Raw genomic sequence first — 116,957 nt, forward strand, 5'->3', positions numbered from 1 at the left:
ACATATTCTTCCTCCTCTTATACATCACCTGTTTGTCCTTGCCAATATAAGGATGTTTTGTATAAATTTTTTGGTGAATAGATGTTTTGTATGAATTAAGTAATAGTAATAATAAAACAAAATGTGTAAAGCTAGCATAATTTTAATATCATCTAATTAAAATAACATTCAAATGAAAGGTGCTTGATTATTAACGGACACTATATGTGGTCAAAACTTAAATAGACTGTAAAGTTGATTAGAAAAACATTACTTATATATAAAAAAAATTAATTATACAATGACCATAATAGAAAGAGATCATCTTAATTGAATAATTAAGTACATACCCAAATCCATTACACTTCATCAAAAGGCCATTAACACACCACACCTTAAAGTAATGTCATTGCCCTCTTTCATAATTTAAGAGCAAATTAGGCTCTGTAAATTGTGAATATTTTTTCTACGGTTCAACATTTGTAGTACTAGAGCTCCTAAAGAAAGAATATGAATAATGGTATTTTTTGCTGCTATGCCTATGATTGTACAAGCTGACTATCCTCTATCCCTTGATTTTCCTTCTCAATATATTATCAATACCATCAATACCATCATTTGATAATAAATTTGGTATTCCCCAATTCACCAAAATATTTGGTATTGATTTTGTCATCATTTGGGAGCTGAAATACCTAAAGGCTGAAACTTGTAACGTATTTGAAAAATGCATGAAAGAAATAGAGGCATCGTGGTGCATACTACAAGAAGCATTCTAATTCCGTGCACTTTTTTTTTCCCCGCTTCTTTTTAGTTTATAAATATATTTTTATTTTCTTTTTGATATTATATAAGATGTTGTAGAATTCGGCGTCTTTATCTGAAGTAGTGCCTGTCCCCAAGAGACATGTATTAATTGAAATTGATAATCTAGTTTTATGCACTCGATTTTCACATATTGATGCATAAGAATGGCAAAACTTGTCACATGAAAGGTTTGAATCCGGTGCATCTATCGCACACATCACCTCATAAACATATGAAAAAATAAATAAATTGAAAAGAACCAAATTCCATCATTTGCAAGTAAATACCCAGGGCAGGGATAGAGGGTGAGAGAGACATAGAGTTTTAGGAAACCTCAAATTCCAATGCATTTATTACAAGTAAAATATATTCCATACGTGATGTGGATCCAGAACGATATTATTACAATGAGTTTGGGAATTAACCCAAATATTCTTTGCAAGTAAAAGACATTCTATAGGTAAACATTACAAATGTAAAAGTACAGATCTCAACTACACTTGCTTACCGGTAGAACCATTCCAGTCTTTGAGGCACATTTTCAAAACATCACCAAGTTTATCTTCATTGATAGCCTCGTAAACTTTCTCTATGTCTTCTCCCGGACTTATTTTTTTGGCACCACTTAGAAGCTCGGTCCCAACTTCACTCCTTACAAACTTATAAATCGGATAAGTCCTGCATTTATTGATTCTGTTCTCAATTGGCCGATAGTCTCCATTATCGAATCTTTCTCTTGCTTTGGCTACCTCTGCTCCTAGTCTAGCCTCTAACTCTTCCATGAATATGGGAATGCGCTTGAAAATTGAGTAGTTCCTACCGTCCGCGTCTTCGGCTTTATGACCTTTGAGTGCCCTTTCTACAATGACTTCACGCAGTTTTGGCAAGAGGGCATAAGCAGGATTTGTGGGATCGTCAAGATAGGAGAAAACCGGTTGGTGCTCTGCAACCTGAAGGAGCTCTTTCTCACAGAAACGAGATTCAAGAAGCGAACCATCTTCAGCAGAATATAATGTTTTTCTTACCACTTGGAGCAGAACAACTTTAACTACTTCCTTCATGTTCTCCTCTAGATGTCGAAGATCAATTGCCTGGCAAAGACCCACCATGTACGTAGCAGACATAAGCTTCAGAATCTCAATGGCCTCTGCACTTTTCCTTGCCGAAATCAAACCCAGAGAATTCACATCCTGGTTGTGCTGCTCTGCACTTTGAACATGTGTTGTGACAGGGTTTGCCAGGTATTGCAGCTCAGAACAATATGCAGCCATGGCTATCTCAGCACCTTTTAAACCATAATCCAAGCTTGGATTAGGACCACCGCTCAAATTAGAAGGCAACCCATTGTTGTAGTAATCACAAACTAGTTCAGAGAATTGAGCAAACATGAGCTTTCCTATGGCTGCAATAGCAATTCGGATGTTATCCATAGAAACACCAATTGGGGTCCCCTGAAAATTCCCTCCGTGGAGAGCACGATCCCGAGAAACATCAATCAAAGGGTTATCATTCACAGAGTTAATTTCCCTTTCAATTGAATGCGTTGCTGCTCGGATGACTTCAATTTGGGGTCCAAGCCACTGGGGAGAGGTTCTGATTGCATATCTGTCCTGTTTTGGCTTCGTAAGCGGGTCCTTCTTGTGACGAAGCTTTGCTTCTTTCATGTAGTCGCTTCCATCAAGAAGGAACTTCATGATTGCTGCTGATTCAATCTGTCCCGGGTGGTGCTTCAGCTCATGAGTCAGTGGGTCTGTGAACTCTGGCTTCCCATGCATAACCTCGCAAAACAGAGCAGACAGAATTTCCGCAAGCAGAGCCAACGTGTTGGCATCAAAGCAGACGGTTGCAGCCACTGCCGAGCCAACGGCTGTTCCATTCACAAGGGCTAAACCTTCCTTGGCTTGAAGCTCAAAAGGGTTTGCAATTCCAGCTCTCTTTAAGGCTTCCATGGCTGTAATCTCTTCTCCATTTGGCGTGATCACCTTGGAATTATGCCGGCCGGTAATTAATCCGGCAATATAAGACAGAGGAACAAGGTCACCGGAAGCAGTAATAGTTCCTCTCAAAGGAAGTTTAGGAATTAAATTCTCATTCATAAGCTTAACCATGGCTTCCAATATCTCCCACCTTATACCAGAAAAGCCTTGCATCAATGTGTTCGTTCGGACAAGCATAGCGGCCTTCGAGTAACTCGTTGGAAGGTTATCTTTCCCTATCACGCCGGCATTCAGAAACCGAATGAGCTCGGTTTGAAGATCAGAAGTCTTGTTGGTGCGCCTGTGCGATGTGGCACCAAAGCCTGTGGTAACACCATATGTATCTGTCCCACGGCAGATATTCTCTGCCACCCAATTGGCGCTTTTTGCCACACGTTCGCGAGCCTCAGCTTCGTCGAGGCTGACCTTAACTTGGCTCCGGCGTGCAATGGCGGCGACCTGGGCAACAGTGAGTGTGGTTCCCTGGATATCAACAGTTTCAGCCTGGGAAAACTGTGACAACAAGTGACAGACTTCATCAAAATGGTTGCATTGAAGAGCCTCCGCGGCTTTCTTCCAGTGGATACAAGAAAGGCTTTTGGGATGGCAATATTCAAAAGTAGGATGGGCAATTTCATCGGTTGCCATTACAAGGGAGAGAATTGAAGGCAAAGAGAGGAGGTTATAGAAAGAAAATGAGTATTTAGTGTTTTGAGGTGTTTTGAACTCACTGAGTTTGGAGGGTAAGTAGTGAGGATGTATTTATAGTAGAATGCGTACCAAAAAAACTAGTGTGAAAGGGCTGCGTCAACGATCGGGTCTTTTGTAAAAAAGAGAGGTAGAATTGCATGGAAGGACAGTGGAAGTTCGCTCTACTTTGCTTAGCGAGAAAAAAGAACATCAAATAAGTGTTGGTTGTTGAGTTAGTGCATTTTCAATTTTCTCAAGACCATTGACCCAGTGGAATCCCAACGACCCTTTTTCACAACGTTTATGAGAAACATGCCATTAAATACAATAAAAGACCATAAAGTAGTTTTTAGTACAAGCAACCATGTTCTTTGTTTTTTCTTCCTCTGTTCATATTCTACTAAATACGATAAAAGACCATAAAGGAGTTTCTAATGCATGCTACCATGTTCTTTGTTTTTTCTTCCTCTGTTCATATTCTATTCTACTACCTTACCTACCTCTGTTCATATTCTTCTACCTCTGTTCATATTCTACTAACTAACCTGCTTCCGTCTTTTAGCAAATATACAACATTAAATATACGCGTAAAAAAATTGGGAATTTTCCATTGTGTTTTTATTTTATTATTATTTTTTTTAATCTAAATTGCATACCAATTTCACACGACTCTCAAAATCTGAAAATTACACTTAATAAATTTACCCAATTGACCCATTTGTTTAAGTTAGGCGTGACAAAATATTATATGATATGATATTATCTAATAAGATCCAATAAATTAATGGATAAAACACAATAAATATGATAAATCCATTAAACTAATTATGCAGGATATTTTTATCATTATGCAGATTTTTATAATATTGAAAAAGCTTAATTTATTATTTTAAATATGTATGAATATGTTGTTTTTATAATTAAACTTTTCAAATATCTAAAAATCAAATAAATGTATTTGCAATATTTTATTATGTAAAACTTAAATTAAATTTGAATTTTCAAATTTATATAGATTTTTAATGGATTAATAAATTAGACAATGAATATATAATAATTTAAAAAATGAATTCAAATTTACATACTGTTATTTAAAAGTTTAACCGATTGTATTTGAGTTAATTAAATTTAACACAACATGATATGACATGACAATATGATTCAATATGACATGTTACCAAATCTAATTTAAGTTCATGAAATACATGGCAGATCGAACAATATAACTCCTCAAAATTTTAAGCGCACATTTCAACAAAAATAAAAAACCTGTAAATTTTTCCCTTTTCTAAGGACAAAATTTCATGTTAGTATAAACAATTAGGCATTCAACTGGCATGGCTTTAACCTTAGATAGAGATTTAAACATCACCCCCTTCCCCTCCTCCCCAACCCCCCTCCCCCCACCCCAAAAAATAAAAAAATAAAAAAATAAAAAATAAAGAAAGAAAGAAAAAATTTAATTAATTTGTCATTATTGTTTACATAAATAATTAATTCAAATTGATAGAATTCAAATTTTATAGGCCTTACTAGCCTGTACGATGAGACTAAACCACATTTTAGTGATACTAAAATCGTGCTCTCTTGTTACTGCATGAGGGGCATTTGTACTGCTTGATGTGCTCAGCTCTGGCAGGAGTGATCTTCACACACTTTCCATGAAACCACTTCTCGCATATGTCGCAACAAATCCAGAATTCATCTGAAGCATAGTTTTCTCCACATGCACCGCATAAGGTATCACCGTGCTCCTCCTCTTCCTCCTCTTCTTCATCCAATCCTTCATCCTCATCCTTCGTCACTTTTGAATATTTTCCTGACTCAGCCGTTCGCTGTTTTGTATAAGGTGACAATAATTAGCCAGAGACAGAAAGACAGGTTAATATATCAATTTAATAGATAACCATCGCACACCGCATCAAGTAAACATGATCAAACAACTAAAGAAACAAGGGGCCTGACATAGGTTTTTTTTGACAGGTTGGGTGTGGACATCTAATTAGCTCAGGCTCAAAATCAATATAATGTGCATGCATATTAAATACCTGGAATCCTAATTAATACAAAATACCAAAAAACTAAACAAAAGAAGTTGTTTGCTTACCCCTTTTGAGCTTGACTTGGATTTGTTGCTGCTCTGATTTGAAACAGATGACTTTTCCTTTATCTGCTTCTTTGCACTACCAGTCACCACCTCAAATATTGTTGGCAGATCATTTATCATACTGAAGAGACGTTTCCTGCTCCAAAAATTGCAATTAGTGGAATGTTAAAAATCATTAATTTCCAACATTGTTTCAAATGTCAACACTTTATTAGAACATACCTGTCAGCTCTATCAAAACCAAATCTGGCACCGAAGTAGAAAGCCACTGCAAGTAACCATGCATCACTGTGCACAGCAACTAGAGATAACCAGTCCTTTTCTTGCATTCCATCCCTGGCAAAGTTGATACCTAATGCAGGTTCTGGGATTTCAGGAGGAACTTCTTCAGCAGGTAGATTGACTTCCCATTGTTCATTTGGGAACCCATAAAGGCAAAGATTCTCTTTCTCTGAAGAAAACACCCGATGATCAATTAAGCTTCAGTAAATAATAGGGAAGAAAAAGAAAAAGATACAAAGGATAACATTCAACTGCCAATGGAATAACTGATAGGAATGAGAAAGGAATTGAATAATTATACTGGTGGTTACCATCATTGGCATCAAGAAATAAAAAACCAAAATCCTTTTAATTCTTGATTCAGCCTATCCAAGACCATATTCAGCGTTCATTATTTGGCAATCAAATTATGCATCAATAAAGCAATATAATTCCAGAAAAATTATGTAAAGAGTCTAATAATTCTTAAAAAATGCTTAGAAAACTAATTCGATGTTCAAAAAAGTATCGATCCTATAATATAACTTCTCATAAGCAATTTGTCCGACAGAGCTGTAAAGATTGCAGTAGAGCATGAAAATGCTTTAGAAAAGGACTTTTTACAATCCTACAAATCTATATCATCAAAATATGTTGGTGAAGAGAAGTTTATGGTTCAAAAAAGTTTTCAACAAAACTGAGTTTGTTAAATTCAAGTATAGGACGTGAAAGGAAAATCCTTTTACTTCATTTATTACTAGTTATGATGAGTATGAAGAAAGACAACAAAAACCACACTGTTTTTGCAATTTTGTGGACAATAAAAAAGCTGAGAATCAGTAAAGGCTGAAAATAACCGAATGCATCAAACTCTTAACAATGATTTCTTAATTAGCTACACTAAAAACGCATGCTAGGGGACTACAAAAAAATAATTGCTGAAAAAGGTTTGACTTGGACAATTACCTTCTCAAACACAAAAAAGGAAGGAAAAAAAAAAAAAAATCACATCCACAACAATAGAATTACTCATTCAATTAGAACGTATTACCTATACTATAAGCATCGTATATTTTAATTTTGAATTCAAATCAGTAACCACAGAAATAGGAAACCTCCAAAGACATAACGCACTCAAAAAAATAAAAAGGGAGAACCCTAACCTGGATCACACTGCTGATAAAATTCTTCAACATCTGCAAAAACACAAACGGAAATTCAAATTTAGAGAGGAAAAAAAGAAACCGACAACACCAGAATTTAGAATGTACCAAAAAAGATAATTCATAATAATCATACTAGAACACAAAAGTTAAGGCATAAAGTCAAAATATAATAAAAACAATTAATAAACACCCAAAAAAATAATAATAATAATAACAAAAATAAAAAAAATAAAGTAGGAGCGAGACCAGTAGTGAGAGCTTTAATCATGCCGGCTCTACGGCCCTTGAAGTCCCTAAAAACCTCCTCCAGGGAACGAGGGTTATACGCTGAACCTCCGTCCATGTCTGCACAGTGGCAGAGCTCGCTTTCAAATTAAATTATAAACCAAACAAAAAAAGAAAAAAAGAAAAAAAAGAAAGATAAAAAAATAAATACAGTTTAGAAAGAATAAGAATATAGCGATGGGGAACCGAAAATAGATTGTTTCCCAAAGGGTATTTATGTAGATACGCCGGTAACGAGAACAAAAACGGCAAAACACAACGTTCGGTAGCAGAACAGACTATAGAGGGAGAGCGAGAGATTGGGATGTCTTGAAGGAGGGAAAAAAGAAATACGATTGAAAACCAATAAAATAAAAAATAAAATAAAAAATAAAGAAAGAAAGGAATAAAAGTCCTCCTCCGATTAGTTCAAACATAGTCAACTTGAAAAACACAATATTTGATATATGGGAAGGCAGTGCTTCTGTGCTTTCGGTAGCATTGGTTTTAGTTTATGACTTGATAAAGCTAGTGGAAAAGAAAATTTTTCCTCAAGGTGGCACCGTTTCTTTGGCTATAGCTAGTTATTGAGATACAACTGGATACAGGAAATCCTACCATTCATTGAAACCGCCGGACTTGAGTAGGATTTGGATTATAATTTAATGGAAGAGGTAATGCTGATGTGGGGTGTAGGTGTAAATTGAAATGGTGGTACGTAGGATCCATCTTGGTGTCTCCAGTAATCAGATATGAGTCAAATCAGCACACCCCTAGGGGAATCGAGTGGGTCCTTCTAAGTACAATCCGATCTCATAGCTTTTGTATACGTGTCATCATATGGACCACTCATCTTCACATCGAAATCATATGAAGGAATGCCCGTCGTTGATAAAATTTTGTAAAATATATAAATATTACCTTTGAAGGAAAACTGAGCATGATTAATTCATTATCATATGCATTTTTATTAACTTTTTTTTTTTTTTCATTATTTGGCACTGCTAATTTCAACTAAAAATGATGTATGTTAATTAGCAATAATTTGAGATGACATAAAAAATTTCAAAATCAATATCCATTTACTTTTAACGAGTTAACAAAATATTACTGGCAAACATTTTGTATATTCAGTTAATATCCATCACATAGAGTTGACTATTTATTGATAATGATTCCACTGATCTAGTGTTACTTCATATTTCCAAATGCAAAAGCATTCGCACACTACGGTAATCGTTACAGCCAAAAATTGTGAAATATAAAAAATCTTATATTCTAAGGTTGTCCTTCCTCTACTGTAGCCCTTAGTCCGACCATGGGGCGAGCTCCTCTTGGCAAAGGCGGTATTCTCCTCGCAGTGAGCTTTCAGTTGCTGCAACTTCAATAAAAAAGTTTAAAAAGTTTTTGAGTCGTTGGGGAGCCAATATATGAAACTTCTGAAGTATCAATCCCCATCCAATCACCTTGTCCCCTTATCTGAAAGCAGAAAAAACAAAAAAAGAAAACAAAAACCAAAATGATAGACATCAAGTAGTGAAAACTACAAACTTGTTAACACAAAAGCAAAATTTCCAAAAAAGGGGATGACCATATGTAACAGAAACCATTTCATAAGAGATTATTCAACTTTTTAAGAAAATGAGCAAACCAGACGAGTTTTGCGGTCTACCAAATACATATGTAAAATCTTTAACATTAACCTATAAGCTGCATTTCTCAGCAAAAAGAAAACCCGTATATTACAAATTTAGTCCAAACAAATCGCTTGGTGATTTAGTATAAAAGGAAAAATATATATATATATATATTTTTAAAACAATTATAATAAATAGGGAAAAAAGAAGTTTGCAACTCCCATGCATTCCATTACTTTAAAAAGGAATTACTCTTTTTTTTTTCTCTTTTTTTTTTCTTTTTTTTTAAAATTACTTTCAGTTAGAGTTATGCATAAATGATGATTGTGGAAGATTTATGATAAAAATACTACCATCATCATTATGAGATGATTCATCTTCTTTCTTCTCTGGTGCATGTTGTTCAAGGAATTGCTGAATTGTTCTCCAGTAATGATCCCCACCAGCCAGCCAAGTATCCATATGCATGCCATTAGGAAATTCCACGAAAACACAACGCCTGTTATGAGCAGCTGCTTTAGCATACAGCATTTGCATTTGAGATGGAGGTATCATCTCATCCTGCTTTCCAGAAAGAAAAAGGATTGGCTGCTTAATCTGCAAAAGATGGTCAAATTAGAAAGTGGACAATAAACTTCTGAAATCAGCTGGGCATAACATTATAATGGACATAAAGCAGAAGAGAGAGAGAGAGAGAGAGAGAGAGAGAGTATAAGCTGTTTCTAATGGTGTAAAACCACAATTTCAGATGTCATTTCTACATTATTTTATTAAGTACATTATGCATGATCAATAATATTCATTACAAATTCTGTATAGGATCAAGCATTCTGCAAGCTCAATTACATATCACCACTCCCAAATTTATGTTGAAAAAGGTGGTAATGGATGCATTGCCATCTATTTAACTTCAGAGGCAAATGCAGAATAAAGAAAAAATCTTGGTGGTGAAAAACAAGAAAATTAAGCATGTGTCCTAACCTGTCCCATGACATCAATGGTATTCCATGGAGAACGCACAAGAAAATTCAGAATCTTAGGACCTGTTGAACCAGTGCCTCCAATGAACCACTTCAGGAAAGGCAACAGAACACCAGCCATATCCAAAATAGATGTAAAAGTATTTTCCACTATCAGAGCAGCAACCTGAAATGCACAGAAAGTTCAAAGATCAATATGCCCACAAACTAGAGAAAATATAATTTTCTCAAAATTTACAAGGTTAGCATAACTTAAAATCCCTCTTTCCCCAAGTCCAGACCATCCACAATAAATATAAAGCAAGACTGTTGGTAAACTCTCTCCTTCCCAGTCTGAATCCTCCTAATACCCAACTGCATCCTAATGGATGCACTGTAGAAAGTGGCTTAAATAATTTTAAAGTCTGAACCAAACCTCCCCACCCCCATGTAACAGAAAATTATGATGGAGTGATACCTTGTCCGGGTTATTTTTAGCAACCACAGCTCCAACTGCACCCCCAAGCGACCTTCCAAAAACAACTATTCTAGATGTGTCAATGTCAGTTCTCTGAGACAGATGATCCAATGCAGCCTAATAAAAGAAAAGAAAGCATACCAGTTTAGAAGACTAATAGTTTACTAAAATGTTAACAATAGAGTGGAAGCTAAAACAACTATTAACCGATAGCAAACCTGAGCATCCTTTGTAATTCCATGTTGAGAGGGGTATCCATCACTTGCTCCATAACTATTTACATCAGCAGAAACCCAAATTTATTACATAAGCAAGAATTTTTCCATAAATTGATCCACACTGAGCTGTGCTAATAAAATAACAAGGTTACAAAAGATGAACGGTTATAGGAATAACAGGAGAGTACCCTCTGTATGAAAGCATGAATACATTGCAATTCAATCGCTGTAACATTATACGGATCATTTCAAGGCGGTGTGCAATATCTGTGGGTAAGGAGTCAAGGCCACTACCAGAATATTAAAGTCAATAAGTTCATGTCAGTTAGACTTCAGTTAGGGATACAAATTTGCAAACGCAGTATATCAATAAACACCCTTAATAAAAATGATCATAACAGCAATGATGATGATATGGGTAGGATACTTCCAGCATTTTCTTGGAAAAACAAAATGGTTGGACCTGCAAAACCACGGATACAACATTCTAAGTCATGGAAAGTATAGAAATCTATCTTCACGGTTACCTAGTATGAACATATATACGGACATCAGATTAACTAATTTCAGTGGATCAGAAAAAGCTCTGAAAGAAAACATGCATTTCCACCCAAGTCAAGCTCAAAATTCCAAAAACGAATCCACGAACATAAATTTGTTCAACTGGACTACAAGAATGGCTGCACTAGGCGATTTCAAGCACAGCTCCTAGAGAAGTCCAAAATTAAGCTCTTTTACATTCAAACTTATTATGTGTGCAAAAGGAACCTAAAAGTAATTCTCATTTCCAAACACGACCCACCCGCAAAGTTAAATCGGATCCCATGGTCCAATTCAAAGCAACCATATGCACCTCAAAGCATCATTTAAAACCCTAATTTTGACTCAAAAACACAACTGAAATATTCAAAAGCAGCTAAAAAATAGGGAAAGACTAAAAAATAAAAAAATAAAAAGAAGCGAAGAGAATTGAAATGGTGAAAAGCGGATCGGACCTCGACAATCGGGCAAGAGCTTGATAAACCAGGCATGGAGACGTACGCCATCGGAGGATCGGAGCCAAACGTCCTCATAGGCGAGTCGGAGCCTGGCGGGAGTGATGGGGTAGGACTTGGTGAGTCCCGGTAGGACGGGCACATAGACGAGTCTCTCCTGGAAGGCCACCAGCAACGCCATCCCGGCCACCACCAAACCTCCCACTCCATACAGCAACGCGTTCATGTACGACACCATTTTTTTTTTTTAATTTTTGGTTTCAATGCTCTTTTTCTTCCCTCTCGCCCTCTCTAGCTCTGCTTTTTGCCTTTTGCTCTTTTCTTCTTCGAAAAACCCTGAGAGGAGAATTTCCAAACTGATTTCTCTCTCAAGCTAATTTTTGATTTTCGAGGAATTTCCAACGAATCCAGGAATATTGAGATTTTTTTTATTTATTATTATTTTATTTATTAATATTTATTGTGATTGGCAAAGTGGGGACCCCGTGCCTGTCTCTGTCTTCCCAGTTACAAGTCCGAGCTACAATAAGTCCACTCCGTTTTACTTTTACCCACACCTCAGACCTGGACCTGGATTCGATCCGATATCTAATATGGGTCCAAATATTTGATTTTGGCATTCTATATGTTACCGTAGAGGGGTTTTAAAGTGCGGACAGTCTGCCAAAAAAAAATATTTTCATAATCATTTAAATTTTGTTTGTTGAGTAATAATCTGATTTTTCGATCAAATATTCCTTGTAAAAAAAATTAATAACCCATTATTTTCACTTAAAATATATATATATATATATTACATTAATTTATTAATTATGACACATATTATATCGATATAAATTTATATATAAGAAAAAAAAAGATTTTATTTATTTTTTCTTTTAATATTTTTTAAATAAAAATATCAAATTTGTTATATATATATATATACACATTAAATGATATTTTTGAAAAACATCAACTTTATATGTGGTCCACATCCTAGCATTCCTTATTAATGTGTACAACTTTTTTCTTTGAATAGCCATTAAGGCTTTATCAACTGCAATTAATTTTTTTTTCTAACAAATGATCAACTATTTTTATTCACTTTTTTATTTTTATTTTTTAAGTTCCAATTCATATCATCATCCATAAAAATAATAGTAGTTTTTACAGCTTGATGATTCCCACATAGATATTTTGGTTGGAAATATTAAATTCACATCTTAAATACTATTAAGTTTGTTTAATTACATATCCGTAAGCAACTTTACCAGCCCAACCAAAACCCAATAACGCGCTTTATTTATTCTACTGGAGAAAGATCAAACCATCTATGTTAGTATATAGAAATAAACCAATGATTTAAATAAATAAATAAAATAAAATAAAAAAGAAGAAGAAGAGGATAGAAATTAATTACTTTAATCAGTTATGTGCCCACTTAGAATCCGTCTATGCAAATGAGTTTAGCTTAGTGGGCATTTATATCTGAAAGGTTATAAGTTCGAGGTGAGGAAAAACAAAAGGAAAAACAAGTTCTCCACAAACTTTTTTGGAACTCATTTTCAAAACAAGTTGGACAACTTAAGATTACAGAATTAATTCATAGTACAACTTAGAAAGTAGTCACACAGCCAAGGATGAATTGCCAGACCAGTGAAATGGTCTTTGTCTGTTCTGACTTCCGACCCTTTCTCACCGGACAATCGAACCACGGTGCTGGGTGGTTCTGCCATGCAAAAGCCTCCCACTGCATTGCAGGGCTCCACCCATGTGGGGAGAAACGTCTGGTAACTCATGATCCGACCGCTGAAACATGGTACTGCCATCAGAAGCACTTGTGATGTCAGAGTGGGTTGCAACAATACTTGCATATTCGCTGAACCCGGATTGGTGGATTTGAGTTTCTGATGTGTCTTTCTGTAACTTTTCCGAGTTCATAGTCGTGGCATGATTGGAATCAGCCTGTTGGAGCTTCTTATTGCTGAGAAACCGTCCTCCGGATCCCCTAACCCTATTCAATGCATGAATATGGCGAGACTCGTGAAGATATGGCTGCATTCAATTGTGAATATGAAAAAAGAACCAATTCTGATAAATGAGTATTTCTTGAAGAAGGAACAGACACAATTTATTTGCAGTTTTAACCCCAAAAAAAAAAAAAAAAAAAAAATTATTCCTTGACAAGAAATATTTCTATTCTGCATCACGTATGATGGTTTGTAATTATAGAAATATACAGTAAAAATTATACAGGAAAAGAATACAAGTAAAAGAAAAACAATGGACATTGGGGGATTCATTCGGTAAGCATTACCTTTCGAGTTTTGATGAGTCTATTTTTTGCCTCTAGCTTTGCACGTGACTGTCTTCTTCTGAGGATTCCGTGGTACTGTTTCGCATTGACATAGATGGGTCCATCCTCTGCAAGATCAAATGGCAATGGGACTCGTGAAGGTGCTACCCCCACCATCTGAGGCTGTATTTGGTCAATTTCCATTTATGAGTACAGCATAAAAGTGGCAAAGAATCACAACAAACCATGAAACATAAACATGCAAAGTGGAAGACAGCTCAAAACGACAGAGAGTATTATAGTGGTTAAAGATCTATTTTCTCCCTTGTCAGACAAGAAATCAGAGAATACCTATAGGGGTTACGTACCGAGAATATATAAAATATCTGAGACAACATATTGTAACTAGATAGCAATGAGAAGTAAAAACAAGAAGTCCACAAAAAACTTACAAGAAACTGTGGTCCATATGCAGTCAATAACCCACCATAGTAAGGATCGGTGTAGGCGTATGGGGAATGAGCCTGAAAGGAAGAGATATGGTTAACAACAACCAGTTAACAAGCAAAGTACAACGAAAAACAGTTGAACCTACCATTAAATTACTGTGACCAACTTGTGAAGAACTGGACGTGATGTTGGAATTACTCAACAAGAATACTGGCTTCATTTGACACTCTCAGCATAGGTTGCATCCTTCACCTGGATACGCAAAAAATGACTTAAAGGGTATTAGAAACACTGTCATTATGCAGATTAGAGCATGCAATTAACTATCTAAAATCAAAACGGTTCTCAAAAACCAGAGCAAATAGCCCTTCTAATGCCCCCGATTACTACATTTAAAAATATAATACCATTGGATTACAATGTTATTTGGGAGATTGTCAAAAAGGTACCACGCATTGAAAAGACAAAAGCAATATCAGTCCTATATTACTGATATTGAAAAGTCCCTGTGCCAAGAATATTATTTATCAGATTCGTAAAAACAAACTTAGCACATTCTCCAATGTCAGTTCAGAACCATAAAGCAGACTTTTTTTTTTTGGTATATATTTCTTCAGGATTGGAATATGGAAATCAAGTATAAGAGAACCAAAAGAATCTGGCGAGGGTAAGCATATGAACATATATTTTTATAGAGAAACTAAAAATATTCAAGAAGAAGGTTGAGTAAGAGAAAATTTCAACGGAAGAAAGAAGAAAATATGCACCAAAAATATCAGTATCATGTAATGCACTAGAAAAAAAACATAAAAACTCAATCTTTATAAATGGACAAAAAGAGAGGCCCTATAGTAATAGCTATAGTTTTAAATCACATTATGCATTAAATTCTTCTTGATCAATTTACAAGCAAAACAAACATTGAACATCTACCTAGTTACCATTAGTTGGTCATCACTCTAGATTACAGCAGTTCATAGAGGAAACAAGATGACAGTCCAAAGTTTCAATAGAAAGTAAAAACATGAAGTGAGTTAGTTGCCACTGACCGATTCCCACAAAAACATTTAACAAAAAGCTAAACAAACAACAATACACTCAGCTAACCTATATCACTTTCCTGATCATGGAGCTTGCTTTGCTATTTACCAGAGTATGGCACTTGTTACTTAAATAACATATTTGGTAACCTATAAACCATATATTAAACTTCATTGATTATACAGAAAACAACTTCGTAAAACCATGTATGACAAAAAAAAGAAAAAAAAAAAAAAAATTGGTAAAACCATGCATGCAACCAACACCTTTGACCAAGAAAACTAGACTCCCAAAATGTCACACCCAGGAGGAGACCATTCCAATACTCAAAATTTGTTTTTGACAAACAAGAAGAACGCCCAGCTGGCATATTTTACTGGTTCAGTCAATATCAGGACTTAGGAGACGAGGGATTTTGGCTGCATGCAGTATGTTTCGAATCACCCAGAGATCTAAAATCGATTGCATCATTGCACGAGAAATTAAAGAAATCGATTAATCAAATTAGAAACATAATAAAATACATGAGACAGAGCCCAATCACACATTTAAATCTATGCCTAAAGCTCCTTGACTCACTTAAACCCCACCTGAAAAAAAAAAAAAAAAAAAAAAAAAAAAAGAAAACCAAATAACAAACCAAAATGCAGTAAGAAGCAAAAAAAGGAAAACAAAAAATAAAATGGAAGGCTAAGGTATATAAAATACCCACAAACCCAAACTAGGCCAGAAACCCAATAATAAAGGTTTAACTTTACCAGAGAACCCACTTCCATCTTGTAAAACAACTACTAGTACCCAACATCACTGTGATTCCAAACTCTACACACATGCAATCAATAAAAAGAAAAGGAAAAAGAAAAAAAAAAAAACACTTAGATTTCTACGCCCGTTAATGAACCAAACAACAAGTAAGGGTTCAAAGTAAAAAGTGAAGAAGAGAAAAAGAACAAAAAAATGATTAAAGCACAATAAGAATGAACCAGAAAGACAACCAAACCAAGCAATGGGAAAGCAAAGGTACATAGTAATAGGGAATGGAAGCGAATTACCTAAGAGAGAGCATGACAATTAAAAAATAATTAAAAAAAAAAAAAAGACAACCTTTGTGATCTGGTATAATACGAAGAGGCAACAAGTAGTGGTGTTGGAATGAACTTGGACATGTCTCCTGTATTGGAACCAAGCCACCCGATACACCCGACCCGTTGATCTGCTACTCCTCCTCTCTCTCTTTCTTTGGTTCAGTCTCTCTTAACCTATCTCTTTCTACTTCTTTGGCTTTGTTCTATACCTAAGTTGCACAACCCCCTCAAATTCCCCAATAAAAACACCCTCCACACCCATAACCAGCTCTCTCTCTCTCTCGTCTTTTTTACTCTCTTTCTTTATAAATATATATATATATATATATTTGTCCATTTAAACGTCTTTTTCTGGGTGACCCACACGCACGACCAAACACGCCCTTATCCCTTTGGCTTCATTTGCCAGTAACTCCCTCCAGCCGCCCTTTACTGTTTCACTTTATCCAACGCGCATATTTTAACCACGCTCTACCCCCATTTGAGCAGAGGCACGAAAGCTTGTTTAGTCGTTTTTGTGTGATGCTCACGCTCCATGTTGGAGACTATGCGTGAATAATAGATTTTTTATTTTTTATTTTTTTTTTGGATCTAAGCCAGCTCATTTTCACACAAACGTATGTAAATGACAAAAATTACTCGGTAGACCCATTTCAATTTTCCATATAATTTACTTTTTTCCAGCTCAATTTACTCTAGTCATTAATTTTGGTTTGAATTTTATATAAGTTTTAATGCAATTAAAGATTATATTCACCAAAAAAATAGTAATAATAATTGCAACTAAACATTATTACGTTAAAATAATTCTCACCAGAAGAGAAACTACGGAGGAAAGAATAAGTCAGTTTATGCATTCATAATCTGAAATATGAATAAACACAAAATACATGTTATTATAGTTTATGCATTTATAATCTGAAATATGAATAAAAACAAAATACATGTTATTATACTCTACTACTAAAACTAGGTTCACGAGTTGCAACTTGCAAGCGTGGCTATCAAGGATCATTTTCAAATGGTTAAAGTTCTAGAAGCAAATTAATAAAACTTTTGAATTTTCTAACCCTAGCTTTGTGATTAATAAATCAAATTCAAAGAACAAGGAGAAAATAAAAGAAAGGTTTGAAATTTCAAGACCTAATTAACCATGGATCTTATTTTCCATTGTGCTAAAAGATAATTAGTTATTAGTAATAACTCATAGATACCTCAAAAAACATAATTTAAGTATGCATATAACTTAGACCAAAATTAATTATCTTTTCTATTTACTTCAAAAGCAAATGTAACTCTTAGAGAAGATATGCGGCCAAAGTGCAAAATTTTGAAAAGTCTATAAATATTGCAACAAACACTCCATTAAAACCGATTTAAATCGAATTAAGACTTAGAATCATAAATTAATTATTCCATGGTGAAAACTTTGTGCAATTACTGTACAAAGCATGAAAAATATATCCTATGAAGTCTAGTTTTGTTTCAACTAATTTTAAGATACTTTAGATTTCTTTTTTTATTAAAAAAAAAAAAGTTACTTTAGATTTCTTAATATGGGTCTGGTAAATATTATGATTGTGGTAATTGGATTGATGATAAGAAAAAAAAGAAAAGAAAAAAAAAGAAAAAAAAAAGAAAAAGAAAAAAAAGAACTTTAGATTTCTTAATATGGGTATCGTGAATATTATGTTTATGATAATGGGATTGATAGTGATCGTATCATCAAATTTAGTGCAAACAAAGAATCCTTCCTCTTTTCTTCTTGGTATCCCTCGACATTCTCTAGACATTTTTTTCTCCCAGTTCATTTGATGGGCTTAAGATTGATTCACCCTTTACAAATATTAAAAAGCTTTTCAAATTCAAAGAGTGTATGAAAAATTGCAAAGCATTATGCGTGGAAATTATTAAAAATAAACCTTTTGTTCCATTGCCTCAATGCATGAGTGGATGTGGAGGAATTTGTATTGAAACACATTTACATGCTATGTATACGTGCAGTCCTAATGAATGTACAAAGTTCAAGAGCTTAAAATCTGGTTTTGCTACTACTTGCTTCGTTCCACGTTTAACATTTTTTTTTTTTTTTTGTCCATGAAAATGTGGAAAGAAAAATGGTACGCAATTGATTTTGCATGTCAATTTTCTTTAGCAGCGTAAAGTTATCTTAATTATTCTAAAATTTCAATATTTAGAAGTCTCATATTTGATATGGTTCCAACAGATATAAACAAAAGTAGCTAGAAGACGATATGGCAAAATGCTACAACAGTTGTGGAAGTACTTGATTACATCGATCGGCCACCAATTGCAATAAGTGGAAGAAGAATCAGAGGTATCAGACAACCAATTTGAGGAATTCAAAAAACATTTAGTTGGTATTAATAAGTATTAATGTTCAGTAAAATACTAGTGCCTATGATTCTATGCATATTATTAGATTTCGTCATCCAACAACTGTATATATATATATATATATATATAGTATTTTGCTTTTTATCTTCGTCATCCAACAACTATATATAAATATATATATATATATAGTATTTTGCTTTTTATCTTTTCATGAATCATTTTAATCGTTCTTAAAAATTTATAAAGGGATATTATCTCTCCTTTCAAAAAATTATATCATTTTTGTTTGGTAATTTTTTTAGGTAAAGAAAACAAGAAAGAAAGAAAGTTTACAAATTCAACTTCATCTTTCTAGAAGAAGGGCACGATCAATGCTTCAAGGAGGCAGAGACAGCAATAGACAAATGATTGTAAAATAGATGAATCTAATTACATCAAATGATTTTTTGAAAAACATTGTCGAAAATAAATTAATAGAATATAAAAAAATAATGATAATAAAAAAATCGAAGCAGCTATAAGCCTGCAAAATAAGTTGAGTGCACGAAAACAACAACGTTAGGAATACGATATCCTGGTATATATGCTGTGGAATCCCATTCGGAAACAGCAGGCGAAAGTGCAGAACAAGGTGATTGTCCAGAGTCTCTGGAAGCTGCAAGATCATCACCCAAATACAAGAAAAGAAAGAAAGGAAAAAAAAAAAAAAAAATCTAGAAGCAATTTTCCTTCTTACTCTCTTTTTTTTTTTTTTTTTTTTTTTGATAAAAATTTTTCTTCTTACTTCTTAGTCCTTCTTTATATATTTTCAATATTATCATTTTTTTTTTCTGTAGTTTCTAGCCACTGCTTTAAAAAAAATAATTAGAAAAATATATATACTGCTAATGCAACCGTGCAATATATATATAGAAACCGTGCCATATTTACTTCAAAACCAAACGTAACTCTTATAGAAGATATATGGTCAAAAGTTAAAGAAAGTCTTTGTAGCAACTAATACTCAATTAAAAATACCCATCATTTAAATCAAATTTAAGGTTAGTATCACAAATAATTATTTAGTTATACCAAAAAATTTAACTATAAACGCAGAAAGCAAGGAAAGTTATCAACGTATTCTTTGTTTTTGTTTATTTATTATTATTATAATTATTTTTTTTGCAAATTAATTCCTGGCCTTTCAGAAATGTAGTAAACATTAATGATTAAAATAAAATACATGATTTATGAACTTATAAAAATAAGATACATGATTTATGAACTTCCTTATTCTTTTTTTCTTTTATGTTAATCAAAATAAAATCATAAACTGTATTAGTTTACAAAAATAAATTAATGCATCTCAATCAAAATCGATGACCCCATATTTTTGTATATAAACCTTCAAAAGGCTAATCAAGGATATTAAAATTTTTATAATACTTCACTTAGTTATTGGTAATAACTCACTAATACATATAAAGATGTAAACAACTACAACTCGTATAAATGAATAAATAATCACATTAATTTCTTTATATAAACTAATATTGCAAGGAGAATAAAACTATTTAATTCCTATTTAAGGTTTAGAATCATAAACTAATAATGAAATCATGAATTTTTTTTTTTTTTCAATGTGGAAAGCATCGAAAGTAAATCTTTTAAATTCTAGTTTTGATTTTACTTTTAACGTGCCTTAATTTTATTTATTATTATTTTGATTTTCTTTAGAAGGGGAAGAGCTATGAACAAAATTAGTATAAAGAAAATTAATATTAGGATTTTGATAATGGGATGCATAGGGCTTATATCATCGACTGGTAATTTCTCTTATTGCTTGCAACAGCAACACCAGAAACAACGGCAACAGTAGCGAAAAAATAATAATAATAAAATAAATAAATAAATAAAAATCTCTTATTCTCTTTCTGGCACGCTACTTTCTGATCTGACATTTTCCCTTCCAATCCATCTGTTGGATTTAAAACTGATTCCCCTTTATCTAATGCCAAAAAACTCTATAAATATTTGGAAGATGCAAAACAAAGTGCTTGAAAGAGACATAAGACTATCCATAAAACTCCTTTGGAAGAATGTATGGCTTTATGTAAACCATGTTGTCTTAAAAAAGAGTACACGTATAAAAAGAGTTACATGTCATGTATACATGTACTCTTTCAATGTGCAAATTTACAGAGTTTACCTTTTGGATTTGGTGTTAATTTCTTCAAATTTCAATTGCAAATTTGAATACTTTTTCTCTTTTTATTTTTCATTTTTATAAAAGAGAAACAATCTGCTTTTTTTTTTTTTTTTTTTTAATAATATATTTTTTCTTGTTTTACTAGAATGCTGTTTTGCAAATCAGATATTAATTTTATTTTGTTATTCCTTGTTATGGTACGAAAAGCATTTATCCTTTAAAAATTTCTCACATATTTAAAACTTTTTTTTTTTTTTTTGGCGCGAAAATATGTGTTACGAGTTTACCAATTAGAGATTTAAATAGACACTTGATTTGAGTACACTTATGGAGCTCATTTTTGGTACTGCCAGGAGCCAGGAGCACAATCGATTTTTTCCTACTTGTGTTATTAGTTTTGACAGCTTCCTCCCGTTTCAGCGGATGTTTCACATCCGTCGACATATTCCATGGTTAACTCCGGCAACAAGAATAGCATTTTGCCTTTTACTATTTTATTGATTATTTTTCAGGCCTTAATTCTTCCAAAATTTCACAAGTATCGTATCCTTTCTAATAAAGAATTATATTTATCATTTATACGCCAGAATGGTTGAACCTGTAAAACACAATTCAATTTGTAACCATGCCACAAACAGAGATTACAAGTTCAACAAGCTTCAAGGAGGCAGAGTAAGAGCCGACCACAAATAATAATAACAAAGTAAAATAGCACATAAATTGGTCAATCTAAAAAGAATTATTGTAACTATCAAATAAATTAATTGAATATCAAAATTCAAAGCAGCTATCAACTGTAAATGTTAGGGTGCACCAAGAAACAATGCAAGGACTCTGGCATAATGTGGAATCGATTCATAAACCAGATTGAATCTGGAATAGTCCCCAAAAAAAATGAAAAAGTTTCATGGCAAATGGCGTGACATCCAAATGTGAATGAATTTTGTTTCAGCATCCTGCTTTCATCTCTAAGGTGCCAAATTTTGTGCAAATATCAACTGCTGCTATAAATCACCATGTTGACTTTGACATCAGCAAATAATCCATATAGTGTACGAAGTATGAAGCAATGGAGGAGTATAAATATGAATTCGACCACTGCTGAAAACAAGAAGGGAGAAAGTGTATAACAACATCATATAGCAGCAAACTGGACCTCCAAATGAGAGAAGGCAGAAGGAGAATATTTTACCTGGCAACAAGCTTGAAACGCCACCTGATGACTCAGAGTTGTAAGTTGATCTTCTCAGACCACTCGAAAATATCCGAGTAAACTCGATCTCCACCCAGTTCCTCTCCGGTGGCTCCAGCTGCTACTCTTATAATATCCTCGATTAACGCAAAATTACCCATTATATCAACATGAGCACCACTTTGGGTGCCCCGACCCTCTAGAAGATTAGCTGGAGGGGCATGATCATATTCCCTTATGTAAGTACGGATGCCTGAAGGGTTGAATCTGGTTTTCCCCCGCCAGCCTTTTGCACACATGAAACCTGAACTCAAAACAGGAACAGTTTCATCCCCATCTACAGAAAGAACTCCACCTTTTAAACAAGAGTCATCGCATCCTCCATCGGCCGAGGCATCTATCTGAAAGGGAATGTAGCACTCTGATGGAGGAGTCAACTTGTATACATATGCCCTTTCAGTGGGGATGCCAACGCCATACATAGAATAGATCTCCATGTCTGAAGCATTTGGTAATCTGCAAAAGCAGTACACAAGTTTAGGCATCATTTCTAAAGGGCAATTTGTTCAAATAATAATCTTCAGCCAATCACTATACAGACTAAAAACAACCATAAATTATCTGTTTCCACCATAATGGTGACTGAAACAAGTGATAGGAAACAAAACAATAAGGTCACCTTCACTATAAACAAACAGTTAGCATGAAACTACAAGATCTCACTTTGTTTCCAAAGGGTTTGACCAATATTTGTAGTGTTTGTATTTTGGGTCGTCTAAATTGTCAGCAATTCCATGTGAAAAATGAGCTGCTCCACGTTGCATTAACTTTGGGGCAACAAATTGAAGCAGATCTAAAATTGATCCAGCTGTGTAAACCTTATAATCTGCAACAGCTTGAACACCTTCAACACCCATTTCATGATACTCCGTCCACACATCACAGTTGGTAGTGTTTGCAAGGTTATTACCCTTAACAGCACCCTGCCAAATTTGTATATACTATCAAATAATAATTCCTAAATAGAGGGACAGATATCTCATAATCACCAATATTGAATTATTCACAAATGACTAACAGAAAATAATATTTCATATGAAGATGGCATGTCCTAGAGAATTGATTTTCATTTCCAATGGAAAAGATTCAACCTCATAGTAATTATCTTGAGATGAGAAAGTTACCCTAAAATCGATCCTCTCAATTTCAGAAGAATGCACTTCAGCTACATGTTTCCCGAATGATATAATCCTCCCATAATTTACTTCTGCTTTGGAGCTTGTATTTCCTTTCCCAATTTGCCCTGGAGTGTGTGTACCATTGTTCTTCAGCTTCTTTGCACTACAGTTGTAGTATCCTTCAGGTGACCAATCAAGGTCACCCCAGATAATGTCACCGCCTTTTGGAATCATTGACATGGTTGAATCCCATGTACGGGTCATCCGCATTAAATGTTGTAAAGTTTGAAGACCAAAAACATCCTTATCTAGAACACCTGTTGCGAAGGACCTGTGTGAGGATTTACAGATCATCAAGAGCCCAAACAGAACACTAACATGTATATGTCCTGTTCACACCAAAAAGGTCAAGAGCAAAACCTGGCAACAGCAATATCCTTTGCTTCAATGGAGAAAAGTCCAGAAACTGCTTTTGGAACGCCTAAAAAGGGTCCACCAATGTTCATCACAGCTTTAATATGTTTGGCGCACCAATCTGATCCACCCCCACCACCCATTGGTGTTGGTGCCTCAACCCATTTCATGAAATGCAGAAAGTACAAAACACCCATTGAATGTGGTATAACAACCACCTTTTTCCCACCATTTGTAGCTACCATCAGCTCAATGTTACTCTTTATCCTGCTTAAAGTTTGGTCTCTAACCTGATTAAATCAAATAATCAATCATACAGATACAACTCAGCTGCGTATGAACAAGAAAAAGTGTGACAGTATAATTTGATTCAGTTGAATTTTTTCCAACAGAAGATAAGTTGTTCGTCAAGTCATAATACCTCAGTGTTTTGAAATGATAATCTCCAATCGTATGCGGCCATATACATAGTTTTCTCTTCATACCCAATGCGAGCCAAGTTAGCAATTAAAACTGCCCAGACAAAGTAACCAGGTGCAAAGTAATCAGCTGCCACAAGACCAGATACAGGCCTGACCCTTATACCTGGACAGTCCAATCCAGTCTCATTATCCAAAGACATATGCTCAACCCAGCATAATGGTCTGTTGAAAATCAACAAACACCAGCATCGAGTCAGTTCTGCCATGTAATCATAATACTTCATATAGAAAATAGGAAGTTATCTTTGCAGATGTAAGAACATGTGTGTATGTAAAAATTGGAACACCATGATGATTAGCAACAAGAACAGAGAGACATAACCAGTCTAAATCTTTCAAAAATCATACCTTGTAAGAATCAAGTCAGGCATATCCACTTTAAAATGTATAGGAAACTTCTGAAATGTAATGCCAAATTAGTAGGCATACAACTGAGATTGCTTCGGAACTAGCTAAACTCAGAAACTGGTCATTATTATGTCCATTAATACAAGAATCTGAGTAAATCTATAACACTCAAATACTTATAGCTGAACTGATGACATTTTTGCAATCTATCGAAAAGACTTTCCCGCATGCGTTTATTAGGTGTTGAAGTGCTTTGCCATTTTACCAGTTTCGTTAAAGATTGATTTAGCTTAATATCTAAGTGGAACAGAAAGAGGCACTTGACTTACGTATTAAAAAACCTGCCCTTTTTAAGTGAGAAAGCCATTTCCCTCAAACGTTTCGCTCATAGAAAACATAAAAGAGATACTATTCCTTTTCAATATGACACAAACCTACAATCCCAAAGACGGCAAATTTACTCATCACAAACCCACATCAAATTTAATCCGCATATACCAAAAGAAAAAGGGAAGAAAGCCAAAAAGCGATTACCTTTTATACAATTCCCCGAATGTGCCACCCCACAACCTCTTCCTGAATAAACCTTCAGCGCACTGGTGACCCTCCCATAATTCAAGCCCACCCGTGACAATTCCGGGCACAAAAACCACGGGGTGCTTAGCTTCCAACCCTTCCTTCTTCAGTTTAACGCCGGGTGGATCGGGCAACGGACCCGTTATCGCCTCCGTTACGTACTGAGGGAAAGAAGCGGGCATTGCGTTGTACAGGAAAAGCAAAAACCACCAAGTGGAGCATATAAAGCCAATGAACCAGCAACAGCTATCAACGCACGACCACTTGGGTTTCCTCTTCTCTTCGCTTGGCTTGGTGGTCTTGTGGTTCTCTTTTCCTCGATCTTTCTTATCGTCGTTCTCGTCAGTCTGAGGCTCTGTGTTCGACACTACCTTTGGCTTTCTGCGCCTCAGAAACGACATCTTGTTGGAAAGACCACAATAAACAATAAAAGAAAGACCTCTAGAAACGGAAAGTTGAAGCCTTTAAAGACTCCGAGAACCGGGTTTTAGGCATATCGATGGAAGAGCCTGAGCTGCTGCTGTTGCTTGTGCAAAGCGAAGCATCTGATAAAACAAGCCCTCATTACTACTTTGGGTGACTGAAGAAAAGTGAAACGGCCATTAAGGAAGGAATGGCCGCTCGAATCTTTTTGCCGTCGGTCAAAATATTGAAGCTGAGAATGAAACTGGAAGTTTCAGATCGGTTATGGGTTCCATAAAATGTTGACGTAGACACGTGGCGTGATCCTGTCGGTTTTCGCCAAATGGGGAGTCCGTGTGCCGTGGAATTGTGGCGGTGGAGCCGGAAGCGCCAATCCGCAGGAGGAGATTCTTTCAATCTCGGTGATGGTTATGTTTGTGGGGATGATTACAAACGCTTTATTTATTTATTTATTTTTTTAATGACCGGAGAAAGATAGTTCTTCAAAGAGGTGACGTTTTTTGCGTTTTGGCTATCGTTTTTCTACTCTTTCTGGCGGTAACCTCCAATACCTACAAAGAGGCTCACAGTAGCAGTGTTCTTCTCAAATCTCCTAACCACCCCAACAAAACGCTATCCTCGCACCTCGCTTTTTATTTTTTTATTAGAAAAATTATTTATTGTTATTTATTTTTTCTTTTAAACAATTTATGTTCTTGTAATCTCCCAATTAGAAAATCCACCTCGTGGAAGAGCCTGAAAATATAATTAACCATATTATATTATTATATTTTATTTAATTTATTCAGATTAGAACACAGTCAGTCGGTGCCTCCGTGCAGGTTTACAAGGGATCGGAATCATGAGCGATTCGATAATTTGGATTGGGCTTTAAATGTTCATACTCTGTAGCCATAATATATATATATATATATTAAAAATGTCCAAAGATGGTGCCCAACTTGCTCCACTCACATGTTCCTTTTAGACAATACAGCCCCAGCAGTAACTCGTATGTTTCCCACGCTTTATCTTTCTTTTTAAAATCTCTATCTTTCGGACACTTTAAATTTAAAGCATAACAAGAAAAATACCTTTAGTCACAATCTTACAGCCAAACACTTTTTTTTTTTTTTTTTTTGTTAATTTCGCTAAAAATGTCTACAACTGTAGTATCTATTTATATACACATAAGAGTTTGATTCCAATGTCAGTTTTTCGGAATGAATATGACTGTGACGGGGAAAGGTGTTTTACCCTTTGGTATAAAATATAAATGTGTTTGTTTTTATGCTTTCCTTGCCGACCAAATTCAAGTTTTATTTATCACTTTCTTTTGATTTTTAAACATTCGTTTGATCCAAAATGAGTATAATATGAAAACCTGTGTTTGTCCAAACGGACTTTCCAATTACTTTTTATATTGTGACAATGCAATAAAATAAATTCCTTGCCATAATAATATTATTAGGTTTATAAAATTTGCTTACCAAATTTTGCTTATATTAATTGATGAGGCACTAATTTATTGGCTTTTCACTAGATTCCAATTACTTTTGCATGCGTATCTTATTAATTTATTGCATTCCCTCGTTTGCTTGTATTGACTGCTATTCTCAAATTCTCATGTCATTGAGATGAATATTTTGTAATCTATCTATGTTTGAATATTTTTCACGCTATGCTTTATTTTTATTTTTCTTTTGGGGTGAATTTCATGCTATGCTATTTGTGTGCCTCATTTACGTGAAATACATTTTTCAAATTCTCTCATGATAGTCTTTGCAAAAAGGTAAACATGTCGGTTTTTGTTTTTGTTTTTTTTTTGGGTAAATTGAGGTAAACGTGCCGGTTGTTTCTAAGAGATAGAGGCAATTGTACAGTACACCCAAAACACAAGCTTCACCATCTATTTTGTTTGATTTATTCATTTATATATTCTTAAAAACAGGGGTAGGCTTACGTTCTTGGGTGCACGAGTTTTAAGACTTCCAGTGTGGTCCAATGTTTGTGTACAAATTTGGGTCTAATAAAGCTGATGTGGACCTATTCGAATGAATTGCAGACTATTGGGTTACTAAAATATAGTCCAGAATCAAATTGGGCCAAGCATTTTGATAAGCAGCCCAAATCTACAACAACTTTACAAGAAGCGCCAACGGCCTGAATGACAGACGTGGCCTCCAGGAGTGGTATTCCCAAAAGGTCGCCCTAAAATAGATGAAGGGCCAAGATGTAAACCCATCCATCTAAGGGCCTAGAATGTTTGATTCTCTATCAATATATATATATCGCTTCCGTTGTCTTTAACGTCCCCTCTTCGCTCAGCCTCCGACTCTTTGATTTAGGGTTTCCTGGGTTTTTCTGCGCCTCTCAAGAGCTATATCGAACTTCGAAAATGGTTAGTCCGTAGCCTTTTATCATTCAAGTATCATATCAAAAATTCATTATCAGATTTATAATATGCATCTATTGTTTAAATTATTTTTCTTTTTCTCTTTCAGTTTCGTTTTCATTTATAGTTATTATATTTTATTTTCTTTATAGTTTGCATCAATCAGTTATATCCTAGTTTTGTAGAAAAGTTTTTAGAATGAATTTCGGAATGACATCATTCATAATGGCATGTTTTTATACACAGTATTGTGATTTTTATATGTAAACAGAGTATTGTGATTTTGGTATAAGATCTAAATCTTTTTGTACGGCTTGTTATTAATTCGTGGTGCTAATTTATTATTATTATTATTAATTTTTTTTTTGTTTGAATGGGAATTTATAGGTTCTCCAAAACGATATTGATCTGTTGAACCCTCCGGCGGAGATTGAGAAGAGGAAGCACAAACTCAAGCGCCTCGTGCAGTCCCCCAACTCCTTCTTCATGGTAATTTTTAATCTGCTTCTTTTATGTTTTCGAGGTTTAGATATTTTCTCTATCATAATCTCTCTTCGCTTTATGGGTCTCTTAACATAATTGCATTATGCTAATTTGCTCTTGTTTCCTTTCCTTTTTTTTTTTTGGCCCCCCTCTGCAAATAGGATGTCAAATGCCAAGGGTGCTTCAATATGTAAGTTTTGACGCTTCGATCTTTTTGATAATATATTCATTTTAATTGTAGTCCCAGTTGACCTTACATGTCTCTTGCGTTGAAATAATTTGGATTTCAAATGGGTTTGCTTCATAATAATAAAAATTTTGATGAATTATTTGTAAAGTTAAATGAATTTTTATATACCTATAAAAGTAATTTTAATAAGACTTCTTAAATGGAATAAAGTATCCATTATTTTATTGTTATTGTTCATTGATGTTCTTATTTGATATTGGTTCTTTTAATTGTTGTTGTTGATGTTATGCTTGCAATTTTGAAATGCAGAACTACTGTTTTCAGCCACTCTCAGACTGTGGTGGTATGTGGAAACTGCCAAACTGTTCTGTGCCAGCCTACGGGTGGACGGGCAAGACTCACCGAAGGCTGCTCTTTCAGGAGAAAGGGAGACTAAGGTTGAGAAATTCTTTTTTTAATGTTTTGCATGTGATAAACTTTTTAAGTTTGAAGGGTGTAGTGGATTTTGTCTTCTCTTATGGAAGATTAAATATTTTTGCGAATTGAGGAGTTCTACTTTATTTAGCATTACCTGATATTTTTGTAATTTGTTCTATGTCAGCAACTCTTTTTAAGACTAAGAATTCTCTCGTTTCCTACTCAATTGTTTATTTATGGGTTGATTTTACCTTCCTATCAAGATCACCCGGGGAACAACTTAGATACTTAATGTCATTGGTGTTGTTTTGTTGAAATGTTTTTAGTTTTTCTATAAATTAAAAGGGATTATTGCATGAAAATACTCTAGGTTTGAAATTTTCCATCATTTTTAGATACTTACCTTCTAGTTCCCCCATATATATATTATATATATATATATATTCAATTTATTCCTTTTTATCAATTAAATAAATATTAAAGCCCATAATTTATATATAAAAGAAGAATATATTACACTGCAGAATTTCGATTTATTACAACCGGATAATTTTTTATAATTTTATGAAGCTATCTGGTTGTAATTAAGAGAAAGGGTGAAAATGCAGTGTAATATACCTATAAAAGAAATATCGTTTTAATAACCCACTAAACGTTAATAAATTAGCCAAGAACTCTGCCATTGCCCTTGAATTATAACTCAAACGTGAAAGACGATAGAAACATTATAACATATATATTAGCGGCACCACCGCCTCCTAGCCCATTTTAATGTTTGATCCCCACAACTCCATTAGCATGTCTAATGTTCTCATTAAAATAAGTTAAATAACGTTCCACTTACCCATCAGCAAAACAATTTTGCTTGGATCGAATGTTCATCAACTATAGCAGTTTATTGTGTGTTTTTAGAGCCTTGGAGTGATTTGGGTTCCGCTGCTTTGTAAGCATGGAGCTTGTATTGGATTGGGAAGTGGCGGTAGCACCAAGCATCCGATCGTTTGTTTTGGTGTTTATTTCATAAGGGTGTTTTTGTCATTTTAACTAGTTAACTTTTAACTTTAATTACTTATTTGATGATTTGAAGAAAATATACTTTTATATATATGAACTGGGATGAGGGATTTTAACAAGATCTCAAAACAAAGATGAAATTATTATATATTACTAGTAGATTAAAAAAAAAAAAAATAGTATCATTCCCAATTGGATTGTTTTAAGATGATAAAAAAATATATATTGTGGGGTAAATATAAATATCTGCCGAAGGAAAATAAATTGCTTTTTAGACGGTCTTGACTTAGAAATAAATAAATAATTTCTGTTTTAAAATTAAAAAAAGAAAAGAATGTCTTTTAATAAAATATGTAAATTAAATTTTCAAAGAAATTTCAAAATGACATATCTTTTTGAATGATTCATTTTTTATTTTATTTTTTTATTGAGATTCGATTTTTCGTGAATCTATAATTATTTTATTTTTCTTGAATAAACAATTGTAAAAAATTTATTTTTTTTAAAGAAATTTTGGATTTTTACTAATTTTAACACTTATTAAATGCAGCCCTAAAGGTAAATATCTGAAAAATATGAGGTACAAAGTAGAAGGTAATTTTGTGTAATTATCTCAATTTATAAACATTTGTTAACTAAAAGAATTATTTAATTTCAGACATCAATATACCGAAATGTTTATTTATTTATAAGAGGATACCAAAATGTTTAAATTCGACAATGTGACGTTAAAATAAATTAGTAAAGAATTTCTAGAACCGTAAAGAATGTAACAACAATCATGGTGAATAGAATTTCTTAGTTGATCTAACTAACAGTAACAAACAACAAATCTATTACCAATAAAGACGGGGTTATATGCTTCAATGGTTATCGGATTGTATCATGGTAGTGAGAGTGCAAGATGGTGGAGAAGCATCTGCAAATAGAGCAAAAAGTTAGGGGTTTATGCCCCAAAATAAAAGGAATATAGAGGTTAATAATCAATTTTTTTTTTCAACAGTACAAATGGAAGTGTGTATAGGGGAATTTCAGCCTACTCTAGTTGAACCACGAATCTGGATTTGCTTTAAATGGTTTTTATTACTTGGCCTAGCCTACATGAACATGGGCTGGTTTGAAAAACTTTTAGATTTTGTTTCTTGCAGCTTTAAATTGTTATTTTATTTGGTGAATAGGTAGGGAATTTTGTTGATGGATGAGATAGGCAACCACAAGGTATAATCATATATAATACACATGCTAAAAGGCTTGTGGATATATTCTGCTGGAAGTCGCCATTTGTAGAGTATACTACCTCTTTCTTTAACACATGAACTCTTTTTCTTTGTTGGTTTTGTTTAACATACAAATTATCATTGTCCGCAAATGGCTTTTTAGATTTCTTAGAGCGAGTTATGTTTTCAATTGAAAAAGTGAAATAAAAAAAAAAAAAAAATCCATAACAAGTGTTCCTTGCCCGGAAGAGGAACAACAGTACTTGGACAATTTGAACAGGATTCAGGTGAAAAATGGCAGCTTTCTAATACAAACTTTTCATCATAAAAAGTTTGGGTACACATGCCTATGAAAGTAAAAATATATGTATATATATATATATATATATTATATATAGAATTTTGATAATTGGGTATTCCAATATTAAGAAATGTTATGCAAAATCAGTTATAATTAAATGATAAATAATGAATTATAATTAGATAAATTATATCTCAATCGATCCCTATCAACTGAACTTTAATTATTAATTGAAATCATTATAAACTATTTTCCTAAGAAAAAATGATTGGCATAATTTCAAGATAACGATCATACTAATGCATATCATAAATTGAAATAGATTTGGTTTTTGAAAAAAAAAAAAAAAAACACAGAGAATGAATACATGTCATTTTCATCTCGTGTACACCCACTTTCACCTATATATATATATATATATTTTTTTTTTTTTTGGGTGTCAAAGGCTCTTGGAGGTGGCGTAAAATTAATATTACTTTTCACCATCTGTCATCCACGAAAACGAAAACATAAAAAACAATGAACAAAGCTTTACCCACTATAATATTTAAAAAAATTTTCCTACTCCAACAAAAAAATAATATTTTTAAAAAAATCCTAATCAAAAAATAATATTAAAAAAAATATGTGGAAGACACGGACACAGTAAACTTGTAAAAAGTGAAACAAAAAATCAAAACCGCCAACCTGGAAGGACCTGCAACTATAATTCACCCGCACGCACGGGGCTTTTCTTTTCTTTTAAACCTTTTTTTCTCTCTCTCTCTCTCTCTTTTCTTGTTTGTTTTCCTTCTCTCTCTCGCTTTCCAATCTCATTCTTCAATTGTATACAAAACGTAGTACAACAGACATATACGAGAAAACAAAGAAACTTGGGACTAGGAGGAGGGCAAGAGGGAGATTTTTTAATATAATCTTTCTTCTGTGTTTTTTTCTCTGCGTTTTTTTCTGTCACTCTCTCTCTCTCTCTCTCTCTCTCTCTCTCTCTCTCTCTCTCTCTCTCTCTGTTTTCTATTTTTTTTTTTTTTTTTTTTTTTTTGGGTTCCTTCACATGATCTACTTGCAATTCTATTAATGTTTGTTGCAGCTTTTGACATTCTCAAAGCGGACATTACAGCTCTTTACCACCCTTTAACTATCTCCCTCACTGTCACTGTTTTTTCTTTGCTTTCCCACTCCGTCTTCTCTTTCTGACTCTCTGTTTTTCTTTTTTTCCTTATAAAAAACAACCCTCTGTTCTGCTTTGCTCTGTGAAAAGTCCTGTGTATGTAAGTATGTATAGAAGGGAGAGAGCAATAGAGGAAGAACCATTCCCACGAAGTAGAAGAACCCCATCTTTTTCTTCTTCCCTACTTGATGCTATTTACCGTTCCATCGACGAATCAAAGAGTGAAGAACAAGATCTGGGGGGTTACTTAACACAGACTACCATGATCAAGAAGAAACAGAGCACCAATTACGGGTCTAAAGGAGAAGACAAAGAGATATGCAATCTTCGCCGAGCTATCATGATCGAGAGCTGGGTCGAAAAGCAGAGTATTAATAGTTCTGTGCTTTCTAATTCAGCTTCGAGTTCTTCAGAGTCGAGCTCTGGAGCAGCATGTTCGTCCTCTGAAACAGAGTCGAACTACAAACAGAGATCCAAGCAAAAGCCAATTCGGAGTGGAGTTTCTTCTCACACCGAAAAGTACGTACGATTCGACCAGAGAAATTTGGACAAGCAACAGATTCCAAAGCGCGAGAATGGCGGTGGTTTTACAAAGACGAAACTCAAGGCCCTGAAAATCTACGGCGAGTTAAAAAAAGTGAAACAGCCCATTTCACCAGGAGGTCGTATAGCGAGCTTTCTCAATTCCATTTTCAATTCTGGTAACGTGAAGAAGGCCAAGATGTGCTATGTTGGTGCCGTAGAGGATGTAAGCTCGGAGCATATATCAAAATCAGCTTGTTCTTCTTCAGCTTCTACGCTTTCAAGGTCATGTTTGAGCAGCAAAACATCGTCTTCAAAATCAAAACACAGCAATAGCGGCGTTAAAAGGTCCGTTAGGTTTTATCCAGTCAATGTGATTCTCGGTGAAGATTCTCAACCTTGCGATCAAAAACGTATTTATGAAGAGGACCCAAGTTTAATGCCATTTCCCACTATTCAAAAGTTTGTTAGAAGTTCTTCGTTGAAGTCGGATTTCAAGAAGAACTTAGTCAAGGAAAAAGGAAATGGAGTTGAAAGACCAGCTCAAAGTTTTCTCAGAGGATTTTGTGACAACGAAGATGATGAAGATGATGCTGAGAGCTACTCGAGCTCGGATCTCTTTGAGCTTGATCATCTTGTAGGGATTGGAAGGTACAGAGAGGAACTTCCAGTGTATGAAACTACTAATATCAGAACTAATCAAGCTATTGCCAAAGGCTTGGTTTTGTAATTCATTGTGTTTTCCAAATGGGAAAATAAAATTGAAAATGTCATTAATGTTTTTCTGGCATTGTACGTGAAAAAGCAATCTTTATTTTTTTTTTCCATGTCAATCACTGCCAATTAAGTTTTGATAGTTTAATCCGCAAGTAAAGAAAGGAAAACCTATAGGTTAATTTGCAAGGATTAAAGCAATGAAAAAATAAAAATAAAAGATTCATATCGATTTGAAAAGCTATTCAATTAAAAAGGCGCAAGCAAAATTGCTATCTTGTAAAAAATACTGTCTAAGAGAGAACGCATTGAAGTTTTAGTGTCACATTCACACGCTTAACCGGCAAAGAAAAAACAAAAGTAAACTATAAAAGAAAGATGAGAAAGATGAAAAAAGCAGAGACAAATCTTCTCTCTGCTACGAGATGAGAGAAAAGTGAGAGTTTTTTTTTTGCTTTTTTCCACTGCCTTAGCACATGGCCTCCTCAGCATCACAAAGTAAAAATTTTAATCTTGCTTTTAAGCTCTTAGAATAAAAATGATTGAGAACTCAGAAACCAAAACCTTTAATTGGTCGTTTGGTGGTTGTCATATTTAAATTGGTTAAAAAGTAATTATCTATCTACTCTAGTCATTCTGTAACGTTACTTCTGTAAGAATTGCTATTAAAGCAAAAGCAAAAAACATAAGGATTTCTCATAATTTCTTTGGGATGAGAAAATTGTTGATTGATCATGGTTGAATATTAATGCTAGAGTTTGTCATTATCATAAATAATCAAATAATCAAGCGGAAGAAAATGCCAATCCAACCATGATCTTAATGTGTTTGATAAGAAATAATATTAGGTGAATAATTCTTTGAGGGTTGGGAGACAAGTAGGGCCTCTGGTAAGGAATCTAACAAGTCAAAATATAGCAGGATCGGACATGATGACATATATACAAACTAACTTTCTTTTACACCGGAGAGTGGAGAAAATATAAAAAGTTGTGATCAAACTATATATTCTTGAAATGATATGGGACACCAAGTGGCCTCTCTCGTTGACTTTGAATACCACCTATCGATGACCATCCTCTCCTCCTTTCTCTCTGTCTCTCCCACTAAAAGAAAAGATTAGAAATGAAAACTGAAAAAGAAAGAAAATTGAAAGGATCGTTAGAAATTCTAAAAGGAGGAGGTGATATGTCTTCAAGACTTGATATGGTCGTTGTCTTTGAGGAACAACTTTGGGTGATAAATGTCATATTTGTATTTCTCTTGTCCTCAAATATACTGCAGTTCAAGTATACATTTTTATGTCTTATTATACATTTGTATAAATTTGTGATCGCTTGGAATCCTATTGATTTGACATGTGTTGCAGTGTTGGGTTATCATTTGCATAATTAGATTTTTAAATTTAAATGTCATTTTTTTTTTTTCATTTATCATGTCAGTCTAATTTCCAGTAACAAAATGTAACTCTCTCTTTCTCTTATATATATGGCATCGTTGATAGGTTCAAAACCATGATGCCATCATTTTAGCTTCGTGATAAAAATACAATCATTCTTCTTTTTAATTTGACAAGACAAGAGAGTTCAACTTCAACCTACCAGCAAAAAAAAAAAAAAAAAAAAAAAGTTAATATAGTTTCCTCTTGTGTGAATATTTTAACTAACTGAACCAAATTGGGTGATACATTTTCATAGTTGTCGAATAATTCAAGGAAATGATCAAGTTGAAATGGAAAGCATCACAAGGAAAGAATTACACGTAGGAGAGTAGGTAAATGAAGATTGATGATGGAGGAATTAAAGCGTTCCTGTTACCAAGTAATCAGCTAAATACTAGATGTTATACAAGTACGGGTGGGACATGTTTCTTACCAACCAAACAGAAACCCGTGGCAAATAATACCGTAGAGACACATATACAGAGAAGAGGAAGTATATGGCCTGATGGTGTAAAACAAATGCATGTGGAGCAAAAATACATTATCAGAGAAAAGGAAGCCATTAAGGAAGGGCCACATAACAGCTATTTTCAGGTTGGATCGTAGTCCCTCCAATTTTGTCTTAATAGATTTGGTGCATGCTTTGTTAGATACCTCAAGGGAAGGCCCTCAACGTTCCATTCTCATCCGCCGAAACGACTTGAAATGAGTCGTCGTTTGTTGTAAGGGACATATGGATCGGGTCGGAGATGGAGACGGAGGCCCAAAAGGTGTTTGAGGACAATTTTCAGATAGACTTGTGACGCCCACGTGACTTCCCAGGTGGGTGTCGCTATCAGTTCCGGATGGCCCGCAGTTCCCACGTGCGGGGTGGTGTGTGTCGGGCCAAAACTCAAAAAAGTGAAATCCGCAGCAGCTTTTGCAGTTTCATGTTTGAAAGTGAAAATGGGAGCAGGCCAACGTGTTCTGCGTGGCGTGCGTGCGGCCATTTCAATCCTCATTTGCTAAGCTAAAAGACTTCAACTTCAACCCTCGCTTCTGTCAGACTCTGCTCCTTCCTTTTGCCAGCCACTTATTATTTCAAAAGCCACCAAAAAAAAAAAAAAAAAAAAAAAAAAAAAAAGAAGAAAAAAACAAAGAATAATTCTTGTTTGGTATATGTAGTTCTGCTTACAATAACGTATAAAAAGGTCAAATCATTTGTGTATTTGTCCTTTCTTTCTAGTTTTTGTCACTTGAATTGAAACTCATAATATTACATAAAAAAAAAGAAAAGAAAAAGAAACTCATAATATAACCCAATTATCTTATTCTAACTAGTTTTTAACGTTGAAGAAATTAGGCAGCTTCTTTCTTTGTTTGGGGTTGCTATTACGTGCCTAGAGAGTCTAGCAGAGCTGCTCTTCAGTTGCTACGATATTCTTTTTTGTTATCTACTCTGGAACCTGATTGAAGGACCTTTATGGTTACTCCAAAACAATTCAGGCTAATTCGTGTATTGCTGCTCCTGCGTGTTCCTTCTTAAGGAAGCATGATCTCTCTCTCTCTCTCTCTCTCTCTCAAAAAAAAAAAAAAAGTAGTGTTTAATTTCTTAAGTAATATTTTTATAATTATTAACTCTTTTTTTTTTTTTTTTAACTTATTAGTAACTCGCCGTTATATGGTCTGGATTTGGGTAAAAGAGAGTAGAAAAGGTTCAAAGTTCTAAAACAAAAATATATAATGTAACCTATTACTGTGTTTAAAGTTACTTTTGGTGTGTATATAGAACACGCGAGTATTTATTAAAATGAAACGTAAAACAAAGGCATCAGACGGGCCTATTTGTACAATTTCATCAAAGCCCAATAAAACCATATCCATCTCATTCTAATGGGCTTCATTAGCCCAATAAGATAATACATATATATATATATATATATATATATATATTTTTTTTTTAACAATAGAGAGAGATTGAAGTTGAAGATGATGACAATGTTAAGTTAACGATCAGTTGGACCCCACCAAATTGCGCGCCACGCGTAAGGTGGAGTGGTTAGCAGATGATTCCATATACATGAGCCACCATGCCGCGTTAGAGTTGGACGATCAAAGGCTTTGAAATCAATCTAAAATCCTTTTCTAAACACAGAAACCAAAAAGGAACAAAAACAACAACGCGCAGAGAGATTTCCGATCTGATCCGATCAGCTCAGAGTCAATTACCGGCGAATTCAGTTTCTTTTCCATCCCACCGATCGACCGCCATGAGCTTCCTTTTCGGCAAGCGAAAAACCCCCGCAGGTTTATGAAATTTTCAAACATCTTTGTTTCTATTTTGCGCGTCAATTTTCTGCATGAAGTTGTTTATTTTGGGATTTGTTTTTGTTGAAATCGATGATGGAATCGATTAGGGTTTCGTTAAAATGAGATCGAATTTTATTTTCTCCTAAAATTTGGATTCTTAATATTGTCTGTTTTTTGATTGATTGGTTTTGTGAGAAATATGTTTGCTGATCGAAGAAAGTGATTAGATGAACGCATACAAAATTGATTTCGTTTTCTACTGATTAGATTTTTTATTTATTTAATTTTTTATTATATTTGGAATAAATTTTGCTAATTGGGATGATTGTTCATGACGCTTTTCTAGTTACTGTTATACTAGATTCCAGGTAGCATATTTAATTTCTAATTGATATGAAGCAACTGACTTATTCCGGGTACTTTTTGCCCCAATTAGCATATAGCATATTAGTGCTCAACTTCAATGCTTGAGCCTTACTTGATTTTGTTTTCTATGAAATTTGCTTAAACTTCAGCCTGCAGGAGCCTACATTATTGGGTTGCATACCCAATGTTTTCATTTGAGTTTTCTCTTAGAAATCATATACGATGCTTTGCCAAGGGTGTACTTTTAAGATAGAACTAAACCTTGGTTGTAAATTGTGATTCCAGAGCTCTTGCGGGAGAACAAGAGGATGCTGGATAAATCTATCAGAGAAATAGAAAGAGAGAGGCAAGGCCTTCAAGCACAGGAAAAGAAGTTAATTCTAGAGATCAAGAAAAGTGCCAAACAAGGGCAGATGGTGGGTTCTTTTTGAATGAGAGGAAGACGTGTTCCTAAACTTTAAATTGTTTGACTTAGATGATCACAACCATCCAGCTATATTTTTTTAATCTAATTTTAGTTTTGTTTCAGGGTGCTGTAAAAGTTATGGCCAAAGACCTTGTTAGAACACGTCATCAGATTGAGAAGTTTTACAAGCTTAAATCACAACTCCAGGGTGTAGCTCTTAGAATCCAGGTATATTTGACTTTTTGCTTCATACATATATAAAAAAGCAAGACCATATGGATGCACACACACACAGTGTCACACTTCTGCCGCATACTTTTATGACGTGACGCTCAATTTTTTCTGCGGTGTGAGATCTCATGGCCAATTAACATATTTGCTTTTTGGATGCTGGGAAATTATAATTCCTTCTTATCCTTATAATGTAGAAAGAAGCAAGTTGTCATATGATTTTAAGTAATTTAAGACTCTATTCTGTGCGGGCTGTATGTTTTTTGTGCAAGGTTTTAACTTTTGAAGTCGTTTATTTACAAAAGAAATAAGTGCTCAGCTCTTCGGCTTTTAATCTGAATTTTGAAATGGGATAAGATTAATTACTCTTTCTGTTCCTACCAGCTTTTGTTTGAAATCGAAATAGGTTCTGTTTTTTGTACGTTCTTGTGGATTTCTCAAATCTATTTAGAATTTATGGTCAAACTTTTGGCAGTGTAGTCATATTTTTTAATTCTTTTTTCAGACGTTGAAATCCACTCAAGCAATGGGAGAGGCAATGAAAGGAGTGACAAAGGCAATGGGCCAAATGAATAGACAGATGAACTTGCCATCACTGCAGAAAATTATGCAAGAATTTGAGAGGCAGAATGAGAAGATGGAATTGGTAACCGAAGTAATGGGAGATGCTATTGATGATGCTTTGGAAGGGGATGAGGAAGAAGAGGAAACAGAAGAACTAGTGAGCCAGGTGCTTGATGAGATTGGAATTGACATCAACCAAGAGGTACTCATGTAACTTGCCTTTTAGCTTCCTGCATTGTGTATATTTGATAATGATGTTTTCTGTAGTTTCATTATTAAGTTGAAATATTACTGGAAAATAACAATGATTTTATGTGTTCTAATCTGATGTGCAGCTTGTTAATGCGCCATCAGCTGCTGTTGCCACACCAGCTGCTAAGAGCAAAGTTCCACAGGTGGAAACAACTGGAAATGAAGATGGTGGGATAGATAGTGATTTACAGGCAAGGCTAGATAATTTAAGAAAGATGTAGTCTTTTCGACTTGTGTAATGTTTGACATTGATTATATTGTGAAAAAGTGAGTTCCTTTTGGCCATGTAATATCTTTAATTGTGCCACAATGTATGGATTCAGGATTTGGGACGTATAGATTTTCATAAAATTTCATTAGATGAATTTATACACAGGAATATACATGTTTCATATCAAGATTGTAAGGAGACACGTTTATGCGGAACCTGTAGGGTTTGGTCCTTAAAATAGACCTTCCAAAAGTAAATCCTTTATGCCCTTATATTATATTCCTTTCAATCTAAAGTGGAAAACATATTTTTTTAATAGACGAACCCAAACGTATGCTTTCAGCTATTAGGTGAGTTGAACTTATCCATATTTACAGAATGATACTGTTTTTCTTAGATTAAAAAAATAATCATTAAAATGTGTAGGTTTTCTGGACTAGTTGGAAACTTTATGGTTTTGGATTTGTATCCGTGTCGCAGAAGGCACGGTGTTTTGGTAAAAGAACTGCTTAGGCTGCTGCCTGTTATATTGGGGTTTTGCCCCTTGACGTGTCTCTGAGGCTGCAAACTATTGTAAGGTTGCCGAATGTCGGTATTCTAGAACAGCAAATGCTTGTAGCCGGCTGGCTTACAGGGTCCGACATCGACGGGTTCCTTCTGAACATAGCACCAATGTTTTTAATTTTATTATGCCCCTTTTTCTCTTTTCTTTATTCTCTTGGTTAAGCTTCCTATTTTCTCCTTATATGTCTCCATTATTTTCGCTACTTCATTCTTTTTACCTCTTCTTGGTTGCAAATTCAAATTGAATGATAGACTCGTTCCCATCCTCGTTGTTTTATGATGGATAATAAAAACACCAAGGCAACAAAATTAGATTGCTTTATAACTTGAAAAAGCCCAAAATGGTCGAGCTAGATTCTATACCAGAACATTCCAAATGTTTACATACATAGTACTGAGTCTGGCAGCGCGGATCGATTCCTGCCCAATCTAAGTACAACAAGTTCAACTATACCTACCACTGTCAACTGTTTTGTTTTCTACATGTCTTGGTTATCATCGTCCTTCTCCACCTCAGGCCCACACGTACCAAAAACAAAGACTTATTACAATGTCCCAAGTTTCCCAATCTCATCTTCAACAGTAAAAAAAGAAATTTAAAAGAAATAAAAAAATTAAAAATAAATATAAAAATATAAAAAATCTCAAATAGGTATGGTGGAACCCAGCAAATTTTCTCTAGAACTCTCCTCAGGAGTATCGGTTAAATGTCGATGACACCGAGGACCGGTCGGCACCGGAGTACGACAGAGAGGGCAGTCGGAATGAGAGTAGAGCCACATATCAATACAAGAAGCATGGAAAGAGTGTTTGCAGCCTGGGAGTTTCCTGACCTCTTCTCCATCCTCAAACACTGACAAACACACTGCGCATTCATAATCAACAACACCCCCACCTCCTTGCTCATCTTCTTGTCCCAATCCTTCTTTCTTATACTTGAAGCTAGACAACAATTCCAAATTCTCTATGCTGCTTCTGCTTCTGCTTCGCATCGTACTCGTTGCCATTTCAATGAAAGGGTTGTTGTTGGGTCCTTCTGGAGTAGACTGGCCATGGCGTTGAGTACACCATTTGATGATGATGAAGTTGTACAGAGCTAGGATTACGGCCGCCGTTCCGACCACCACCAGGCCGTAATATAACATGGGCAAGTTCGATTTGGGTGGTACAGGAGGAGGTGGCTGAGTAAATGGGCTTTGAATATTCTCGGCCATTTGGGGAGGGGGGTTCTCTGCTATAGTTTTGAATTAATTGCTACAGGGGGAAGGTGTGGGAGTTGGGAGAAAAAAGAGGTCTATACTTTGTAGAATATAACAGGTAGCAATCGTGAAAGAAAACTCTGATGGATTGGTAATAAATTAATAATAAGTAGTTAATCTAAAAGCCGTGGTGGTTATGTAGTCGTAGAAATTGGAAGAGAAATTATTTGAGAATGTTATGGAGGAAACTGAAGAAAGAAGACAGAGCAATGTACAATCACTAGATGATGAACCCCCATGTTGACGGGAAAGACTCAATTGTTGATAAGCATTCATTTTTCTCACTCTCCACTTACTGTCTACTATATATAAAGTAGGAGGAAAAAATATTATTTTATGTTCTCTACCCTTGCTAATCAACCAAATAAAAAAAATAAAAAAATAAAAAGTTTTCAGATTTGGGAATTGGAAGATCATTGTTAATTCCTTATTAATTTACACAAATCTTACTCCTATGGTCTTCTTAATTTGTATAGTTGATATGTTAATTATTATTATTATTTTATTTTTCTTTTTTTTGGTTTTAAAAGAAACTATTATAGCTTAGTTGGTAAAATTAAAATATTTTTTCTTTAATGAATGGCTATTTCTTTTTTGATAAAATCAATGGCTAGCATGTTTTCTAAGTGTGAGTTAAGAATGGGCCTAACTTCTATTTTACAAGTCAAAGACAACAGAGATCACTGTCTAATCATACTATTACATTCCTCGATAATTGAGGGTCACAAATAACAAGTAATTGAATTTGATTTTAAATCCGAGTGGACTTTTTATTTATTTTTTATTTTTTGCGAATAATGCTAGTGGACCTTAATTATTCAAGGTTTGGGAGTTTTTTTTTTCTTTTGATAGTAATCATACCTTTTTTTTATGTAATTTTTTTTTCCTTTCGAAATGTAAATTGGTTGTTCACAAAATTTCTCAACAATTATATTTAAAAATTGATGGCTACAAATACTATTAGAAGATTCCAGTAGAATTATAATTATTATAAAAAGATATCTCAAATATCTCTGTAAATAAAAAAAAAAAAGGAAAAAGAAAAGGAAATACCATCGACGTTAGTTCAAAAAAAAAGAAAAAAGAAATGGTTATTTGTAAATTCTACGAAATACATATTTATAGATTTGGCTTTAATGGTATAAAAACTATTCAGGTTGTAACGTTACCAAATATAATGTCTACAAAATACATCCTAATTAACTTTTCACAAGATAAATTCATTCCTAGTAGGTCTTTTCATTTTTATTTTTATTTTTTTCTGTTTCTTTTGAAAAATAGCGTGTACAAATTGAATAGAAGAAGAAAAAATTCCACATTTTTTTTGTTGGAGAAAAGAGATTCCATTCGAACCCAAAAGAAAAGGCTGGCACCAAAAAGCCAAAGCCTCGATTCACGTAGCTACAATACTTTTGCTTTCCTGAATCAGAACAAAAAAAACATCAGCAGGTAGGAAACTGGCATTTACCTTACCAAAGAAAGAAACATGTTAGGCCCATTGACCTATACAGTGGGCTGCTCTATTAGCTGCTCTATGGACCCATCCAAAGGAAACATTAACAAACTTAGGAATCAAAAGGAAGATATCATTCACAAGATGAGTAGCTTTCCAATGTAAAGATCTCGATTCTCTATTAACCAGGCTCTCAATAACGCTGAGAGCATCTGATTCAATAAAGATGCACCTCCAATCGCGCTTCTCCGCTTCCTGCATGGCCATCAAAATGGCTTCAACCTCTGCCACCTCAGGGATGGTGGTCTTAGAATGGAAGGTGTGGATTCCCATCAGACTTCCTCTATCGTTTCGGACCACCATAGAAAGGCAATTGCCATTCTTGCTCAGGGTAGCATCCGTGTTAATTTTTATGACTCCAACTGGGGGACCATTCCACATCCTGTTATGTCTTGTTGAAGACACCATAAAACTATACTTAGGTTTGTGACGACTGAGGGACTTAAATTCAACAAATTTGGTCAAAATTTGCCTCATAGAATGTTCAACAATGTTGACTTCTCCCCTCCATCCAACACTATTACGTAACCACCATAGATGTTCCAACAAAATAGCACTAAACAAGAAAAAGTTTCCTCTGTCTTCCAGGAGAACTGGAAGCACTCCTTCAGGTTCCATGAGACAATGCAAGTAGGATTGAAGGTTACCACAATTAGAGGCTTCCCACCTAATACACCAAGAACTAGCGAACCACAACCTTTTGGCCACCTCACATTGAAAGAAGACATGCTTCTCATTTTTAAATTCCCGTAGCCATGTTTGCATGAAGGAGAATCCACTTGGATTCCTCTGTTTAGGAGGTTGGACATCACTAGAAAACCCCCATTTGAAAGTTTCCAAAAGAAAAATTTTGACCATTCATGGAGATTGCTTTTCCACACAAACCTCCACCATTTCTCACTACCTTCCATAAGCCCTTATTCTAAGACATAGGCTGACTTGACGCTAAAAGAGCCAGTTTTAGTACCCATCCATAAAAGTTTGTCTTCTTGAGAATTTCGAGCCCAAAAAATATTTTTGATGCGTTGTACTGTAGCTTGGTCGAAGAGACTTGAGAGGAGGTCATCATTCCACATCCCATTGCTTAGCTTCAAGGACTTTACCATTCCGGCATTAAGGATAGCTATGGGATGCTTTGGCTTAGGAAGGAAATCTGGGCTGTCTAGGATCTAAGGGTCTTCCCATATATTCATAGAGTCTCCTTTGCCAACTCTGAAACAAAGACTTCTAGCTAAAAGAGGCTTGGTTTTTCAGCACACCAGTCCATACCCAGGAGAAGTCTTTCTTCCTCGTACATTTCATGAAAGAGGTGTAAGGGAAATACTTAGCCCGAATATCTATCACCCAGAGCTTATTTTCATCATTTGCTAGGCTTCAACCAATCTTTGCAATGAGAGCTTTATTAAAGGACCTCAATCTTTTAAAATCAAGCCCTCCTCTAAATTTAGGCTGACATATTCTTCTCTATGCAATGGGAGTGAACCCTCCCCCATCTTTTAATTTATTTCTCTAAATGAAAGCTCTGGCAGTCTTCTCGAAAAGGTCACACCACGTTTTTGGAAAGAGGAATGTGGACATTGAGTAGATTGGGATGGAGGTGGCTACATGCTTCACAAGCGCAGCCCTTCCTGTTTGGGAAAGCAACCTTGCTTTCCACCTTTGGATTAGGGCCTCCACCTTTCATTTTAGATCTTTGAAAGCTGGCCAGTTTATTCCTATCCATGAAGAGAGAGGTTCCAAGATGCTTTGTTTTTTTGTCCAGCTCTTTCATTCCCAAGCAGCTTTTAATAACCGCTTTAGTTTTTCCAAGAACGTTTCTAGAGAAGAGGACTCCTGACTTCTCAAAGTTAATTTTTTTGTCCCATCCATCTACAATATGAATGAAGGCATTGGAGAACATTTCTAACCTCCTGGTCATTTGCTCTGTAAAAGATTAGCACATCATCAGCAAAAAAGAGGTGGGAGATGGAGGGGGAAGACCGTCCTAGATTAACACCATTGAATTTTCCCTCCCTCTCCCATTTGTGTAACATACGTGATAGTAGTTCGGCTACCAGGATGAATAAATAGAGAGATAAAGGGTCTCCCTACCTTAAATCTCTTTCCATAAGGATTTTTCCAAAAACACTCCTATTTAGTAACAGCTCCATAGAAATGGAAGAAATACAATTTAGGATTAGTTTGGTGCATCTATCCGAGAAACCAAAAAGGGAAAGGATTTGGGTAAGCACTACCCAATCTATCATGTTGTAAGCCTTTTTCATGTCCACTTTTAATCCCACAATGCCTTTAATCCCTTTTTTACGACTCATAGACTGGACTATTTCATTTGCCAAGATAGAGTTTTCGCCAATCCAATACCCAGGCACAAAAGCAGATTGGTTCGGAGATACTAGTTTCTCCAAAAGAGACTTGATTCGATTAGTTAGTATTGCACAAACTGATCAGCCTAAGGTTCTTAAACTCGAATACTCCAGTCGCTTTAGGAATCAGAATGACAAAGGTTCTATTTTAAGTCTCTAGGAAGTAATCCAGACCTGAACACATTTTGAATTGTCTTCACACATCCGTCCCGACTCCCTACTTTGAAGATGAAATTTATGAGGAAAAAATTACATTTATCCGAGACCTTCCTACCCCCAAACTTTTCCTCCTGATTCACAACGTCATTAAAATTACTGGGAATTTGGCCCAATACCCCCATAGGATCGAGCTTCATGAATTTTGCCCCCTCAATTCATTTCTTTTTTGATCTACCCCTCCAATCTTTTAAAATCCCAAAATACCCTTATGTGTTTTTTTTTATATGTTTTTTTCTTTTCTTTCTTCGACTTTTCCCCTCCATCTCTTTATCCATAACCAGACCTTAGGAGCCCTCTGTTTCCTTTCATGAATCGGCCGGATTGTAAGCGTGGAGACTGCGCGTTTTGAAGGAGATGGTGAAGAGGCGACTCAGAGAGAAAACTGCAGGATTTTAGAGAGCCTTAGGAGCAGAAGCAGAAGCAACAGGTAGGCAACAGCTCTAATTTTGATTTTCTGTTAGTGGTGTTGGGAATTTTTTTTTTTTTGGGAGAAATTGTGAAAGAGAAATTGTGAAAGTTGTGTTCTGGTTTTTTTTTTTTTTAAATAACGGTGGTGGTAGGCATTTCTTGCTGAGAGATATGTATGATGATATGATGCTAGATGGAGTACAGCCAAGTAGGGATACATTCCATTCTGTCATCAGTTAGTGGAAAGGTGCTTTCATGTTTGTTATCATGGACTTTCATTCTTTCTGGAATTTTCCGTTTGGTTGATTTTGTTTTGTTGCAGGTGGATAAGCAAAATGCTCATTTCTTTGGTGTTACGATCAACGAGCAACAAGCCGAGTGTGGTATTGTAGAAAGAGTTACTTCAAATGCACAAAGCAAATTTAAGGTATGTATATTTCATATTTTTGCATTTAAATTGTTTATATACCATGTTTGATGACTATGAACTCTCTCTCTCTCTCTTTCTGCATCTGCATTTTCTTTTGTGTTGCTGGTGTGACATTAAATTTATAATCTAATTGCTTTATTTTCCAGTTACTTTATTTCGAGCAAGATGTGAATGGCGGTTATGGTTTGGCCCTACAGGTACCATATCTTCTTTCCTATTGTGTCTCCAATCCATTTTCCATTTTATAGTGCATATGGTTTTTGCATTCTGAAAGCTGTCATGGTTGTTTAAAAAATTTGAAGCATAGATGGAGTCAACAGTGCCAATGATCATATACAATTGGTAGAAATGTTTTGTAATAATCTTGTCATGTTAAACTTTCTGCTGTTATATCCTTCAATTTCTAAGTACTATACGTCTCTAATTTATTTTCAAAGCATAAAATTGTGGCTGTGAAATTGTGATTTTGAATATCACACATGGGTAGAACTTAAAATTAGTAACCTACCTGTGAATGTGACAATGATGCTCAACTTCTCTTTTCAAGTGAATGTCATTGCATTGTTTCAAGTGGTCAAGTGGTATTGGTGTGGAATTTCAATGTATTTCTATTCAGTCCTCTGACCTCATTCCCAAGGGCTTTCTTGCTTGCAATTTGACTACAATCCTTTAAACAATTGACTTATATAATTGTACTATGATTTTATGTAGCATGCTTCTTTTTATTTTACTTTGGTTCAGCAAATCTTTACCTTTAGTCAATAATTTTGTCATATGGAAATGCTTTTTTTCCCCCCACCCCTCATCAAGCCATCTAAATTTCAATATATATCATTGACACACAAAAATCATGACAGTCAATTGCCTATTTAATTAAAATTCATTTAGCAGAATCTCTTCCTATGCACATGCATTTGACATTAGTGTGGTCTCTTTACAGATGGATAATTGATCCTCCTCTGGAGGTCAATGTACCATCAAAACGCACACCATGGCCTGATGCCCCTCCTGAACTCCCTACCAATGAAAATGTAGTGTTGGGCATCCAAGAGCATGCTGTAAAGCATCCTACAAAGACCCGCACATCTAGATCAAAGAGACGAAGCAAGAGAAAGCATGACACAAGAACGGTGGACACACAGGTTGCTTCAAAGCATTCTGAACAAATTTGAAAATCTTAGCACGAAGACGACTAGAGATGCATGCTGCTGTGTGAATTTTAGGCATCATTCTTCAGCATCATAAAAAAATTTGAATTGCAAAGGCTTATTAGCACAGAGGCAGATGGCCTAACCTGGTATATGTGAAAAGAATCCTTCACGCTGGGCCAGTTGATAACAGGCATTGGAGTTTGAATTTTCACTTAATTTTTCACAAATTTTTTCTTTCTTTTATATATTTTTGTTTGGGATATCAGGATTCTGGTTCAGCATGAGGTATGCCAGCAAAGTCTTGCCGTGTCTGCTACCTTGTAGGACTTTGTATCCAATATGTTTTGAATCTTATACATAATCTTGGAACATAGGAATTATAGAGTTGTGTTCAGCTGGATTTTTGTAGAAAAAAAGATACCAAAATGTAATAAACAAAAAAGAAAAAAAAAAAAAAGGAAACTTCCATATTTGTGAAAGGATCCAATTTCTTCCATATTCAGATTTTGTTTTTAGTTTTTGTACATGATTCTCTTGTCAATAACTGTTCACCATCGGTAATTCCCGAGAAAATCTTCGGTAAACTACAAATACCCTCTGGAAAAATTACCGACAGTTTCGTCGGTAATTCTGGATGGTGTACAGTACGGCATATTTTGCCAATTTTTTGGACCCCACAAGGCCCCTAATGTGTGTTGAATGAAAAAACATGCAAAACATGGATTCTATAATTGTACTAAGGAGATAAAATCATAAAATTTCATAAAAGTGTATCAAAGTTTGCAAAAAAATAAGTATACTGTTCACCCTCGGTAATTCCCGACGAAATCGTCGGGAAACTACGAATGCCCTCTGGAAAAATTACCGACAGTTTCGTCGGTAATTCCCGAGGTTGTACAGTGCGGCATATTTTGCCAATTTTTTGGACCCCACAAGGCCCCTAAGGTGTGTTGAATGAAAAAACATGCAAAACATGGATTCTATAATTGTACTAAGGAGAGAAAATCCCAAAATTTGATAAAAGTGTATCAAAGTTTGCAAAAAATAAGCTAACTGTTCACCCTCGGTAAATTACCGACGAAACTGTCGGGCAACTACAAATGCCCTCTGGAAAAATTATCGACAGTTCCGTCGGTAATTTCCCAAGGGTGTACAGTACGTATTATTTTGCCAATTTTTTTTACCCCACAAGGCCCCTAAGGTGTGTTGAATGAAAAAGCATGCAAAACATGGATTCTATAATTGTACTAAGGAGAGAAAATCAAAAAATTTCATAAAAGTGTATCAAAGTTTGCAAAAAATAAGCTAACTGTTCACCCTCGGGAAATTACCGACGAAACTGTCGGGAAACTACAAATGCCCCCTGGAAAAATTACCGACAGTTTCATCGGTAATTTCCCGAGGATGTACAGTACGTATTGTTTTGCCAATTTTTTTTACCCCACAAGGCCCCTAAGGTGTGTTGAATGAAAAAACATGCAAAACATGGATTCTATAATTGTACTAAGGAGAGAAAATCAAAAACTTTCATAAAAGTGTATCAAAGTTTGCAAAAAATAAGCTAACTGTTCACCCTCGGGAAATTACCGACGAAACTGTCGGGAAACTACAAATGCCCCCTGGAAAAATTACCAACAGTTTCGTCGGTAATTTCCCGAGGATGTACAGTACGTATTGTTTTGCCAATTTTTTTTACCCCACAAGGCCCCTAAGGTGTGTTGAATGAAAAAACATGCTAAACATGGATTCTATAATTGTACTAAGGAGAGAAAATCAAAAAATTTCATAAAAGTGTATCAAAGTTTGCAAACAATTGATGACTGTTCACCCTCGGGAAATTACCGACGAAACCGTCGGGAAACTACAAATGCCCCTTGGAAAAATTACCGACAGTTTCATCGGTAATTTCCCGAGGATGTACAGTACGTATTGTTTTGCCAATTTTTTTTACCCCACAAGGCCCCTAAGGTGTGTTGAATGAAAAAACATGCTAAACATGGATTCTATAATTGTACTAAGGAGAGAAAATCAAAAAAATTCATAAAAGTGTATCAAAGTTTGCAAAAAATTGATGACTGTTCACCCTCGGGAAATTACCAACGAAACTGTCGGGAAACTACAAATGCCCTCTGGAAAAATTACCGACAGTTTCGTCGGTAATTTCCCGAGGATGTACAGTACGTATTGTTTTGCCAATTTTTTTTACCCCACAAGGCCCCTAAGGTGTGTTGAATGAAAAAACATGCTAAACATGGATTCTATAATTGTACTAAGGAGAGAAAATCAAAAAATTTCATAAAAGTGTATCAAAGTTTGCAAAAAATTGATGACTGTTCACCCTCGGGAAATTACCGATGAAACTGTCGGGAAACTACAAATGCCCTCTGGAAAAATTGTAATTGCTGAATTACAATATGTAATTTAATAATGCTGAAGCACTAAAGTAAAGTATACTAAGTTGTCTAAATGATACCTGATGCTTTTGTTGGTCAATAACAGAACTAAGCATCTTCCTTAACGCTGCCATCTCTTTATTTAATTCATCAACTTTTGCCTCCAAGCAAGCAAGCTAATCAATATCAATATCCAAAACATAAGTCAACATATATTAGTACAACATATGAAATACAAATTTGCGTGCAAGTAACAATTGCATACCCTGAAATTAGAATCTGGAGGGCCACTAGAATGCTCCCCAGCTTTGGACGCATCTTTAGCTCTAACATCTTTAGCGCCAACTATTGGTGCTACAATTGGAGGTGACATGTATCATCACCCAATATCAACCTGATTGCGATGGCTGTTACCATTATCTTCTGCTTTGTGATAATTTTACAAGGTAAAGATACCTCTGCTTATTGGGGTTATGTCTCTTGTTTTAGGGTAACTTTACAAGGTGAAGATAACTGTATTGGTATATTTGTTTTCTAACTTTCAGGTATCTTGGGTTCTCGTGTATGATGTGATGCAGTTTCCTGTGTTCATCTTCAAAATTGTAAAACCATATGGATTCATGTACGATTTGCCCATCGATCTTTTTCCTTTATTTTTGTTGTATTCTTTTATAATTACTCCAGTGGGCAATATGAATTCATCTTTCGATCAGGCTGTATGGGGAACCAATCTCATACATATTGTCACCACACGTAGCACTGGCAGGCATGAATTAGCAACCAAATGTTCTGTCATCCTTTTGTGTATCTGTTCATGAGTATGACCTGTTTCAAGTACTTTCTCCTATGTTTTTTGTTCGCAAGCTTGAGAATAGTTTTCATGTTATAATCTTTGTGACTACACGATACATTGTAATAGGCTTTTTATGAATTCGGGAACTTGCTCCAGATGTGATTGCAGTGTAAACGAACTACAAACCAGGGAGCAATGTAGTGGTTTTCGATGGCATGAAGCAAGTTTTGTACCCATAACAACCCATCTGGACCTTGCTCCTCTCTACCCACGTATGTTTTCTCTATACCGGTCGAGTTCTCATATAAACTGTCTGCAGCTATTGCTAACATGGATTTTGTGAGTTCTAACCAGAAGTTACCTTATGTTTTATCTTATAGGTACCTCTATTGGGTCCATTGTAGAATTTGTATACATCAGAAGATATGATGAGAATGTTGAAGTGCCTAAGACTCCAAGCATGTACATCAGTTGTCACTGGCATTATGGCAGTCTTTAAAACCAATTGTGTATTTAGCCAACTCCATTCAGTTGGAGTTTTGAGGCCGATTAAGTTTGAAGATACTATGCCTATGTTGCTTCTTAGTTTACTATATGATTTTCGCTTTTATTTTATAGATGAAAGCAACTTGTTTGGCTTTGAGCATGATAAGGAGCTCTGAATTCTTCCATTTATCTTAGACATAAGGTCTCGAGTTCGACTACCATTTAGATGAGTATTATGTTTCGAGACACAAACAGAGAGAGCTGAATTTGGCTTACAGAACAGAGTACTAAGTTTGAGGTTGTAACGAGTTTTTAAAGAGCTATTTCTTCATGTAGCAGAAACAGCATAATACAATAACGGAGAATTCTATTGCATAGTCTATGCCTCTGCCACTACTGTAAACATTATTGCTGGATGAATATTCATTACTAATTCAACTTCTTACTTGTTTTTTAAACTAAGTTGAACTAATTAAAACTCATTTATCCTATTATTTGGTTATCCGGGATAAAGTTGATAATTAAACAAATTAATTTGAACCAGAAGGATATCAAAATAATTCGAAACTTCACAATGATAATGGGCTTATCAAGGCATTGTGAACGTTGAACACCAGATGACATCAAATTCTGCATGTTTCCTACATCACTCTGCAATGACATCTTTACTAAGAAACAAAAGTAAAACCTGCATAGTTCCACCTGTAATGTGACATTTGATACATTCTCAATAAGCAAGCTAGTCCTAAACTAGTTAGGATTTCATTGGTACCGCTCGAGGCCTCCATAGTCCCAGCCTATACTTGTGGGCGTGTGTCAATATCAGCTTCCTCTGAAAAACAAAAATCATATTCAGATATAAGTAATCTAATCTCTTCAAACCATCAAATGAAGCTAAGTCCCAAAGAACTTAATCCTAAAGAAAACCGCAACTTTCATTACGCCTTTCACCAACAAATTTAACAAGTAGCAGAACAAAAAATATATGCACTACTTTTAACTCTTTCTTCTTAGATAGAGAAATGAAGAAGAAGACAAGGCCTACAGTATTTCAGAAGCAAAAGTCAGTACAACAAGACAAGAAAATATTACATCACTTAGGGAAGAAGCCTAAACTCATTTGAGTCAGTATTTAGAAAGTTTATATCATTACCAAATATAAAGCAACACATACTCCGGCACTGCATTTCAATTTTGGTAAACATATTCGTTAAATAACATCTTTTCTTTCTACCAGTATGATATAAATGACAGCTCTCAAAGCAATTCTGCATGCTGTCTTCCTGAAACATTTTCACTTTTGCCCAGTAAAACAAAAATATTTGCAACCATTGGAACAGAACAAAGAACAAAACTCCAGAACTAGGATGATTTCAAGTTGCAGTGCCATTGCCAAACTAAAAGATAAATTAACCATTCCCGGATAGTCAGAGTTTCCTTTAAGCATCCCTAAACTTTCTTCGTTAGAAGAGTTTAAGAAACCATAAACATAAATTAATCACCCTACTTTTCATGAAATCTTTCACTTAGATTTAAGCAAGCAATCTATAACCAAATTTTCTGATCTGCAATACTATCAGATGTATTGACGGATATACTGAAAGAATTATAATATACCCAAAAGGCAGAGGGCTTCAAGTATGTGCATATATAGTAGATAAAGATTTAGGAAATACCTGTTTGCAAGGGATGCCAAGTTTCTTCAGCCTGAGCGTCCGAGTGACAAGCAGTTTTTGGAAGTCGCCCACCTCGGTTTCAAGCTTAGCCGCATGGGATTCCACCCCTTTGCCTATTCCATTTAAAAATTCTGGAATTCCAACTTTCACTGCAACAAAAGCAACAACTTTAGATCTCCTACTGACTATAACACTTTCACAGTAATCTAATCTAATTCTAACAAATTTTATTTCATATAAACTTTCATGCTCAAGTACATCACTCATCAGGAAGCATGAATCTTGCTCACTTGAGCCAACATAAAACATGATTTGTAGGATTAATTCCCAGTCACTAAAAGTAAAATCACCGAAACAGAGAACATCAAATTCTGCTTTTCTTCATCTTTATCAGTCATTTAGCAACCAGACAAGAGTGAACACGGTTTTTCAATGCTATAATAACGTTGAAACAAAAACCATGTTTCTTTTTCCAACTTAAAGAGTTATTCAGCATTCAGTAATCAGCTTGGTATAGATAAGTTTCTCAAATAATGATAAATAAATTATAAACCAATATTTCCTTTTCCTTTATTCCCCATCTTTCTCACCAACCAAACAATGCGGGAAACTAAGCATAATCAACCTTATTCATCATTTTTTCCTTTATGTTTCCTATCTGTGAATCTATTAACTTCAATACCAGCCAAGTTTCTCACTCTGTAAATCCTGGATTTACACATAAAATTCAATTTTACCCATTTCGATTCTAACTCAGCAGCCAAAAACAGCTACTTGGATCTCTCTTTCTATCGACAATTTTTTTACAAAGTTCAAATCACAAAATTCACAAGAACCCAGAAAAATTTTCTTCTTTATCAATTCTCTTTTCTTGCTCTGGGAACCGAACAGAAAGTAAGAAAATCTTTTTATGGGTTACTAAACCCAGGACAAAAAAATCACTAACCTGCATAAGGGGATGGCTTGGAGAAGAATCTAGCGAACCCAGTTGGTGAAAGGGGTTGAGAAATTGGGCTCCCCTTGAAGAGCATTTGCCTCCATGCCATCTTCTTCAATCTTCACCTTTCTCTGCGCTACATCACACAGTACCGCGCCGGCGGCTGACTGAAAAGCCGCGATCTCCACAAAATGGTCTCGATGATACGGCCTCTGGTTCTCACGCCATGGGTTTTTGCGCTCACCAAGTGTTTTTTTTTTATATATTTTAAAATAAATAAAAGGATATGTAAGTAATTGTTTTTTGTTTGAGGGTTATAAAGGATATTAAGGGGTAGATAAAAAAGAAATGAATTGAGGGGGCAAAATTCATGAAACTCGGTCTTATGGGGGTATTGGGCCAAATTCCCCTAAAATTACTCAGGGAAGCCCATAACTTCGAATCGGTTTTGACCTTCTGAGATAGGTCCTCCCAACATAAAACTTTCATTTCCCTCTACTTCCACTAGAACACCAATGGTCCAATTCGAAACAGAGAAGATGGACCATTTCCAGCATTTATTCCCGAACAAGGCCAATCCTCCTTTGGAATTCTTCGTTTCAACAGAAAAAAGAATTATCGAACGTTAATTTTCTACCAATCTTTTCCATTTGCTCCTTATTAGATTTTGTTTCGCATAGGAAAGACCGTTGGGGGAGTAATTTCTAACAAGGCCTTGCAAGCCTATGACTGTCGAGGCCTTCCCCAAGGCTCGACAGTTCCAGGTAATGACATTCATTGAGGGGGGGATGAGGGCTGGTATGGCCCGCTTCCTCAGCCATTAGATTGTCCTTCTTAATGCTATCATGAGAATCCTCCAACATAGAAACCCCTACTCTATCATGCGAAATCAAGCCTCTGGCCAAATTTTTTAAGCGTAATTTTGAAGAGGGAATACAGGGAGAACATGTCATCCCAGATTTCAACTCCTCTGTTTGAGGGTGTCTTCTCAAATCGTTACAAGAATTTGGCTGAATGCCTACTCGAGCAATGGCCATACCTGGGGTGGGGAGGGGTCCAAGGTTGTCCTCATCGTGGCCCACGCATAAATCTGTGGGAGGCTCAGCCCAATTTCCTAAAGTCACTCCAGCACTTTCAATCTCGAGTTCCCCCTCAGAGCATGACCTTTGGACTTCGGAAGAGAGAGCCACTCCTGCACTTTTAAACCCGTAACCTCCCTCGTAGTGCGTCCTTTGGGCCTAAGGTGGGTTCTCTTCCACCCCTCCCAAATTGGGCCACTTGGATGGGCCTTTTGGTCCAATTGTTACATATTAATATGCATGTATATATATATATATATTAATATATATGCATATATATATATATATATATTAAGTAATTTTTTTAAGTCATGAATTCATGATATTATATTAAGTAATTTAGACATTATTTCCAGATTCTAACTGTTACTTATTCATTTATAAAAAATAAAAAAAATTGTCTCTATCCGCTTGATATTTGATATTATCCGAAATTGTTGCAAATAGATCCGTATATAAATATTATAGTTTTGCATGCACCTATTATTCCTGCATTATTGTATATATAGAGGGATATATATGCAATCATGCTGTTAGCGATTTCAGTTGCACACATAAATCATGAGTGCAACAACTGAAAATTCATGACTTTAATTTAGATTTTGGCGAACCAAGAAAATATTTTATATATATATATATATATATATATATAAAAGAGTTTAATTAGGATTTTTTATTTATTTATTTCGTTATATTAATTTTGGAAAGTTAATAGACTATGTTTGAATGGACATTCCTTCTAAACATGATAGAGCAAGCTAGGAAGAGCTTTCTTATTAATTGTATAGAGATTAATTTCCCTTTTCCTATCCACTTCCAATTACTTATGACATAAGATACTTTGATATTTCCTAAACAGAATTGAATTAAAATTGTTTCTTTGTCCCCAAGTTTCTAAATATATATACAACACACACACACACACACACACACACACACAAACACACATCTTTTCTAGGTCGATCGTCACCGATTCGTCAGCGGGTCACTTTTTTCTGCTCTCTTTAGCTTTCTTTAGATATGGACGATTCAATAGTTGTTGGTCATCCTCCTGATGATATAATATTTCAGATTTTAAGCCGAACTTCACTGAAAACCCTGGGTCGTTGCAGATTGTTGAATAAAGAATGGTACGAAACCACTTACGACTCAAACTTCACTCAGCACTTTTTCAAAAGAATAGATAAAGTCATCTCCGGCTTCTTCATTCAAGACTTGAAGCACCCTCAAGGCTATTTCTCAAGCTTTCTTCCCATTGAAGAAGAAGCAGCAAAACAGGACGATGTTGATGAAAATACCAAACTGTCCCTCTCGTTCTTACCTCCTGCAGGAGCTGGTTCTGTGAAGATTCTAGCCGCTGCCAGAACACAGGGAATAATTCTTCTGTGCGACTACAACTACATGAGGTATTATGTTTGCAAGCCCGCTACTAAACAATGGAGAACCATACCCAGTCCAAACACTCGCCGTTTCTCCACCAAAGCTATTGCTATCGTGGTGTTGGGGTCCCATCGCGATGGTTTGCGATTCAAGATTGTTCGGTTCTCTTCCGACGTAAACCGTACTTACGTGGTCAGGTGCGAGATTTTCGATTCGGAAAATTGGGCATGGAAGAGGCTCAATTGTATAAGGCTGCCTGATGATGCCTTTTTGCTTTCAAAACCACCTGCCGTGTCAGTTCGCGGTAAACTCTATTGGCTAATCTCAAAGAAACAAATATTTGTCTTCGATTTGGAGACGGAGAGTTGGGGAATCTTTGCAGCGCCGAAGGCCGCTTATGAGAATGAGTATTGTTACGACGAGACTCAGCTTGTGGAATACCAAGGGCGGTTAGGATTGATTTTCATGGGAAATAAAGAGTGCATACAATTGTGGGTGTTGGAGGATTATAATCAGAATCGTCATCATCATCATCATCATCATCATCATAATCATCATCATGTTGTATGGAGGAAAAGAAGCGAAATTAACATTGAAGAGGTTAACCAAGTGGAACCTGTCTCTTCTCCTGTTGGTTTCTGCAATGCTGATGTTTTAGTCATGAAAGGATTCTTCAGAATGATATTTTACAAGTTCCAAAACAATAACAATCATCCCATCATTTCCAAAGTGGTTCGCTTGGACTATCCCTTTACGGATGCTAGACAAGTTTTCTTTTTCCAATCAGATTTTGAACCTGTTAAATTCAGGAACTAATTTATTAGTTAAACTAGTTCATATATAACTTTAATTTTCATCGCTTTTGCTTTCACTGTGTAATTTGATTCTATTGTCTTTTCTATATATGTTAATTTTTTACCACACTAGTCACTCATTATCTTTTATATATATATATATATATATATATGATTTCAGTTTGATCAATATTTCAATATCTTTATATGTATATATTTATGATTTGGTTGGTTCAGTTTCTTGGCTTTTACTGATTTTCTCTTACATGTAATATTGAGTTATTGACTATTTTCAATAGACCTATACATAAGTTGCGTTAATAGCCCCATATATGTTGAGGTTTGTTCTCCAATTAAACTCAAAATTCATTCTGGCGGGCGTAGTGTGCATTTTATATACACGCCGCTCAAGTACTGTATACATTCATAGAGAAGTTTCCTCCAATCTGTATGCATATTATTATTATTATTATTTTTATAATAAAATTTGAATTTCAATGGGGATTAAATATTTTGGAAATTAAAGACTGACATTTTCTTCTAACTCGAGGAAACAGCATCATGTCTTTGATTAAACCCACTGTTTATTTTTTAAGGAATTAAGTTGTAATGAATATAGTTAAAGATAAAATCAGATGGATTTAAGATCATTTATTTTTACATAGTTGATTCATAAAATTTTTTAACATGTAATAAAAATAATAATAAAAAAATTAACATATTAAATTGGAATAAATGTATTTTAGTACTGTTTATAATCATAAATGTTTCAATTAAACTTTTTTAAATCAATTTTGACATTTTCATATTTTTTATTTGAAAAATTATTTCAATATGGTCCAACTGCGTTAAATTTAACGGATTCCATGAAATTGGGACCATATGCACCTCATGTAACCCCTCAAAACTCATTTTTTATAATTTTTTAAATTTTATTTGTTTATTTGGTAAGAGTAAAAGAAAAAACACTTTAGTACCCTCTAAAATCATTGAACTTCATTTTTAGTCTCTAAAATCAATTTTTTCATATTGATAAAGAATATTAGATGTTTAATAAAATTTAAGAGCTAAAAAACTTTTAAGAACACGACAAAAATATCATATAGTAAAAAAAAATTTGACAATCTCAAAAAAATATCAGATATTTAAAAAAACCTAAGAGTAAAAAAATAAAAAAAAACAAATAGTGCAAAAAAATTGAAAGTATAATAAAAAAAATCATATATTCAAAAAATTTCAAGAGCTTAAAAAAAGTATTAGATATTCAAACAATTTTGAAAGCCAAAAAAATTACCAGTTCATTAAAAAATAATCCAAGTGTTTGAAATAATACCAGATATTTCAAATATATATATATATATATATATATATATCGAGAACCCAAAATAAAATAAAATAGATGTTAAAAAAAAATCTAAAAGTTTGGAAAAAAAATTAGATGGTAAAAAAATATTAGATGTTTGAACAATTGATACTTTTATTAGACTCTCGAATCTTTTTTTTTAATATCTAGTATTTTTTTTTTATCATACTTTCAATTTTTCTTTTTGACATTTAGTATTTTTTTGGACTCTCAGATTTTTTTTGAGCATTTGGTATTTTTTGATGCTGTCAAATTTTTTTTTTTACTATTTTGTATTTTTATCGTGTTTTCAAAAATTTTTTAGCATCTAATTTGTTTAAGCTTTTAGATTTTGTTAAACATATAATATATATATATATATATATTTAATCAATATGAGAAAATCGATTTTCATGACCCAAAATGATGTTCGGTGATTTTAAAGGGTATTAAATGTTTTTTTTTTCTTTTACTCCTACAAAATAAACAAATGAAATTTAAAAAATAATTTTTAGAGATCACATGAAATGCATATAACTCCAATTTGTCGAAATCTGTTATAATATAATTGGACCATATTAAAATAATTTTTCAAATATAAAATATGAATATGTCAAAATTGATTTTAAAATGTTCAATTGAAAATTTTATAATTATAAAGGACATCGAAATGTATTTATCCCTCTTAAATTATATCAATCCATTTTTATTTTAGAAATAGTTGATCCACAATTTTTTTTTTTTTTTTTTCACATAGCTCATAGCTGTCCCTTTCTCACCAAACTTTCAAAACTAGGAGCAAAAAGACTGCTTTGATTTATCCATCTGCATCATGCAGACATTCTCCATATTACGTTCATATCTGGAATTAATTATTTAGAGCCAAACAAAAAAAAAAAAAAAACAAATAGCAAGTAAATAACAATCAAACAGAATAAAAATTATATTTGCAAAAGCATGGAACCCTTTTTTTTTTTTTTTTTTTTTGAAGTTTTAAAGTAATTTAGAGCAAGGCCACCGTATTCGGTGAGTCAAAGTCTACGGGGATCCCGGTATATGGCTCAAAAGAAATGATATTTATGAAAGTCTTGAGTCAAAATTTTCTCTATGAATGGTCGAAAGAATATTTTATTTTTTTGTTTTGCCAAGAAATAATCGCTTCTTTTTTGGTAACTCGAACTACTTTTTTGGCAAAACAAATTTGAAAACAATAATGGAATCTTGGGATGATTTTGAATAGACTCTCTCTCTCTCTCTCTCTCTACATTTTTTTCATCATCAATAATTTGGAATAGACTTATTTCGCATGTACGGTGGTAGCTTATCTGTTTTAAATTTCAAAAGTCTAATTTTGAATTAGATCATATTTTGCATAGTTTATATTTTTGCTTCTTCATAAGCACTTTCTAAATAAATTATTTTACATTAGTTTTGATTAAAAATATTTTTAAAAACAATAAATATTTTTTAAAAATTATTCATGCATTTTCAAAATCAACTTTTAAAGTTATTTTTGCCTTCTTAGAAACCATGTCAAACACAACTTTATTTATTTATTTTTTTTAATGAACCCAAATTGCATAGATATATATATATATATATATATATTAAAATCACAACACGAGGAAAGCAAGATAATAATGCAATTTGGTAGACCTCATTTTTTTATTTTGGGTCAACGTGCTTTAAATGGTTTTTGAATATGCTAGTCCAAGCCTGATTAATCTACCAATTTTAAACTTAAAACATAAACTTGCATTAAAGTCTCTCTTTCAAAAATGATAATAATGATAAAACGTGCTACTTAAGTTTCATAATTTACGAGCCATTTTTCACTCCAATAAATAGGAAAGCAGAAGCTTAGTCGAACATGGAAATTCCAATATCAACTAATATATGATGCAATATATACCACCTAATTTTTTACCCAAAAAATTTATATATACCACCTTATTAAATTAAAAGTTTCTTGTGCATTAATATTCATAATTTTTAGAAGCTAATTATATATATATCTAAATATAATTTGCTGGTTTTCGTTACGTAAAAGTTCGATTAATTATAATTTTCTTAAGTTATTGGTGACGGATAATGCAAATTAAAATATTTTTATTGGTGATAGGTATTCGTATTGAAAGTACGCCTTTACAGTTACAGGGGTGGCTTCGAGAGGAGGTGGGCAGGGCCCCCAAAGCCCATATTATACATACATATATATATATATATATATATAATTTCCCCCTCACCGCCACCTGAAAAAAATAAAAAAATAAAAAGTAATATATTGATCCTTTAAATTTAATGTAATCCTTATAAATTATATATTTATGATAAAGTTAATGTAAAATATCATATTTGATATTTCATAATAAACAGATTATAAATTTTGTAATTTTATATGGAATATTTATATATCAAAATTTTGATAATTCATTTCGACTGTCAAATTTGCAATTAACATTATATTTTTATTTTAAAAAAAATTTAAAATCTTTTTTTTTCATCTATTCTTTTTTTAATTTGCTATTAACATTAAATGTTTATTTGAATTAAGTTTGTAATATAATTTTCTTAAATAAATACTTCTAACTTATTATGTGTAATTAGTTTAGAATTTAAGATTTAAAGTTGACCTTTTGGAGGGCTTGCAGGAGCAACTTAAGTATCGAAGCCATTATGTTTTTTATTTCCAACTCTATGAAAAAAAAAAAAAACAAAAAAGGAAAAAAAAAAGTGTGGAGTACAATCTCCGTCATATACTATAATATTTTTCTTCTCTCTACTTAATATGTCCCAAATTTGTTCCATTTTCACTTTAAAAAAAAATAGTAATATTGGGTAACTCCCTCTCACAACATTTTTGGATTCGACCTTGCACCTCTAAACTTAGAATTTTAACTGGATGAAAATTCTCCATTTCCCAAGTTGTAATTAAAAAAAAAAAAAAAAGACGGAAAAAATCATATGCTAGATCTTCACATTAGACACCCAATTAAAAATATAATATAAACGTGACTCCAATCTGTAAAAGATAACAATTTGAATAACAAACACGTGCAATGATGTTGGTGACAGCTGATATCGTGCAAGACATTGGTTTATATGCAAAATGTTTTCTTTAATGAATTGGTTTTTTTTTTTTTTTAAATTAAAAGAAAATATCTAAAAAAGTAGAGTGTATTTGGTGACTAAAATTGAAGTATAATAGCTAACATCTAATTTTTTAAAATATATTACCTTAATTTCAACTACAATTATTGTTATCAAAATTCGTTAGCTACTGGCCTTTCAAAGTTGCTATGAAAACAGTTTTTTGGGGCAAAAAGTTGTACTTCAATGGCTCTTTTTCAATAGTTCTAAACAAGTTTCAAAACGTAATTTTTCCAATCTTAGGTTTTTTGGAAACAGAAAGCTGAGTTAAAACTTTCTTCTCTCAACCTGAAAATTGTCACAATTATGATGGACCTTTTTGTACTTAATTAATTCAAACATTTATTTGTTCATGGATATAAACAATCCATGAATATATATAATTGCTTCTTTTTTTTCTTTTTTCTTTTTTTTAAATAGACCAACCACCTTCTGCGAGCGAGAAATGGTCTCCAGCTCAAGCTCCCCGCTATTTCAATTACAAAAAATGAAGGACCTAGGGGGACAGCTGACATAATTCGGCCATTTTATGGTTTTTTCGTAAATCCGCTTATATTTTCACGACTTTTCCTTGTTTTATCTTCAACCTTCTCTACCTAAGGAAAAAAAAAATATATATATATATATATGTATATATATGTATATATATTCTTATGTTTTCCTTAAAAAATACATCGATGTTTAGTCCATTTCTTCACGTGTCTCTAATAATTATAGGAAAAAGTAAAATGATTTAAAAAAAAAAAAAAAAAAGAAGCTGCATAATAATTCAATATTAAAGTTGATATGATTATAATATTAGTAAAAAAATATTATGATCAAGAAAAGTACAATTTGTTCGGTGAAACGCTTTGCTGCTTGCTATATATTTAAATAATCAAACCCGGGAGGCAAAAGCGGCAACTCATACTTTCCTCCTTTGTTTCTCTCTCTCTCTCTCTCTCTCTCTATCTCGCTCTCTTGGAGTCAACAATTCATAGGGGTTGAATACAGAGCCAAGTTTCAGCTCTCTGAGCTTAAAGTTTCACGATTATCTCCAACTCTAATTCCCAGAAATTCTAATTTCTATTGGGAATTATTTTTGTTGTAAAAGCAAAAGAGTTTGCTTATTTTGTTAAAACAGATTCCAAAAAGCTGTTTTTCTTGTTTTTAGAAACCAATAAATAAACGTGTCCTTTAATTCCTTTTATGTTCTGCTAGTCTCGAACAAGATTCTGAATATCTACCAAGATTCTGAATCTCACAACTCTGTCGGATTTAGTGGATTGTTGTAATCAAACTGCAACGATTTCTCTACTCTTTTAATTTCCTAAACAAACAGAGCATTATACTCTACCTGTTTTATTTAATTTCCTACGTTTTTTCCCCGGAAAGTTTGTAAATTTTCCCGGAAAAACTCAAAGCCACGGAAGCTTTTGCTGATCTTATGGTGTAACTGACTTGTTTGATCATTTGCTACAGTATTTAAAAAAAAAATAGAAAGAAAAGAAAGGAGAGACAATGGAGGGCGGGAAAAGCGTGGCCGAAAATAAAGTAAGAAACGAAGTTATTCTTCAGATTTCGGGAACCGAAGAAACTTTCGGTGCGGCAAAAGAAACTCTAGGAGGCTCTTCTTCGGCATCACAGGCTTTTTCTCCGAATTCCCAAATTGGGTCTTCACCAAATGCAGCCAAATATTCGAACATTGAGCTAAAAGAGCTTCAGAGTCTAAGATGCAGAGTCGAAACGACCACTTCTGAATCTGCTTCTCCAGAGATTTCAATTGCAAAGCCGAGCCCCACTGTGAGTAAGCCTCCGAAGATCCCAACCGAGCCCCTTTCTCGACGAGCAACGCTGTCGAGGTCGGCGTTCTCCAAACCCAAGTCCAGATTGGTGGAGCCACCAGGGCCCACCGATGCAAATTTGGCTGAAGAGAAGGCCCGCATAAAGTCCAACAGGAACTCATCCTTTGGAAGTTCGCCTAAACTCAATGTCACAACTCCCGGAGAAACTCTCAAATCAGGCCCCATAACCCCTAGAACCCCTTTGATTGGAACTCCAGGAGGTGAAGAAGATGATGATGATGATGTCTATAAGACTGCAAATCTTAAAGTGAGTGAGAGGTACAGAAAGAAGGTGAAATTGTTGGCCTTGATTGAATGGTTTTCATTTGTGTTCATTATTGCTTTTTTAATTGCTAGCTTAACTGTCAACAGATTGGTAGACAAAATGATTTGGGGTTTGGAAATATGGAAATGGTGTGTGCTGGTTTTGGTAATAATCTGCGGTAGATTAGTAACCGAGTGGTTGATTAATGTTTTGGTTTTTCTGATTGAGATGAATTTTTTCCTGAAGAAGAAGGTTTTGTATTTTGTTTATGGGTTGAAGAGAAGTGTGCAGATTTTCATTTGGTTAGGTTTGGTACTTTTGGCATGGGGTTTGTTGATCAATCGTGGAGTGAAGAGGTCTAAGGACACTACCAAGGTTCTTAATTATGTTACAAGGGCTCTAGCTTCTTGTTTAATAGGAGCAGCCATTTGGTTGGCCAAGACTTTGTTGTTGAAAATAGTAGCTTCTAACTTCCAGGCCACCAGGTTCTTTGATCGGATTCAAGAATCAATCTTTCATCAGTATATTTTGAGGACCCTATCTGGGCCTCCATTGATGGAGATGGCAGAGAGGGTGGGGAGCACAGCGAGTACAGGACAATTGAGTTTTAGAAATTTCAAGGAAAAAGATGAGAACAAACAGGCAGGAAAAGAAGAGGTCATTGATATTGAGAAGCTCAAAAAGATGAAGCAAGAGAAAGTTTCTGCTTGGACAATGAAAGGTTTAATCAGCGTGATAAATAGTTCTGGATTGACTACACTTGTTGATGATGATGAGGACGAGCCGAAGGATGAGCAGATCACAAGTGAATGGGAAGCAAAAGCTGCAGCTTATCGGATTTTCCAGAATGTCGCCAAGCCTCATAGCAAGTGAGAAATCTGCCTTTTTTCCAAAATTTATAGAATTTTCTCAAGGTTGCACATTTATCTGACTTGTCTGTTAATGGATTAGGTACATTGATGAAGATGACCTTTTGCGCTTTATGAGAAAGGAAGAGGTGGACCTTGTGCTTCCTCTGTTTGAAGGAGCGGTCGAAACTGGAAAGATCAAGAGAAAATCTTTAAAGAACTGGCTGGTAAGTTCTTTATCAAATACCTTTTCATCTTTGCTTCATAATTTCAAATAACCAACTTTTCCTACTTTCTTATTTTCCTTGGTTCCACTTAAATCTACACAATTTGGAGTAGTTATGTCTTGAATATTTACCTAATTCTTGTACGTTCATTTTTGGTTTTTCAGGTGAATGTTTACCTTGAACGCAAATCGCTGGCCCATTCTTTGAATGATACCAAAACAGCCATTGACGAGCTGAATAGGCTTGTCTCGATGATTGTAATTGTTGTGATCATTGTTGTGTGGTTAATCTTGATGGGATTTTTGACAACACAAATACTTGTCTTCATTTCATCCCAGCTTTTATTGGTGGCGTTCATGTTTGGCAACACTGCTAAAACTGTGTTTGAAGCCATCATATTTGTATTTGTGATGCACCCATTCGATGTGGGGGATCGTTGTGTTATCGATGGAGTACAGGTAAAAATCTCTGGTCATGAAGATACATTTTCTCATATTTAAGTCAACCTTGCTTATATCTTGATGCCTTTGCAGATGATTGTTGAAGAGATGAACATATTAAATACGGTCTTCTTGAGATATGACAACGAGAAAATTTTTTATCCGAACACTGTTCTGGCAACAAAACCCATCAGCAACTTCTTCAGGAGCCCAGAAATGAGCGATTCTGTTGAATTTGCGATTGATGTCTCTACCTCAATTGAGACTGTTGGAGCCCTAAAATCAAGAATAAAAGGGTATGTTGAATTCATTGTCTTGTGTTCACTATATTTTAGAAAGATGAGTAATTAAACTTTCGGAAAAAAAAAAAAAAAAATATTCAGGTATTTGGAGAGCAAGCCTCAACACTGGCGTCCTGGTCATAGTGTGGTGGTAAAGGAGATTGAAGATGTGAACAAGATGAAAATGGCTCTCTATATTACACATACTATAAATTTTCAGAACTATGGTGATAAGACCAACCGCAGGTCCGAACTAGTATTAGAGATGAAGAAAATATTTGAAGATCTTCATATTAAATATCACCTGCTTCCTCAAGAAGTACATGTCAGCTATGTGGGTTCGGCAGCTTCAGAATTTCCACCGGCAACGAGCTGATCTCCTTCTCTCCTGCAAATCTGCATGTATGTAACTTCAATATTCTCAGAAGCAATTGGCTCAGCTTTCAAATTTATGATATTAACTTTCATTTTGTACTCCTTTATGGGTTATTGCCTGTTAAGGAACTTTTTCTACAATTTTAACAACGTTAACAAACCTCATTGTTCCTATTTGAACTTTGTTGTTAAATTGACTGCACCGCAGGGATGCAAATGCAGGAGATGCCCAAAATGTAAAAGAAAAGAAAAGGGTAGGATGTGTTGTATATCATTCTTGGAATATTTGCAGTTCTTTGTAAATTTTGGATAAACAACTTTGCGTTTTATGTTCAAAGGAATGGATAGAGCCACAAATATTTTTGCGATGATTGGCCACTGGCAAGAGAATGTGAGAGATCGATAATATTGATTTTTTTCCTAAATTTTTTATATTGTTTATCCCGAGTAAGTTCTTCTGTCTGAAAGTTTAAACTGTTCCATTTTTCATTTTTTGTTTCCATTTGAGAAACCCAATTTTATATTTTTCAATTCCATCTTTAAAAACCAAGAAGAAAGCTACCATCTTCTCATATCGGTTTTTGCCCAAAAACAAATTGCGGGATTAATTGCTTGAAAAGCCGAAGATACCTAAACCATGCACCCGTGAGTTGTGATATGTTAACCAGTTCAACCGGCAAATTCATCGCCAGCCCAAAATGATATTTATGGACTTCCTGGACATTACTTGAGCCCACGTAAGTAACCCAATGGATGGGGCATCGACCCAAAAAACCACATGAAAAGGCCTGAAAAGACCCTCTCAAGTCTCTAAGAGAAGTGGCAACTTGGAGAAGGCTTCAGAATTTCAAACTTGATGAGGATTGGACCAATAAGATAACCTTATCTGCCAATCCGAATGGAGAGGCCGCCACGTGGGACAGAGATAAAATGACAGGGTCATCAAAGATCTAGAATTTCCACCTCTCGTTAGGCGACTCTTCCCCGGCCTCTATCTAAGACCACTAATCCCCACTCAAAAACACCCATCCTAACACTACCCCTTCACTTTTAGCATCAAAATCTCCATACCAAACTGAGAAGGTTTCCGCATAGTTGTTAGAAGTTTGAAGTTAAAAAAGAAAAAAATATATATGGCGACAACTTCTGCGGTTTCAATGGCTATGCCACTGACTAATGCCACCCAAAGGAGGGTACCAAGCTCAGAGGCTTTCCTTAAGCCACTGCCAGTGAAGCCCTCAAAGGCTTTGGCAGTATCAAAATCATCAAGTGGGAGGCTTCAAGTGAGGGCTTCTCTCAAGGAGAAGGCTGTGACGGGACTCACAGCAGCTGCTTTGACAGCTTCCATGGTGATTCCTCAGGTGGCCGAGGCAGCTGATTCCGGGGTTACTCCATCTCTCAAAAACTTCTTGCTCAGCATTGTGGCTGGTGGAGTTGTAGCGGTTGCCATTGTTGGTGCTGTGATTGGCGTATCCAACTTCGACCCCGTTAAGAGGACCTGAGTGATGGAATTCTTGATCCTTAGATTGATGAATTCTTCATTTTTCATGTTCTTCATGTATCTCTTCGCTTTTTTTAAGTAATGGTCCTCTATGTTATCTTTTGTTGTGTAATATGATACTCTTTCAGCTATAATTTCGAGGAAACTGTGAATTCTGAAATTTGATCTGATTTCTATTTTATGCACATCTAAACAGCACGTGGATCCTATAACCTTTTTTTTTTTTTTTTTTATAAAGTAATATTAAAAACAAATTTTATCGATATTATGGGGAATCCATAACCCCAATCAGAATTAAGATTGCGACAAAGACAGATTAGTTAAAACAAACGGTAGCAAAAACACCCATATAGGCCAGAGCCGTAACCTTTCCCAGGCTCTTGGCTGTGATCAAGAACAAAAATCTTGCCTACATTGAAACTCAACATGCATGAAAATGCCAGTGTTGATGAGTGAGTAATGACCCATTCTATTTCTCCATTTAAGATAGTTCTAAGCTTTGAAAATGCCGCATCAGAGCAACTCATTTCAAACTAAGAAGCGCCTGGAAGAAATTAAGTAGTAAATTCCGCATTGTGAAATTTGCAACTCTGAATAATTCTGCTATATGAAGTGTAAGGAGTTAAAGGGTTCACGATTTCAAAGAATAATACAAAGACAGAACAGGTACAATCACCAGAAAAATCGAAGCCCTGGGAAAACAATTCCTCTGAACTCAATTTGGCAATGTGTAGAAACAACGGCAAGTGGCAACTAAACCTAGGTTTACAAGGCAAAATACAAATATAGTCTTTTTGAGAATGGCTCCTAAGAAAGTCAGTGTTAGCTTGTCTGCTTGAAGTTCAGTCATCTCTGAATCAAGCTACTGCATATTAACCATTTATTTTGTTTTGGCATTATTTGTTTACCTAAAGAACTTTGAAATCAAATCAAGAGTATATCTGCTTTCTGAAGAATAATTCACCTTATCAGCCTTAACCACAGTGACTTTTACCCTCTGCTCATCGCCATACATCTCCTCTTTTATTTTGAGCCTGAAAAGAAATTGATTGAAAATCCTAGTTCGAATTATGTCTCCAAATCTGGCATCATCCTGCTCTTCATACTTCAACATATACAATTCCTTTGCTGAGCAACCCAAAATCTCTTCCCCGGTTTCCTGAAAAGCTGTCACCCAAGTCAATCCTGTATGGTCTTGAATTTGGGCTTGAAGAAGATATCTGTAATCACACTCCACAAATTCTTGATTGCATCTGTCACATTGCCATCTTCTATTTGGTGACCTTGTCACCTTTTTATTACACTGCCTATCTCCAATCGTCAATGGGCAAGCTGTGTAACAGAAAGTATCTGTTTTGATGAAGGTTATAGTTGCCTTTACAGTGACCCAGTCTGGCTTGTCTGATCTTCCAAGACCTTCATCTTTGATTTGAGAAACTGTTTTGCGTATCTCATTCTTTTGTCCTCCGGGAATTACATCTCTGGAAATGGAGAACGAAGCAGTATTCTTGCCCCCAGAATCAAACCATTCCCTCAAGCTAAGAGCCTCAGGAAAATCTGGATTTATAAACAGTTGTGTTGCCGAAATTGTACCTATTGATTTCCCACTGAAGTCATTAATCTTCCCAGCTTTGACAGCTAAAACGGGACAAAATCCACCATCAAACATCTCTTGCAGCCTCTGACCTTCCCTGTTGCAGAAATCCCCCCAAAGGGTTAACTCAACACTCTTACCAGACCAATCCTTCAGACTCAGAATTCTTCTCTGAGTTTCCATTCCATTCTTTCTCAAGATAGGAACTGAAGGGTTCACAGATATCACAATACCAATAACATCGAGAATTGAATTATTATCAGCATTTTCAATTTCGCTGATAGGTCTAAAGGAAAACTGCTGTCTAGGTATAGAACCATCTTCATCAGGGCAAAGATCAACGGTTGAAGTTGCCTCTAGAAATATCTCCCATTCATTCTTCAGATGGTTGAAGTTCTTCTGAGCAGGTTTTAAACTTCCCTTTGAAATCATGTAAACTTTACCAACCTCAATAACATCATAAAAACGGTCAACAACAGCATTGAAACAGGTTACCCTTATTTCTCCTCCATCAGAGTCAAGGAGGTCAAAGGAGAAGACCTTGCCATCTCCTCGAGCATTATTATACCGACGGAGATCCCCTTTCGCAGTTACTCTTGCCTTGATAGCCCACCTGCCCTGATAAGGATTCAGTGCAGCTATAGGAATAATCCTTGCCGGTGCCTCGTTCTTCAAGATAGGGCCACGACTTCGGTAATTAGGAGGTGGTTGGTAAGGAGGTTGAACAGTAGCTGGGAAATTCTGCTGATCGGAGACAGTATTTTGAGCTCTCAAATGATTATTGTTTACTCTGGCTGACTGTTGTAAACTACCATTAGGTACAGTCCTCTGAGCTGTTGAATCAGACTCAACAAACATCTTTGGATTCCCAATTATATCACAGTCCAGCATAATAGTTTCCATGCTTAGCACTACAATAATCCTGCACAAAGAGTACTTACCTCAAAATTTCATTCCAAACTTCAAATTCAATAAAATCAAAAACAGATTACTCAGAGAAGCCATCCAGCTTTGGACCATCCTTTTTCAAATATGTAATTTATTAAAATAATGAGAACATCACAAATCTCTTATTTATTTGGATTTGAGCACAAGCTCAAACAACAAAGTTACTTTTCTATTTCAGCAATTGCATTGGACTCTAAAACATCTTAAAACTATAAATTTATATGTAAAATGATTCATCCGGACACCTAAAGCTTCCACAAAACGTTTCCAGCAATCTCATATGTTAACAAATTAATCAATGCCGATCTTCTAACATATTGTTACCGCATTCACTTCACTTCACGTCCTTATCAAACCAAATATTAGAAAAACAAGAAAGAAGAAGCAGATCACAAATAAACTCCTATCACAAACACGCTATGAAATGAAAAATTAAAGAATATGGAAAAACGATATGCCGCTAATGAGAAACAAAAAGAATAATCTGGAATTATGATATTATGAAGGATTAAAGAGAGTAAGAGCGACTGACTTGCGGTTTTGGACAGGGCTGCAGATGTACTCGATGAGCTGAATGACGGAGCCTTTCTTGACACGGCCGGTCTTGACTCGGTCGTTGAGCTGAGTAGCGAGCATCGCGTGCTGAGTTGAGACGGCGTCGGAGAGCAAGAACCGGTACCTTTCCTGCGAGTTCCCGATGAGCTTGATATCGAGGACCTGCACGAGCGGCTTCGAGTTCACATCTCCGGCGGTGATGGTCGAGATCGCGTTCGGTGTGAGATGCACCGGCATTATCTGAGCTCCACACACAAACCCTAAGCAAACGGTGGCGTAGGAGATGGTGGTGATGCCGTTGAGGTAAATATGAGATTCAATTGAGGTCGAATTAGGAATTCTCTCTCTCTCTCTCTCACAGTTTCTCAGAGGTTTAGAGAGAGGCAGAGAAATGGTAGATTTGGAGGTTGATATTGGCGCGGACCACATTAAGAAGGAGATAACCGACTGCGAAAGAGGGGATTTGATTTTCCCACCCACGGATCGCTGCACGTGCGAATAATTGAAATTATTATAATGTATTATACATATATATATATATATATATTTTTTTTTTTTTGTATGAAATAAAATATTAAAGTTACTATTATAGGCCTTTCGTAATTACTCCCCTTCTTTTGTTTTTGTTTTTAGTATTCTATTTGTATCAATATAGATTAGTATTTATTTTAATTGCCTAGAATTTTTTTTTTTTTTTAACGAAGTTTACAATTTAATTCAAATAAATAGTTAACATGGAATTATAAATAATATGTATCCATATATATATATATATATATATGTGGTGTTTAATTTACCCTTTTTTTCATATTTTCTTTTCCCATCCTTGTCATATAAGAACGTTATCTTCAAAATTACAACTAGTTTATTTGGAAATATAATGCACAAAAAGGATATGCAAATTAAACTAGTGTTACTATGATGAAAGTGCTTGGGCAAAAAATTAAAATACGTTGAGAATACTGAATTGTATAAGGATATTAAATGACTTATCATATTGCTAATGAAAGTACTTTTATTCCTCCGCCTGTATAGCTAAGATTACATTATAATAGAGTTTTCCCTTTTCCATTTGCTGGAAACATAATTGCTTCTTTTTTTTTTTCCCCCGGTGAGCACAATACATAGATGATGAGCTTAATTATATATATATATATATATATATAGATGTTTTATGTAGTAGAAGAGTTCGCAGCTGTAAGTCCATGTCCATAGACGAACCTTGCATCCTCTTCAGTAAAGACATGAGTTTCGTTCACAAGCCTGCATATATATATATATATATAGAGAGAGAGAGAGAGAGAGAGAGAGAGAGAGACAGACAGACAGACAGAGACAGAGACAGAGAGGGAGAGAGAAGAATATCAATTAAGCTGATCGATCTGCTGATGAATATGTAAAGAGAATTAATAAAATGATCAATGATGCAGAGAGATTTACAGCAACTTCTTACGCTGTGGAAACAGTCTTGTTTAGAACGGTGGAGGAGAAAATGGAATCGCCATCTAAATAGTATAGATCTCCCTTCATTCTTTCTTTTATCTTGACTTTTAGTTCTTCCACATCCAACTTCAGTTCTTCGTCTGATGCCTGATCAAATAACACAGATTTTTTATAACTTGAAGCAGTAGATTAATAAATTCCAACCAAATATGGGATTAGAGTTTGTATACCATTTACTTACCAAAACCCATCCCCATGAATCTGCATAAGAAGGTATATGAGCAGTATATGCGATCACATCTGCAAAAAATGCACCTCATTGTTTACATCCCTATGCATGATTTAATTAACCACCAAATTTGAAATCTTGAGTAGTATGTAAGAGGGAAAATGGACTCACATTTGAACACTTGTTTTATGGTGTTGTATATCGATGTGAAGATCTGCTTGTGGGAAAGAATACCTGCTGGACCACCCTACAATGTACAAACCAGTTTTATAAAAGCTTAAATTATACTATATATATATATATATAGATCTATGATGGGATTGAGAGACTTACTTGAGTGACGAAGATACCATGGTCTTTGAGCCTTGGCTTGAGCACTTGCTGGTAGAATGATTTAGTGTAAAGATGATTGCAGGTCCCTCCTTCAATTGGGTCTGCTAAATCTCCAATTATTACATCATACTTCTCTTCACTTTTCTCTAACTCTTCCCTTCAGGACAATATTTATAATTCATTTCATTATATAACTACACATATTCAGATCCACAACCTGTCAGACTCTCAAAAAAGAAAGCACTCACTTTGCATCATTAATGGCGATTTGAAGCCTCTCATCACGATAAGCCTCCTCGTTTGCTGTTAGATGTAGACGGCAGAAATCTACTAGGACCTATATACAAGTACAACATGTTTAAATAAACTTGGTTATTGATTCAAAATATTCTTCCATGAAATTGAAACACTGCCAAGTATTCTCCACATGTATCAAGCTTTTCCCCTGTGAGTTTTATATAGGATAATTAATTAATCATATACCTTATCAATGTCACACATGACGACTTTCTCCAAGTCCTTGTGCTTCAGTGCCTCTCTCGCTGTAGACCCTTGGCTACCTCCCATTATAAACACAGTTTTGGGGCTGAAACAAATTCCATATAACGATAACAATATTGGTCCAATATATGTTCCAATTTTAATTTCTACCACCCAGTATAATGCATAACTAATTGTTTAAAAGCTAATGCAATACTTAATCGGCTTCATATATACTTGTCATGAATTAAAAGAGCAGGATGGACCAAGCATTCACTGTAAATGAACTCATCCTTTTCAGCACTCTGCAACTTTCCATCGATCACCAAAGCCTAATAAATTGAAGAAAAATAGAGGTAAAAAAAAAAAAAAAAAAAAAAGTTTCAGAGAGAATACAAATTGAAGTCATATATATCCGATTGGACATGGGAAATTTGCAATGGCATAAATAAATGTGATAAATACCTTTCCAAATCGCTTAGTATCCAAAAGAACTATATCTTGGAACTCACTTGTTTCTGCATGCAACACACTACAGAAGACAAGCCATGTTCAAACGAAGTTAAAAACCTATGTCAACCGCATTTCACCTTTCATTCTCTCACAAAATAATAATTCATCTTAAAATTTAGCCTGCTGGCAGGTACCAAAAAATTGTAGAATACATAATACCCATTCAAAGCAAAAGACCATTTGAGATCAGCTTCAAGTTGCTCTTCAAACCATTCCTCATGATCAATCTCTGGGACTGGGAGATTCTGATCATCATCATCACCATAATCATCAAAATAAGGTAACGGAAATGGGGACATGTTTTCAAAGCCAGGAGGCAGAGGAACATAGAAAACCATGACAACAGCGCACAACAACGACAACATTCTTCAAAGTTCAAACTGACACGGACCGATTGAGTGACTACTAAACTGCTGCAAGTAAACTTTGAACGTAAATTAAAAACTGCTCTTCCAGTCTTCCTATTTAAAAAGAAGAAACAATAATAAGATCCATAAACGTTAGAAGAGCCTAAGAAGGTAAAAATTGTTGCAGGACAGGAGAGGGAGATCGGCATTGGAGGCTGCAGGAGTATATTGCAATCTCAAATCTGCACTGTAACGCCCAAACGGATGATGTGGCAGTGCTGGGCCAGAAACGAGGGTTCCACGTTTCTAAAACTTTTTGCAAATTTCAGATTACGCAATCAAGTACATTTATTACTGTATTCCCATCTGGAAGATTCCTCTTTTTCTTTTTCTTTTTTTTGGGATTTCATTTATGCATTTACAAGGTCTTTTAATACATTTACCAAACAAAATGATCTTTTGATACACAATAAAATAAAATACAGTTCTTTTTTTTTGCTTTCTTGAAGGAACTTAAAAATTTTGAACTTCTCTAAGTTGATCTTTTTTGTTTCCAGTGAGCTTTTGAAAAAAATAAAAAAATGGTCACTAATGTAGTCGCATGTAAGGCCGAGTTTTCTCTGATGAATCTTTCATTGAATTTGGTCCCCCAATTTCCTCATTCGTTATTTTTAACTCAAACTACTCGAACCATATATTTCAATTTGTAAGAGAAAGTCATGCAATACCTCAACAATATTAAATTATGCGTTTTCCTCCAAGTAATATTCCATTACTATAGGATATCATCACCAACTTAAAAGAGATGTTTTCATTTTCCCAATAGGTTAACCCATTGAAATGAAACCCGAAATTGGGTTGAAATAACATAAAGAACAAAGCAGGGCAACAAAAAATAATTGCCAAGATTAAGAGAGTATTAAAGAAAAGTGGGGACTAGTGTTACAAAACTTTACCGCTTGAAAAAAGAAAAAGAAAAATAAAAATAAAATAAAACAAAAAACTCAAGCCTCGTCTTTTGTCTTTTATCTCAAGATTAGTAACAAGAAGGAAAAAAAAAAAACAAAAAAACAAAAAAAAAAAACCATATGGGTCTCAAAAAATGAAAAAAGGCCTTCAAGCAACTGCGACAGGGACAGGAACCTCAACATCAGCTGCCGGCAAAGCAACAGCAGCTGGCCTGAGGTACTCATCTTCCTCTTTGGGAGGGTGGATTGTGACAAGATCAGGTAGGGGAGTTGTGGGCCCCTGTTTACCCTTTGGATCCCAATCAAGCATGATCTTGACCTTGATGCCAAGTACTCCCTGAATGCCAACATTTCACAGATTTTTTTCCATTAGAAAATACCACGACTGGTAATGAAGCAACAAGCAAGGACACAATGTAACTGATGAAACAAACCTGTCTGAGAAGAACATGTCTAACAGCAGAGTCGATGTATTCATTGACTGGCTGACCAGAAGAGATCATGTAACCGTCCTTGAACTTCATCGATTTGGCACGTTGTGCTCTAAGTTTGCCACTAACAATCACCTGTTTTCATAACAATAACATATGTGAACAGCTTGAGACAAATATCCAAGGCAATACACACATAATTAAAAACGACTAGTGCACAAACCTCACAACCCTTGGCCCCGCTTTCCATGACAAATCTCAAAACACCATAGCAGGCCCTGAAAGAAGCCAACATGCAATCTTCGTTAAAAGAATCACTCCATAAATATATCAGCTAACAAAGCCTATATGAGAACAAGTTTTGTTGGGCAAAATGATACTTTATTAATTTTTGTTTAGGAAAGATAGTGCTTTAAAGATCAATTCGATAAAGGTGGGTTCACAAGCAACACATACAATCATTCAACAATCCCAAACTACACAAAATATTTAGCAAAAATATCGCAACCCCGACTGTACAAATTAAAATGATCACTTTATATTGTTAAAAGTAGCCAAAGAGTAGCAATGTCCATATTGTCATCTTCCGACACAAAAAAGGCACAGGAGTAACCTATTTGCTGTATAGATGACTGAAGAAAGTAAAGACAGCACCAGGCAATTAAAAAGAAAAAAGAATGTAGCTGATGGAGCATAAAATATCACAATGGTTTACCAGTCTTCACAAAAGCTAGATCTAATCATTATACTTCTATTATCTTAGCAAGAAAGAAAAGAAGCATGCTAACAATATTAAGTGTGGAGCAAGAGAAAAACAATTATCACAAATCATGTATCCTCTGTGCAAGGTTACTGCATGAAAACGCTAAAATTCCATGAGGATGATGGCATGGAGGATCTGGATTTCTATTGTCATCTTCCGACACAGAATTGGTAGAGAACACCAATCTGCTTTGTAGATGACATAGGACTACAGAACAAAATTAAAACCGAGAAGACCCAATGATTATCAAAACAGTCTGTCCTGGACTAGAAAAAAACCAATTAAGTTGCATCAATATGTTCCTACAATTTAAAGAAAAATTAGTATTCACATTTCTATATCCAAAATAAAGGCTTAAATCCAAAACGATGTGGACAATGGCACTCCTCAAAACTCAAAATTAAAATGTTGCATTTACAACCATAGAAATAGATCATAAAACAATAAAACACGAAGTGTTACTATTACAGTTCTAGATAACATAAAAATACCTTCGGACAGCAAGTCCACCAAGAAGCTTGTAGCGAAGAGACTCAGCCTGGGCAATGGCACAAAGCCCTCTATTGTTAACTTTCTCTGCATAAAGCTCCACGCTGTTCTCTGGGAACTTGAATCTCTTCTGTACAACAGAAGTTAGTTCCCTAATCCTCCTTCCCTTCTCACCTATATGATATAACAAGCAACAAAAACAAATGTTCAAAATATCCAAAAACAGATATGGATTCAAACTTATACAAAATAAGTTGATTGGATCAGAATCGAACCGAGAACGTTTTGGGTACGAGTGGCTCTAATAATGATCTCGGTTCGCATGGGTGTAACCCTAACCTCGACTCCAGAGTAGCCGTCCTCAGCTAGCTCTCTGGTAAGGACCTCGTTCAGCTCGGCGAAGAAAACTCCGTCAGCAACAAACTGCAAACGAAAGCCAACAATAAGATAGCTTTAAGCGAACTGAACAAAGACACGGTTTTGGCTACTAAGAAACAGCAAACAAAAATTTATGCAGAAAACTAAGAAATTATTCATCTTCTCAACGGTTCCGCATGAAACGAGATACAAAAATTAAAGGAAACACCTTTCGCTTTTTGCTCATTTGGGTTGCCATTTTCACCGAATTAGAATTAGAAACGTTAAGGGTATTGCAGATGTGAGATCTAAGAAACAGTGGCGGAAGCTCTGCAAACCCTAGCTTTCTAACTAGGGCTTTTGGGTGGAGAGGGAGGGATTATAAGTATACGAGAAGACAAATCGGACGGCTGGTGTGGAATCAGTACTCTGATATGAACGGATGCGATTTAACTCGAATTTTTGTTTGCGTGGTAACGCGAAACATTGTAGCAACACCCTTAGCTTGTTGTGAGCCAAGTAGAACTATAAGGCAAGCCTTGGGCCCGCTTGTTTGCCCAGCATGGGAAGTGAGTCTTAAACCCAAGCCCATTATAGGCTACTACTTGGGCTATCTAAGCTCAAGCCCACTATGTTTTCTTCTCGAATTTCCTTGCTCTCTGTTTTCTACAAGAATCAAAATATTCATCAATGATATATTTCAGTTTTGGCAAATGATAGGCAATTTGGTGGTCCTTGTACATTTAAATTTTCCTTTGAACCTATAAAGAGACGCTCCACACACTTTGAAAGCTAATTCAAACAAATAATAAAGGCTATGATTGATATATCAATAAACCGCACATGCACATGAGAAGGGGAAAAGAAAGTCAACATTTTGTTTCGATTATTTGGTTAAGAAATATAGTCATGAAAATGTGCAGAGCAACAATTTTATTATTCGACGGACCAAAAAGCTTCGAGAAAACTTGGATTAAGATTTCTTCTAAATTTCTCCAATTGGGTTTTGTCTTGACTGAGTAGATACTTAGCAAAGACTTATAGTGCTTCTATGTTCTAAACTCAAGATACAATAGAACAGACCTGATGTTATATGTTTATTGGGTCCTTTTTAATCAATTTACTTTTTATAATTCTTCTATAAAAAAAATAAAAAAGTGAAAATTTTTACGGTGCCTCAGATCAACTGACTGGTTCATAAGTAGAGTCTATCCACCAAATATTTTGCTATAAATAATTTGTACATAATCAATATAAGGCCAAAACCAAAAAAGTGGTGGGTTCAACTCTTACAGATTCATGCCCCTAAAAAAGCAAAGAATATTAAGTACTACTATTAATCGCAACTAGCAAACTCAAATTGGCAGAAGATTTCACGGTGTCTCGATTTTTATAAAACACCTTGTACATTCCCAAAATTACACTCAAAAAACTTTTTATTTCACTCAGCTTTTAAAATTTGAAAAATCACCCATTGGAAACTGACTTGGTTGATTTGAACTTAATCTCTACAAGGATATATTCTCTTAATCTAATATAAACTTCAACTATATGTATCTCTATTATTTATTCAACAACAATCCAAAATAAAAGATAAAGGAATCAAAGTAATGCCAAAGAAGGGGTAGTTGAATTTTGTGGGAAACTTAAATATTAATATATGTTATGATGACCCATGATTACTAATATTGTTATTAGGCCATAATTGGGTGTGTTTAGAAGCATGGGCATGGATTTAATATTGTAGTGTAATTACTGAAATTGGGTCCAACTAATGATATAGATAGGTACAGGAGGATCCAAGCATTATTATATTGGTTGAAAGGGCAAAACTAGACTTGGAGGGGTTTCCTTTCCAACCTATTTGCTGGAAATGCAAGGAACAAAAGGGAAAGAATGGGCAAAAAGTAGATTCCCATTGCACATGTTATTTTTGATAGCAATGTTTAGTTTGTCTTGGCTTCTAGCCCTTTGATCATTACCCTTCAACAAAAGCATAGCCATTTTATTTAAACTTTATAACTCATTGTGGCTTTGTACGGTATATTTTGTTTGATATCCTCTGGAACTCATCAAGCCAGGAATATTTCTTTAGCTCCATCTGCGGCCGGATTTATACCGGATTTATAAGGAACTTTACCTTTTTTCTTTTTTTCTTTTCTTTCTTTTTAAAATAACAATTTATATTTATTCTTTATTTTTTTCTAATATTGGAATATAGGAATTCAAATTCATAATCATTATCCACAAAAATAGTGCAATTGAGTTGAATTTTTATTAGATACTTGAAAGGAATTACAATATTTGTGCAGTGGATTTTTCTGATTCAGATTGAAGTCTTTGTTACCTAGATTTGTCTTCCATGTACTTTTCTTTGAATAAGAATTACTTGTAGCCACATTGAGTTAAACTGCCATTTTCTTGGTCCAAAGGTAAAATTAGGCTAATTTTACTTCGAAGACCTACTACTTGGCATCTGCATATTTCAAAGAAGATTTCATTATCAGGAACAAAACAAAAAACAAAAATAAAAAAACATAAAAAAAAAAATAAGTATCCTGCAGTTAACATATGAACAGTTGGATATATATATATATATGTATATATACTTTCAACAGTGATTTTTTGCTTTGATGGGGACATCTAGCTAGGTAATTAGGCTGTTGAAACCTAGTGCTAGTTGTTGGATAATTTCTTTATTTTTATTTTTTTGCTTGAGTTGTTGGATAAATTTCTTCGTCTCTTTTTTTTTTTTTTTTTTTTAACATTAAAAGGGAGTAAAATTAGAAAAACAGCGGAAGCAATTTTACACCAGAGAATACAACCAAACATGGACTAAGGACATAGAAAAATCATGGTGGAACAGTAATGTATTTGAATTCAATCATAACAATTTGTGGATGAAGTATCGCCCGCACCACAAATATTCAAAAATCCAAACCCGAAACAAAGCCATTTCCAGCAATCAATCCCTCATGTGGGCCTTATTTTCTCCTAAGATCAGCAAATTAGGTTGCCATACAAGGGGGTCCACCAACAACGACATCTACTCAATCAGAGAGTGAGAGAGATGCTGAGGAATCATCAACTTGAAGGTGGTCATAGAGGACATTTATTGAATTATTTTTTTTTTTTTTTTTTTTGCTGAAAGTCATAGAGGACATTTATTGCTTAAAAGGAATATAAAATAAAATAATTTTTTCCTCTAAAATAATAAAAGTTAAAAAAAAAAAAAAAAACAAAAACAAAAACAAAACAAAAAAACCTTAGCAGAGGAGAAGGGGATAAGCATGGAGAAGTTGAGTTCCATCCCAAAGGAGAACCTTTGGGGTCCCTTGTCATGTTGTTGGGGGTCACTGTTTATTCATATATGTCTGTCTCTTACAACTATAGTGTTTTGTTTTATTTTTATTTTTTAAAATACTTTTTTCCCCTACCTGTACCATCAATAGATAGCCATTGGTCACAAGCAAATATTGATAAAAAAAATTGGTCAAAAGCTCATCAACTCCTTGTCTGAGATTCTGTTCTTGTGGTGGTGTGTGATTGGGAACCAAAAAGATTATCTAAAGCTGCTTTGTTTCTAATTATTTCAGAGCATCTTCACAGAGAGAGATGTGTTTGTATATTTATGCCTGTTCACTTCTCCAAACCAAAAAAAAAAAAAAACATGAACAGTATATTTCATTGCAAAGCGAAATTAAATAAAAAAAGGTGATTTGGTTTCCTGGGAGAGGACTGAAAACAGTATCTGCAAAACTATTTCAGTTCAGTGCTCAGCCAAGCTCTAGAAGAAAAAACTGCTATGCGGCGAGGTCGTAAAGGGAATAAAAGGTTTTGAAGCATTTTTGCAACAAAAAGTAAATAGTAATCTTTAATGGAAAAAAGAGATTGGTAGACCCATATCTGATTTCAGTCTTTTTGACAAACAGCGAAAGTTCAAGAAAGCTAATTATAATAATTAATTATTTTAATAAGAATCGAGAAATCTTTTTATGAATTCATGATAACGAATTATACTCTCAGAATCTTATCAGCTCCCCCATAAAAGTCCACAAGCAGATCATGACATTGGAGAAAACTGAAAAAAAAGAGGAAAAATACAAGAGGGAAAAAGTTTTTACTTTTATGAAGTACTTTACAACCCAATTATCAACAACAAAAGGGAAATTGAAAAAAATTAGATGGAATAAAAACACCCCTCAATTTTTTCCTTTTTTTTTTTTTTTTCCCCCTCTCTGAATTAGATCCATAGTTACACAGAAAGTTACAATAAAATAGGGATTCCGTACAATTATTTTCTAAGAAAATGTAAGAAAAGTGAGTGAACCACTAAACAGTTCACTGATTGACAATAGAAAGAGTTACAGAATCTAATCATGTTTTAACATCTCAACAGAATTTGTGGATTTTTTTTTTTCCATTTGTTTGTTTCTTCCACGATTGCAAAAACAATTTTTAAGATTACAATTTTTTTTTTTTTTTTTTTTGTTTTCCGTCTATGCCGGTCTATTCCTCTTATGGCCAGCTTTTCCATCTGATTTTAAAGCACCACTTGAATCCCCTTCATCAGAAGCGTCCATGGATTTAGTGAAAGAAGTAGAGAGATCAGCATAGAGGTCAACCACCCTCCTGATATTGTTGTTGAGCTCCCTGATGAGACCCACATTTCTGCTTAGGTTATCAGGGATCTTAGACTCATGGTTTTGATTTATCTCGTTGATTAGCAACCTGTTCTGATCCAAGATGTTTTGGACTTGAACAAAGCTCTTCTGAAATGTCTGCAAGATCTTGCCGTCCACTTGGGTTGTACCATTGCCCAGTCCTGAAAATGTGTCACCCTCCATTTCCTCCTCCTCTACTCAGAAAATTTTCTAATCAAAAAATCAGAACCAGTCCAGCATCATCAAGAGCAGAGAAGGGGAAGAGAGAAGAAGATGAGGAAGATGATGATAATCGATGATGATGGTTGTGATGAGAAGGAGGAGAAAAGAACAAAAAAAAGGATACATTCTTTTATCTTATTTTATAGATAAAAAAAATGCAACTTTGCTTTTCTTTTTTTATTTAAAAAAGAAAAAGAAAAAAATAAAACGTAATCATATCTTCTTATCTTTACATGCTTACACTAACCAAAAACCCCCAGACAAAACATGAAGGAACCTCTGAATTGTTTAACGCACTATCGCATATGAGACAAGCTCTGTAGTAGAAATCATGACCTCCATGGGGGTTCTTTTTTTTACCGGAGGATCAGTCTCTTAACAAACATGAGCTATTGCTACTATTATTAATTTTTATCACTGTTATTATTACGATTATTATTATTTATTTATGATGAGATGTGAAAAAGCAGATCCCATTTCCATAAAAAGGAACCTTTTTTAATGTACTCAGAAAATACCCACCTAAAGCTCAGAGTTCCAAAGAAAGAATCTCAAAGACCCAAAAGCATAAAAAAAATCTCAGTCAATGGTGCAGAGAAGATGAGCATGAGAGTACTACTGCTGCAGGGACAGCATTATTAATTAATCTTTTCAAACCAAAAAATACAAATAATGATAATTACAAAAAAAACGACCACAAAAAAAAAAAAAACAAATTTCGAAACGAAATTCGATGGGACAATGGGCTTTTATAAACAAATTAAATAATCTATAAATAGATTTTACTTGAAATCCAGGGGGGGGGGGGGGGGGGGGGGGAAAAATATATATATATATATATATAGCAGAATAAAAGGACTGTCTGGGGAATTCAAACGTTCAAACCGTACACGAAAGCTTGAAGTTGCTGAAGCATAAATTCCTGAAGTAGAAAAATAATCACTCACTATACCAATTCCTTTTCTCTTTTCTTTTTTTTTTTTTTTTAAGAAAAAACAATGCCCATGTAAAAACAAATTAAAAAAAACCCAAATCATATCCCAAACTGAAAAATTCAATAAAAGGTTAATTTCAAATTTTTATTTAACGGCAGAGAAGAAAAAAATCTCAAATATCCCAGAACAAGGATGAAAAAGACGGCCTTTAAACAACAAGCCAAAAAAAAAAAAAAAAAAAAAAATCTCAAATATCCCAGAACAAGGAGGAAAAAGACGGTCCTTAAACAACAAGCTGAAGCTGATAAGATCAATGTCTTAGCAAAAGCAAAATTAAAGCCCAAAAAAAAAAAGTAGATTTTTTTGGCATTTTTTTATTCCAACCATGTTTTTCTAAAAGATATTTATTTTATGAGAATTCGTACCTTGAAAATCTGGAACATTATATTCTGGGCGAGGACACAGATTGAAAGGGAGAGAGACGAGGAGTTCCCGAGGAACAGCGGGAAAAAGGATCGGCGATTGAATCGAATCTCCGGAACAAAACAGACCCGTTTGTGAATTCTGAGAATTTTAGGGGGAGAGAGAGAGAGAGAGAGAGAATATGTAGATTTGACAGTCACGCTCGGACCCCTCTCAGTGTGTTTATGTGTGTCTAAATATTTTAGCTCTGGTCTATAATGTTTATATATAATCCACCTGTTATTTCCATTTTTATTTAATTTTGTTTGCTATTTGATTCACTTGGAGGATTTGTTTGGGTGTATTGGCTCATATCCTAATCATACACTTGTCACATTGCGTTTATTTACTGCCCGCGTTGCAAGTGACTTGATCATTCATTAGATGCTCCCATCAGGGCCCACTTCTTGGATATCTAATATCTTATACTATCTTAAACACAAGCTTTTTCCATTGGTTGATAAAATAAATAAAATAAAATAAAAACTTAACAACTTTTTTCTTCCCTAACAGTTTCTCAGTAATTTCTTTTATTTGCCTTTAAAACGACTTTGACAAACCTCTTTACTTTCTGTATTGCGTCTCCTTCTGTCCTTTCTCTTCTTCCTTTTTATTAATTATTATTTTTCATATATCAACATTTTCTATAGTTCTAAGTTATAGGAAAATTTATGGAATTTGGTTAATTTTTTACTTTTCAAAGGAATAATTCTCTTTTATTTTTTTTTACGGATAAAGATAAACCACAAGTTAAGACAATAGATCCGAATGAGATGTCCTTTCTAATCACACAAACTTATCTACTAATAGTAAAAACCAATTTTGTTAATCTACGTGGACAATTATATTAATTACATTTTATAGATATTTTAATATCGTGAATGACATTTTCATCAATTGAATAGCTTTCATTTTCAGATTACATCTGTTTAATCATTCTCATAGTGTTTTATTCAACAATTCTCAAGATGGCTGATTCAAACATTTTCACATATATATATATATATATATATATATAAAATTTTTCGTGATACATATTCTAAAACATGCAGCAATTATTATTTTTAAAAATCATTAATTGCTGTACTATTAACTTCAATAGGGACAAGTGGAAACAATTATCATAACATTTGAAAATAAAATGGAAAAAAGAAAAAGCCTCAACAATTTTTTATTTTTATTTTTTATAAGTCAAAAATTTCTACATAAAGTACTTTTAAGTGTTTTTATGATTTTACAAATACTATTGGTGAAATGTGGGAAAATACCTAACTATATTAGGTATATACATGCCAGTTGCTTTTTTCCATGACAGAAAACAAAAGATGACGTGTGAGGGTAAATCCGTATTTCGACAAAAAAATAAATAAATAAATAAATTGGTTTTTGGCTGCCCCAAGTCCGCCCGCGGATCTTCGTTTTGGCCGAGAATGGGAAGTTGGCAAAATTCGCAGAAATTTAAAAAATATAAAAAAATAAAAGAAAATGTTAATAAAATCTCGTGAACAACTCTTCTAAACCAATTAGTTAAGCACGCGTGTCCAATAAGGCTCGGGAGATCTATAGGTTTGGATCCGAAGCTAAGCTGAATTCCGAAGCTACTGATTTGCTGGCTCAGCGTTTGTTCTGATACTGCTGCCACTGCAGTGCTGCTGAAAAATCTATTTTCCTCCAAAGTGGGTCCCTCACTTATCACGCTTCTTCGGCATAACCATATTATAAAAACAAGCAAACAAAAAACTATAGATTAAATCTGCTAATTCAAATAAAATAAGAGTTCATTTGTGGACACGCTATCCAACGCTGATGCTTTTTAGCTCCTGACGGAATCTACGGACACCACTTCGGCACTTCCTTCTTACTTCCATCTTATTTAACGCTATGCACTGCACACACTGCGTTTACCTATTCTCATCCTTCTTTATTTTTTTATTTTTATTTTTTATTTTTTAACACCATAGTGACGAATTACATTTTTATAAATAATTTAATGTGCTATGTAAAATTATAAATGTATTAATTTAAGCATACTCTTTTTGATAAAAATTAAAATAAATTGACTGCCCAAAGATAGATGTGATAGATGTGAATATGAATAATGATTAATGTATGTTCATCGATCTCATCAAGTTGGGCAGATGGAGAGAAAGTTGTTGATAAGTTATGATTCATATTATAATGGGATTTCTATTTATATATATTAATGTAATTAAAACTTCTTACATTAACTATACCATGTGCATGCCAAGCCGATTTATTTTATTATTGTCACTAATCTGGGGTCATATAAGTCAAATAGATTAAGAGAATCTGTTAGGAATTGTTGTTTTCACAAGTTGGATGCAACCAGAACAAACCCAAAACATCTTTTTTTGGATTAGTTAAGCAAATCATGATTCATACATGTCCGATACAAAATTAAAATTGCCAAAAATGAAAAAGGAGAAGGAAAGGGTGAGAAAGATGGACCAAGTCTTATAGTAAGCATCCGTGCATGATAAGCAGACATGTGTTTTTATTTAATGCATGACTGATCTTAATGATTATCTGTAACGGTTTTTGAATAGGAGACATTTTGAGCTGCGAATTATTCCGTTCCCATTAATCATATAAACTCAATCGTCTATACAATTTTTATAGAATGATGATAATTAATAAGAAAATGTCGTTAATCTTCTTATAATATCATGTCAATTGGCTATTGCCAGCTGGTTGTTTTTCATCATACAGATTCCGATCTTGTTTGTATGTACAGTTTATTTTTGGTTTATAATTATCATGTGTGAACAATAATTTTTTCTTTCTAAGAAAATAAAATAAATTGTGAGATTTTTAGTTACATATCTTAGTGAAGAATATTATAACAAATAACTTTAATTGTAGATCTCTGTATTTTTTATTTTAAATATCACGATAAATCAGCAAAAGTATTTGAAAGTTAAAAGAAATTTTACCATATAAAATAAAGAATTTTGCATTTGTTTCCTTTGACAATAAATATAGGAAGATGATAAATATTGATTCAATGCATCTAATTATGAATTAATTTAACATACAGAAGTGAATTTTTTTATGAAACAACCAAGTAAATTTCCATATAAATTTCATTGGTACTTTATTATCATTAGCAGTATTTTTCTAAAATAAATTGTAAAGTTTTATAATAGATATTTATGAAATATTGTGAAAAGCAATCATGCATAATTTGCAACACATGTCATTATTTTATAGAATATTCAATTTTGGCCAAATCCCAAATCCATGTGAAGAGAAGACCCTTTTTTCTCTTATTTTTGGTTTTTATTTTTGAAAGGAAAAAGTGGGCTGGGATGTAGCTTTGAGTTTAAAGAATAAAATTTTTGGTGTAGGATTTCTATTGGATTTGAAGAAGCGTTGAATAATCATGAGGAAGGAGAAAGGAAATGAACTTCAAATTCAATTAGTTCAGTTAGTAGTAAATTTATTATTAAAAAAAAAAAAAAAAAAAAAAGGAAGAAGAAGAAGAAGAACCAGAGCCTGGTAAAATATCAAAGACAAAAGCCAGGTGATATTACAAGAGGACATCTGACATCTGACAATCTGCCTTGCATGGTGACCAAACAGCTTCCATTTTTATCCAAAAAAAAAAAAAAAAATCCCTTTTCTAATTTTCTAAAAAAGAAAAAGAAATATTTAAAAAAAGAAAAAAGAAAAAACCAAAGTTAAAAATGGAGGCAAGCATAAATTGGATGGTTTTGGCGATTGGGTAAATGCACGTGTGGGAGATATGGGGAGGTGTTTGTTTGGAATGATAAATATGTGGAGGATGAGGATTGGGTCCCAATCCCAATCGCAATCCGATAATAATCCGATTCGGAATAAGCAAAGAGCAAAGCAAAAGCAGGCACATGGAGTATAAGGAAGCAGGGGCCTGTGACGGCATCTATCTCTCTTTGGTTAAAGCCAGGCCAGCTATTTCCAGATCTATGCCTATTTGCCTGCCATGTGGTCCTCAGACACATTTTCGAATTCCTCTCTCCATTATTTGATTTATGATTTGTCAATTTCTCATGTACAACCTTATATATTTTGTCTAGCACCACCTCACCCATCACCCATCACCCACTTTACCATTTTTCTCTGTAACCCTTTTTTGTTTCTTTTCTTTGTATTTTTCTTCTTTCCCACTAGATTTGGTTGGTCTAACGTTATTTTAAAAAAGTCTTCTCATGCTTTTCACTTGTCATTCAACTTCTTGATTTTCGTTAATGCTCCAAAATTTTAAAGCCCCTACACAACTTTGATTAGTAAAAGATGGATGGTAATGAAAGATTTCAGGACTACTGCTGACTTGACTTTGTCCAATTTCGTGTATTGGGCGGCAATATTGCTATGCATTTTCATTGAGATTATCAACTAGTAAAGTGAAAGAAACATTGATCTCCTTTGTCAATATCGCCCAACCTCTTTACCCACTACTTTAAGAAGAACTTATAGTGTCTCTCATCTCACAGGAAGAATCTCACGGTAGCTTTGCAACCTCTCCATCAAAATGGCTCTTCAGGTTTATTTTTCTGCCTTTTTTTCATGTGCATTGTGACTTATTTGTATGGAGAACAAAAAATGAATACAGTATGAATGTATGAGACAGAAGGAATTCAATGAATATGCGGAAAAAGCAAAGTCCTTGCCAGCAACAACAAAGGATGCTGATAAACTAATCCTGTATGGGCTTTTCAAGCAGGCAACACTTGGCGTGGTTAATACTAGTCAGTAGATCGATCCCTCTTCCATTTTTTTTGTTCGGTTCACTTTGTTAAAAACATGATTATGTTCTAATTTTGTTTGGCTTTATGTATTTAGATCGACCAGGGATTTTTAGCCCAAAAGAAAGGGCCAAATGGGATGCATGGAAATCAGTTGAAGGTATGTCTATATAATATGAAATTAAGAAAAGTGAGTAAAGTGATGTGTGCTTACAATTATTCTGAATATGGAATAATGTATGGGATTCAGGGAAGACCAAGGAAGAAGCAATGAATGAATACATTGCAAAGGTGAAGCAGTTAAAGGAGGTAGCTTAGCTTTGATATCCATCTTCATAAGTATTATCAGCTAATTGGTTTCTATCTTTAATTTCTTTCATGTCAACGTATTATCAGAAAGAAAGAACTTTGGATATTATATTTCCACCTCTTTAATTGATTCTTAATCTTATGCGTGTGTTAATATAGATTATTAAGTTTTGAAATTACGAGGTGCACGGCTTTTTGTATTGCCAATATCAACATTCAAACTGCTTCAATAGAATCTCTATTGGTGTTAAAGAACCATTAGCCAACAGGGGAATTTTATTTTATTTTTCTTATAAACATGGATTGTTGTAAATATCTGTTTGAAACAAAATTGGAAGAATCTTAACCAGAAAAGGTATAAATCCTGTTCTATATATCTTTGTGTGTGTGTGTGTGTACATATATATGCTGGTGGTCTACAAATGTTAACTTCTTGTGTCTGGAGAGATTAGACTTTGTTGCTTCTCCTGTATGTCAACTCCATTATGAAGTTCTGTCCATCATCACATGATTTAAGGTAAACTGGTCCCATGGTAGACATAGCTTGCATCCAAATGTCTACTAGGTTTCTCAATGTCAAGTTTGGGATCAATGGTTGACCGCAGCACAGAATCTCCACCTGTGCAATCAACAAATTTCCATTTCACCCTACGTATTAGTCATGAATGCATTCATAATTATGAATGATAAAGTCAACATTGTTCAATTATTGAGATAAAATCTAGACTGAGAAATCAAAACTTTCCTATGCTTCATCCTACTGAAAAGACTATCTACACTGTCAGTGTATGTCATGTGTGAAAACAAGATCTAGAACTTTAAAGTTCAAAATTAATATTTAGAAATGTATAATATTGTGAAAAATTGTTTATAATGTCATCTTTCCCAAAATGTTTGTTTTAGACCATTTTTATCAAATCATGTTTAGATTTAAAGCTTTAATGTTCACCACATCCAAATAGTTATTCGTTTTTGAGTCTTGCATAACAAGCAGATTCTTGCTAGATTCAGCATTTTTGGCTATTAAACTTCTAGCACCAGAGAATTCGACTTAATTGCAAATACTCTGCCTTTAGCAGGATATAAGCCAAACAGATAGCTTCTGCCTACTTTCAACTGCTTCAAAACTTAATTACTTAGGGAATGAAAATTAATACTAATTGAACATTACCTCAGATTCATATTTGAGGTTCAGCTTATATGCCAGGTATCTGTTGACATAGGACACAGCTAGATTTGGACTCCTATAAAAGTTCATATAAAATATAATGTTAATTTCATCAAAAGAAAAACTGGTTTTCATAGCCAACAGAAACAGAAATCCTCAAAATAAAACTCAAGACACACAAAAGAGTAAAAGGCCCATTAGCCACTTGGTTAATGCTTCTGTGTTTTTACAACTAGTCTGCTTACTTGGTCCTGATGTAGGGCTTTGGTATCTGAGGCAATGCATACTTAGTCCTGCAAAGATGGAAACAATACTAAGAATTTCACAAAAGAACAAATCACTGTTAGACATAAATTGAAAACATTTCCTTACTTGTTATCACAAGCAAGCAGACAAAACCAAATGGGACATTGAGGTTTATCCAGGACAGTGGCTCTTGATCTTCCAGTGTTGTCTGAATAATGTCTTGTCATAGAAGTTTCAATCCTCCCGTCATTCTTCTTCCAGTCAGAAAAGTACTTAGAAACATTGTTGGTTATCTGCTTTATCTTCATCGTTGGAGGAGCGATTTCATGTGCTCGTGAATCCTGAACAAATTCCTTTTCTCCTTGTGTGTTGTGCCTAGTGTTATTTATAGGGCCTGTGGTGTTACCTTGAGAAGTTACCAAAGCATCATGTCTTCTTATATAATTATCCACTGGAAGAATTTGTACTGTCAAGTCGCGTAAGTTATGATCAGGCCTGTCCAACAATTAAAATCAGCTCATATCAAGAACGCCTATTATGAAATATAATGTGAATTTGAATGCAAATGTTAATTGAAGAATTTTTAAGGCAATTGTCAATCAGTCCATTTTTTGTTTCAGTTTTTGATACTTTTGTTTCCCTTAGGATTATGATGTGCTTTTCTCTAAGTGGTATTGAGTGCATAAATATAGTAGATAAAAGCTGAAAATCACCTTAGAAGTTGTTCAGGAAAGAAGCCTAAGTAGGTGTTGCATACAGGGCAACAATTTCTCACATCCTCTTCGAGTTTCTGATATATACAATGTTTGCAAACTGCAAGGCATGCATAATCCAGTTACTAAAGAGTATGTGAAATTATAACTCATATTTCAAGAAAATCTGGATTTAGCAAAAATTATAAGCTTACATGTATGAAGGCAGACAGAAACAGTAGTTGGGTCCTTAAGCAAATTTTTGCAGAGAGGGCAAGCCAAGCACTCCAAAAATGGCCTCTTTTTAAGTTTGACAAGATTATTTGACATCATAGGTATTTTAGAATTTCTCATTTGCATTTGCCTATGTCTTATCAGCGAGTCAAATGAAATCACAGCTAGTCTGAGATGCTCACAAATAGCTGGTTCACGGGTATATAAAAAGGTAATTACAGTTAGTGGCTAAATTATGATCAAATGCACCATTTACAAGAAGAACAACAGTGAAAAGAATGCTGAAGTCCCGCTACTAGAATTTTGTTTTTCCTAGTTGCTATTAGCTAAGAGGACCCCTCTATGATCTGAAAATGAAAAATGATAAACAAGGAAAAAGAATGTATACAACTAAAATCAAAACCAAACAGAGAACTATTTATGCAACCACGATGGAATCGTAAAGAGGATGCAGGAAAATTTATTGAATTTGCAACTACAACACACAAATCCAAAACCAACTATTTAGAAAACTGCAAAAAATAAGAACCAAGAAAGCAAACCTCAATCGATAGAAGAAGAAGAAGAAGAACATGCAATTCAACGAGATGATATATAAACCCCAGTTGGCATTTGAAGTAAATCTAGAAGAATAGAAGTATGCGAATGTATGAAAATTTTGATCTTTGAAAACTCACCTGGCTTTGAACGACTGAGCGAGAAACAGAGCGCAAAGGACAAAATCAGTTACATGCATGAGCTTGTGAAGCAGAGAAACGCCGCCGATACAAGCGAGAAGTAACAGTTTGGTTGGTAAATTTGGCATTTTTCTAATTTCATAGTGATGATTTTTTTTTTTTTTTTTTTTTTTTTTTTTGGGTGTGTGTGTGTGTGTGTGTGTGTGTCCATTTTCATATTTACCTAGCAGTGGTTCTGCCTTTGTCTATGTTTAAAGAGGTTAGGCTGTGCTGGTCATTAAACTGTTTTAAATAATATCTTTATATATATATATATATATAGCCGTGTCATATTAGTTTATTATGTTTTGAATACGTAATTTAGTGGGAGCACTAAATAATATTTTTCATTTAAAATCAAATTTGCCTTATATAGGAAACTTATAACATAGCATTTTTTCTTTCAAAGAAAGGGGGATGTGTAACTACGAGCCTGAACCAAGAAGATCAGCCTACTTCAATAAGAAAAGAAAAAAGACATATAGCAACCCGTGGCTAGAACTTAAACCATATATAACATATGTTCCTTTCAATATTACCAAAAGAGAAATATTTGTTCCTTAAAAAACAAAAAAATAATTATATATATTATATATTAACTCAAAAACATAAAAAATAAAAAACAAACGTAGAAAAGAAGAGGCCAAATAGCGCCGGCCGACAACTGGTTTCACCAAAGTTGCATATTTATTAAAAGTTAAAACCATAAGTATATTTTGAATTTAATTTTATTTGCCGCTTTATTATTATTATTATTATTATTATTTTTTTTTTTTTTTTTTTGCGTTTGAGGAGGCCCTCTTTCATTTTGCAATCCTGCAGAGATTTTCAGAGCGACAAATTGAATGTGGGACCACAGATCTGGTTATCCTGTCATCACTAATTAAGTATTTATCAAAACCATAGAGTTTTTTTGACTACTCCACCTGATACTTTCCGACCCAGTTTCTCTCGGTTTCCTTCCTCCCAATCAACTTCTCTCCTCTCCTCTCCTCAGCCCCAAACTCTTTCCACTCTCGCTCCTCCTTATAATTCCAAGTTTCCTACTCCTAACACTTCCCGACCAAAGATGTCGTCATCCCACTCCCAGATCATCGAACACATCGTCCTCTTCAAAGTCAAAGAAAACACCGATCCATCTGAGGTCAACTCCATGGTGAGCCGTATCAACGGCCTAAGATCTCTGGATCAAGTCCTCCACGTCAGCGCGGGACCACTCCTCCGCATCCGATCACCCATCCTCACCTTCAGTCACATCCTCCATAGCCGGTACAAGTCCAAAGAAGACCTGAACGCCTATACGGTGCACCCGCACCACGTGAGCGTGACCAAGGAAAACGCCCGCATCGTGGAAGACATCATGGCTGTCGATTGGATCGCCGACAACCTCCCAGAAGGACACGTGGAAGTACCCCCGGGATCCGCCGTGCGAGTGACCATCTTGAAATTGAAGGAGAGTTTTGGCGACGAGGCCAAATCTGAGATTTTGGAGGCAATAATCGGAATAAGAGATAAATTTCACCAGCCGGGGACGACGCCGACGACGAGTCAGTTCACTGCCGGTCTGAACTTCTCGCCGGGCAGAGCGAAAGGGTTTTCGATAGTGTTCCTGGCGATTTTCAAGAGCGAGAGTGATTTGGAGGCTGCGGATTCCAAGCAAGAGTGGCGGACATTTGAGGACAAGTTTAAAGATTATTTGGATAGCTTGCTTCTTCTTGATTACGTGGTCCCCCAACCACAAACCTGATGATGTCTCAACAAGCTGATGATTTACTTTTTCTAATTTTGTGCTATAAAATCTTAAAATAGAGGTTTTTTTTTTTTTTCTGGCAATCGTCATATAAATATATATATATATATATATATATTGGTTTTTGCTTTTAAAAAATAGTCTTTACTGTTTGTACTCTATTAAGACATTTATAATTTTGAACACTGGAAAGAGGAAGCAAACCAATGATACCGCGTAAAATCATATTACCATATATTTTTACGCCAAATAAGTCGAAAGCAAATTAACAAGATAACATTCTTTTTCATTATTATTATTTTTGTATTTTTGCAATCGATAACAAGTAAATTAATAGAAAGTAAATTTTAAACTTGGACGTGTCCGAATGTCATTTTCGTGCATCTATGCTAGACTAGATGCTTCAATTATTGGCATTGCCATTCAACAGCTTCACAGAAAGGCGTTGTAACAATAAATATATATGTACTCAAAACATTTGTGCTATATTAATTTGAATAAATTAATTTAGCACCAATGCGATTTGTGCTATATTAATCTTCGGAAAGCACTTGAAAACGTATAGATTAACTTCTTGAATAAAAAAATATGGGAATTAATGAGGAATTTTCAGCTCCAATCAGTAAAAACAAATATTGTCCACACAAATTATAGTAAAAAAAAATAAAAAATATATATATGTATATATATACATACAGTTACAACTAGCAAAGATATTTCAAATCGGACTCATCCTAATTTCGCACTTCATTTAGTCATTACGCGATTAATTATTAATCAACAGAAGTATTTAACATATATAGCATATAACCATAAAGTATTCAAAAGGAAACAAGTATACAACCTTGATAAACAAAAGGCAGAGTTAAATTTCGTTATCGAATGTCAACGCCAATCGAATTCTTGCCATTAAACAACTTCATGAAACGGACGCACCACAATTTCAATTCAACAATTTCCCCCCAAAAAAAAAAAAAAAAAAAAGGTTTTAAACAAATTAGTTAGGTGCGAATTGTAGATGAAACCATGCACTCCTTTGAAGGATAGATGAACTTAACGAAAAAAATAATTCTTTTTTATTATTTGCTCGCCCCAACAAGTAGGACCTATTTTGTATTTATAACGTTCATCGTACAAACAATTTTTCAAAATCTTAAGAGAAAGTCAAAACAATGTGTTACTTATTCTATTCATTTAATGGTAAAAAAAAAAAAAAAAATCCAGCCAAAAACGATTTATAATTACACATGTAAGATCAAATAAGGTTTTAATAATTAAGATAATTGTTTTTGGTAAAGAATAATAAGTAAGATAATTGATATCGAGTTAAAAGTTCAAACTAATAAAGTTTTCTCATTCATATTAAAGTTAAACTTTTAAAATCCAATAGTTTTGTGACATGTAATTATTGTGCACAATAAAATTGATGTTTTATAAGAATAAAACTTTCCAAGTATAATTCAAACAACGTACTTCAATCTAAAATAATATAGTGAAATACATGTATAATTTAATTGTAATCCCGTGGCTCATAGGCTATTACAATCTAGATCCAATATCATTTGTAACGGTTCAGTTGACTATTGGATTTTGCTCAAATCAAATTTACTAATCTATGGCTCTTACAATCCAAAATCCCCATTTGTATGAGATAAATTAAATAATTTCTGAATCATCTATTTTTATATAATTGTTTCATAAATTTATTTAGGCATAGTAAAAATATAATTAAAAATTAAAATTTTAAATTATATCAATTATTTTTTTGACCACGTTTCAATAATTGAAAAATATTATAGAATTAAATGGTTTAACAATCATCTCATGTTGACCAGCGAATCGGACTGAATTGGTGCAAAGGCATGCGAAAGCAGCCAATGCTACTGATACATCTGCCTACCAAAACAAAACCACAAAATAAATAAATAAATAAACAAAACAAAAAACAAGTGGAGGCAGGACGAGGGCCACATGTTAAAAAAAAAAAAAGCATGTGATGCAATATAGCTTCGAGAATCTGTAAATTTCGATAGCCGACCGGTATACGAAACGAATTGAATAATTGTTACCTTAATAGAGTTTGAGTATTGTTTGGATTATAAATTGTTCTGGTTTTCTTATATGTCATTATTTACATCTTTGTTTTTCAATTATATTCTTAGATTCTTTCCTATTTTCATGTTTAGTTGAATTAGATTTCCACTAGAAAAAAGAGAGAGTGTAAGGAAATTTAAAATAAATGAAAGCAGAGGAAACACGCGGTACTGAGATGAGTTGATAGCAAAATTTAATATGCGTGCTAAGCACGTTTAATTTTATAAGAATTTGTTGATTGTATTTGTACAACATCAGCAAAATTGTCGTGGTATGTTTTTATAAAAACGAAATGCTCTAACCGATTGAATAAAATGATAATTCATGATTCACTTGGTAGATAGGAGGAAAGTGGCCGTGAGAGAGAGAGAGAGAGAGAGGGGAGATGGGGAGGAGACCCTGTTGCGCCAAACAGGGCTTAAACAGAGGAGCATGGTCTGCCCAGGAAGACAAGATCCTTACTGATTATATTAATACACACGGCGATGGAAAATGGAGAGACCTTCCACAAAGAGCCGGTTCGTTTCCTTTTCTACACGTATTATGTACTTTGTACCGCTTATATATAATTTTAATGTATTTTCTTTGTTACCTTTTTTTTTTTTTTTTTTTTAAATAATTTTTATAGAATATTAATGTGGTGTGCAGGTTTGAAGCGATGCGGAAAGAGTTGCAGACTGAGATGGTTAAATTATCTTCGGCCAGATATTAAAATAGGCAACATTTCCATAGAGGAAGAAGATCTCATTCTCAAACTTCATAAACTCCTGGGTAACAGGTATATATATGCACATATGTACGTACACATATTTTATTAATTTGCAATAAATTAACCAAGAAACAAGAATAGAGTTTGTTTTTATAATCTCTAAACAACCTCAATTTCATCAATATTTGTTGCTTTTGGGTGTGCTGTGTGTATGTATATAGATGGTCCTTAATAGCGGGAAGATTACCCGGAAGAACAGACAATGAAATCAAGAACTACTGGAATTCCAAATTAAGCAAAAGACTACTCCCAGCAGAAAATAAGGTTCAAGAAGATTCAACTCATAAACTCCAACAGACAGTAGGCATCATCAACAACTTGGAGACAGGGAATAATACTACTACTACTGCTGCTGCTTCTTCTCACCAGGTGATTCGAACAAAAGCGTTTCGTTGCACCAAAGTTGCCCTCCCATCACGGTTGTTAGGTGATGATCATGATCAACAATATCAAATGGTTGATACAAATTCTACTTCTGCCTCCGAATGTCCATCTTGTAATTCAGATATGCCATGCCAAGGAGATCAGAACCATCAAAATTTATCCGACTTTCTGATGGATTTCGATATGAGTGAGCTGCTTAACTTATCAGATTTCTGTCAACCTAATGAAATAGCTGAATGCCACAATGTTGTTGATGCTCCGATTCCCGCCCGTAATAACGAAGCAAATTTCAGTTGGTGTGGGAATTTGGGGGACAATACTGATGCTTTCCAACCTCATCAAGACTTGGACTTCTATGCGCTTTCCAATTCGTTTTTAAATAGGGAATGATGGTTATTCATTCTTTATTTAGTTCAGGTCCTCAAGGACAAATAAGCTCTTTGCAGTTCATTGAATAATTGTCTACAGGGTGTTGTTATTGTCAATGCCGGCGATATTTGCTTTGTGTTCCATAATGAAGCTAATTCAGGCATGCCTTTTTTATTTTATTATTACCTATAATGCTATAATTAAGTCGCTAATCTTTAGCACGAGAACATGATAAATAATAATAAATAAATAATTCTTTTACCTTTCACATTCTTTTACAAGTTTAGATATTATGCATAAAGTTCATTATTTGAGAAAAGCATATATAAAAAAATATGATGAAACCAGATATATGTCAAAAATAGATGAAAGAAAACAGTATCTTAATTAGCTACTGAAATCGATTAGGAGGATAACGAATTGAGATTTGAAAGATTGAATTTATGACCAATTTACATATACAATTTTCCAAAATTTTTAAGAAAATTCTAGGATGTATATGTCATGCATGTCAAATTGTATTGGCTTCCAAACGTCAATAGATGTTTTAATGAAAATAAAATTTACACATCTGATCGATCATAACTAAGATGGGTAGTTTTTTCCTTTCTTTTTCTAAAAATTACAAAACAAGCAGTAAAAAAAAAAAAACAAATTTCTTGTTTCATTTACTCTCCAAAAAAAGAAAACAGAAAAAGAAAAAAAAAAAAGAACTCTTGGTTCATATTTTTTAACAATATTTTCAAAGCCTATTTAATTTGGGCCTGGATCGGGAACGGGTCTCCGGCCCACTTTCCAACATTGATACTTCAGTGGCCTGCCAGCCTCTCCAATCACCATCCAAAGCAATCAGCAGCACCACTCGACGCCCTTTTCTTTTTTTTTGTCGGTATGTCGCTTTGTGTCAGAGCCCGTACATTTTTTCCGAACCCATTTTCTCGCCCTTTCCCTTCAGCCAAACGATCCCTCATCCTCAAACCCACTCGTTCCTTCAAACCCCACTCTCTCAATTCCTTCTCCTCCTCTTCTTTCTCGGCCAAGATCATGTCTTCGACGCAGACCATCGAACACGTCGTGCTCTTCAAGGTTAAAGACGGCACCGACCCGTCAAAGGTCAATGCCATGGTCAGTGGCCTCAGTGGTCTGATCTCACTCGATCAAGTCCTCCACCTCACCGCCGGACCGCTCCTCCGTACCCGATCATCATCTCTCCAGTTCACTCACATCCTCCATAGCCGCTACAGCTCCAAGGAGGACCTGAGCGCTTATTCTCAACACCCAAACCACCTGAGCGTGGTTAAGGAGTCGGTCCTCCCAATCGTCGAAGACATCATGGCCGTGGACTGGGTCGCCGAAGACCTTAACGGCCCATTGAGCCCACAACCCGGCTCCGCGTTGAGGGTGACCTTCCTGAAGCTGAAGGAGAACGTCGACGACGGAGCAAAATCGGAGATTGTGGGGGTGATTAAAGCAATTAGGGATAGTTTTGGGCAAATTAATCAGATTAGTGTCGGAGAAAACTTCTCGCCGGCGAGAGCCAAAGGATATTCGATCGCGTCATTGGCGGTTTTTCCTGGATTGGGCGATTTGGAAGCTGTGGATTCGAACCAAGAATTGGTGAATTTGCACAAGGACAAGGTTAGGGACCGTTTGGAAAGCGTTGTGGTCGTTGATTATGTGGTACCCACTTCACAATCTGCGAGTCTTTGAGTTTATTATTATCATTTCCCTTCAGTTATGAACTAAAATTACATAAATAATCTACCTCTGCTTACTGGAAAGAAAAGCAATGTTTCCAATTGAATGGAATTTCGTGTGGAATTGTTAGAGGCTTTTCTTTTGTTGATTCCCATTTGATCAAAATGTGATTTATTTTGTTTTTGGCCTTTGTTCGTAGCATGCATGATTTCAGTTTTCTTTTGGTTTTTCTACTCTATTTATCTTTTCGGTTAGTAAGATCCAGTTGCATTATGATTTTGTTTTTCGGATGGAGTTTTCTGAAGCTTCTTCGGTCGTCTAGAAAAAAAAAACATGGAACTTTTAATAAGCTAAGCTTGGTTGAGTTTTTATGGCTTCAGGTGAAACTGGATTTTGATTGAATGTATAACCTGTTTGAGCAGCATGGACATTTAGACCATTTGAGTTTGGAATTTGTCAATTTTGTAGTGCTGATCGCCATGTGGCTTGTGAGATTAAAGGTTGCTGTGGATTTTCAAATTTGCGTGGACTAACACCTAATGAATATTATTGTTTTCTTTTCTTCTTCTCTTGTTAAGGTCCTCAATTAAATGGATCAATAGGTCATGAATGAAATTGGATTATACGCCATGGAATTGATATCCTGAAACTTTTGTTCTATATTATGATCAGCCAATCCTTATGAAATTTGTATAGGATGACAATTCATTTCCAAAGATTTTAGATTATAAATGCAACTTCAAGTTCAGATTTTAGAGAGAGAAGACTCTAAGCTTTTACAAAGGGTAACTAAAACAATTAAAACTACCCTTTTTTTGTTTTTTTGGTGAATAGATTTACAATTAGCTTGGTATTCGCATGGTTATTCCATTCTTTGGTCATCAATTTATTCACTCTTCCCCAATTTTGGCTTTGTCTAACAGTTCACTTACATCGACATGAACGCTTTCCTATTTTATTTAATTTTTACTGTGAATCCAAACGTCCGGGTTTACTTTCCAATGGAATTTTTTTTTTTCTTTTATAAATTTTTTAAAAAATTTTTGGCAAATCACTTTCCCATGCAAATTGGTTTTTCCCGTGGAGGAAAAACACGGGGTGTGTACAGATCAATCTGTGGTGTACATGGAACTACCAAAAGGCTTGTGCATATACCACACAAAAAGGTTGGGCCACAAGGTTTTCGTCGTTGATCGACAGTTGGATTTTGTGGCTGCTGGGGCTTTTACCAGTATTTTCGTCTTTTTTTTTTTTTCCTCTTAAATTTATCACTCCAGTCATAGTTTTTCTTCTATATTAGTTTTAAAGTTCCTTTCCCAAAAAATAGAGGAGAAATTATTGGTTTACCTAATCCCACTTTGCTTAATCCTTTTAAAACCAAACCTCGGTGAGTTGGAACTTTACCCCATCATTGTACAAAAACTGTCTTATTGGCAAATCAGTGAACCAAATATATAATAATATAAATGGACTGAGTATTCACACTTTCATAGAGCATAAAAGGACAAAGTATTGTCATTTTCAAAGAGCATAACAAGTCAGTTAACTTCCCTTTCTTTCTACTTGAGATCAAAAAGTAAATTTAATGTAAATCAAAAAGTTAATGATCTCAATAACTGAGAAATTTAATGTAAATCAAAAAGTTGCCAATCCCAAGCCAAAAATAAAAAGAAAAAAGAAAGGCACATAACTTTGAAATAATGGTAATTATTCTTGTCATATTTCCCAGCTTTTTTTTTTTTTTTTTCATTCTTTAATTTGTCGCTTCTTAAGATAAAGTTATTTTACTTGTCTGGCGAGCCTAGGGGCCTCTTAATGGTGTGTTTTTCGTGGAATTTCAGGTGTGGAAGGAGAAAAAGGTAACGAAAGTTGCTTTGTTGTAAGCAGCAACCTTTTGAACAGCTCAGAATAATTACTTTAAGAGCATTTGAGAGGCCAGCCATACATAAGTTTCTGCTTTCTCCTATTCCCGCACATAAATAATAAGTTCTTTTTTAAAAGTCAAATATGGTCTTTTACCACTAAAAGTACTCATACTATACCGATGGAGTTTGCCAATCGTGAGAGCTGATCACCATGTAATATGTGTTACTATTATATGCGATAACTTAATTGCCAATTGCATGTAATTTAAAAATTAAAATTTACAGTCACAACCCCAGAAACATCATCATTAATTCTATCCCAATGATAAAAACAAAAAGAAGACGCAATAATAAGTTGGTAATTGATCCCCATCATTATCGCCAAAAAAGATGAAATGCAAAAGAAAGGATTCCCATTTGTTAGTCCAAGTAAAACTAGCGGATGGATTTAATTAATATTTTTCCCCCCGTTTTTCCAGGACACTTTCTAGTGTGCTTTGAAGTGCTGCATAATTTAGCCAGTCTTCAATCAAAGTTGAGAGCTTTCAAAAAATAAAAGTTGTTGACCAATTAGTTTCATGGTGTCGGAGACTTATTCTAGAAAATTGAAACGCCTAATAAGTTGTCAATAATTATTTCCAATATACGGAGAGGATAGGATATGACGCATTTCAGCTACAAAAGCATGATATGTTTTCTACTTTTTCAAACAAGTACTACTGTGCTTTGACAAGTGCCATATACATTAGCTAGTCTTCAACCAGAGTTAAGAGCTTTCACCAGTAAATGTTGTTGGCCAATTACTTGCATGGTGTCGAAGACTCGCTCTAGAGAATTTAAAGGCCCATTGAGTTGTCAATAATTGTTTCCTATACATATTATACCAAGAAAAAATTGGTAGTGGAAATCTTAGACAAAAAAGACAAAAAGAAAATAGAAGATGGGTGAAAAGAAAAAAAAAAAGTACAAAATGAGAATTTTCTTATTTGATTGAGAGAACATGTGATGCGATTAAATATTTCTAAACCCGATCGAGCTATCGGCCAATCGAATAGGAGTAGTGTAGAAAAATTCATGCATCTTCTTTGCGAATAGAGCATGTTTACAGATCAAGACAAAAACATATTAAAATGATTAGAAACTCGTGAAAAAAATGCACCCTATGTATAGAGTTTAATAATTGTTGTATAAGAATGCAATGCATTCAAAGTTTTCTGCGTAGTAATTTAGTCAATGTTGTAATATTCATTAATTTTGTAGGCTTCAATCTTCAATGCACATCTGGAAGCGGATATCAAAAAATAATCAACATTTATATGATATGTTTTAAACAAGTTTTCCAATAATGTCGGGACATTGATAAGACAATATTAAATATTGATTAAAAATATTCATTAGAAATGTGTGATCGAGATGATCAATTATGCTTAGTGTTCTTTTGATTGGAGACGGTACTGGGTACAATGTGTAGAATACAGAATAAAGGTGTCATGCGGCCACCTACCATTGCAGCTATTCGCACAAATAAAGACTATAAAACAAATTTTTGTTTGTTTGTTAATTTCCTTTTTTTTTTTTGGATTAATCTTCTTTCCATTAGGGGTTTAAATTAATCAATCATTAGAATTATTTTATTTGAGAATAAAATTATTAGAATATTTATTTTGAATGGAGGTTGATGAGCTAAGTCGGTTTTTATACAGTACTTCTTTGCATGGAGCGTAATGTGACAACGCGAGGGATTTGCTATATACTCTTGTCTAATTTTCTATTTCTTATATATCTAATGTTGTATTTATAATGATTTATTGGTAGCTAATTCTGTATGTATATATGTAATCTTTTAAATCTCCAAAAGGGAAAAATAGTTAAAAAAATAAAACAAATTTTATTCTTTTTCTTTTTCTTTTGTCCAAAGAATCGAGAATTTCGGTAGATGGTTTTTTCTGGTGAAATAATTTTCAAATTTTAACTTTTAATTTTCATAAGACAGCTAAGAATCCACAATATATTTTTATTATAAATGGTAAGAATCCACAATTTTAAATTGGCAGTTCAAATTTCAAAATCATTAACTTTTTATTTTCATTTGCTGGAAAAATGGTATGATAATTTTGTATTCCTACTCTATGTATATATACATTTGTTTTTTGGGGTAAATTTTCCTACCATAATAGATGGGGAATGAAAGAAAGAATATAATAAAAACCAGCAGCTTTTCAATGTTGGACAGCCCCTCTCTCTCTCTCTCTCTCTCTCTCTCTCTCTCTCTCTCTCTCTCTCTCTCTCTCTCTTTGCGTGTTTATTTTGTTATTTTTTCGGAAATTTACTGTTATATAAGAGTATATTCACTTCTTCATCTCTTTATGTAGTTTAGAGTAGGGGTGGGCTCGGTTCGGTTCGGTTCGGTTTTGTGATCTTTTTTAAACCGAACCGACCGGTTCGGTTTGGGTTGGGTACAAAACCGAACCGAACCGACAGTTACATTCAACCCAAACCGAACCGAACCGAATGAATATTTTTCGGTTTGGGTTGGGTTCACGGGTTGGGCTGGGTTGGGCTTTCTGATAGGCTTCGGCCCAAATTTTTTTATTTTTGGTTTAGGCCGGTTTGGGTCTTATGATGAGCTTCACTTTCAACCCAATTTTTTGTATTTTTGGTTTGGGCCAGTTTGGACCTCATGCATATTTCATGACTAAACCTTCACCTTTGGATTATTATGGGTCGGTTCGGTTTGGGTTGGGTAAATTTTCTATCCACCCGTAACCCGAACCGAAAACCACGGGTTCAATACATATGTAACCGAACCGACCCGTTTAACAGTTAAAAACCAACCCAAACCAACCCAAATAGTTCGGTTCGGGCGGGTTGGTCGGTTTGGGTCGGGTTTTGCCCAGCCCTAGTTTAGAGAATTAATTAACATCTAACCTTTATAAAGGCAGTCCTTTCATAAACTCCTCCCTTTCCATGCATGTTCATTTTTTTCTCTTTCTTTTTTTTTTTTCTTCTTTTCAAAAACCATAAATTTACCAATCTAATTAAATTTCTCAAGTTAAAATTATAGTTTTTTTTTTTTTTTGGTTCCTCCGATAAATGCCAAATAACATTGCGAAACTATATCAAAAAGATTATAATGGTACAAAATTTGTCCCCCTGTTTTTATTTATTTATTTTATGATGTTGCATTGCATCAAATCCATTGCCAATATGGCGTGTGCCAATTTTCAGACTTCATATGGAGAGTCTTTATTAAGTAATGATTTTCTCGTTGTCACATCTGTCTCAGGAGCATGAATCCTCTTCCTATCTAAATTTTACCTAAATTTTTTAAGATCCTATTACACATAACAATTAATATATTAATAGTTAAGATTTATCATTTCATTTATTCTTCTTTTTCTTTCATTTAACCGTCTCCTAATTTTATGACACGTGGTAACTAAAATATAAATTGTTAAATTTATCTTTTCATTTTGTTATTATAATTTTATTAATTCTTCAAAATAAAATTCATGATGTTTTCCCTATAGAGGAGGGGAAAAAACATTAGCCTTAGTCAGTCAGCCAAACTGTTTTCCAAATGGAAATCATATCTCGTTGAAATTTCCCTTTCAAATGAAGGCTTTTTTTTTTTGGGGGTAAAAAGAAAATGATGAAGGCTGATGGCATGATAGTACTGCATTTGCATGTATCACGTGTTTAACAATTTGATTTTTTTTTTCTTTTTTTTTTAAGAAAAAAATTGATTTTTTTCTTTTTTGTTTTTTTGATGAATAAAAATTGGATGACTGTTTGATGAATATAATTAACTAATTACATGTATAAATAGAAAACAGTACTAAATTAAACGCGTTGACATAAAAGTACATTAGCTTTTTCCCCTTTTTACTTGCCCTTTGATTATATACAGCCGTTAAGGTTGAATATCTACAGGAAAGAACACACAGTGATTCAACTTTGAGTTATAAACTAATAAATATTATACTTTTCAGCATGACTGGTAGGTTTTTTATTTTTATTTTATTTTTATTGGAAAAGGACATTAATTTATATCCAGATTCAAGAAATTAGTTAGCCATGAAGGGTACACTTCACGCCACCTACAAATACTAGAACATGTAGTAGCAAATTTAGTCGCACATTAAATGACACAAATACCCCCTTCATATACCCATGAACTTGTCCAATCCTCAAACGCAGATGGGGTTTTGTACAATTTTGATGTGGGTTTTGTACAATTTTTCTGTTTTAGGCTTTGAGCATCTGTGATAGAGTAACTAGTGGCAATTGTGCTTTTTCGGGTTTCCTTAGTTCAAGGAAGTAATTTTTCGTTTGTTGTAATGAATGCAAAGCTTGTCTCCTTTTTCAAAACGTTGATTTCCTTCACTTGTAGGTGGGTTCTTAAGTTTGTTATCCAAAAATTTAAAAAATAAAAAAAAGACAAAAACAAAACCAAATGTGGGTTAAATGTTAGTGGTTGATAAGGATAACCTGAGTATACGTTAAACAAATCAACTCTCTTTTCCACCATTTAACTGACAGAAGGAATCATTAAAAAAATATATATATTATCTGCAAAAAGGCTGAATATGAAGGTATGACGTTTGTGTAAAAATTGAATAAAGAAAATTTATATAACTTACCTAATTGTGGAAAATATATATAAAAAAGGGTCAAATACATTTTGCTCTTCTGGACTTTCATACGTTTAATACTTTACAAGTTAAACTTTGAAAATTACCACATTGCCACTTGTTCTATTACTTTTATGTTATTTTGGTGTAATCTATAAAAGAGGTGTTAAAAAATCTAACAGAAATTTATACGTGCTGCTCACATGATCCTTCTCTAAATGCATGCTTTCAGGAAATTGAAAATTTTGAAAAATCCATTGTATGATTTGAAGTTTTGGACGGGGAGATCTAAAAATTGACCTCTATGAAGAACTTGTATATTATGAATAACTCTCATTGGCGACCATAGAGTCCAATTGAGCATCTAATGATGTCTTATGAAGAAGCCCAGAAACTATTTAAGAGAGATATTTGTGGGTATGAAAGCAAAGTCAAAGGTTCACAACTTCGTAAAATAGGCCAACATGTAGAAGTCATATGGATTAAGATTAGAAAAGCGGCAAGCACACGCATGCTCAGGGCATGAATTGCTGTTCTAAGTTTATTACTTTATTAACTATTTGATACCTTTTTTTCTCTCTCAAAGCTAATGGCGTATATGGAGAGTTTGCAACCTCCTGTGCCAAAGAGATTAGGAACAGGGGAAGACAATCTGATAGAGGGTTTGGTTTTGGGTTTTCTCTTGTGCATGTGATATTCATTTTTTCAATTCCATCAAATGCCTTTACAAAAGGGTCGTGTGAGCTCCATATGTAAGTTTCTGTTAGGTTTTTATCGCAGATTACACTAGAGTGATAAAAATCAATAGATTAAATGACAATGTGAAATTTTTAAACTTTAAAGCCAACATATAGAAGTTGAAAGGCAAAATGTACTTTACCCTACAAAAAAAAAAAAAAAAAAAGAAAAAAAAGGAAAAAAATGGAAAAACAGAGAGGTGATCAAGGAAAAAAATTTCGACTGCTTCCGAAAGTTTTGCTCCCTTCTCTCACAAACCAATGGAATTCATGTGGGACCATACATGTGGGGCTCACTGGTTTATGAAAGGAGAAAATTCGCTCTTGGAGTCATGACAAAGATGTACAAAAAAAGAAAGAAATAAGCATGCATGCAGGATGGAAGCACGGACCACACTTTTTGCCGAGAGACAGAGAGAGAGGGGAGAGAATGCTTGTGTCTGTGTCAATATAAAAAGTCGTGGAATCAGATCGTTAGGTATCAATTATTCATTTCTTTTTGGAGGAAGGGACAAATACAGGGGGTAGCTGAAATCATGCACTCCATTTGAAGGATAGATGGAAGACATGACTCTCTGATTGTGACTTTCAACACCTTCGTGCCTCTGTTATTTATTTATTATTTTTACCCTCCCAGCTAAGGAGCACGTATTACAAGCTTACTTTCAATTTCAATTACCTCTTTTTTATATATCAGGGGAAAAAAAAAAAAAAATTTATGTGTGTGTGTGTGTGTGTTTTTTCTTTCTTTCTTTGTTTTTTTAAAATAAACAAGGTTTCAAAGAATAATGGCAATTTCTGTCTTGGCATATTAGCCATTCTATAATATCCAATCTTTTATATCATACTATATTAATAATAATTTAACTAGAAAGCAAAAATATATATTAATGACAATACCAAATTAAAAAACGTTTTGGTGGGGCCAGAAAAACGCCGGGGAGGATCTTCCTGCTATATGTGGCATCCATGAAAGCGGGCTCTGACACCACTACAATTAAGGACCACGATGCTCACTACTCTGCACTCAGTGCCAACGGCGCTACCGTACGGCCTTTTGTTTTTTTTGGGGTTTGTTGGTGAATAGCTGTGGGATATCGGTAGACCTGGCAATTTGGATCATGACACGGCGACACGATTCGAAAACGACACGAAATAAATGGGTTTGGGTTTATTATAAATGGATTCGGGTCATAATCGGGTCAACCCGTTTAACACGATTATTAATCGTGTCATTTTCGGGTTGACCTGTTTAACTCGAAATTGACCCGTTACGACCCATTTATTAATCGTGTCATTTTCGGGTTGACCTGTTTAACACGATTATATACCTATTACAACCCATTTAAATTTAATTTTAAATTAATATTTTATCACTAATATAATATTTAATAACTAAAAAATATTATAAATTAAAAATTTTATAAAAATAATTTTCTATTACTAATTTTTTAAAAACAAAAAATACATATTTAATAAAACAAAAACATAAAAATAAAAAAAATTTCGGGTTAATAGGTTAATTTTCGGGTTAACGGGTTAATAGGTCAATTTCAGGTTAACGGGTTAATAGGTCAACACGACCCGTTAAAATAATCGTGTTAAACGGGTCGTGTCGTGTTGACCTGTTTATAAACAGGTCGGGTTAGTGTTTTAGGTACCTGACACAATTAATAAATGGGTCGTGTTCGGGTTAGACATTTTTGACCCGATTATTAAACGGGTTGACACGAACACGACCCACCAACCCGAATTGCCAGGTATAGATATCGGTGTCTTGCTATTTCGACCTACTAGTAATGACACGTCAATTTCCATCACGTGCCAAATATGCTTTATTTATTTTAAATAATTATTTTCATTTGTCCACACGTCCAATCCAGTATAATAATTTTTCTAGTTTATGTCCTTCTTCCAATCTCTGAATAAGTTAAGATCAGTGAGAAAAATATCGATGAAAATATTGAAAATATAAATTTACAGAAATATTAATAAAAATATCGATAAATTTACAGAAATTGTAAATTTTTAATTTAGAATACAAATTTTGAGATATAAAATAATTAATATAATAAAATAATATAAAAATTCAATAATTAGAATACAATAATAATAAAATACTCATCCAATTAAGCATATATATTAAAATTTTATATAATATATAACAAAAAAACTAACAATGTTATTTATTTATTTTTAAATAGATAAAATCAAATTTATTAAAAAAAATAAATAAAATTAAATTAAACATTAAAATAAAAAAATAAAAAAAAATAAAGAGATGCGTATTAAAATACTACATATAAAAAAAATCATGTATTATCCTTTATATAATATAATATTATCATATTATTATTTTATATTATTTTATTATAAAATATTATCATATTTTATTTATTTATTTATTTTTTTCTTTCTCTTTCCTCCCCCCCCCCACACGTGGAAAAGAAATCCTTTCTTCTTCTTCCTCTCTTCCCTTCGCCTTCTTCCTCCCTCTCTTCTCTGCCAGTTCACAGCCAGCCACCGATATCTCCCCAAAAAATCCATCGAAATCCGGCGACTTCTTGCTGACTTCTCCACCGGAATTTCCACCATATCCACCCAAAATAAATGCTTTAATAAAACTATTGCTATAATTATTATTATTATTTATATCTACACACAACATGGCTCAAATGAAGTTATCTTTAATTTTTTAAACTGATGATAAAAAAGCTTAATTAATTATAGTTATTAGATTATATATATTTATGTGACAAGTTTTATGTAATATGATTTAGTTCTTTTATTTAAAAATTAAAAGATATTTTGTTGTGTGCCGGACTGTGCATATGTAGAATTACCAACTTTAGGTCCAACAACACCACATAACACCATTCTATTTTTACATTTATGTTCAGAATGTTAGAAATTTTATAGATCTAAATGTACATAATAAATTCCATAAATCATAAATTACTAACCTCCAAACGCAGCCATTGATATATTAGATCTTTTAATTCTGCAAAATAGAAACAACATAAAGTACTGCCTATGGACACAATACTCTCAAACCGTTCTCAGATTTCTGAAAACCCTAATCTCAAAAATTATTGTATGGTATTCTTAATGTCTGCTTGCCCTACACCCTTTAAATAGTCTCTGCAAATCAGACTTATCCATTGATTTTGACACACATAAAATAATAATAATTTGATAATATAATTATACTAGAAAAAATATGGATAAGTCAATGGGCTTATAAAAAGAGTTGGTCCTCCAGTCTAATGGGCCAACTGGAGTCTTATAGAGAGTGTGTGACCAAGGGCCCTACTACAAAATAATAAAATAAGCCAGTCCCATTAATGGCATAAATAGGCCCTGTAAGTGAGTAATTGATTATGCCAAGCCCACAAATATTAATTTATTCAATATTCTCCCACTTGGACTGCATAATCATCATTATATATATAATCCAAACTCACTTACTACAGAATCTCCTGAGCCATAATGCCATTTTATCTAAATATATAGCATACCGACAGGACATAATAATATACTAGACTAGACAATAGAGATTCTCTCAGTAAATCTCCCAAAACATGATACAATTTCAACTGAACACTTTGCATGCCATAAACTCAGTCTAGATAGTAGAGATTTACCTAACCATGTGCAACCCCCCAATACACAAATACCATTTCATTTGAGCACATTGTGTATCGACAGGATACATCAATATACCCAAACTAGGTAGTAGGGACTCACCATGGTATCTGTGGATCAACATACACATATACATAAACTAATAGTCTCAACAGGCCTGTAAATATAGGAGTAATAATATGTGTAATAAATCATCTCATAAATAAATAATGATCCACATACATCAATGTACCAAAATAATAAATAATACTTAACATGGATATTACTGCAGAAATTATAACAAGATCCCACTGACCCACAACAGTCTCAGCTGCCTAACAATCCCATACGGGATACATGCTCCTTAAATATGCCTACAGGTAAGGCCTTGGTCAGTGGATTTGCCACCATGCTGTAAGTAGGCGTGTGAACTACAGTAATGAGGCCTTTTTCAACTTTCTCCTTAACCACAGAATACTTAACATCAATGTACCTCGCACCAGGGGTACTTTTTAAACTATTGGAGAAAAATACTGCTGCAGTATTGTCACAATATATCATAATAAGCCTCTCAATGGAGTCAACTACTCCTAAATCATGAATAAAATTCCGAAGCCAAACTGCATGACGAGTAGCTTCATAACACGCCACATACTCTGCCTCCATAGTCGAGGATGCTATCACTGACTGTTTGGCACTACGCCAAGATACAGCACCTCCTGCCATGATAAATATATACCCAGTGGTAGATTTCTTATCATCCACACAGCCTTTATAATCTGCATCACTATAACCAACAACATCCAGGGAGTTGGTATGTCGATATGTCAACATATAATTTTTAGTACTCTGAAGATACTTAAAGACCTTCTTAACTACTTGGTAATGAATAGGACCAGGATTGCTCATAAATCTACCAAGCACACCCACAGCAAAAGCTATATCAGGCCGTGTACATACTTGAGCATACATCAAATTACCTACTGCTGAAGAATAACGAACATTTCTCATCGCCATCCTCTCTTTATCATTCTTGGGACATTGATCCTTAGAAAATCTTTCACCCTTTGTGACCGGTACACTTCCAGGAGAACAATTATGCATATCAAATCTCTTAAGGATTCTATTAATATAGGCTCTTTGAGACAATTGCAACACATAATTAGTCCTATCTTGAACAATCTTGATGCCCAAAACAAAATAAGTCTATCCAAGATCTTTCATATCAAAATGGTTGCACAACATCTGCTTTGTCTCAACCAACAAGTCAGTGTCATTAGTAGCTAAAAGTATGTCATCAACATACAATACCAGCAATATAAAACTGCTCCCACTGACTTTTATATATATGCATCTATCAACAACATTCTCCTTAAAGCCATTTTGGATGACAACCTCATCAAACTTAAAATACCATTGCCTCGAAGCCTGCTTAAGACCATAAATTGACTTTTTAACCTTACAAACCAAATTACCATTCCCTATTTGCTGGAAGCCAACTGGTTGAACCATATACACATCTTCAAATAAATCACCATTCAGAAAAGCAGTTCTGACCTCCTCAAAGGCATATCAACATCTACAATAGTTGGAACATCCTGCTCTTCAACTACAGGTTCATCTTGATCAATTACTGGTTCATCAACTACTGGATTAATAACATCACTATCAGGAACAACAACACTGGGAATGTATGTATTTTCTTCTCTAAATTGAGACTCCCTTGGACCATTACTATCATCAAATCCAAAATCATCTTCAAAATAAACAGCTCTATCTGATTCCACAATTCTGGTGGTGTGAGATGGACAAAAGAATCTGAAACCTCTAGATCCTATACAATAGCCAACAAAATATCCACTTATAGTTTTAGAATCCAACTTCTTAACTTGCGGATTATAAATCTTTACTTCAGCTTTGCAACCCCATAGTCGAAAATGATGTAAATTAGGCTTTCACCCTGACCACAACTCAAAAGGAATCTTAGGAGCAGATTTACTTGGAACTTGATTCAAAATATAAGCAGCCGTCCTTAAAGCCTCTCCCCACAAGTAATCTGGCAAGTTAGAATTTTCCAACATAGATCGCACCATATCCAACAAAATGCGATTTTTCCTCTCAGCTATGCCATTCTGCTGAGGTGTACCAGGCTTTGTATATTGCGCATCAATACCACATTCACGTAAAAATATTGCAAAAGGTCCTGGATTCCGTCCAGTCTCATCATATCTACCATAAAATTCACCACCTCTATCAGACCTCACAGCTTTTATTTTCTTATTCTTCTGAAGCTCCATCTTTAATTTAAACTCCTTAAAAGCAACTAAAGAATCCGACTTCTCACGGATAAACTCAAAATGTCCATAACGAGATAAATCATCAATGAAGGTAATAAAATACCTGTAACCACCCAAAGCAATTGGAGCGAAAGGTCCACATATATCAGTATGAATTAACTCCAAAACATCTCCACATCTAGCTATCTTATCTTTTCTAACCTTAAAAGTTAATTTTTCTTTCACACATTCAACACAAGTTGACAAGTCGGAAAAATCAAGATTAGAAAGTATTTCATCCTTCACTAACCTTTCCATTATGTGTCTAAAAATATGTCCCAAATGCTTATGCCACAACATTGTAGAATTATCATTAACTCTTGGATGTTTAGAAGCAACAATAGGGGCAACAACAGAATTAATAGAAGAATTGAGACCATTACTAAATAAATCAAGTCTACATAAATTGCCACATGAAGTTTCCAAACCAACAACTTTTTCATCTTTATACACTTCAACTTTATTATTTCCAAACAAAAAATTATAACCTTGACCATCTAAAAGAGAAATAGATAACAAATTGCTTCTTATTGAAGGTACATAAGAAACTTCCTGTAACTTTAAAACATATCCAGTGGCAAGCTTTAACTTGATTGTTCCCATGGCATCCACCTTTACTCTCAAGCTATCACCCATATAAACATGCTGCTCAAGATTGTTTGGCCCCTTTTGCTTTATTATCCCCTTTTGTAACACCCCGTCCCAAATCACATCGAAATCCGTGCACGTTGACCGAGTGGGTCAAAAGTTGACTTTTTATCCTAGTTGGAATTTCTAGTTGACCAGGGTACCGTGGCGAAGTGCATGATGCCCCGAGTTCGTAGACTAGTAGCACGTCGAAAACAGAGCTACGGTTTGAAAGTTATGGGCAAAACAAGTCGAGGTGCAAATAGTCCAAAAGGTGCTGGGAGTTGACTTTTTCTTGTTGTGTAATTTTGTTTTGACTCTTATATGGTTGTAAAGTACTCATCGATACAAGTTTATAGACTAGCGGCACGCTTAAATCGGACATTTGGTTAAAAAGTTATGGACGTTTGAAGTTCGCCAGATACCGTAATATTTTATTATATCTGGCTTAAGTGCACAGTAATACCACGTGTTATCACCTGATTGGTCCATGTGGATGAACAGTGTCACCAAGGTGGCTTTTATTTGACAAAAATCTCGGGAAAGAAAGAGAAAGAAAGAGAGGAGAGAGAGAGAGAGAGAAACCGACCGGCCGTCGGAATCTTCGAATTTTCCGGCCGATTCTCATTACACGCACCATCCAGACGGAAACCTCTCCCCATTTCCGGATAAACCCCAAAATCTCACGGCCGTTGGTCGCCGGACGCACCCGGATCGAGGCGGCGAAGTTCGGCGGTGATTTTTCCCTCCACCGCCGTTTGCCCTGTTTTCGGCCATTTTCAGGCCACACGCGCTAGCCATCCCTCACCACCTCCTCAAGTCCGGCCTACCCACCAAATTTCATGGCCACCGGACCTCCGACGCGCCGGGATCGGAGCATTTTCCGGCGAAGGGCCGAAAATCTTCAAACCCCGATTTCTCCGCCGTCCGGCCTCCGTTTGCCTCACCACCGGTCCCGTTGGAATCCTCTCCCCTTGATCTACAAAACTGCCAAAAATCTCAGCCAACGGCCACCGCACGCGCTACCGCCGGCGACGGTTGCCGGTTACCGCGGCGGCTCGCCAGATGTTACTGTTCTGGCGAGTACCCAGTTGCACCGCCGGTCCTTGTCCACTGTTTTCGACCTCCTGAATCCAAATCCGGCATCCTTTTCCTTCAATTCATGACAGTTTAAGAGAATTGCGGAGTCGAATCCCAAAAGCTTTCCGGTGAGATTCCGACCACCTTGAGTCCGATCATCGGAAAGTAAGACCGAATCCGTGATCCTCATCACTCAAGCTTCGATTCGGTATATAACTTGTAACTTTTAGTTGTCATTTTTGTTCGCTCACCGGGTACCCATTTGGGAGTTATCCGATTAAAATATTAATATATTTGGTTGGTGTATTGTGGATGTTTTAGATGCTCGTACAAGTAGTGGAGTTGATCCCGCGAAAGGTCTTAGCTGATTTACACGCTTAAAGTGAGTGACCCACCTTTAAAAATATTTTGGGCAATTAATTATGTTTAATTGGTGTTTAATTGGTATTTAAATTATGCTCATGTGGTACAATTTAATTATGATTTTATTGTGATTTAATTTATTTATTATGGATGAGCAAAGTATATTTCAGTAATAATTGTACGTGGTTTTAAGTATTATTTTTCGGCCATAATTGGATTAAATATTTTATGAAAATATTTGTTGAAATTGGTGGTTTAATTTTATAAATTATGCCTGCGGTATTTTAATTGTTGAACCTCGTACTACGAGAAAACTATGGTTTTATTTGTTATCAATGTTTTCGTACCGGTTTGTTAAATAAAAATATGTGGGATGGTAAGTGTGAAATTTTGGTATATTTCCCACGGTAATTTTGGAAAACGGTACAGTTGGTTTAATAATTATTTTAGAAGCATTCATACAGTATTGGTGTTCTGATATATGTATATGTGGTTCAGTGCGCAAGTATTATTATTTCTCCCTTGAGTTGCCATTGGGCCGTGGACAGGCAAGTTTGTTATTGGCCACAGCCGCCCCCCTCCTTGGCCGGTATGATGGTTTCAGCAGCGGTACTGTCGAGACGCTGAAGTGACGTTTGCAAGTTTCTCTCTTTAATCTCCCCGCCAGTCGGTGCTCAGGACGCTGGGTATCGGAGGGCATCACCAGTATATGGTGTGGTGCGTCAAGTGTAATTTTTTCAGATAAAGTTCCAAACCCCAAAAGTGTTCAAATTTATTTATTATGATTTACTACGTTTTAATTATATATATTGGGGTATTTATTTAATTATTGTTTATCAAATGGTTTGATCCCTGGATTTTCGGGAAGTACGAATATCGGGTTTTGTGAAATTGTTTTAAAAAAGAAACATTTCCAATGGAGTGATTAGCGAGAGTTTTGAGAGAAAATTATTATTTTTAACTGTTATTATTATTTATTTACTAATTGTTGGTATTAATTCAATTCCCTATTTGTTACTATTATTATAAAAGTGTTCAGTAGTTAGGGTCACTCATTGAGATGATTAGCATATCACGTTTTTAAGTTCTGTTGCCTTAGGTGCAAGGGGTGATAGACGTTCTTCCGGGGCGAACCAGTTCTCTGCCGCTATCGTGTTTCGAGAAGTACTTTTGTACTCATTCCTTTCAGTTGTATTATTTCTTTCATCTTTGTTGTATTTCTGCTGAATAGCTCTGTATACTATTTGAACACTTATGTTTTATTTATGCACTGGTTTACTGTTATTGTTATGGAGTGCTGTAAATTTGTGGATTCAATTTGTAGTTTTGCGGGAGGAATAAGGGGATGAGTATAGAAGTGTATTTTCAGTGCAGATGATTTTTGGTAAGTCCTACCCTTAGGGGAGGTGCTGCCGGATTTTCCGTTGGAAGGTTCGGTGGTATTTCCCTGGGATCAGGGCTTGTCTAGGGTTCTGGGGAAGGAATCTTGGACGGATCCTGACACCTTTCTTTTCTTGCTTTCCTTTTAAATGCCAACAATCTATCTTCTTATGTCCAACTTTATTGCAGTAGCCACACCGTCCATTGAAATAGGCTTTCCTTTCTTATATGTGATGAGCTCCATCCTTTGGTCCTTTTTGGCTTCATACCAGAAAACTTCTTCCTAGTGGGCTTGAATCCTTGTCCAGGCTTGAATCATTGTCCCTTCTTTTGAAAAACTCTCTTAGACTTATCTATCTGATGTGAAACTAAAGCAATGGATCTCGACTTGCTTAACTTAATATCATCCTCCTCCTTGACAAGAATAGTAGTCAATTCTTCCAAACTACAACCTTCCTTCTTAGTATTCAAACTAGATCTTATATTATCAAACTGAGATGGAAGACTCTTCATTATAGAATAGGTCAAGAACTCCTCTCCAATATCCATCTTAAGGTCCTTCAACTTATTGTAATAAGAAGAAAATAGCATAATATGGTCCCCTACTCCTTTAATTCTATCATACTTAGTATTATTCAAAAAGTCCAAATAATAATGCTTCTCATTCATATCAAAGTTGATAAATTTCTTTCCTATCTCCTCAAGAAGTTCCTTTGCAGTTTCCATCTTTTGAATACTCGCATAAATTGATTCGTCCATATAATTCTCCATCATCATCATGCAGCACTTATTAGAATGTCTCCAATCCTCATAAAGTTTTCTAACTGCTTCACTACTTTTATCAGTTGGTATCGCTGGGGGGTCTCTCTCCAAAGCTAAATCCAATTTCATAAAAATCAAATTCATAACTAAAATCTTCCTCCATTTCTGATAATTTGTCATATCCAATTTCATCATGGCAGTTATAAGCAGAACATTCGGGGTGCTACTAACAGTGAAAATAGCAAGTACAATAAAACATTTAATATATATAAAACAATAACTATTTTCCAGCCCCTTAACACAAAACATAAAATATCAATATCGCTAGGGTCTTTGCAGCACTAAAAATATCCTTTCGCGGGCCAGGGATAGTCAACCAAATAACCACAATCAAATGCATTGAATTGAATCACCGACAGAGCAACTCAGAACCTGTAATACATGGCATTTAATTAACTTCCACTGCCATTTCAGGCATCATACAAAACAACTAAAACTACCGACAGGGTAGCCTAGTTACCCATATAGACCCTGGTTAATAAGTGGGAGAAAAATAACATATTGGCAATTTCATGAAATAGGCAAATATAAAACATCTCATCCACTATGCTAACATACATTACATTGGTACACATAATGCAGATAAAATAAATCTCACGACAGGTGAGCGCTTAAAATTCCACACTACTATACCAACTAGGCACAAAGCCTTTTTAGGGAAAGCTAACACAATCCAATTATGAACATATATATTTAATTTAATTCAAGAAATTATGGAATAGAATAATCAAACAAATAAATAAATAAATAAATATATATATATATATATACATACATAATAGATAAACAAATAGACAATCAACAAATAAATAAATAAATAACAATTTTTTTTTAAATAATCGGCTGCTGACGTTAGCAAGAAGGCTGCTGAAGTCAGCTTTCTTCTTCCTCCAGCCGAGTCGTGGATGACCCGGTTTTCAGGTTGGTGGCTCGCGTGACCCGTTTCACAATCCGGCCAAAATAACGCTATTCCGACTACTGTTTTTATCGATACTGGCACCATTATTCTCCTTTCGGCGTGGGAAACAATTTCCTCAACTCAATTCGGTCCAAAACGCCAAAAAATCAAACACCCAAACACATGAAAAATTTCGGCCAATGGTTTTTTTTTTTTTCCTCAATTTCAAAAGGGTCAAACCAAAACAACATTCAAAACATATTCCATTCCACATAGA

The 116,957-nt window shown here is 34.5% G+C and overlaps 23 protein-coding genes and 1 long non-coding RNA gene across 36 annotated transcripts; 11 read left to right on the forward strand and 13 right to left on the reverse strand.

The window, feature by feature from the left end:
- Window positions 1-1,108: 1,108 nt before the first annotated feature.
- On the reverse strand, window positions 1,109-3,508 carry LOC107424108 (phenylalanine ammonia-lyase). The gene has a single exon (XM_016033812.4). It carries the CDS (start codon window positions 3,408-3,410, stop codon window positions 1,281-1,283), a length of 2,130 nt encoding a protein of 709 aa, XP_015889298.2. The 5' UTR covers window positions 3,411-3,508; the 3' UTR covers window positions 1,109-1,280.
- A 1,383-nt stretch (window positions 3,509-4,891) lies between these two features.
- Window positions 4,892-7,685, reverse strand: LOC107424111 (PHD finger protein ALFIN-LIKE 4). 3 transcript variants are annotated; one of them, XM_016033816.4, is made up of 6 exons: window positions 7,458-7,685; window positions 7,233-7,331; window positions 6,984-7,016; window positions 5,782-6,010; window positions 5,560-5,695; window positions 4,892-5,287 (listed from the first exon to the last, which is right to left on the reverse strand). In XM_016033816.4, exons 2-6 carry the CDS (start codon window positions 7,327-7,329, stop codon window positions 5,024-5,026), a joined length of 759 nt encoding a protein of 252 aa, XP_015889302.2. In that variant the 5' UTR covers window positions 7,330-7,331; window positions 7,458-7,685; the 3' UTR covers window positions 4,892-5,023. The 3 variants fall into 3 exon arrangements, with proteins under 3 accessions (XP_015889302.2, XP_015889301.2, XP_015889300.2); XM_016033815.4 differs by having other exon boundaries at window positions 7,423-7,685; XM_016033814.4 differs by having other exon boundaries at window positions 7,233-7,685.
- A 672-nt stretch (window positions 7,686-8,357) lies between these two features.
- Window positions 8,358-11,957, reverse strand: LOC107424109 (alpha/beta hydrolase domain-containing protein WAV2). The gene is made up of 8 exons (XM_016033813.4): window positions 11,538-11,957; window positions 10,970-11,005; window positions 10,731-10,809; window positions 10,543-10,597; window positions 10,325-10,441; window positions 9,869-10,033; window positions 9,241-9,484; window positions 8,358-8,729 (listed from the first exon to the last, which is right to left on the reverse strand). The coding sequence occupies exons 1-8, from the start codon at window positions 11,773-11,775 to the stop codon at window positions 8,713-8,715; spliced, it is 951 nt and encodes a 316-aa protein (XP_015889299.1). The 5' UTR covers window positions 11,776-11,957; the 3' UTR covers window positions 8,358-8,712.
- A 955-nt stretch (window positions 11,958-12,912) lies between these two features.
- Window positions 12,913-16,681, reverse strand: LOC107424112 (nuclear transcription factor Y subunit A-3). Its single transcript, XM_016033818.4, has 5 exons — window positions 16,411-16,681; window positions 14,411-14,517; window positions 14,268-14,339; window positions 13,837-13,998; window positions 12,913-13,574 (listed from the first exon to the last, which is right to left on the reverse strand). The coding sequence occupies exons 2-5, from the start codon at window positions 14,483-14,485 to the stop codon at window positions 13,215-13,217; spliced, it is 669 nt and encodes a 222-aa protein (XP_015889304.2). The 5' UTR covers window positions 14,486-14,517; window positions 16,411-16,681; the 3' UTR covers window positions 12,913-13,214.
- Window positions 16,682-21,667: 4,986 nt separating this feature from the next.
- Window positions 21,668-26,275, reverse strand: LOC107424140 (phospholipid:diacylglycerol acyltransferase 1). 3 transcript variants are annotated; one of them, XM_048479315.2, is made up of 8 exons: window positions 25,086-25,204; window positions 24,552-24,601; window positions 24,143-24,365; window positions 23,728-24,011; window positions 23,314-23,638; window positions 22,853-23,112; window positions 22,130-22,645; window positions 21,668-22,035 (listed from the first exon to the last, which is right to left on the reverse strand). In XM_048479315.2, exons 2-7 carry the CDS (start codon window positions 24,572-24,574, stop codon window positions 22,162-22,164), a joined length of 1,599 nt encoding a protein of 532 aa, XP_048335272.1. In that variant the 5' UTR covers window positions 24,575-24,601; window positions 25,086-25,204; the 3' UTR covers window positions 21,668-22,035; window positions 22,130-22,161. The 3 variants fall into 3 exon arrangements, with proteins under 3 accessions (XP_048335272.1, XP_015889367.2, XP_015889366.2); XM_016033881.4 differs by lacking the exon at window positions 24,552-24,601 and having other exon boundaries at window positions 21,668-22,038; window positions 25,086-26,275; XM_016033880.4 differs by lacking the exon at window positions 24,552-24,601 and having other exon boundaries at window positions 25,086-26,273.
- A 1,500-nt stretch (window positions 26,276-27,775) lies between these two features.
- LOC107424078 (small ribosomal subunit protein eS27y) lies at window positions 27,776-29,240 on the forward strand. The gene is made up of 4 exons (XM_016033770.4): window positions 27,776-27,930; window positions 28,312-28,413; window positions 28,569-28,597; window positions 28,907-29,240. Exons 1-4 carry the CDS (start codon window positions 27,928-27,930, stop codon window positions 29,031-29,033), a joined length of 261 nt encoding a protein of 86 aa, XP_015889256.1. The 5' UTR covers window positions 27,776-27,927; the 3' UTR covers window positions 29,034-29,240.
- Window positions 29,241-32,038: 2,798 nt separating this feature from the next.
- Window positions 32,039-34,009, forward strand: LOC107424095 (protein BIG GRAIN 1-like C). Its single transcript, XM_016033791.4, has one exon. The coding sequence runs from the start codon at window positions 32,821-32,823 to the stop codon at window positions 33,964-33,966; it is 1,146 nt and encodes a 381-aa protein (XP_015889277.1). The 5' UTR covers window positions 32,039-32,820; the 3' UTR covers window positions 33,967-34,009.
- A 3,339-nt stretch (window positions 34,010-37,348) lies between these two features.
- Window positions 37,349-39,858, forward strand: LOC107424137 (vacuolar protein sorting-associated protein 2 homolog 1). The gene is made up of 5 exons (XM_016033876.4): window positions 37,349-37,677; window positions 38,332-38,462; window positions 38,576-38,680; window positions 39,189-39,449; window positions 39,583-39,858. The coding sequence occupies exons 1-5, from the start codon at window positions 37,641-37,643 to the stop codon at window positions 39,718-39,720; spliced, it is 672 nt and encodes a 223-aa protein (XP_015889362.1). The 5' UTR covers window positions 37,349-37,640; the 3' UTR covers window positions 39,721-39,858.
- A 742-nt stretch (window positions 39,859-40,600) lies between these two features.
- Window positions 40,601-41,894, reverse strand: LOC107424138 (E3 ubiquitin-protein ligase RING1). Its single transcript, XM_016033877.4, has one exon. The coding sequence runs from the start codon at window positions 41,486-41,488 to the stop codon at window positions 40,919-40,921; it is 570 nt and encodes a 189-aa protein (XP_015889363.3). The 5' UTR covers window positions 41,489-41,894; the 3' UTR covers window positions 40,601-40,918.
- An 893-nt stretch (window positions 41,895-42,787) lies between these two features.
- Window positions 42,788-43,760, reverse strand: LOC132804405 (uncharacterized). Its single transcript, XM_060818712.1, has one exon. It carries the CDS (start codon window positions 43,662-43,664, stop codon window positions 43,023-43,025), a length of 642 nt encoding a protein of 213 aa, XP_060674695.1. The 5' UTR covers window positions 43,665-43,760; the 3' UTR covers window positions 42,788-43,022.
- Window positions 43,761-46,235: 2,475 nt separating this feature from the next.
- On the forward strand, window positions 46,236-47,980 carry LOC125419421 (uncharacterized). The gene is made up of 3 exons (XR_009639721.1): window positions 46,236-46,463; window positions 46,613-46,663; window positions 47,407-47,980. It is a non-coding gene; the product is annotated as an uncharacterized LOC125419421 (long non-coding RNA).
- Window positions 47,981-51,838: 3,858 nt separating this feature from the next.
- LOC132804520 (uncharacterized) lies at window positions 51,839-54,057 on the reverse strand. The gene is made up of 3 exons (XM_060819085.1): window positions 53,912-54,057; window positions 52,966-53,114; window positions 51,839-52,121 (listed from the first exon to the last, which is right to left on the reverse strand). The coding sequence occupies exons 1-3, from the start codon at window positions 54,009-54,011 to the stop codon at window positions 52,044-52,046; spliced, it is 327 nt and encodes a 108-aa protein (XP_060675068.1). The 5' UTR covers window positions 54,012-54,057; the 3' UTR covers window positions 51,839-52,043.
- Window positions 54,058-56,001: 1,944 nt separating this feature from the next.
- On the forward strand, window positions 56,002-57,177 carry LOC107424041 (F-box protein At5g49610). Its single transcript, XM_016033731.4, has one exon. The coding sequence runs from the start codon at window positions 56,002-56,004 to the stop codon at window positions 57,175-57,177; it is 1,176 nt and encodes a 391-aa protein (XP_015889217.3).
- Window positions 57,178-62,549: 5,372 nt separating this feature from the next.
- Window positions 62,550-66,247, forward strand: LOC112488769 (mechanosensitive ion channel protein 10). Of its 2 annotated transcripts, XM_025076519.3 has the most exons (6): window positions 62,550-64,604; window positions 64,687-64,810; window positions 64,975-65,268; window positions 65,344-65,546; window positions 65,634-65,933; window positions 66,115-66,247. In XM_025076519.3, exons 1-5 carry the CDS (start codon window positions 63,148-63,150, stop codon window positions 65,905-65,907), a joined length of 2,352 nt encoding a protein of 783 aa, XP_024932287.1. In that variant the 5' UTR covers window positions 62,550-63,147; the 3' UTR covers window positions 65,908-65,933; window positions 66,115-66,247. The 2 variants fall into 2 exon arrangements, with proteins under 2 accessions (XP_024932287.1, XP_024932286.1); XM_025076518.3 differs by having other exon boundaries at window positions 65,634-66,247.
- Window positions 66,248-66,898: 651 nt separating this feature from the next.
- LOC107424040 (uncharacterized) lies at window positions 66,899-67,567 on the forward strand. The gene has a single exon (XM_025076520.3). The coding sequence runs from the start codon at window positions 67,040-67,042 to the stop codon at window positions 67,406-67,408; it is 369 nt and encodes a 122-aa protein (XP_024932288.1). The 5' UTR covers window positions 66,899-67,039; the 3' UTR covers window positions 67,409-67,567.
- Window positions 67,568-67,952: 385 nt separating this feature from the next.
- Window positions 67,953-70,995, reverse strand: LOC107409151 (replication protein A 70 kDa DNA-binding subunit A). The gene is made up of 2 exons (XM_016016590.4): window positions 70,482-70,995; window positions 67,953-69,923 (listed from the first exon to the last, which is right to left on the reverse strand). The coding sequence occupies exons 1-2, from the start codon at window positions 70,931-70,933 to the stop codon at window positions 68,312-68,314; spliced, it is 2,064 nt and encodes a 687-aa protein (XP_015872076.2). The 5' UTR covers window positions 70,934-70,995; the 3' UTR covers window positions 67,953-68,311.
- Window positions 70,996-71,479: 484 nt separating this feature from the next.
- LOC125423913 (thermospermine synthase ACAULIS5) lies at window positions 71,480-74,584 on the reverse strand. The gene is made up of 10 exons (XM_048479772.2): window positions 73,662-74,584; window positions 73,455-73,521; window positions 73,227-73,321; window positions 72,993-73,095; window positions 72,758-72,846; window positions 72,510-72,666; window positions 72,348-72,423; window positions 72,189-72,247; window positions 71,958-72,094; window positions 71,480-71,767 (listed from the first exon to the last, which is right to left on the reverse strand). Exons 1-10 carry the CDS (start codon window positions 73,865-73,867, stop codon window positions 71,677-71,679), a joined length of 1,080 nt encoding a protein of 359 aa, XP_048335729.1. The 5' UTR covers window positions 73,868-74,584; the 3' UTR covers window positions 71,480-71,676.
- Window positions 74,585-74,732: 148 nt separating this feature from the next.
- Window positions 74,733-77,245, reverse strand: LOC107424066 (small ribosomal subunit protein uS3x). Its single transcript, XM_016033755.4, has 6 exons — window positions 77,087-77,245; window positions 76,776-76,923; window positions 76,503-76,674; window positions 75,472-75,526; window positions 75,252-75,383; window positions 74,733-75,154 (listed from the first exon to the last, which is right to left on the reverse strand). The coding sequence occupies exons 1-6, from the start codon at window positions 77,114-77,116 to the stop codon at window positions 74,966-74,968; spliced, it is 726 nt and encodes a 241-aa protein (XP_015889241.1). The 5' UTR covers window positions 77,117-77,245; the 3' UTR covers window positions 74,733-74,965.
- A 3,879-nt stretch (window positions 77,246-81,124) lies between these two features.
- LOC107424067 (protein ELF4-LIKE 3) lies at window positions 81,125-83,352 on the reverse strand. Of its 4 annotated transcripts, none has more exons than XM_025076679.3 (3): window positions 83,104-83,352; window positions 82,634-82,665; window positions 81,125-81,715 (listed from the first exon to the last, which is right to left on the reverse strand). In XM_025076679.3, the coding sequence occupies exon 3, from the start codon at window positions 81,702-81,704 to the stop codon at window positions 81,357-81,359; it is 348 nt and encodes a 115-aa protein (XP_024932447.1). In that variant the 5' UTR covers window positions 81,705-81,715; window positions 82,634-82,665; window positions 83,104-83,352; the 3' UTR covers window positions 81,125-81,356. The 4 variants fall into 4 exon arrangements, with proteins under 4 accessions (XP_024932447.1, XP_015889242.1, XP_015889243.1 ...); XM_016033756.4 differs by having other exon boundaries at window positions 81,125-81,731; XM_016033757.4 differs by lacking the exon at window positions 82,634-82,665.
- A 3,470-nt stretch (window positions 83,353-86,822) lies between these two features.
- On the forward strand, window positions 86,823-88,348 carry LOC107424088 (acyl-CoA-binding domain-containing protein 1). 4 transcript variants are annotated; one of them, XM_060819234.1, is made up of 5 exons: window positions 86,823-87,538; window positions 87,634-87,683; window positions 87,774-87,888; window positions 87,983-88,045; window positions 88,136-88,348. In XM_060819234.1, the coding sequence occupies exons 2-5, from the start codon at window positions 87,672-87,674 to the stop codon at window positions 88,201-88,203; spliced, it is 258 nt and encodes an 85-aa protein (XP_060675217.1). In that variant the 5' UTR covers window positions 86,823-87,538; window positions 87,634-87,671; the 3' UTR covers window positions 88,204-88,348. The 4 variants fall into 4 exon arrangements, with proteins under 4 accessions (XP_060675217.1, XP_024931968.1, XP_060675216.1 ...); XM_060819233.1 differs by having other exon boundaries at window positions 86,845-87,538; window positions 87,771-87,888; XM_025076200.3 differs by having other exon boundaries at window positions 86,827-87,683.
- Window positions 88,349-88,441: 93 nt separating this feature from the next.
- LOC107424089 (E3 ubiquitin protein ligase DRIP2) lies at window positions 88,442-91,253 on the reverse strand. The gene is made up of 6 exons (XM_060819235.1): window positions 91,212-91,253; window positions 90,322-90,421; window positions 89,735-90,103; window positions 89,608-89,655; window positions 89,366-89,438; window positions 88,442-88,813 (listed from the first exon to the last, which is right to left on the reverse strand). Exons 3-6 carry the CDS (start codon window positions 89,914-89,916, stop codon window positions 88,643-88,645), a joined length of 474 nt encoding a protein of 157 aa, XP_060675218.1. The 5' UTR covers window positions 89,917-90,103; window positions 90,322-90,421; window positions 91,212-91,253; the 3' UTR covers window positions 88,442-88,642.
- A 1,066-nt stretch (window positions 91,254-92,319) lies between these two features.
- Window positions 92,320-92,997, forward strand: LOC107424082 (stress-response A/B barrel domain-containing protein UP3-like). The gene has a single exon (XM_016033776.3). It carries the CDS (start codon window positions 92,320-92,322, stop codon window positions 92,995-92,997), a length of 678 nt encoding a protein of 225 aa, XP_015889262.2.
- Window positions 92,998-95,056: 2,059 nt separating this feature from the next.
- Window positions 95,057-96,801, forward strand: LOC107424134 (transcription factor MYB1). Of its 2 annotated transcripts, none has more exons than XM_060819190.1 (3): window positions 95,057-95,612; window positions 95,743-95,890; window positions 96,025-96,801. In XM_060819190.1, the coding sequence occupies exons 1-3, from the start codon at window positions 95,480-95,482 to the stop codon at window positions 96,635-96,637; spliced, it is 894 nt and encodes a 297-aa protein (XP_060675173.1). In that variant the 5' UTR covers window positions 95,057-95,479; the 3' UTR covers window positions 96,638-96,801. The 2 variants fall into 2 exon arrangements, with proteins under 2 accessions (XP_060675173.1, XP_015889357.3); XM_016033871.4 differs by having other exon boundaries at window positions 95,073-95,612; window positions 95,743-95,872.
- A 661-nt stretch (window positions 96,802-97,462) lies between these two features.
- LOC107424135 (stress-response A/B barrel domain-containing protein UP3) lies at window positions 97,463-98,496 on the forward strand. Its single transcript, XM_016033874.4, has one exon. The coding sequence runs from the start codon at window positions 97,508-97,510 to the stop codon at window positions 98,324-98,326; it is 819 nt and encodes a 272-aa protein (XP_015889360.3). The 5' UTR covers window positions 97,463-97,507; the 3' UTR covers window positions 98,327-98,496.
- The last annotated feature ends 18,461 nt before the right edge of the window (window positions 98,497-116,957 follow it).

The sequence above is a fragment of the Ziziphus jujuba genome, chromosome 7 (assembly GCF_031755915.1).
Source record: "Ziziphus jujuba cultivar Dongzao chromosome 7, ASM3175591v1".
Taxonomy (NCBI): domain Eukaryota; kingdom Viridiplantae; phylum Streptophyta; class Magnoliopsida; order Rosales; family Rhamnaceae; genus Ziziphus; species Ziziphus jujuba.

Bases quoted from the DNA above. Each gene is read 5' to 3' on its own strand.
- LOC107424066 (XM_016033755.4), bottom strand. From the start codon at position 77,116: ATGGCAACCCAAATGAGCAAAAAGCGAAAG. The intron at 75,527-76,502 runs GTATTTTTATGT...GGCTTCTTTCAG, and splicing joins GGTGGACTTGCTGTCCGAAG to GGCCTGCTATGGTGTTTTGA. The intron at 75,155-75,251 runs GTTTGTTTCATC...GTTGGCATTCAG, and splicing joins GACATGTTCTTCTCAGACAG to GGAGTACTTGGCATCAAGGT.
- LOC107424109 (XM_016033813.4), bottom strand. From the start codon at position 11,775: ATGGTGTCGTACATGAACGCGTTGCTGTATGGAGTGGGAGGTTTGGTG. The intron at 11,006-11,537 runs GTCCGATCCGCT...GTGGTTTTGCAG, and splicing joins GCTCTTGCCCGATTGTCGAG to GTCCAACCATTTTGTTTTTC. The intron at 9,485-9,868 runs GTTAGGACACAT...CATCTTTTGCAG, and splicing joins CCATTGATGTCATGGGACAG to ATTAAGCAGCCAATCCTTTT.
- LOC107424082 (XM_016033776.3), top strand. From the start codon at position 92,320: ATGTCGTCATCCCACTCCCAGATCATCGAACACATCGTCCTCTTCAAA.
- LOC107424088 (XM_060819233.1), top strand. The intron at 87,889-87,982 runs GTCAGTAGATCG...TTATGTATTTAG, and splicing joins ACTTGGCGTGGTTAATACTA to ATCGACCAGGGATTTTTAGC. The intron at 88,046-88,135 runs GTATGTCTATAT...TATGGGATTCAG, and splicing joins TGCATGGAAATCAGTTGAAG to GGAAGACCAAGGAAGAAGCA.
- LOC107424138 (XM_016033877.4), bottom strand. From the start codon at position 41,488: ATGGCCGAGAATATTCAAAGCCCATTTACTCAGCCACCTCCTCCTGTA.
- LOC107409151 (XM_016016590.4), bottom strand. From the start codon at position 70,933: ATGTGGTCCGCGCCAATATCAACCTCCAAATCTACCATTTCTCTGCCT. The intron at 69,924-70,481 runs GTCAGTCGCTCT...CTCTTTGTGCAG, and splicing joins AGCCCTGTCCAAAACCGCAA to GATTATTGTAGTGCTAAGCA.
- LOC107424111 (XM_016033816.4), bottom strand. From the start codon at position 7,329: ATGGACGGAGGTTCAGCGTATAACCCTCGTTCCCTGGAGGAGGTTTTT. The intron at 6,011-6,983 runs GTTAGGGTTCTC...TGTTTTCTTCAG, and splicing joins TTATCAGCAGTGTGATCCAG to AGAAAGAGAATCTTTGCCTT. The intron at 5,288-5,559 runs GTAAGCAAACAA...TATACAAAACAG, and splicing joins CCAAGTCAAGCTCAAAAGGG to CGAACGGCTGAGTCAGGAAA.
- LOC125423913 (XM_048479772.2), bottom strand. From the start codon at position 73,867: ATGTTGTCGTTGTTGTGCGCTGTTGTCATGGTTTTCTATGTTCCTCTG. The intron at 72,248-72,347 runs GTGAGTCCATTT...CATTTTTTGCAG, and splicing joins CATAAAACAAGTGTTCAAAT to ATGTGATCGCATATACTGCT. The intron at 72,095-72,188 runs GTAAGTAAATGG...TTATTTGATCAG, and splicing joins ATTCATGGGGATGGGTTTTG to GCATCAGACGAAGAACTGAA.
- LOC107424041 (XM_016033731.4), top strand. From the start codon at position 56,002: ATGGACGATTCAATAGTTGTTGGTCATCCTCCTGATGATATAATATTT.
- LOC112488769 (XM_025076518.3), top strand. From the start codon at position 63,148: ATGGAGGGCGGGAAAAGCGTGGCCGAAAATAAAGTAAGAAACGAAGTT. The intron at 64,605-64,686 runs GTGAGAAATCTG...TTAATGGATTAG, and splicing joins GTCGCCAAGCCTCATAGCAA to GTACATTGATGAAGATGACC. The intron at 64,811-64,974 runs GTAAGTTCTTTA...TTGGTTTTTCAG, and splicing joins AATCTTTAAAGAACTGGCTG to GTGAATGTTTACCTTGAACG.
- LOC107424137 (XM_016033876.4), top strand. From the start codon at position 37,641: ATGAGCTTCCTTTTCGGCAAGCGAAAAACCCCCGCAG. The intron at 37,678-38,331 runs GTTTATGAAATT...TTGTGATTCCAG, and splicing joins CAAGCGAAAAACCCCCGCAG to AGCTCTTGCGGGAGAACAAG. The intron at 38,681-39,188 runs GTATATTTGACT...TTCTTTTTTCAG, and splicing joins GTGTAGCTCTTAGAATCCAG to ACGTTGAAATCCACTCAAGC.
- LOC107424112 (XM_016033818.4), bottom strand. From the start codon at position 14,485: ATGAAGCCAGTATTCTTGTTGAGTAATTCCAACATCACGTCCAGTTCT. The intron at 14,340-14,410 runs GTAGGTTCAACT...TCTTCCTTTCAG, and splicing joins TTGGTCACAGTAATTTAATG to GCTCATTCCCCATACGCCTA. The intron at 13,575-13,836 runs GTAATGCTTACC...AATTGAATGCAG, and splicing joins GACTCATCAAAACTCGAAAG to CCATATCTTCACGAGTCTCG.
- LOC107424078 (XM_016033770.4), top strand. The intron at 28,414-28,568 runs GTAATTTTTAAT...CTCTGCAAATAG, and splicing joins CCCCCAACTCCTTCTTCATG to GATGTCAAATGCCAAGGGTG. The intron at 28,598-28,906 runs GTAAGTTTTGAC...TTTGAAATGCAG, and splicing joins TGCCAAGGGTGCTTCAATAT to AACTACTGTTTTCAGCCACT.
- LOC107424108 (XM_016033812.4), bottom strand. From the start codon at position 3,410: ATGGCAACCGATGAAATTGCCCATCCTACTTTTGAATATTGCCATCCC.
- LOC132804405 (XM_060818712.1), bottom strand. From the start codon at position 43,664: ATGGAACCTGAAGGAGTGCTTCCAGTTCTCCTGGAAGACAGAGGAAAC.
- LOC107424040 (XM_025076520.3), top strand. From the start codon at position 67,040: ATGGCGACAACTTCTGCGGTTTCAATGGCTATGCCACTGACTAATGCC.
- LOC107424067 (XM_016033757.4), bottom strand. From the start codon at position 81,704: ATGGAGGGTGACACATTTTCAGGACTGGGCAATGGTACAACCCAAGTG.
- LOC107424134 (XM_060819190.1), top strand. From the start codon at position 95,480: ATGGGGAGGAGACCCTGTTGCGCCAAACAGGGCTTAAACAGAGGAGCA. The intron at 95,613-95,742 runs GTTCGTTTCCTT...TGTGGTGTGCAG, and splicing joins AGACCTTCCACAAAGAGCCG to GTTTGAAGCGATGCGGAAAG. The intron at 95,891-96,024 runs GTACGTACACAT...GTATGTATATAG, and splicing joins AGGTATATATATGCACATAT to ATGGTCCTTAATAGCGGGAA.
- LOC132804520 (XM_060819085.1), bottom strand. From the start codon at position 54,011: ATGGCATGGAGGCAAATGCTCTTCAAGGGGAGCCCAATTTCTCAACCC. The intron at 53,115-53,911 runs GTTAGTGATTTT...CTTTTGTTGCAG, and splicing joins CAAGCCATCCCCTTATGCAG to TGAAAGTTGGAATTCCAGAA. The intron at 52,122-52,965 runs GTATTTCCTAAA...TTTGTTTTTCAG, and splicing joins TTGGCATCCCTTGCAAACAG to AGGAAGCTGATATTGACACA.
- LOC107424089 (XM_060819235.1), bottom strand. From the start codon at position 89,916: ATGAAGATAAAGCAGATAACCAACAATGTTTCTAAGTACTTTTCTGAC. The intron at 89,656-89,734 runs GTAAGGAAATGT...CCATCTTTGCAG, and splicing joins CTGCTTGCTTGTGATAACAA to GACTAAGTATGCATTGCCTC. The intron at 88,814-89,365 runs GTAATGTTCAAT...TTGATTGCACAG, and splicing joins ACCTCAAATATGAATCTGAG to GTGGAGATTCTGTGCTGCGG.
- LOC107424140 (XM_016033881.4), bottom strand. From the start codon at position 25,528: ATGTCGTTTCTGAGGCGCAGAAAGCCAAAGGTAGTGTCGAACACAGAG. The intron at 23,639-23,727 runs GTTTTGCTCTTG...ATCCTCACACAG, and splicing joins AAGGATATTGCTGTTGCCAG to GTCCTTCGCAACAGGTGTTC. The intron at 22,646-22,852 runs GTGAGATCTTGT...CTGCTTTTGCAG, and splicing joins TCAAACCCTTTGGAAACAAA to ATTACCAAATGCTTCAGACA.
- LOC107424135 (XM_016033874.4), top strand. From the start codon at position 97,508: ATGTCGCTTTGTGTCAGAGCCCGTACATTTTTTCCGAACCCATTTTCT.
- LOC107424095 (XM_016033791.4), top strand. From the start codon at position 32,821: ATGTATAGAAGGGAGAGAGCAATAGAGGAAGAACCATTCCCACGAAGT.